The sequence below is a fragment of the Aythya ferina genome, assembly GCF_964211825.1.
Source record: "Aythya ferina genome assembly, contig: HAP1_SCAFFOLD_42, whole genome shotgun sequence".
In the NCBI taxonomy this organism is placed as follows: Eukaryota; Metazoa; Chordata; class Aves; order Anseriformes; family Anatidae; genus Aythya; species Aythya ferina.
This window is the reverse complement of record NW_028181459.1, coordinates 199,277-313,457: the sequence shown is the minus strand read 5'-3', so window position 1 is coordinate 313,457 and position 114,181 is coordinate 199,277. Positions and strand designations below refer to the sequence as shown.

At 43.6% G+C, this 114,181-nt stretch overlaps 2 protein-coding genes and 2 long non-coding RNA genes across 4 annotated transcripts; 3 read left to right on the top strand and 1 right to left on the bottom strand.

The window, feature by feature from the left end:
• Positions 1-1,205: 1,205 nt before the first annotated feature.
• LOC311428325 lies at positions 1,206-2,586 on the top strand. Its single transcript, XR_014687644.1, has 3 exons — positions 1,206-1,307; positions 1,404-1,553; positions 2,494-2,586. It is a non-coding gene; the product is annotated as an uncharacterized lncRNA (long non-coding RNA).
• Positions 2,587-6,649: 4,063 nt separating this feature from the next.
• Positions 6,650-85,503, bottom strand: LOC311428314 (GTPase-activating Rap/Ran-GAP domain-like protein 3). The gene is made up of 13 exons (XM_084539832.1): positions 85,427-85,503; positions 84,881-84,984; positions 83,976-84,437; positions 83,517-83,615; positions 79,169-79,285; positions 17,029-17,201; positions 16,573-16,731; positions 14,544-14,610; positions 12,813-12,920; positions 11,595-11,713; positions 11,038-11,170; positions 8,048-8,164; positions 6,650-7,329 (listed from the first exon to the last, which is right to left on the bottom strand). The coding sequence occupies exons 5-13, from the start codon at positions 79,218-79,220 to the stop codon at positions 7,142-7,144; spliced, it is 1,116 nt and encodes a 371-aa protein (XP_084395958.1). The 5' UTR covers positions 79,221-79,285; positions 83,517-83,615; positions 83,976-84,437; positions 84,881-84,984; positions 85,427-85,503; the 3' UTR covers positions 6,650-7,141.
• LOC311428342 (ubiquitin carboxyl-terminal hydrolase 42-like) lies at positions 32,136-58,230 on the top strand (the record flags this gene model as incomplete). The annotated part of the gene is made up of 17 exons (XM_084539859.1): positions 32,136-32,166; positions 37,895-37,986; positions 39,588-39,825; positions 40,577-40,777; positions 41,362-41,472; positions 41,632-41,734; positions 41,939-42,006; positions 42,163-42,233; positions 42,765-42,847; positions 43,766-43,877; positions 44,255-44,395; positions 44,590-44,690; positions 45,154-45,295; positions 45,976-46,257; positions 47,063-47,151; positions 47,686-47,840; positions 58,220-58,230. Exons 3-17 carry the CDS (start codon positions 39,597-39,599, stop codon positions 58,228-58,230), a joined length of 1,899 nt encoding a protein of 632 aa, XP_084395985.1. The 5' UTR covers positions 32,136-32,166; positions 37,895-37,986; positions 39,588-39,596.
• On the top strand, positions 72,391-73,750 carry LOC311428343. Its single transcript, XR_014687651.1, has 3 exons — positions 72,391-72,492; positions 72,589-72,738; positions 73,616-73,750. It is a non-coding gene; the product is annotated as an uncharacterized lncRNA (long non-coding RNA).
• Positions 85,504-114,181: the final 28,678 nt, after the last annotated feature.

Sequence of the window (114,181 nt, the reverse complement as noted above, 5' to 3'; positions counted from 1 at the left end):
TTTCCTCCAATTGGCTGCTTAGATGCCTTTTTCTCCTTAATTTATGAGATAAGCCTAAACTAGGGGCGTATATTTCAAAGACAGATGTAACTTGAATATACCTGCGGATCAGCAAAGTTGTCTTCATGTGGGCCTCCACTGGCTTTTCTTCCCCTTTTTTCCTAGGTTCTTGAGCTGTGAAAAATCTAGACAGATACATATGTCCTCATCTGAACTAGTCATTAGGCTCGTCTTCTGGTCTGAGGGAAGAAATCAGCACCTCAGGGCCCAGTTATCTCATTCTAAAGTAGATGCCTGCAATAGGTACTTCACAGGTGCAATTCATGCACCTTTTCCTCAATGTCGACAACAAAGAGAATGCCGGATGGCTTGCTCAGCTTTCACTGTTGTGATTTTCTGAAGCTAAGTGAAATGAATCTCCCACCCTCAGTGTTTCTTCTCTACCATGCACGTGCTTCTGACCTCCCTACTTCTTGTTGTCCTCTCGTGGCCGCTCTAATGAAAAAATGAAAAAGCCCTTCCATTTTTGAGAAGCAAACTGGTTAATTTCAGCATCTTCTGATGCATCGCAAATGTTCAGAGTTTTTAGGAAGTCGTTTATTTAAAGTCTTCAGAATAATTTTGGTAGACAGTGTGCAAGGTTAAGAAAACCTCTGAATGCTTGTATTTGATCTGCAGGTACCTGACTATGCCACAAGGATTAAAGAGCCGATGGATCTTTCAACAGTTCTGACTCAAATTGACTCGCGCCAGTACCTCGCTGCCGGAGACTAGCTGAAGGACATCGATCTAATCTGTAACAATGCCTTAGAGTACTACCCGGATCAAAGATCTACAGGTGAGGATGTGCTTTTTAGCCCTAGTTGAAAAAATCTGTCGAACGTATAGATGGATAAATGCTGTGTGCGGACAATAGACTTTGGATGGATTAGATGATTTTGGACGTCCACAGAGAACATCTCTTACCACATTGTAAATATGTTATCATTTTGCTACTTGGGCATGGAATTGTGATATAAGTGTTCCCAAGGAACTAGTGCTTTTGTTTTAATTAACTTCGATGTTGTTATGCTGAAAATATTCACTGAGAGAACCTTTCGGAACCAACCTATGAAGAAAGCAATTTTCTTCTGTGATCAAAAGAGTTTCATTGGTTGGTAGACAACATTCAGTTAAAGTGTGTAAAATTTCAGATAGTCACAGCGCCTATGTTTTGCAAGACACTGCATATTCAATGGTGAGGAACGAACTGGATACAGAGTTTAGACGACTTTGTGAACAAATTAAAGAATCTCGTGAGAAAAGAGGTACGTGCTTTAACGCTAAGGATTTGAAGTCTTGTCTCTGCATTTGTAACTGAAAATGCATGACGAAGATCTTTGGTATCTATTCTTTCTTGCAAGGTCGCACCTCTGCAGTGTGTGCTCCATGCGACAACTCCAAGTCACCACAGCAGAACCCTGCTACTGAAGACGAGAAACCAGATGAAGAGAGTAATGAAAATGAGGAGATGCCAGCGGCACCTGTAGATGCCAGTACACCCATTTCTAATGGCAAGTTGCATTTTATTCAGCTGCTCTTGTCGTTCATACCTTCTCTGTTCTTGAGGCGCAACAGGTGTCTCTGATGCCTGGCTCTTTATGGCAGAGGTATTTTGTTTTCAAATTGACTTCCAAATGGGAGAGAGAAATCCAGAGGTCATTCATTCAATATAGCGATGAATTAAAGTTCAAAGAAAGTTGGTTCATTTGATGTACTCTTACTGGAACTTCATTTTGTAAACAGAACGACCCCCCACTCAAGGATATCACAGCTTCCCTCCCGTACTAAAAATGATAGTGCTCACCCTTGTAGGAGCAGCAATGTGAAGAAGGTCAAGGGCAGTAAGAAGGGTTCGAAGCTTTGATATAACAAGCCTTTCACTTTTTTTGACAGAGCTCCTAATAAGCATCTTTAGCAAGGCCTGGAGATGGGAGAAAAACTCAAACTAGATTTTAATTCTAGGATGTATAATGTCAAGCTTGACTGTTCCTCTGAACAGTCAATTGAATTAATTTTTTTTTTAATTTAAATTAATTAGTTTATTTTTTTTAATTTAAATTCAACTGAATTTAAAGTTTTGAATTTAAATTCCAATTGAATTTATTGAAAAAAATTCCAATTGAATTTAATGTTTTGTTGTTGTTGTTGTTTTTCACGAAACACTAAGTTTATGTGAAAGGTTTTGCTGCAATATCTTTTTGCCAAGGATATTAAGCTTAAGTTATCCACAAGAAAATGGTGGGGAGAGGGAAGCTTTAGTTTTGAAAGCTTTTTTTTTTTTTTTTTTTCTCTCCAGGTTTTTCTTGAGCACAGCAGTGTTTCAGTGTCTGCCTGCCATTAGTTGCCCCACTACCAAGTCAGGAGGGTCAATTAAACTTGCGTGAGGCAGAATTTCTTTATCTGAATCTACGTGGTTCACATAAATATATTCTTGTTTCCTTCTTTCCCTAGGATTATTCTTCTCCCAGTATTGAATGTTTCAACGGACACCGTTTAAGATCAATGAGCAAAAGCATCCTGCGGTGTTCAGTCTCCAGCTTTGAAGAAAGTATGGCGATACTGAGCGGAAATGTCAAGAGAAGATGCTTTTCAAGGTACTGTATTTCTATATGTTCAATCTCTGTTCGATTTGTAGATTGAAAAGCAAGAGAGAAAGCATGTGCAGTGAGTTGTGGCCTGATAAACCTCCGGCTAAAATCAGCAGAGGCCTATGAGCATGCTGATGGCATACCAGTACCTTAAAACTAGAATCCCTCTTCTCAGTGAAAGTCTTCCGCTTTTCTAAAAAAACTGTTTTTTTTCCCAACCCCTTTGAGGTGTTGTTGTGGTTTAACCCGGCCGGCAGCTAAACACCACACAGCCCTTCTGCAACCCTCCCACCTCCCTCTCTGGGATGGGGGAGAGAAACGGGACAGTGAAGCCCGCGAGTTGAGATAAAGGCAGTTTATTAAGACAGGAAAATAATAATAATGATGGTGATGATGATAGTGCTGCTACTAGTAATGTGTACAAAACAAGTGATGTACAATGCAGTTGCTCACTACCCGCTGACCAGTGCCCAGCGTAACCCCTAGCAGCCCGGCTGCCCCGCCCTATCCATGGTGCAGCGTGTTGCCATAAGGCATAGAATTCTTTGGCCAGTTGGGGTCGGCCATCCTGAGTCTGTCCCCTCGCAGCTGTTGCTGTGCGCCGATTCTGATCGCCAGTAGGACAGTGAGACACCGAAAGGTCCTTGGCTTGTTGTAAGTACTGCTCTGCAGCAATTGAAACATCGGGGTGGTATCAGCACTCTTCTAAACATCCTTTCACACATTCTAAGCCAAAACATAGCAACCTACCCGCTACTAGGAGGAGAACTAACGCTGTCCTAACTGAAACCAGGACATGTATCTTTTCCACTTGGGTGCTATTGCTCATAATTTTGAGAATTCAACATGAGCAAGCTAGGAAATGTGGGTACATACAGAACCGCGTGTATATGGCACGCAACAGACTTGGGATGTGGATCCTGCGTGAGGCCTACAGGCTTCTCTTTGTATACCATGGAGCACTGGCTTGTAAACATGGTGAAATTTCCCATCCTTGATGGGTCTAATACAACAAGTCTTTTCTCCCTTCTCTGCCCTGTCCTCTTTCTTAATGTAGGCAGTTGAGAAAGCCAAAATTGGAACGAAAAAAAGAATATAGCACAGGTAAGTGGCTGTAAGTCCCCGGGATACCTATTTGCGCTGGTTACTGAAGAGGATGGCACTTGGTCACTCCATGGCTTTCATTTGGCCCCAAAGCCTTCTGTAGTCAGCTGAATTCACTCCTCAGTGACTTTTCTGTGAAGAGAGGTAGGTGCAAATAGGAGATTTTATGAATTCCTTGGGGAGGGAGCAGTGTGAATTGCAGCTTGGTAGGCACAAAGCAAACTGTTCTAATTGTGCAAAGTAAATCGATACTTGATAAGTTCAAACTCAGTTTTATAGCTGGCAAGCACAAAAGTAAACCTTAGCTGTGATCCTAGCAGCACAGAGGTGTAGCTCTTCCCTTCCCCTTGTCCTCTTGGCTCTTTTAATGACAGTGCAAGCAACAAACCTGTGCCAAAGGGTGCTGTATGATAAACAATGGGCAGGCTTTTTTCTAAAAAGCACGAGTTTGAGTTATGTGGTGTTTGGGTGTTTCTCTTGAAACGATTCTTCCCTCCTTGAGCTGTTAGATCCTAATGCAGGAAATGGAAGTGCTGCATGCATAAACAGAGTAATCAAACATACACCTCTTAGGAAGAGGCTTGCAATGTCATAGTGTTTGTTTTGAGCACTGTTAGATACAGTTTGACATGAATGGAGTGAAAACACCTTAGAGAAAGGTGTTGATTGTTCTCACTTTTCCAAGACAGAAATAACCGGAGTAGATTTCCCTCCTGCGTGGAACAAAAGTTGCACGTTTGTTTTTGTCTGGCTAGCTTTCAGTCTCTTTAAAAATTTCCCTACAGGTCCCAGTTTTAAGTAGACAGTTTAAACGTGCAGAGCGATAAAGAAGTGGAATGCAGTGGTTGTGACACCAACTTCTGACCTGAAATGTAAAGAAAACTCAATCCACTTCAGGGTGCCTTTTTTGTCTGTCTGTTTCCATTTTACAAGAGCAACGGTGAAATAAGGAGAATCCCATCTTCACTGTTTCAAAATCCTTTGTTTCTGCGTTTCAGTCACCAGAACATTGAGGAGTAGAGCTGGTGCAAAAACTGTGAGACGAGTCCACGGAGAAAACAGGGACTTGGAGCTGCGCCGCAGCTGTAGAGTCGGACACAGTCGGTACTCGACTACTAACTCGTCCATTCTATTTGACAAACTTATGACAAAGTAAGTCATCTTTTCTTGCAGACCTCTTAGAATGATCTTTCTTAGCAAGCCTTTGCACTATGGCATGATGTTGGCCTCGACTTGCTCTTTAGTTTGACAGCAAAGAGGTATGGCTGCTCCTGGCATTTCCTTCCTGTTTACAGGGAGACACCGTTACCTGGCTAGATAAACAGATTGTCTTGAAGGTGCTATTTCAGCATATAAGAATTGATTTAAAAAACAACAACAACAACAACAAAAGTGCTTCATGGCTTGCTAGTTTTGTAATCTCACATTTCTCCAGGAATACTTGATTTGCTGCATTTCACCATTACACTCGTCAGCGCCGCTGATTCTGGTTTACCACTATTTGCATTGCAAATCTCCTTGTCCAAAGCTTAAACTGATGTATGCACTGCTTGAAAACAAAACCTGAAGTTGCAGAGCGGTAGACTCAAGTCATTATGTTAGCAGCTGTGTAACCATACTGCTTTCCAAACATAAGATGTCCAGCTTATTTTGTTTCTATGAAGAGTTTAAATGGCTCCCGTTAAGCAAAGATGTCCCCACACTGATACTTACTATTAAGCAAGGATTCCACCTCCTTTGGCTGAGGTCTGCTCCCTTACTCATATTCGAACATTCATCCAAGTAGCCTGCAATTCCACACTCTCGGGGGAAAGTCCATAGAATAGAAAAGGTTCCTCCAGTCTCTTCCTCAGCCTTTTTTTGAAGCATGCAATAAAGCAAAACATTCACAGGCTGCCCTTCCATGCAAAACAAGGCAAATTAGTAAGACAGGAGCCACAAAACTGATTGTCCTTTAAAGTTAAAATGAGATTTGAAATAGATCGAGTTAGCAAGTGTTGTAAGTCTGTAGCTAAGTCTGGTTTTGCCAATGCAGCACAATTCCCTATCACGTAGCCAGAGCTGCTTCTGTAGCTCCAAGAAGCAAAACTGCTTTGACAAAATACTGTGTCATCAAAGCATTCGTTGGCTCAGTAGGCACGGCTCAGGTTCAACAAGTTTGTGAAAAAATGAGTACTAAATGAGTAAAAACACAGATGATTTAAAAAAAAATCAACAAGAAGCATCAAATCAAAAGAGATGTCCCTTATACCATTATGAGCAGAGAAGTCAACAGAACACAAGAGTAACCCTGTAAAAGGTTCTTCTTTTTTTTTTTTTTTAATTACGCTTAAAGCTATACATTCACATCCATATTAAGAAATTATTGAAATTATTTGATTTTCAAAATGCTGAAGATCATTATCTTCCCAGCAACAGGAAACATTTGAACCCTTTTCCAAAAATCAGGATGTTTACTTAAATCCCAACCCTATGTCCCAGTTAGTAAAATACAGATAATGTATTACTTGGCTGGGCAGCAGTTTAGAACTAAAAGATATACACAAATATTTCAGTTTTAGTACATGCAAATAGGCAAATCTGAATGAGGTAATGGTGGCCAAAACCTGAAATTATTTTGCTGCAACCTCCTAAAGAATAAAACACTGAGACCATGAAGAAAAGACAAAAATCAAAATATTGACTAAGGAAGGAGAAAAAATGGCTTTGCATTTATACTGACAACAATATTCCAGAGCTTGAAACACAGCCTCTTTCCTAATATGTCATACCTTATAACTACCTCTCTTAGGAGTGATTACTATCACACATTCCAAAAGGAAAAAATGCCTCAGAGAACTCTAAAGGAGAAGTTAAAAAAGTGAAAAGTAAAGGAGAAGAGAGGATCTCCGTAAATGCTGCTCCCAGGAGGTCAGCACAGCATGGACCAATTCTCCAAGAAAATAGTTTAAATGCTAGAAATTTACTTTGTTTGCTTCAACATGATGCAGACTATAGGACTCCCCAATACTTTCATTAACTAAATCAAACTGATGCCGATACGCCGCACAGATCATATCGTCACTGTCTCCAGAAGGTCCATCCACCAGTGTCATAGCCACTGGAGGGTCAGAAAAGCATATTTCCTATGAGATAAATAATAGTATTATTCTCTTTTTCAGGCTCTTAGTGTGAATATTGCATTACTCCATGAATTTACAAGGATGTAATCTAAGCAGAGAAGCATGATACAGAACAAGATGACAATTTAAGAAGTCTGAAATATTTCTTTGGCATATCAATGATGGATCTCCATTGTATTGCTTTTCACTTACATCTGTCTGGAGGTTCCAGATGATAAAATGCATGCTCTTTGCCTTTTTCCTCCACTAGCTGAGTGCTGCCCAGTCTGTAAAAGTGATTAGTGATTAGATTACACATACCCAGATGTACTGGAACTCATCTACTGGAGATTCAGGTAATGACGGCACAGAGCTGCTGGTTAAACTGTTGCATGGATTGTATTTCTTTGTGATGAGAAGTAGTTTGTTCCGAATAGCCACAACAATCCTCAGTTCACTGCCATGGTGAGTATTAATGGCATACAAATGGCAGCCTAAGAAAAGAAAAACAATTTAGGTTTTAAGTATTTGGGGTAAAGACTGGTTTTTTTATTTTTTTAATTTTTGTTCTGTATTTGTATGATGGTTAGTACAATGGGTATCTGATACCTGAGCACCACACAATTACAAACATCCCAACAGGATAATATTAAATTCTAGAAAAAGACAAAAGGCAGTAAGTCTTTTGAAAACTATTTTCCCCCTTACTCCTTTTGCAAGTAAAAGAGTAAATATATGTTTTTTTCTTTACTATTCTGCAGTTTCCAGCTTTCCAAGGAAGCTTGATGCTGAATATCGGAAAATGTTTACATCTACTAAAATAATCTGCAATATCCAAAATATTCTAAGCATTACTAATTGAAAAAGATTTGCCATTGTTCTTCTACCTCACAGTGACCTTTATTTCAGTCTTACATCCATGCGTAATTTTTCTTATACCCCTCAATCCCGAAAGCAACATATCTGTTTTTCACCAGAGCTTTTCATCAGCAGTGATTGCCAAGTAACATGGTATTGTTTTACCAAGTTCTCAAATGATAGGCTGGACCGTACCCTATGTTATTTTCACACATAAGCTTAAAGTTTGAAATAACTGTCCAGAGATAAAACTAAAGGTGAATACCTACAACAGCCTCAAGGGAGCTAATAAACCCTGGCAACTACTGGCACAATACCACAGTGGACACTTTTCATACAAGATAATAAAGCTACCTTTTGTTCTCTCCAATTTATTTTCTCTGCAGTCATATTTGCTTCTTATCATCTGCTTTGTTTCTATATCTTTTTGGACAGCACTCAATCTGAAGACAAGGAGACGAGAGTCTTTTCCTGAAGATGGAGAAAGTCAGGAAACAGCAAATTAGAAAAAGACAGTGGTGGTTTGAAATTAATACTTCCAAAGAGATGAATCACCTAACAGACAGCATTGCCATAAAAGCAAAGTTAAACAATTTTGCTTCTCTGAGTGTAAGCAGCAATGTGACAGGAAGACTGCTTGTGAACTCTATCTAGACTCTACAGTTCCAGTAAGCAACCCTTTCAGTTCACTAGCAGAGTTTCCCATCAGATGGTGCTGCGGCAATAAATAATAGGAGCCTCAAAACAGTGAAACCTACACTGCTAGAAGACGGTGAAAATACGACAGATACAAACTAAAGGCAAGGGAAGAAGGGTTAACTTTAAATTCTGGAACCATCCAGCCTAGCAGCTGATACCTGGATCCTTAACAGAGTCTGAAAACCTTTTGGATGCGGACTGGTTTTGCTTATCAGTTCTTCAAAGTTAGGCAAGTTAGGTTCAAGGCATATTCCAACTGCAAAAATAGCACAGCATCCACCACCACGGCTAAATGTTTTTTTCCACAAAGATAGACGTGAGCGGAATACACAACTCCGAAATTTAAAATAAATAAATAAATAAATGACACACTACTATTTGCAGTTGGAAATAAGCTATTGTTAAGAGTAGTTTCTTAACTAAAAGCCAAGTTTCTTAAAATGCAAGTAAAACAAGATTTTCTGACAAAAGTATACTCTCTTACTAGTCTAGCTGGTATAGTCAGTGTGGATCCAACCGTAAATACAAAAGCAAGATCACATGTGCTGCCTTCAATTCTGATAATAGATAAACATGAATCAGGGCAGCTTCTGGAACCTTTATGACCTTCTTTTCCCATAGAAAGTGTAAGAGAAAAGAAGATGCAATGTTTCCTTAAGTTCACCACAACTTGAAACACTGATCAACCAGCAAATTCTTACCGTCAACACCGATAAAAGGAAAATGAAATACATGCAATCTCTCTCTTTTCAAGAGCGTACGTACAAGAATGCGTGCTTCCATGAATGAGTTCATGGAGGAAGAATGGCAAGCAAAATTCACCCTTTTGAAAGGAAGGCTAGAAAGCATAAGCTAAATCAAATGTTCAAGAACAGCGTTACTACTCATTAAGTCAGCTCTGCCTCTTTGTCAGGTGTGTCCTATAGGATGCATCCTAGAGATTGCACTCCTCAATGCGTTCCTCTTTCAGGATACTAGTTGTTTTGCAAATGTCCCAAATAACCCCACTGCGGTGTTACATCTGTGGCTGCTCATGAAACTGACTATCAGCCAAGCTTTTCTTTGGTGTCGTTTTTTTTAAGAGAGTTTTTCTTCACCTCCTACAGACTTGATTATTCCAAGTGAAGGAGCTCTTCCTCCTTCCCCCTCACCATGTCTAGGTGTTTCACAAAATAAGTTGTAGCAAAAAAATAAACAAACATGTTTGGAGGACAAAGTGGATCCACTTCTATAACTCATCTCTCATTACTAAGACAAATTTAATCAACATTAGAAAAGAGAGCACTGCTACCAAAGCAATTTCTGCATCTGTCATTAATACCAGATGTATTGTTGGTGCCTGAAATACCCCCTTCTTTTGGTATGCTGACCTGAAAAATCTCAGTGATAGCATTATCTTCAGTTCTAGTTTCACTGTTAACATTTCCTCTCTCTCAGAAATGCAGAGGGTAGTAGGAAGCAGTAGAAACAGGATTTTCTTCTGAAATGAGCTACCTTAAAGTGATCTCAAACCCGGTTGTTAGAACTGAGTGCTGGATAATACCACATTCTATGGGAACATTTTCATAACACAAACATCAGTCTTTCTGCTTGAGTCTTAAAATACCAGTTCTACATCGATGCACTTGAAGTCCATCAGAAGGACGCATTTAAAGTACATACAAAGTTAACCTTTTAATATATTACTGTATCCTAAAAACCCATAGAGTCTTTAATACCAATTTGTACACCCAATATAAGATTGCTTTTACCCATCTAACATTTAACTAGACTAAGGCATAGTCTGAAAACACTTTCATACATTTTCAAACATTACACTTTCATACCAGTATCAGTTCTAAATACTTCCAATGAAAAGTTATACAGAAAAGTTATAAACATTATGTGGGGTGCTTTTTAACCCAAGTAACAAAGATCTTCCTTGTACTGTATCTTTCACTATAAATAGGCTAGGAGGAGGAAGAAATACGTCCACATTTTGCAGACTGACAACTTGGCTTACTGAGAAAAAGCATATTGCCTGTCTTAAAAACTGAAATTCAGATTCCTTTCTCTTTTCCTCTTCTGTCAACAGTGCAGCAGCAGATTTAAATACATCTAAATGAACAAGATCTACATACATCTTGCATTATCTAGTTGGTGTTCCTTTGTTTCTCTATTATTTATCCCTGTAGATTGATTGTTCACAGATCATGTTACACCAAATTTACTGTGCATTTATTAACTTTAAATTTATTAACTCTTTTGAGACTAGAAATACTTCTTGCCTTTAGTTTTCATTAGTTTAATTAGCTATCGATAGTTTAGCTGTTCATAAATGAAAGGAATGGCCTATGTGAAGTCTGAAAGTTTTCCCACAATTTTATACCTCTTTTTGCTTTATAGTCTTGGCCATATTGCCAAAGACTCATTAAGGTAGTGAAGCTTAATTCTTCCCCTCCTACAGACATAATTTCTTCAAAACAATGCTGCTGTGCATTCAGAAGAGATACTATGGGGCAAAAGCTCAGCCAGGTGTTTCAGATCTCTGGATAAGGTTTCCATCTTCCAGACTCTCAGCCATGAAAACAAAATCTTTTAACGGATTGATTTCATTTTACTAAAGATAATAATCAAAGCTTCAAGCAGCCTGGAAACCATGTTACCTTCTGAAGAAGAAAGAGGACATTCTGGTATTTCATAAGCCGTCGGTGCTTGAGGAGAACTTGAACTCGTTTCCTTAGAACTGCTATGAGATGATCCCCTTACTGCAGCAGTAGCTTTAAAATAAATATCTGACTGAAATCACAAAGAACTCATCATTAGTACAGCAAAACTTTCTTAAACACTTGCTGAAGAAGAGCTTAAATGTTTGTCCACTATGTTCTATTGCCACTGTTGCTGTATTGCTGCTAAGTTAACTACAGCTGGCCACGGAAAGGCTATCTCACTGTAAATGGGGAGAACTTCTGTGATGTTCAGAAGAGCATTTGCCCTGTAAATAATCAAATACTTCAACTCTGCATTACTGCAAGCAATAAAGGACAGTTAGATCAATTCTGATTCTCACTGTACTCACTACAAGCTAAGAACACACAAATTAACAGTTAATGCAAATCAGAAAATGTGTCAGTTTTGGTTTGGTTTGGGCTTCAGCAACTCTTTATGTGAATTAGGTCCCAACACCTCACAAATAGGCAAACATGCTTTTCTCGTGTCTTACCCTTGATGCTACAAGCTGAAGCTCAGGCACAACTGCTGTGTGGACTAAGTTTCCACTCACCACTAATCGGATCTCAATGGAATCAGTAGTGAAGGCAAGGATAGAAGGGAAAGCACAGACTGCAATGAAACAAAAATTATTTTGCAAGGAAGAATGATTAATGTAAATGTTTCTCAGATGCTCCCTGAAAACAATTCTTGAGGATCTGACCTACTCTGGTATCTCCCTTTCCTATGACAAGATTTGTCTACTGTACTGTTGGACATTCAGATACAAGCCTGAAGAAAACTTCACTCTCCATGCCTCGCAGAATATAAACTGAATGGAAAATAAAAAACAGAAAAAAAGAGAAAGGAAAAAACAAAGTTTATCAGAGGAAAAACTTGGCCCCAAGGCTCCACTTATTAAAGATACCATATGCAGAATCTTAGCTGAAGTGGCATCATGAATGCAACACACTTAGAGAACCACAGAATCATCTAGGTTGGAAAAAACCTTCAAGTCCAACAATCAACCTGACCTACCAAGTTCCATCATTATGTCCCTTGGTGTTGCAGGAAGCATGGCTGAAAGCACGACAGACACCAGTAGAGTCAGATCATGCTCCATTTTATTGCCCGAATAGCCTAACTTTTATAGTGAACTTAACAGGGGCGGACAGTGTTTCACACAAGATTATTGGTCAAAAGCACTCAGACAAACAACTACAAGAAAACAACCCCACCTGCAAGAAAACAACCCCTCTTGTGATTAGCAGTCACGTAGACCTTGTCCTTGAAGCCAGAGGCTGGTAACAATATTTTTCTAAATTCCTCAATTGGGCGATGTGGGAACACTGTCATGGGAACTTCTCATAGTTGCCCTGGTAGCTTGGTTTGCTCAGCTGCAGCAAGCCATGGGATTTTTGCTGTTTCAAAAAATCCTTCAACACCTTGGTGTTATGTCAACACCTCTCCAGGGATAGGGATTCCACCACTTCCCTGGGCAGTCCATTCTAACGGTTAACCACCCTCTCCATGAAGAAATTCTTATTTATAGGAATTTATTAACCCATATTTATTAAATTTTATTATATTAAAAATAGATTTATGTATGTTAAATTATTTTTAATTTTAGATTTATTCTTATATATTCCTAGCACACATGCTGCAATTCCACCAACAGCCAAGTGCAAGCCTAAACAGTAAGGAAAAAAGGGTAAAAGAGGTATGTTCTTACCAACAGCGTAAGGAACTTGATTCCAGCTAAAGTGAAAGTCGTAAGCCGATGACTGGACAAGTGGAGAACCTCCATTAAAAGGATACACCTTTCTATATTGGCAAACATCTGTAACAAAAAAAGGAAAAAAAGAAACCTCCAATATCTTACAGCACAAATGACAAACACCAACATTATAGGTAGATTTTACAGAAGTGTGGATAATACACAGATAAATATCAAACATTTATGCAGAAGTCCCTCTATATCTAAACAGACCATAAGGGAAACGTGCTTCCTTTGTGAATACATTTACAAGATAAAAATAGTAGAGCTACATTTTAATACCTTGTCAGATTTCACAAAGTAAGTATTGTTCTGTTTCAGCAACCATCAGCTCCTTACTTTGTCTATGGATGGAGGAATAGTTAAGAACATTTCTGAAAGTGATGTAAGCAGAGCTGTACCCCTCTGACTGTAAGAACTACCCTTCAAGCAGCCACATACTAGCACAGTTTGTGTTCTTTGAGGATTGTAATACACATGGCATACTACAGATACCAAGATTTCATTAATCATATAACTTGTGAATCTACTACTTCTCTATTTTTAGGTAAAATCTCTTTTTTTTTTTTTTTTCTGTAATTGCTGTCCTTAAACTTAAACTAACTTTATATCCACAAGTGTAAAAAAAAGGTCTTGTTTGAAATCCAAACTTAGAACACTGTCAAATCATGTGTTTTCATACTTGTTCCATGATGATACTTTCATAATTGTAAAACTGTCACAAGACCATAAGAGGTTTCCCTGTGACAGGGCCCTACCAATAGGGATTCAAGTTGCTGCAACCCTGTGCAACAGGCTTTAGGACCTAAGGATCAACCAACTTTGTTAGCTTTGGCTCTGTGACGAGCCTACTAGAGTAGGACTGATTCTGCACAGAAGGACAGGTTTGGGAATTCACACTGCTCTGTCTCAGACCTTTTAGTTCTGAAGCAGTACTGAGTGAACCAGAACTAGGTAGGATTTGTTAAACTACCGAAACCAATGAGGCCTCACAGAGCATACAAAGATACACTTTAGAGACTTTTTCCCTGTGGTACCAATCTAACGGCCAATGCTAGAATACGTAGATGTATTGATCCTGTTTCCATCAATGCTCTCTTTGGAAAGGCAAATAGGACATGCCATCTGAAACAGAAAGTTGTGCTTTGTCCTTCAGCATCACTTCATAAAGGACGTTTCATACTCGTAACTTTGATTTTCCTGAGGACTGAAAGCAAAACTACATGTGTACAGCACAGAAGAGCATACCCATATGAAATCCAAGGCCGTTTTATAAAAAGAGATTAAGAGAATTACAATTTTGAAATGTGCCAGCACAAAGAAGTGTGCAGAAGGAAAGAAAGCACAATGACAGAATGGGAAAGCAGAAAGAAGAAAAGGGGTGGAATACTAATTTGTACATGTCCTAGAAACACCCAGTGTGAGACTAGGCAAACAATAAGATAAATCTGAAGAAATAGGACTTTTGTGAGTAAGATGGTAATGTCTGTCCAATTACACACACCACAATAAAACGGTACTTCCATTTCTAGTCCTTCCAACATGCACTTAAATTGAAAAAAAAAAAAAAGTATTTTGAAATACTTTCCATGAAACACTGAAACTTTAAAATACAGATCTAAACTCCAATGAAGAAAGAATTACATGTTGAGATATTATCATTTCCAGTCTTCCCTAACTACTTACAGTTATAACACAATAGTAGGCCAGCTTCACCATCTTCATATACATCAATAGCTGCAACAAAATTTACCTGCAATGATAATAGGAAAGGGTAATGATCAGGCAGATAGGATACTGATGTTACTATGACCAGGTTTTGACTAAGAAGCAATCAAATCAGTTGGTGCACAATTACAGATAAAAGAAAAAAAAAAAAAAAAAACAAAACTATTTCTTTTTTGTGATTCATTTTCAGGATGCCGATAGGATGGAAATCAATTTCTTTTGTATTCAATGCTGTATTTCAGTAATGCCTATTCAATTTTGTACCTTCAGTATAAATACATACCTACAGTATAAAATGATACAAACATACCTAACTTACTTGACAATATAAATTTTGGGAAACTGAGATATTTCAGGGTAGCTTTGAATTAACATGCTATGCTAAAAATAGCAATTCTTTCCAAAAAGTGAAATCTAAAAAGCTCGACTGAAAATCACGACTAGCAGAAAGATCAAAAGTGCCAATTACTGGATCAAAACCACTAACAGGTACATTGATTGATGTGGATGTACTTCAAGAATTACTGAATAAGCTGAATTTAGAAACTGAGAACCACTGCTGGATAAACTAAAATGGTTTTTGCATAGCATAGGCTACTTATATTCTCATACTTTAATCCTGTATTTGTCTTTTACAGTTAAATTAAAAGAAAAACAAGACACCCATAAGTAGTAGTATATACATTCAGAAAAGGAGACCTCCCTGATGAAATACTTAAGACTGGATTAGACAAATGTCTCCTAGACCACACTATTTGCTACTTGGGCAGGGCTGGAGATTGACTTCATGAACTTCATGGCTTTCCTTTGTGCAATAAAGTAGGTGTTCTCTTGATTTAAGACAAATATAAGGCAAGAACTGTTAAACAGACCTGGAAGCTGATATATATCTATACAAAACACATTTTGACCCATCCTTTGTAGCAACTGAAAGACATTTCTGCTTTGTGACCTGTGGAAATAATTTGGTAACCAATTTCAACAACACAAAAATCACTGGCACAGATCTAATCAACTTCCTGCTTTGTCTGTGTTCTCAAAGGAAATAAGGGTTACTGGGGAAGAGAACAGAGGGGGGTGATTCTTGACTGTCCACATTCTTTAATTTTATTTCCTTCTTAATCCAGATTAAAATAGATTCCCATTGCTGTGGAGAATCTTAACACTGTATTGCCAATGCTAGGAGTACAAACCCTCTTCATCATCAAATCTGAATAAAAACACAGATGATTTAAAAAAAAATCAACAAGAAGCATCAAATCAAAAGAGATGTCCCTTATACCATTATGAGCAGAGAAGTCAACAGAACACAAGAGTAACCCTGTAAAAGGTTCTTCTTTTTTTTTTTTTTTAATTACGCTTAAAGCTATACATTCAGATCCATATTAAGAAATTATTGAAATTATTTGATATTCAAAATGCTGAAGATCATTATCTTCCCAGCAACAGGAAACATTTGAACCCTTTTCCAAAAATCAGGATGTTTACTTAAATCCCAACCCTATGTCCCAGTTAGTAAAATACAGATAATGTATTACTTGGCTGGGCAGCAGTTTAGAACTAAAAGATATACACAAATATTTCAGTTTTAGTACATGCAAATAGGCAAATCTGAATGAGGTAATGGTGGCCAAAACCTGAAATTATTTTGCTGCAACCTCCTAAAGAATAAAACACTGAGACCATGAAGAAAAGACAAAAATCAAAATATTGACTAAGGAAGGAGAAAAAATGGCTTTGCATTTATACTGACAACAATATTCCAGAGCTTGAAACACAGCCTCTTTCCTAATATGTCATACCTTATAACTACCTCTCTTAGGAGTGATTACTATCACACATTCCAAAAGGAAAAAATGCCTCAGAGAACTCTAAAGGAGAAGTTAAAAAAGTGAAAAGTAAAGGATCTCCGTAAATGCTGCTCCCAGGAGGTCAGCACAGCATGGACCAATTCTCCAAGAAAATAGTTTAAATGCTAGAAATTTACTTTGTTTGCTTCAACATGATGCAGACTATAGGACTCCCCAGTACTTTCATTAACTAAATCAAACTGATGCCGATACGCCGCACAGATCATATCGTCACTGTCTCCAGAAGGTCCATCCACCAGTGTCATAACCACTGGAGGGTCAGAAAGGCATATTTCCTATGAGATAAATAATAGTATTATTCTCTTTTTCAGGCTCTTAGTGTGAATATTGCATTACTCCATGAATTTACAAGGATGTAATCTAAGCAGAGAAGCATGATACAGAACAAGATGACAATTTAAGAAGTCTGAAATATTTCTTTGGCATATCAATGATGGATCTCCATTGTATTGCTTTTCACTTACATCTGTCTGGAGGTTCCAGATGATAAAATGCATGCTCTTTGCCTTTTTCCTCCACTAGCTGAGTGCTGCCCAGTCTGTAAAAGTGATTAGTGATTAGATTACACATACCCAGATGTACTGGAACTCATCTACTGGAGATTCAGGTAATGACGGCACAGAGCTGCTGGTTAAACTGTTGCATGGATTGTATTTCTTTGTGATGAGAAGTAGTTTGTTCCGAATAGCCACAACAATCCTCAGTTCACTGCCATGGTGAGTATTAATGGCATACAAATGGCAGCCTAAGAAAAGAAAAACAATTTAGGTTTTAAGTATTTGGGGTAAAGACTGGTTTTTTTATTTTTTTAATTTTTGTTCTGTATTTGTATGATGGTTAGTACAATGGGTATCTGATACCTGAGCACCACACAATTACAAACATCCCAACAGGATAATATTAAATTCTAGAAAAAGACAAAAGGCAGTAAGTCTTTTGAAAACTATTTCCCCCCTTACTCCTTTTGCAAGTAAAAGAGTAAATATATGTTTTTTTCTTTACTATTCTGCAGTTTCCAGCTTAGGCGTGAAGGAAAGGGATCCCTTCTGGGAAGATGCTGTGGGCTTGCTGAGGCTCGAAGAACAGACGGTGCTGGCTGCTACCAGCGTGCTGCAGCAGCGGCAAGACAGAGCCGTGGTGGTTTTCCTCAGCTGGGCAGCTGAGCTCCAGCACAAGCGCTCTCTCCCTGCCCCTCCTCCAACGCCAAGGGGAGAAAAGAGGCTGGCAAGGGCTCAAGGGCTGCCAGAAGGACAGGGAGATCACTCCACAAGGAGCGTCACGGGCAAAGCAGGCTCAGCACAGCCTGTTCCAGTCCAGCCCGGGGCCTGCTCCTGCGGGGGCTCTCCACAGGCCGCGGCCTCCTCCAGGCCACAGCCACCTGCTCCACCGGGGGCTCCTCCACCCGCAGGGGGGCTGCAGCGTGGAGATCTGCTCCACGGGGGACCCATGGGCTGCAGGGGGACAGCCTGCTCCACCAGGGGCCTCTCCCTGCACAGGCCGCAGGGGAACTGCTGCTGTGAGCCTGGAGCACCTCCTGCCTCCTGCTGCACGGAGCTTGGGGGCTGCACAGAGCTTTCTCACTCCTCCCTGAGCCAGACGCTGCTGGGCAGCAGCTTTTGTTCCCTTTCTTAGATGCAAGATCTTCTTAAGTTCAGTCCAGCCAAGTAGGAAAAGTAAATGTGGACAGCTGTATCTTGGCAAAGAAGATAGTAGGGAGCAAGGAGGTTCAGCAGTCAAGATGGAAGGTGATGCCATGAGGCTTACAGGCTAGTAATGTTCTAGTGAAACCCAGCCTTCCTAAAGAAACCTGCCTGACTACTTGATGTGAGTAACAGACTCTGTTCAGCTCTTTCCTAACATAGAAACGGTGCTGACTGCTTCTTCAGAGTAACAGAAGTTCGTGATACTACTGAAATAGTTGTGGTTCAGATGTAGATCTGATTTCTGCTAAGCACACTGAATTCACAACTGTTGATCCTCCAGAGGAGGCTTTGCAATTGAACACCTGGAGAATAGGTAAATTTCCCGCTGTTGTTCTCCTCTCCTCTTGTTTTGTTTTGTTTTGTTTTGTTCCTAGTAGCATAGGCTTAAGACTCTGAAGAAACAGGCTGCTTTTTTTCATTTCCAGCACTGGCTGTTCCTCCTGAGCCCCGCCTTCTATTTTTGCAGTCATAGGATATGTGAATGTAAATTCGTGGAGAGAGGTAGAAAACTCTTTCAACTGGTGTTTTTTCGGCTATGTGGGGAGAACAAATAGAGTGGCTTTGAATATTCTGGCTCTTAATCAGAGCGGCATGTGGAGGGAGACAGATGCGTTTGCTTTTTTAGTGCAATGGCTTCAGAAGCAAGAGGGGAAAAAGCACTTTCTCTGGGAGCTGAAGAAGGTGTCCTAATCACAGGAGAGGTTTCTAAATGGCATATCTTTGCGAGGGTTCCTGTAGTCCGGAGGTTTTTGTTTGTTTGTTTGACGTTGGAAGGTTTTACTCTTAATATTCACGTCCTTCAGCAGAAGTGAGAAATGTGATTTTATTTTGTGCAGTGTCGTGGACCCTCCGAAATCTCCTGGGAACGATGAATACCTCGCCCAGTACCAATGTGATGACGGTGGAGACAAGGAGAAAGCAAGATCAAAAGAACGTGACCTCATTTCAAAAGAAACTGTTTTGTACGGCAAAGAGTCTTGTGAGCCTGGTGAGAAATTGCGGCATACTTCCTCTCTCGAGTCTGACACTGAATGTAGCTCTAAAAACCTTTCCTCCTCAGCTCTTACAGAGAGATGCCAAGATACAAAGGACAAGACTAAAACCACTGAGAAAGAGCATTACCAAAGCAAGAGGGAACATGCTCCTAGTGAAGAGAAGGAGAGTCAAAAAGCAGGTCCTTCCAGCAAGAGAAGGATAAAGTTGAATACAAAGAATACAAACTTGAGCTCCTGATTGGCTTCATGCTGAACTCTGTGCTGTTCTTGTCCTAATCTTGGTCTCTCCATAGATAATATGGTTTAAATCCAAATAGAATCGTGCGATGAGGAAGATCTCACTGCAACAAATTCAACATCTAAAATCAAAGTTGACATTTTCCGTGATTTTCTTCCTGAGCAGAAGTGTGCGGTACTCCTTTTATATTAGCGTAGAGATTATTTCAAACAGTCTTGAAGTGCTTAATGACTTAAGAGTCTGCAGATTTATTATCAAATCAAAAAAACCCCGACTTGGTAGACTATTTTTTTCCCAGTTTTGAATGACCACTAGGAAGAAGGTTATTCCGGCATCAAGAAAGTCATGTGGAATGTAACAAAATTTACTGAACCAGTAAGTAAAACTTATATTTTTCTATTTGTTCCATTGTTTCAACTCTTCTGACCCTTCTGGACGGCATAGATAACAGAGGGGAGATCGTGGTAATCGGAGCTACTAACAGACTGGATTCTATAGATCCTGCTTTACGAAGACCAGGACGCTTTGGCAGACACTTCCTCTTCAACTTGCCAAATAAAGAGGTGAGAACTTAAATTCAACGTTAGTGCTACCATGGCAAAGTCCAACTTTATAGGAAAAAAAAAATAATTGACAACTTGAACAAAAGAGTGATACGTGGAGACACTGCGTTGTTCCATGGAGGGCAAATCTGGTACTGGATATATATGGTCAGGATGATACCACCAAGTAGTTAGTTCTATAATCAAACCTTTCATTCCCAAAGTTGTACCTGTTTGCTTAATTATTTAGTCCACTTGGGTGTTTTCATCATGAAGTTGTGTTTTTGGTCTCAATCCTTCGCTTATGAATGAATAGGGGACGTGTTTGCATTTGATTGTGCCCCGGATCAGTGGTAGTAGCTTGAGTCATAATTCTTTTCTTCTTTATAGTAATTGTAGCAATTGGAAGCATTGTGCCAGAAGTGCTTTCTGTGAATTTACTGACTGAAAATCAAATGTGATGAAGTAATGAAACTGTCCCAATGAAAGCTTGCTAAGTTTTAGAGAAGTTTTTTGGACAGCAAAGAAATGTTTCTGGATAAATTTTTCATTACAGTATTTTCCTCTGGGTCCTTAGGTCTCGTAGTTTGGAAACTTGTTATTGAAGCTATAAATGCCTTTTCTTTCACTGTAGGTTCCTAGAAAAAGTTCAGTATAACAAATAAGAAATATTCAATTTCCTGGTTGACAATGCAGAGTGTATATTAAATAACTGTAAAATACTTGAAAGTTGAGCAAGTAAGAAAAGTGTATTAGTAGATGAGGGGTTTTGAGGGAGGACTGTTTTGTTTTTTGTTGTTTGTTTGTTTGCCTTTTGGTTTGTTTGTTTCTTGTTGGTATTTTTAAGGAAAACTTGGGACAAGCTAAAATGCAATGATTTTGCTTCCAGGCTAGAAAAGAAATTGTCAAGATTCATACTCGTGACTGGACCCCTCAGCCACCGGACATGTTGCTTGATGAACTAGCTGAGAAATGCATTGGTAAGACTGAAACAGAAACGGATTCTTGCTTGTGACCAAGTTGTAAAGAACCTTAGCTTGTACCAGGCAGTACCCATGCTCTTGTGCCTTGTTGCACAACTAGTCAACGAGGCAGCTGGCACGCCTTCATAGCAATCTGAGTGAGATCCTTTCATCTATTTACTCTTTGTTGTCGTTCCTCTTGTTGTCTGAGAACATTAAATGGTTCTGGGGCATCTTCCTCAAGAGTATAGTTTTTGATGAGGAGTCTGCTTCAGCTGCATAAGCGCAGGATATCAGGCAGTGAGCAACATGAAACATCCTTGCAGAGCGGTAGCACTTTGAATTCCCTGTTATGCTGTTTGGTTTTGGCATTACAAATTCTTTAAATGTTGCATGTTTTAAACCTGGGCCTTGACTGATGTAACGTTTGATTTTTGTTTGTTAGGAGACTGTGGTGCAGATATCAAATCCCTCTGTACTGAAGCTGCGCTGTGCTCTCTACGCCGATGCTATCCTCAGATTTATGCAAGTAGGGAGAAGTTGCTACTAGACGTTAATTCTATTAAAATAAAAGCAAAGGACTTTTTCATGGCTATGAAGAAGGTTGTTCCAGCTTCAAACCGGATCAAGGCTTCACCCGTACAAGCACTATCACCCATTTTCAAGCCACTTTTTCAAAGATCAGTAGAGAATATTTTACAAGTTGTGCAGAAGATCTTCCTGCATGCACAGCTTGCACTAAAGGAGGACCGACAGCAAGGTATAACCACAGCATCCACATCTTTATAATTCTGCTAAAGCAAAAACTTGTGGTTTGTGCAATCAACTTATAGCTTTCAGACATAATGGTGGTAGAATTTTATTATTTGCATGTGCATGTCTTTTTTTTTGGGCAAGTCTGGAATACAACACATAGGTTTTATTGTGGATTCGAAACTGAAATGCCAAATGGAAGCTCTGAATGACTCAATACACAGTAAAGGACGATGCGTTCTCTACTGAAGCATCCTGCTTCTGACGGCAGCTAAGATAATTAGCATTTGTAGAGGTTGACGTGAGGTTTGAAGTACAAGGCACCTATTTTTCTTTAAAAAATCAAAACTCAGACCTTTGGAGGGGAAGCATTTCTAGGTCAATGTTTCTAATTCCTTTCTGAAGAATGTCAGGACCAGGATACAAGTATAACTGGTCTAAGCTGAATATTGTTTTAGCTATCATCATTTTTAACCAGTCTCCTAATTTAAATGTTTGTGGATCGTACTATACACGTGAGATCAATTAGCATTGATATTTACTAGATGAATGGAATTCTGTGGCCATCACATCCTTTATCCCCATGCTTTCATTGTGGGAACCTCCTCCAGAAAGAAATGGTCTTGTTTGTTTGTTTGTTTGTTTTTTATCTATTTAGCAACTGCAGAAATTGTTCGTAATCTCCTTTATTCTAAGGGGGAGAAAAAAATCACCAAGAGTAGCGTACCTTACACGTACACATCAGTGGGACTTAGTAGAGCTTTGTAGGGCCTTGTGCCATCTCCTTAGATCTGTGGTGGGCTGAACTCTAGGAAGTAGATTTCAGTGTGTGCTCTCAAATGAAGAAAGGGTTTTGGCACTGATTTAGAAGCTGTATTAATGGAAGAGAAAGAGACAAAGGCTATTCAGGAAAGTTAACAAACCTCTTTTGCCTTTCAGAGCATTTCAATCCTATTTTACAAGATGATATGTTTGACAGTGATGACGATGCATCCTTGGTTTCTGGAGATGAATTAAAAGATGGAATGCCTAACGGACCAGAGAAAAAATGCCTCTGTTTCAGCAGGTAAAGAAAGATAGATCCCTGTTACGTTTAAATTCTCAGGTCTGCTGAGTCTTTGTAAACAGTTCCAGCTGTTAAAAGTGCGAGGGGTGGTAGACGAAGGGGCAACATCAAGTTTGTGTGTTGAAGGGGTGCTTGGTATTCACAAGAAGAAAGGGTGGAGGGACTAAAGTTGTAATGAAGTTGCTCTGAATGACCAAATTGAAAAGCCCAGGCTTCTCTTCGTAAGCCAAAGTGATCTGTAGACTACCAGAACACGTTGACTTAATCCATGGCATTCTTTGAAAGACTCAAGACCACATAAATGTGCTGTCTGTCCTTTTAGCTAAAAATACCCCAACTTTGTGGGTTTGTGTTGCCACCTTTTGCCCTTCTGTTTTCCAGGATTGTTAAACCAGTAGTGAATTATGTAGCAGAAAGAAAACTGAGAAATGGCTTGTTAAAACACCTTGAGAAAAAATTGAATGGTGTCTTTATTTGTTAAGCCACCAAGTTGTGTTAATCTTGTGATATTTTAGTATGGAAGTCATGCAAGCCCACAGTTGGAAAGTTAGATCATGTTGTCACAGCTGGATCAGTTATTTTTCTCAGTTTCTATTGCTGTGCTGTCCAGAAGATTTTCTGTGCTTTAGAGCAAGGCTAAGTCTCTAGCATCTTTGATTTAAGCCAGCAGAGGTACAGCCTGATTGTAGTGGGGAAACAAATGCTCCTCACCAATTTATTTTTAAATAAAAATAAATTTATAATAAAGTAAATAATAAATATATAATAAATAATAAATTTATAATAAAGTAAAGCAAGATTGCAGGGATATTAATTTGCAGTCTTGGTTTAGTAAAGAATAGGAAACACAAGGGAAGAAGATGAAACAATTGGAATGAGTGAATAACTTAACTGGAAATCTTACATGTATTTAATGTACCGCTGCCATTTGGATTATTTGGGGAGGGAAAAGAAAGTCTATAGGAAAATTACTTGGAACATTTGTGTGTCTATTCAGCACCTCATTTATAAGCTTGTTTTCTTAACTCTTGTTCTAGGAGTGCTTTCTGCGAACCAACATCATGCCAGCCCCGTCTGCTAATAGTAGGAAAAGAAGGGTACGGCCAGGTTTCTTACGTGGCACCCGCGGTGTTGCACGCTTTGGAGAAGTTTCCCGTTCACACCCTGGACCTTTCTGTTCTGCTTACAAACGTTGCATCGCCAGAAGAAATTTGCGGACAGGTACCTTTTTTTCTTTTTCTTCTCATCGGATTCACTGACTGTATGTAAAGGATCAATCGAGTTGCAAGTAAGGTGAGCAAAATTCATTGGTAATGGAGGTGGCCTTGTTTTAATGTGCTGGGATGTTTGCTTCTGTCTGAAAATCCCCTTTTCTTTTAGACAGCACCATAAACAATCCGGATGTTGTACATGTCCACATTTTCCATACCCAATTTTACAGTGAGGCTGTTGCTAGCAGCTCAGGAAGCTGGGCGGTGTTGCTAATAAACATGTCTTCGTGGAAAGAAATGCTGCTCATGTCACTGGGATCCAGAAAGTAGTTCTCATTGCCTCCTAAGACTGTGTGCTCCCAGTAGATGGCTCTGTATCAGACTGCATGTCGGCTACTTTTTGTAGGCTTCTTCTAAATTATATTAGTAAGGCAACCAAGGTTTGGGGCTTCTGTTTATTTTGTTTTCGCACGGACATACACAACTTGTGCTGTTGCAGTATGTGCAATAAAAGCATTAACATTCAGAAAACACTTCATTTGCACGGTGATGTGGTTTTAACTAGAAAAAATGAACAGATTTGGTGTTTTTACTTTTAGGCAGGAAATCCATTGTCTTGTTTGGCATCACTACCTTAAAATATTTTTACCTTTAGTGGAAACGTTTGAGAGCCATACAAGTAAGGACAGACATGTTACATGACTGAATACTGATGTGTCCCTTAAGAGGGACATTTCCTTTCTTTGTTATGCGATGATTGTGGCTGTGGCCATATAGCTACGGTGTCTAGCCACTGCCTGAATATATCCTTCCCATCTTCTGACTAGAGTTCTCCGAATACTGATAATCTGAAAGGGTGCACAGAGAAATTCCTTATGTGAAAGGATGCTTGCCACTGTTCACGTAGTTTCATTTCATGGGGCAGTCAGATGGCTATGTAGCTATGTATTAACAGGTTATTGTACGTGTTTTAGTTTTCTTACGCAAGCTTTCCTTTTCACTAGCTGATCCGAAATGCTCAGAAGACAGCACCGAGCACAATTTATGTCCCAGATATCCATTTATGGTGGGACAACGCTGGACCTGCCTTGAAACTTACTTTTCTAACTCTACTACGTAACATTCCAGCATTTTTGCCAGTTTTGCTGCTTGCTCCTTCTGATGTACGTCACTCAGATCTCCCAGAAGAGGTATTTGTCAATACTTTCCTTACTATTTCTTCAGTGTCTTGTAATTTATGAATGCTTTCAGCATCAAAATGCTGTGCTTTCTTAAATGCATGCTGTTATTACTCAGGCACCCTAACAAATCACTTAAAATTTGCTTAGAGAAAAAGAATACCGTGAAAGCATCTGCTTAAGGTTTTTTCTGAGTCAAGCAAGTGACTTTCACCCCCTTCTCACACATGCAAATACTAAATTAATACAATAATTCTGGTGGCTACAAAGTGGTTCAGTCAAGAATATGCAGTGCTTGAAATGACAAGAGGATGTTTTTACTGAAGAGATTTCTTCTGACAGTCTGCCATTCCATGCTATGTTGGGTAAACTGCTAATAATGCAATTTAGTAGAGAATTGAAACACTTTGATTAAAAAAAAATAAGTAAATCAGTTTCTTTCTTCATAGAGGCCAAAGCTTTCCAAGCTGGAAAGCTGAGTTCCAATTTCTGCTAAAGTAACTTTGGAATCGAATTCTAGTTGTATTCCTAAATAAACTGTAGTAAAAGTAGGTGCAGAACTTCATTGACTTCTGAGAGTTTACATTAAGGGAAGGTGCCCAAAACAGGACCACGCTGTTGTCATTCTGATGATTTGGTCTCAGTCACTGGGGGAAGAGAACGGGTCTTACCTAGACGTGTTTATTATCAACTGCTTTGAAAGTGCTTGAGTTCCCACAGAAGTTTTTGTACAGGCTGTAAATTCCTTCTAAAATAAGTAGTGAAATTCCTCACCTACCTTTTATTACTAGAACTTGAAAATGGAGGAAGACGTAGAGGTACTAGCTACTTCAGACACCTTTTGGTAGAGAAATAAAAACTCAGCAAAAAGCCCTCACTTGTCTGCTGAAGCCTTTCTCTTCCCTCTATAGCCATAAAGGTTCTAAGTAAAGGCTGCAGCAAGGCAAGTAAATACAAAGGAGGCGCTGTTGGATGTGGTGAAAGCCGTTACTTTATCAGTGTAGCGTACAATCCCTTCAGCGAGCTTTAATTCTACAGGTGATTCTTAAAGGTGATATTTGAATTTGCTGTGCCAGCCTGTGAAAATGTAGCGTTTTAAGGCCAGGAAGATAACTTTTTTCAGTTTGTGTTCTTCAGGTTATTCTTAATTTGAAAAGGTACTCGTCTTTTTGGAATAGAAGATGAGTTTTTTGTGGCTTTAAATCTGAAATGTCTTTCCTCCTTCTGCTTTAGATGCAAAAATTATTTAATAAGGAATTTGGAGAAGTGTGCAATATTGAGTTGCCTGGTAGGGCAGAGAGAGCAGCCTTTTTTTGAGGACCTAATTCTAAAGGAAGTGGCTAAGCCTCCCGTAAAGAAAAGAGGTGAGGAGGATATGAGAAGTACATCTAAAACTTTCCTATCGAAGTTACTAGCTCTTTGGGCTTTGCTTTGGTGGTCATTTTCTGTCAGTAATTTGTCGTATGCTTGTATTTGAGTACTGTAAATTGGCTAATTTTTCCTGATGAATTGAAGTTGATTGGACATTGGAAGTTGTGCCTGTAGCACCACCAGCTGAGCCTCAGAAGCCACAAGAGGAAGAAGTAGGGATGCTGGAGGAGGAAGAGGAGGATACCTTGCGTGACCTTAGAATTTTCTTGAGGGACGTTACTCACAGACTTGCCACTGACAGACGTTTCAGGGAATTTGCAAAGCAAGTTGACCCACAGAAGGTAAAGTAGTGCTGATCCGTGTGTGTCTGTAACTTCTCAGTGTTCGTACTTCTCAGCGTTTTGGGGAAGGTTCAACTTTGTTTTTAGGGCTGCACTGTAAGGATTTTGCAAGAAGCAGAGGCAGTGCTTTTACTTCTGCTGACTCTCAAATGTGTCTTATGGGATTATTCGCTTAAAGCCCTGGTTTCATTCTAAAAAGCCAGTCCAAATACCAACACAGTTTGCTCGTGAAAAAGCTTTGATATGTAGGCATGTCACAGCACTGAAAAGCACAGAGATCTTTCCTTATAATTACAAACAGCATTTACAGGACTACTTGAATGAAGTCTAAAGCCCTTTCTTGGACTGTCAGTTCCTGTGGGCACAGGAATAGGAGCAGCAGTTTGTAAAAATAAGTTTTGACATCCTGTTCTCTGTTTCATCTGGAACTCCTCAATAGGAATCAACCATAAGTGCAGTGTGTTTTCTTTTTCCTCCAATTGGCTGCTTAGATGCCTTTTTCTCCTTAATTTATGAGATAAGCCTAAACTAGGGGCGTATATTTCAAAGACAGATGTAACTTGAATATACCTGGGGATCAGCAAAGTCGTCTTCATGTGGGCCTCCACTGGCTTTTCTTCCCCTTTTCTCCTAGGTTCTTGAGCTGTGAAAAATCTAGACAGATACATATGTCCTCATCTGAACTAGTCATTAGGCTCCTCTTCTGGTCTGAGGGAAGAAATGAGCACCTCAGGGCCCAGTTATCTCATTCTAAAGTAGATGCCTGCAATAGGTACTTCACAGGTGCAATTCATGCACCTTTTCCTCAATGTCAACAACAAAGAGAATGCCGGATGGCTTGCTCAGCTTTCACTGTTGTGATTTTCTGAAGCAAAGTGAAATGAATCTCCCACCCTCAGTGTTTCTTCTCTACCATGCACGTGCTTCTGACCTCCCTACTTCTTGTTGTCCTCTCGTGGCCGCTCTAATGAAACATGAAAGAGCCCTTCCATTTTTGAGAAGCAAACTGGTTAATTTCAGCGTCTTCTGATGCATCGCAAATGTTCAGGGTTTTTAGGAAGTCGTTTATTTAAAGTCTTCAGAATAATTTTGGTAGACAGTGTGCAAGGTTAAGAAAACCTCTGAATGCTTGTATTTGATCTGCAGGTACCTGACTATGCCACAAGGATTAAAGAGCCGATGGATCTTTCAACAGTTCTGACTCAAATTGACTCGCGCCAGTACCTCGCTGCTGGAGACTAGCTGAAGGACATCGATCTAATCTGTAACAATGCCTTAGAGTACTACCCGGATCAAAGATCTACAGGTGAGGATGTGCTTTTTGTGCTTTTAGGCCTAGTTTAAAAAATCTGTCAAACATATAGATGGATAAATGCTGTGTGCAGACAATAGACTACGGATGGATTAGATGATTTTGGACATCCACAGAGAACATCTCTTACCAAATTGTAAATATGTTATCATTTTGCTACTTGGGCATGGAATTGTGATATAAGTGTTCCCAAGGAACTAATGCTTTTGTTTTAATTAACTTCGATGTTGTTATGCTGAAAATATTCACTGAGAGAACCTTTCGGAACCAACCTATGAAGAAAGCAATTTTCTTCTGTGATCAAAAGAGTTTCATTGGTTGGTAGACAACATTCAGTTAAAGTGTGTAAAATTTCAGATAGTCACAGCGCCTATGTTTTGCAAGACACTGCATATTCAATGGTGAGGAACGAACTGGATACAGAGTTTAGACGACTTTGTGAACAAATTAAAGAATCTCGTGAGAAAAGAGGTACGTGCTTTAACGCTAAGGATTTGAAGACTTGTCTCTGCATTTGTAACTGAAAATGCACGACGAAGATCTTTGGTATCTATTCTTTCTTGCAAGGTCACACCTCTGCAGCGTGTGCTCCATGCGACAACTCCAAGTCACCACAGCAGAACCCTGCTACTGAAAACGAGAAACCAGATGAGGAGATGCCAGCGGCACCTGTAGATGCCAGTACACCCATTTCTAATGGCAAGTTGCATTTTATTCAGCTGCTCTTGTCGTTCATACCTTCTCTGTTCTTGAGGCGCAACAGGTGTCTCTGATGCCTGGCTCTTTATGGCAGAGGTATTTTGTTTTCAAATTGACTTCCAAATGGGAGAGAGAAATCCAGAGGTCATTCATTCAATATAGCGATGAATTAAAGTTCAAGGAAAGTTGGTTCATTTGATGTACTCTTACTGGAACTTCATTTTGTAAACAGAACGACCCCCCACTCAAGGATATCACAGCTTCCCTCCCGTACTAAAAATGATAGTGCTCACCCTTGTAGGAGCAGCAATGTGAAGAAGGTCAAGGGCAGTAAGAAGGGTTCGAAGCTTTGATATAACAAGCCTTTCACTTTTTTTGACAGAGCTCCTAATAAGCATCTTTAGCAAGGCCTGGAGATGGGAGAAAAACTCAAACTAGATTTTAATTCTAGGATGTATAATGTCAAGCTTGACTGTTCCTCTGAACAGTCAATTGAATTAAATTTTTTTTTAATTTAAATTAATTAGTTTATTTTTTTTAATTTAAATTCAACTGAATTTAAAGTTTTGAATTTAAATTCCAATTGAATTTATTGAAAAAAATTCCAATTGAATTTAATGTTTTGTTGTTGTTGTTGTTTTTCACGAAACACTAAGTTTATGTGAAAGGTTTTGCTGCAATATCTTTTTGCCAAGGATATTAAGCTTAAGTTATCCACAAGAAAATGGTGGGGAGAGGGAAGCTTTAGTTTTGAAAGCTTTTTTTTTTTTTTTTTTTTCTCTCCAGGTTTTTCTTGAGCACAGCAGTGTTTCAGTGTCTGCCTGCCATTAGTTGCCCCACTACCAAGTCAGGAGGGTCAATTAAACTTGCGTGAGGCAGAATTTCTTTATCTGAATCTACGTGGTTCACATAAATATATTCTTGTTTCCTTCTTTCCCTAGGATTATTCTTCTCCCAGTATTGAATGTTTCAATGGACACCGTTTAAGATCAATGAGCAAAAGCATCCTGCGGTGTTCAGTCTCCAGCTTTGAAGAAAGTATGGCGATACTGAGGGGAAATGTCAAGAGAAGACGCTTTTCAAGGTACTGTATTTCTATATGTTCAATCTCTGTTCGATTTGTAGATTGAAAAGCAAGAGAGAAAGCATGTGCAGTGAGTTGTGGCCTGATAAACCTCCGGCTAAAATCAGCAGAGGCCTATGAGCATGCTGATGGCGTACCAGTACCTTAAAACTAGAATCCCTCTTCTCAGTGAAAGTCTTCTGCTTTTCTAAAAAAAACATGTTTTTTTCCCCAACCCCTTTGAGGTGTTGTTGTGGTTTAACCCGGCCGGCAGCTAAACACCACACAGCCCTTCTGCAACCCTCCCACCTCCCTCTCTGGGATGGGGGAGAGAAACGGGACAGTGAAGCCCGCGAGTTGAGATAAAGACAGTTTATTAAGACAGGAAAATAATAATAATGATGATGATGATGATGATAGTACTGCTACTAGTAATGTGTACAAAACAAGTGATGTACAATGCAGTTGCTCACTACCCGCTGACCAGTGCCCAGCGTAACCCCTAGCAGCCCGGCTGCCCCGCCCTATCCATGGTGCAGCGTGTTGCCATAAGGCATAGAATTCTTTGGCCAGTTGGGGTCGGACATCCTGAGTCTGTCCCCTCGCAGCTGTTGCTGTGCGCCGATTCTGATCGCCAGTAGGACAGTGAGACACCGAAAGGTCCTTGGCTTGTTGTAAGTACTGCTCTGCAGCAATTGAAACATCGGGGTGGTATCAGCACTCTTCTAAACATCCTTTCACACATTCTAAGCCAAAACATAGCAACCTACCCGCTACTAGGAGGAGAACTAACTCTGTCCTAACTGAAACCAGGACATGTATCTTTTCCACTTGGGTGCTATTGCTCATAATTTTGAGAATTCAACATGAGCAAGCTAGGAAATGTGGGTACATACAGAACCGCGTGTATATGGCACGCAACAGACTTGGGATGTGGATCCTGCGTGAGGCCTACAGGCTTCTCTTTGTATACCATGGAGCACTGGCTTGTAAACATGGTGAAATTTCCCATCCTTGATGGGTCTAATACAACAAGTCTTTTCTCCCTTCTCTGCCCTGTCCTCTTTCTTAATGTAGGCAGTTGAGAAAGCCAAAATTGGAATGAAAAAAAGAATATAGCACAGGTAAGTGGCTGTAAGTCCCCGGGATACCTATTTGTGCTGGTTACTGAAGAGGATGGCACTTGGTCACTCCATGGCTTTCATTTGGCCCCAAAGCCTTCTGTAGTCAGCTGAATTCACTCCTCAGTGACTTTTCTGTGAAGAGAGGTAGGTGCAAATAGGAGATTTTATGAATTCCTTGGGGAGGGAGCAGTGTGAATTGCAGCTTGGTAGGCACAAAGCAAACTGTTCTAATTGTGCAAAGTAAATCGATACTTGATAACTTCAAACTTAGTTTTATAGCTGACAAGCACAAAAGTAAACCTTAGCTGTGATCCTAGCAGCACAGTGGTGTAGCTCTTCCCTTCCCCTTGTCCTCTTGGCTCTTTTAATGACAGTGCAAGCAACAAACCTGTGCCAAAGGGTGCTGTATGGCAAACAATGGGCAGGCTTTTTTCTAAAAAGCACGAGTTTGAGTTATGTGGTGTTTGGGTGTTTCTCTTGAAACGATTCTTCCCTCCTTGAGCTGTTAGATCCTAATGCAGGAAATGGAAGTGCTGCATGCATAAACAGAGTAATCAAACATACACCTCTTAGGAAGAGGCTTGCAATGTCATAGTGTTTGTTTTGAGCACTGTTAGATACAGTTTGACATGAATGGAGTGAAAACACCTTAGAGAAAGGTGTTGATTGTTCTCACTTTTCCAAGACAGAAATAACCGGAGTAGATTTCCCTCCTGCGTGGAACAAAAGTTGCACGTTTGTTTTTGTCTGGCTAGCTTTCAGTCTCTTTAAAAATTTCCCTACAGGTCCCAGTTTTAAGTAGACAGTTTAAACGTGCAGAGCGATAAAGAAGTGGAATGCAGTGGTTGTGACAACAACTTCTGACCTGAAATGTAAAGAAAACTCAATCCACTTCAGGGTGCCTTTTTTGTCTGTCTGTTTCCATTTTACAAGAGCAACGGTGAAATAAGGAGAATCCCATCTTCACTGTTTCAAAATCCTTTGTTTCTGCGTTTCAGTCACCAGAACATTGAGGAGTAGAGCTGGTGCAAAAACTGTGAGACGAGTCCACGGAGAAAACAGGGACTTGGAGCTGCGCCGCAGCTGTAGCGTCGGACACAGTCGGTACTCGACTACTAACTCGTCCATTCTATTTGACAAACTTATGACAAAGTAAGTCATCTTTTCTTGCAGACCTCTTAGAATGATCTTTCTTAGCAAGCCTTTGCACTATGGCATGATGTTGGCCTCGACTTGCTCTTTAGTTTGACAGCAAAGAGGTATGGCTGCTCCTGGCATTTCCTTCCTGTTTACAGGGAGACACCGTTACCTGGCTAGATAAACAGATTTTCTTGAAGGTGCTATTTCAGCATATAAGAATTGATTTAAAAAACAACAACAACAACAAAAGTGCTTCATGGCTTACTAGTTTTGTAATCTCACATTTCTCCAGGAATACTTGATTTGCTGCATTTCACCATTACACTCGTCAGCGCCGCTGATTCTGGTTTATCACTATTTGCATTGCAAATCTCCTTGTCCAAAGCTTAAACTGATGTATGCACTGCTTGAAAACAAAACCTGAAGTTGCAGAGCAGAAGACTCAAGTCATTATGTTAGCAGCTGTGTAACCATACTGCTTTCCAAGCATAAGATGTCCAGCTTATTTTGTTTCTATGAAGAGTTTAAATGGCTCCCGTTAAGCAAAGATGTCCCCACACTGATACTTACTATTAAGCAAGGATTCCACCTCCTTTGGCTGAGGTCTGCTCCCTTACTCACATTGGAGCATTCATCCAAGTAGCCTGCAATTCCACACTCTCGGGGGAAAGTCCATAGAATAGAAAAGGTTCCTCCAGTCTCTTCCTCAGCCTTTTTTTGAAGCATGCAATAAAGCAAAACATTCACAGGCTGCCCTTCCATGCAAAACAAGGCAAATTAGTAAGACAGGAGCCACAAAACTGATTGTCCTTTAAAGTTAAAATGAGATTTGAAATAGATCGAGTTAGCAAGTGTTGTAAGTCTGTAGCTAAGTCTGGTTTTGCCAATGCAGCACAATTCCCTATCACGTAGCCAGAGCTGCTTCTGTAGCTCCAAGAAGCAAAACTGCTTTGACAAAATACTGTGTCATCAAAGCATTCGTTGGCTCGGTAGGCACGGCTCAGGTTCAACAAGTTTGTGAAAAAATGAGTACTAACAGAAGCAGCAGGGTCCAAAGAAACACTTTATGTCCCCACTGCGAAATGAGGGGCTTTACCTTGAGTGTTATGCACACTGTCAATAGAAAAGCACTGTAACAGAATCTGCCACGGCAGTTTGCATGTTACTGAAAGACCATCAGAGTGGGACTGCAGCAAGATCATTGCGAAGTTACAAAAAAACCATGTGGGGGTGGGAGTTTAGTTGCGTTCGATAACACAATCTTAGATAAAGATTTTGGTCTTAACGTAAAAGTAAGGATGTCTACTGATCTCTTCAACTCCAACAACTGAAGCCCAAGTCTGAAAAATCGCCTTTAAGAATGCAAAGAAAATATTTAACTCTTCTGTATGTTCATACTTTGCTATCAAGCAAAGGAATGAATGCTGATGCCTTAACTATGTAGGGCTGTAGCTTACAGAGAGACTACACCTTCCTGTTTTTTTCCCTTTAAAAACGTTAAATGCACGTGAAATTATTTGGGGGTGTTTTCACATGCAAAGCCTAATGCAGTGCATGCAAGCCCTGTCATCTTCTTCCTCTAGTAGTGTCGCGTTAAGGGGTATAGCCGATTGACCGTCACGGGTCCCGTCGGATTCAGGGTGCTGAACTATCACGGTCACGGATTCACCAACAACGCAGTATGGCCTCGCTCTAGTCGCATTCAAGGAGAACTCTCACAGCTAGGAAGAATGCAATTAAGTGCAATTTCTTACGGCGACAGGTACACAGGTTCTTTGGATTGTCAGTGATAAATTCACTGTCTGCAAAAGCAAGCTAGCATGCATGAAATGCACAGGTACACAGCCTAGGTATTAAGACATTAAAAAGCATCAAAACTCTAGAGATTTCTGAGATTCCACAGAGACGCCTGGTATAAGCAAGCGTTCAGATCTTACCCCACGGCGTCCCAATGGAGTGGGGGTGGGGGAGTGAGAGGCTCAGCCTGTTGAGTGATGTCAGAAGGAATCCTTCCTGATAGTATCTTCCCTAACATCCCCTTTCTCTTAAAGCAATTGATATTATTTTCTATCTTTAAGGTGGAGCTTGAGTGACTCTAGTCATGCGTATCTTGGTTGTGCTTGGTAGAAATGATCTCACTTGCGTTTAAAGGTACAGGCTCTGAGAAATTCCGAGGGCGTGCTCAGTGAGGGGTGGTTGCACCTTGGAGGCGGGTAGCTTTTGGGATGGAGGTGTGCTTACGATGCCTAGTCGCTTAAGGCGATTACTCCACAAGTAGTAACTTAGTGTTGATTTAACTACAGCATATCTAAAACATAAGAAGGATGTTAGTATGGAAGAAGCCGATGAAACCAGTCCTTAAATCTTACTACTTATTGTGCGTGAGCAGACTGGCGTGAGTTTTAGCTATACTGGCAAATACCAAACCACACCTGTGTCGTCCCAAAGCTGGGAAAAAAAAAAAAAACAAAACCAAGGAAATGTTGAAGCAAATAGGGAGGCCTGTAGCTTGTGCAGTCTTTTAGCTGAGAAAATAAAGAAGGAGAGAGACAGGTAGCCTTGAGCTAGCAGAAGCAAGGAAGAGAAGGGCTAAAAGGGAAAAAACAGGAAGGAGAACACCAGCTCCAGACTGACCTATAGTAACCTTTTTCTCATTAAGGGTCATTAGCACATTAAAAAGTCACACCTGTCAAAATGCTAATCTATGCTAATGTGGGATTCGGTGTGTGTCCCCCCTCTCCTGTTCCCCCTCCCCCCCGGTATTCCTCTGTAATGCACAAGCTCAGTGGAGATAAGTTAGGTGAGCTGTAATAACCAATCCAAAGGAGCCAAAGAGAGAGTTTTCACAAGTTTCCTGTGTATAAATGACGGTGATTCGAGTCAGAGGTGTGCTTGCTTTGCGAAAGATGGCCAAGTACCTGACTCTGCAGAGTTCTATAAGTAATTATATAATTAAAAGACCTTCGTGTGCATTCCGACTCTGGGTGCTTATTGGCGCGGTGCACTCTGCACGAACCTGCAGACAACATCTGTACTCAGTGTCATGCCTACAGACAACCCTTTACTGTTGGGACCTGCATATTTTTCTGTGCATTCAACACAACCCCTTTGGCACAACTAGTTAACCACGTAGCTGCCAGTCCACCACTCAGTTGCACTTGTGAAGAGGAAAAGCTATTTCCATCTACTGTAGGAGCACATCCTCTAAATGCAAGCTTCACTCAGCTGGTCATTTACTGCAGGACAAGATTTGAAAAGTGTTGTTGAGTTCTGGGTTTCCTGCTTACAGGAAAAATTAAGTGCTAGATCGCCCGCTACTCCGCTTTGTCTGCTGCATTTAATGGAGATTAAACTGATTTCGTTTGCTCCTCCGTTTATGGACAATGAGCTGAAGGAACAGGTACAGCACATTAGCCTGGAATGCCTTCCCTCCCAACCAAAGTAAACTGGAGCTGTAACTAACACAAGCAGAAGCAAGGCTTCTGTGTTTTCAGCTGAATAAAGTTCCAACAAAATCATCCTCTGGGATTTGAAGCTTACTTCACATGACATGCCAACGACTCTTTTCCCTCCATTGTAAAGCGGATCCCTGCTGTTAGTTGCTCTAGAAGCAAAGGAATCGTCGGTTTGGTTACCAAATAGCCGCTTCTGCAAACGAGAAGTGTTGTGCTCTCTCTTCCCTTTGAATGACTCCACACTTCTCATCAGCTACTGGATTGCTGACCTAGAATCAGAGAACATCCCAAGGTGGAAAGGACTCCCAATAATCACCAAGTCCAACTGGTGGCTCCACACAGGACCACCCCAAAGTGAGACCCGATGTCTGAGAGCATTGTTCAACACTTGTTGACCTCCGTCAGGCTCGGTGCCATGAGCAGTGCCCTGGGCAGCTGTCTCAGTAGCCAGCCACCCCCTCAGCGCAGCACCTGAGGCGCACGGGGCTCGGCGGGGCGGCCCGGGAGGGGAGGACGGCGGGGCGAAGTGGCAGCTCCCTCAGAGCCGTCTCCCCGCCGCCTCGGCCGCATGTCGTGGCTTTTTCGTGTCGGGGCTTTTTCATGTCGTGCCCTCGGTCTCTCGCCGTGGGTGAGATGCTGCTCCCCAGCGCGGACCCCTTGCGCGCGGGGCCTGCCCGCGGCGGCGGCGGGAGGGAAACCCCAACCCCAAAGCCCTCCCGGCAGGGAGAGCTCGGGGTGAGGGCCGATCCGGCACCGACAGTAAACACACGCCGGAGGAAACGCTCTGGTTTTAGCCATGAGCAGCGCGGCCAGGTTCAAAAGGCGTCACGCTGGAGCTCCGAGTTCGGCGGCGTTCCGAGGCCGTTGTGGCGGTTGTGGAGACGGCCCCGGCTGAGGTGGCTGCTGCTGTCGCTGCTGTCCCCTCTGTCCCTGCTGTTGCCGCTGTTGCCGCTGTTCCCGGACCTTGGAGACCCCCGGCGGCTCCCTGTTCCAGGCCCTGTGGCCCCGGGGAGCTGCCCGCCGCCTCGTCGGCCAGCCCGGCAGCAATCCTGCCAGCACAGAATAGCCCACTGCGTTTCAGGGTAAAGTGACGATTAATTTCTATTTCCTGGCCTGGGTGCTGCTTTCTTCTTTAAGGAAGCTTCAAGGTTAAAGGTTCAACTCAGTTATGTCAGGGTTCAACTCCGTTTCGTGAAGGGGCTCTTGTACGAAAGCTTAAGCTGGGATTGACTCTCTGCTAAGCGGAGGCCAAACGTGGACCTACTGAGAAGCAGGTCCTAAGTGATAACATTTTCTAAAGAGACTGCTAAACACATCTGAAGAGTGCTGCTGCAGAACTCTGAATGGGGGGATAGCAACTGTCTTAAGTGATCTGGAATCTTGAATTTACTTTTCAATGGACAAGAGGTGTGTCTCTCAAGGCAAACAAAGAGAGGAGTAACACCCTCTCTTGTCACTCATGTCAACATAAATTTATGCTCAGAGCGTAGGTGTAGGAACAGCATCGGTATGTATATGGAACATCGGGAGAGGAAGCTCTATCGGTATTTACAGTTTTTCTACTATCTTGCCAGAGAGACGTCATCTCCAAATGAGAAATGGATGTATTTTGAAACAGTGGTGGTGGATCGGATTTCTTCTTTCTAGTGTTAATATTTGCTCTTGAATCGTACTTAATACCTGGTAACACCTCAATCAGTTGTCAAAAATAAACTTAAAAATGTGTAAGGCTTATCTCATTGGTCAGTATAAAGATCAAGGTCTTCCCTTCCCTTCCCTTCCCTTCCCTTCCCTTCCCTTCCCTTCCCTTCCCTTCCCTTCCCTTCCCTTCCCTTCCCTTCCCTTCCCTTCCCTTCCCTTCCCTTCCCTTCCCTTCCCTTCCCTTCCCTTCCCTTCCCTTCCCTTCCCTTCCCTTCCCTTCCCTTCCCTTCCCTTCCCTTCCCTTCCCTTCCCTTCCCTTTTTTTCTTTTTTCTTCTTTCCTTTCCTTTCCTTTCCTTTCCTTTCCTTTCCTTTCCTTTCCTTTCCTTTCCTTTCCTTTCCTTTCCTTTCCTTTCCTTTCCTTTCCTTTCCTTTCCTTTCCTTTCCTTTCCTTTCCTTTCCTTTCCTTTCCTTTCCTTTCCTTTCCTTTCCTTTCCTTTCCTTTCCTTTCCTTTCCTTTCCTTTCCTTTCCCCCCAGTATTGTTTTTCTGTTCTCCTTCTCACTGCAGTCTTGATTTTGTTTCTTGTCCCTTAAGTATGTTTCCAATGTGTTGCTGAAACATTTTCCCTTTCAATCCTACAAAAGGAGCTGTCACTGGTGAAGATCGGAGCTTATCCCTGAGCCCAGGAGCTGTAACCTTAGTCTTCCAATCGGACAAGGACGACTTCATTTCTCATGTAAATGCATTTGTCAGGTTTGCGTATTGTTTTTTCAGGAATGGAAAGTGTGTCTAGAATGGATTTAAAATCAATTTTAAATGTAAAACGTCAAGGCAAAAAAGTTCTAATTACAACCTCTGCACACAATTTGCCAGCTGTGGGACTAGGAGTTTTCTTATTTACTGTGTTTTGTTTAACGTGTCTGAAGTTTAATGGACAGCAATCAAGGCGTGCTAGAAATCTGAAAGCACTTTATGCTTTGTTCTCTCCGTCATTTTGGTATAACAAACTAGCTTATGTTTCAAACCCTCCATGAGGTTAGTGGTTTCCCTAAAGGTAACAAGTCCCTGTGTGCTACAGTAAGACAGTAACAAAACATGAACTATAGAAGTTCATCCTGTCATTATTCAGCTTCTGCCTATGGACACACAACTACGCTTATTTAAAGCGGTATCACCTTGAAACCTAATCAGCATTTTAAAAAGGACTTTGTAGCAGTTATTGGCTTTTGTCCTGGAGGGCTGAGGTTTGTTTTGTTTTGTTTTACATTCAGCATTTCCGTTTCTAGCTTACATTCCCCTGTTGTTTTGCATGAGGAAAGCATGCAACTTTACAAAGTAGAACGGAAAGAGCTGCTTTTTAGTCTAACTTTTCAGTTTGTCGTAGGAGTTTTAAATGTGGTAGGAGTAAAACACCAGAAGTACTGCTGCCAAAGTTATATTCAAACTCGTCTTTCTTGGAGAAGCAGAAGAAGCCCAGGGAGAAATAAATTTGCAAACATGCTCTTCATGCTCTCCTTTCCCAAGATTTCTCTGAGATATAGCCCATTCTCTGTGGGTTTTGAGGTATATGGTTCCCAGGAGTGAAAAGGAGGGCCAAACATCTCTCCTCTTGGATCTCAGCATGCCAGGGCTTTAGTGTACTGCCACTTACAGCTCCGCTTTTTCACCTGGAAAAAGCGACCGCATGATGTAGACTGAGGAGCCCTCACAAATTAACTTGCCGTCACCAAGTGACGCCCATGAAAGGTGTATTTAAAAGCTAGGCTCATTATAGAATCACAACAAACCCCTCATGACTGGTGCAGTAGACAGTGAGGTAGAGGGCGAGCCCTGGAAAGACAGAAGAAAAGTAGCAGTGAGTTCTGGGTACCTTTGTGCAGACGAAACAGAAAAACACAGGCAGTGAAGTAATAGTGTTCCGTTACTAATGCCAGCAATAGATAATTGCAACAATTATCTATTAGATCATAGGTACTAATTAACAGATAATTGCGCAACTCCGGAAATCAATAAATAACTGATTCCCCTCAGAGAATGTCTTCTACATTTTTATATTAAAAAGACTCCAGAGTTGTAATGGATTAAAATCCTACGGAAGGGAAAGAAATGGCATCAGCCACTAGTTCTGCAGAAGCGAAAAGTAATACTGATAGAGTTTAGATGGAAATTTTCACTTTGTGTGTTTAGTTTGGGGATTCTTTTTAAATCATTCATACCAGCGATTTAGTTCTTAAGGCTGTTTCTTTGAGATTAAGTGACAGGACTTCTGTTACTCTTTTCTTCTTGGAATGCTTCTTGATATTCTTACGTCAGCCAGAACTTCTGTCTCTGTTGCAGATGTGAACAATGACCGTAGCTAAGAAGCCCAAATCTTCAAAGCCTAAAAAGCCCTCTTCAAGGCGGTCTGGCAAATCCAAGAAACCAAGTCCTAAAATACTGATGTCACGCACCGCCAACTGGGGCCGGATAGTGCCTGCAGAAGATTCAAGCCAAGTCTCTGTGGCCCAAGGACGTGGAGGTGCTATTTACTGTAGATCATCTGAAAATTCTAAGGCTTTTGCCCCAAGAGATCTAAGTAAGTGTGTGTTTTATCCTGCCTCCATTTTCTTCAAAGCAAAAGTAGAAAATGCAGTTCTTACTTGTTGCACTGATAGAGAAGGGGACTACTGTGAACAAAGACTTGAAAAGCGAATCCCCTAAGGCAACTGAAGTGACTGATGTTACAGAAATTAATTTTGATATATTTACAGTCAACAGAGAAATATGGGGAGCTTTTTGTAATGCACAGATTCCTCCATGTCTTTTCTGTTTTGCAGAGAAAAGTGTTTGATTGTTGCTCTTCACAGCTTCCATTTTTCACAGGTTTTTTGAAGGATAACATTGCTCAGGAAAAAATCTGGTATCTGTAGGGGTACCGTCATTCCTAGTTCCTAGTTTTTACGTTTTTACCGTATAATTTCACGTCTAAGTTTGTGGTTTAAGTTATAATAAGGAAAAAAACAGTAGTTGAGTTAATCAGGTTAAAGATTATAGATGGAGAGGAACTTGGCATTAGGTGCTACAAACAGAATGGCAGTTAGCCTTGCCTTAGAAGAATTAAAATGGTTGACTAAAGTTGTTTGTTTTTTGTTTTTTGTTTTTTTTCCCCAAAACATTGTGTTGACCAGCCAATTTGAATTTGGTGGTATTAAAGCTGTCTGCAATAAGTTTTTCTGGTTTGGATTGTAGCTAGCTCCTCTAGGTGCTCCTGCAGAATAGTATTTTTTTAAATACCTTTCTTCGAAACAAACAAACAAGATCTCTTTTTAAATTTAACTTTCTTGCAGTCGTTAATGATGGAATTGCTCCGCCACAGAGCATTCTTTTTCCACCTGAGAAGATTTGTATGGATTGGCGAGAAACACAAAGTGTTGGAGTTGGCCTGTACAATCTTGGCAACACATGTTTTCTTAATGCTACTCTGCAGTGTTTGACCTACACACCCCCACTTGCCAATTACATGCTTTCTCTTGAGCACAGCCAGTCATGTGAGTACTTTCTAACAGTATTTTGAATCTGTTGGATAGCTCTGAAGGTGAAAGAACAGCAGTGATTCTGTGAGATAAGCTTATTTGCCTGATTTTACCTGTAGCAGCTGGCTTTGAGCACTGTATTAGCAGTGGGCTCCGAATAGCATATGGAGTGCAATTAATGCACCATGGTTTATTTATTTAGTTATTTGTTTGTTTGTTTGTTTATTAAAGGATCATTTATTGCTTCATGGGAATAATGAAGTGCATTGGACAGTAATGCATTTAGTAGTAATTTTAGAGAGTAATACATTTTGCAGCCTGTGGAGTTCACATTCCTGTCAGCCTTTACAACTGCGACTTTGCAGTAGTCTTTTAGATTTCTCTTCACAAAATGCATTTGAATACAGGCTTAGTGGATATTTTTCTTCTGTCAAGTTGTGTGAAATGAAATGTTACAAGACTGTTGGGACATTGGCATCTTGGGAGAATAGAATGTAGCAAGGAGAGTGGATATTGTATCTATAGTTTAAATTGTACTTAGATGTTTGTAGGTATGGATATTTCGCTGGACTGGGATGCTTTGTTCTTTCACTCTTCAGGTCGCGAACAAGATTTTTGCATGATGTGCACGATGGAGACTCACATTAACCAGGCCCTGCGTTGCACTGTTGATGCCATCGAGCCTACGCATGTTATCAGTAATCTCAGTCGTAAGTGGCTTCAGATGTGTTTCTTTTCGATAGCTTGTAATCTTCAAATAATTATTTGATGTGTCTAAGTGGTTTTAACACTCCAATGAAGAGAGATTTTAGAAATACAAGAATGATTTCATTTTTAAATGAGGCCAATACTATCATCTTCTTATTTAGGAATAGGACAACATTTCCGTTTTGGCAGTCAAGAAGACGCACACGAGTTCTTGCGCTATACTGTTGATGCTATGCAGGAAGCGTGCTTGAACGGAAGCACCGAGTAAGCATAAACAAGTTCACTTTCATACATTCTCTAGCACCTTCTAGTCCTTTATTTACTCTCAGAAATGATCTCTAGCACCTTTTAGTGCCTTATTTACTATCAGCAACGAAAGTCTACATCATCCTTGGTTTTCATCAAACTCTTTGAAGAGTTAACTCTGTGCCTTAAATCTTCTGAGGTCTGATTATAATTTATTTCCAGATTGGACAGATCTTCTCAAGCTACCACCATCATTCATCAAATATTTGGAGGATTTCTAAGATCAAGAGGTACTTGAAAAAATATTCCTGTCCTTAGAACTGATCTGTGTCTTTTGTCGGTAGTAAAGCAGTCTGTAGTTTGTCTAAAGTAGTATCTGTCAACAACTTGAATTTGGACAGTTAGTCTCCTTCACATAATGTTAAGCATTTATATTTTGCTTCCAGTGAAGTGCTTGAATTGCAAAGCAGTTTCGGATACGTATGAGGCATTTCTTGATATCACTTTGGATATAAAGGTAAGATGTTTTCTAAATATAATTCATGATGTTTAAGTACATGCATAACTTTCTAAATTAAACTTGTTTAACTTAAAAAACCAAACCACATATAATGTTAAAACGTAAGAGCTTGGTGGTGCTAAGGAAGTGGATTGGACTTTGTCCTTCCGTGGAACCCATGTAAATAGTCTCCACATTTGCATTGGGTTTAAGGGGAAAGAATTCTCTTTCTGCAAAAATTATAATGCTGTCCTACTTCTTTGTTGTTCTACCTCAATATACATCTAATTGTTAGACTGATGAATTTGTCCCCAGTATTGATGACAAAGCACACTGTAGATGCTGTCTAGGCAACTGGGAAAGTATTTGTTCCAAAGTCAAATGCCTTCCAGGTGAGGTCAATGCTGAGCATGCTCTTTCTGCCTCCTTCTTCACAGTGCTCCTAGTAGATCGCTTGAGTATGTTAGTAAGATTCTCTTATAAACTACTAGTATGTCTCTGGAATTTTGAATTACGGTGACTTTACGCTCTTCTTTCTCGCTGCTCTAGGCGGTTTCGTCTGTTAGCAGAGCTCTGGAACTCTTTGTGAAACCTGAAGAGCTGGATGGAGAGAATTGCTATAAATGTAGCGAGTAAGATTTTGACGAATTAGGTCTTAATCCTAGATGTCAGTTTTCTATGTTGCATGACTCTGTTGGACTACCTCTAAACTTTGGATCTACTTACAAGTTTTGTGGAAGTTTATAGAAGACTTGGATTTTTGTTTCCTTGGAGGGGGGAAGTCTTGTTCATAGGCATTCCCTATGGGTTTGCAATTCTCTGGCTTGTATTTTGCCATCAGAATTCAAAAAGAGCTACTTTTGTTCTTTCTATTTATTAGCTCTCGACAGTACTTTTCTTGATGTAAACTGCCCAGTTTCCGTTGTTCTCTGGGCTAGTGGCTAATTTTCACTGCTTACACCGTAGGTCCTACCTTGGAGCGGGCAATGTGTCAAACTGAACTATTTTGTTTCAAAGGATGGCAGATGGGTTCAGTGTCTTTCCAGACAAGCTCAGTACATGAAGACTTCCTACTGTTAAATGTCTCCCTCCTGTAGAATGACCATGTGCTTCTGTTGTATTTTTGATGTTGATAGTCGACCTATGTTGGAGATTATTTGCAATTTCTAGCCCTGGGGACCAAGGCTCTCTTGTTCCGCTTTCAGTATTTGTATTTCCCTTGAAAGCTGAAAGAATGTATCCAGGATTGGAGTTCAAATAGCCACTTTTGTAGACCAAGAAATGGTACCTTGCCATCCAACCTGGTCATACCCTTTTGTGAGAGATTCCTGTTCCCGCTATGCTCTGAGTTGTTGGGAAAATTTACCTTCTTCTCTGTATTAACAAACCTGACACGCAGTGCATGGGTTTATGAAAAGAAAAAAGACCAACCTATTATGCAAGTAAATATCATTCAAATAGCATAGGCATGCGTGAGACATTAAAAGGAGTTTGTTTTGGGGGCGAAAAAAGAAGATGCCTTCAAACACTTATCTCTGCTTGTTTTTAAGGTGTAAAAAGATGGTTCCTGCGTCCAAGAGATTTACCATACACCGTTCTTCCAAGGTTCTCACAATATCACTGAAAAGATTTGCAGATTTCACAGGTGGAAAGATCAACAAGGTATATTTACCACTGTAATGCAACTATATCATTGTGTAATGGGACATCTCCCAAAGCTGAAAGTTGTTAATATTTTCAGACAATAATTGTAGACTAACGACTATGGCTTATTCTTTCTCTTAATATCAATAAAGTTCCCGCTTGACAAGAAGCATATGCTTTCCTCTGAGAAGGCTGATTCATCAGGAAACAGTTCTCTGCAACTTCTAGTCTTAACCGTTGTTTATGGGAAGACTTATTTGTAGTGAATCAAGAAATATATTCGAGAAATATATTCTAGAAATCAATTCTAGTCTGTGTTTTTTGGAAGTGTTTTTCTCTGGCTAGTCCACGAAGTACTCTGGGATAATTTTTCTATCTTCTTGATGTCTCTTTAGGAGGTGAAATATCCGGAGTATTTGGACCTGAGAGCCTACATGTCGCAGTCAATGGGAGAACCACTGCTCTATGCCTTATACGCGGTGCTGGTACATCACGGTGTCAGCTGTCACTCAGGACACTATATATGCTATGTAAAGGTAGAAGTCAACAGCATTTCTAACAGGGTAAAGGTTGTGCTGGCAAACCAATTAAAGCATGACTAGCAGCTACTGTTTCTAGGGAAAAAGATTTCATTATATTTTTATTTGACATGTGTGTATTTTGTTCCTATCCGTGATTTCAATTGGAAAACGTGCAATTCACCTAAAGAAATCGTTGTCTTTATTTGCAGGCTGGTAATGGACTTTGGTATCAGATGAATGATGCTAAAGTAGTGCATACTGACATTAAAAGAGTTCTTGGTCAGCAAGCTTACATACTTTTTTATATCAGGTAATAACAAATCTTAAAATGTGTTCAGAAGAGATTTACTTTCCTGTTATTGATATTTTTCTGTTTTGCAAGTGTTTTTCTTGCTATCCCGGGAGAAGATTATTATTTGTCTAATTCAGTTCTGTCTAACCTGAAATTCTCTGTGTCGTTTATTATCTTTTGTTGCTTGGCCTTAAACTGCAGCACTCATGTAAATTGCTATCTATGTGTTATCTGTAGCTGGCTAATTTAGAGAAGGAGAGAAATGAAGGTCATCTGTGGTGTAAGAATGAATTATTGCTGTGCAAGTGATAGTCTTAGTAGGAAGACTGTTCTCTACTTTTCAGTTTGTAGTCTTGGCGAAGCCTTCTGTAGAGAAGGCTTCCATATCGTATGAGCTGTTCCTCTAAAATGATAGGATGGGATTTAATCCAAGAGTAGGCTGAAAGAAAAACTAAACTGCGATCACTGCTCTTTTCTGAAGGCGCTATGATTTGACACTTGGAGAACGTGCGTTTTACTTGCCAGCACCATCTTATCCCTGTTCATTCCCTCCTGGTCAGCAGGGAGCTAATAGTAAGCAGGCTGGATTTCTGGGACCACGACTTCTTCCTCATATGATTAAGGTAATTCAGGGAAGCGGGAGGGCAGATAACGGCACCAAACTGCTAGTGGGTTTGGGGTTTGGTGTGGGGTTTTTTGTTTGGTTTTCGGCATCTTAGTTTTGTTTTCCTTCCAACGCTGCAGCTTTCTTCACAGCCCTCATGCTACAGCCAGAGTCATTCAAACAGTGGTTACTGCTAAATTGTGCAGCCATGCGACTCCATTACTTTATAGCTCCAAGACAGCTTTCTAAAGCACAGAGAGCTACGCTCTTTGACTATTTAAGCAGAGTGTACTAATCCTCAAATCATTTAAAAGAGGACTTGTTTTTCCTATCCTCGTCACTTTAGCTAAGACAGGGAAAACTAAATGTCTTATTCCTGAGCACCAGAACGATTACTTCAGGCTTTTCAGGGTATGTTTAAAGGGGAAAATAAATATATTTGGGAATAGCAGCAGGTAATGTTAAGTTGCTTGGCTGGTTTTCAAAGATGATGTTAATTTGATACCAATCTGCAGTAAACCAAAAGCAGGAATTGAATACACTTATTGGACTTGCATTTATCCTTAACGGGCAGTGTGTTTTTCTTTTTAGGTGTTAAGACCATTTGTAGAAACACTCAGTAGGAGAGTTTTGTGTTTCAAAATGTTACATGCAGTGTTTGCGTTAATCCATCTTGCAATTTCTTCTTTTTAAATACAGAATTCAAGCCGTTTAAATGGAAATGGATCCATAAAAGAGGACGCAAAGACCACTGGTGTCACCCTAAAAAGGCCATCTTCAGCACCACCAATGGCCTGTGTTCAAAACCAGGCAATTACCAGGCCTTCAATGACTGATACGTCAAGAAAACAGAAGATCACCATCAGTATTCACAATAAATTGCCTGCTCGTCAGACTGTGTCACAGCCTGACTGTCTTAGCAGTGCTGTGGAGGATGAAGATCTCTACCAGGCTGTTCCTTCATCCACAATTACAAATTCGGTAATGCAAATGAAGCAAATGCAAACAAACAAAAAAGTTTCTGATGAAATTTTTGTGGAGCCAACAGTGAATGAAAATCCTAAACTCAGCTCTGATAACACAGTCCCTTATGATGCAGAATCTTCAGGAAAACCTGAGGAGGAGTCAAAGGGCTTATTTCAAAGGAATTTGAAATGCAATGCAATGTCCTCTAATGGAATTTTGGTTGGAAAGGTAGTCCGTACATTGCAGCATTCCAATTCTTCCTGTCAGAATGCTGACAAAGGAAGATCCCAGCATGAGCTGCCAAAAACAGATTCACTAAATGGTGCTATTAGGTTAGTTAATGAATCTAAAGAAAACGGACTGAAACTTGATGATTCCACTTGCCGAGTTGAACCTGTTAAACCTTCTGAGATGTTCTTTTCTAAAACAAATGGATCGCTTGAAACATAGATTTGCTCCATCGAGAATTTCTCACCTACGATGTATTCGGGAGTGTTTATTGTGTTCCTAATTCAGGTGAAATACTGAGAAAACACAGCACACATGTGATCGTAAGACTTTGTGGTATTATCCCCTTAGAATTTGCAGACCTGAGCTTACATTAGAACTTGTCAACTTAAGCTCAGCTGAGATAAAAATTCCTAAGTTTCATAAAGTAGATTTTGGGGGGTGAGTTGGGGTTATCTTTGAAGTGTAGATAATGCATACAACTCACAGCGGTCTTGCTTACCATTTAATGGAGACATTCTGACAAGACTAGTCCTCAGTACTACTACAAATAGTATTTTTTTGTCTGCTGACTTGTGCGTTTTAATTGCAGATGCCTGGAGCTATGCCTTCAGTCAATCGAGAAGTCATCACGGAGTCCTTCACAGCCAGCCAGCTGAACAGCTTGTCAGAGGAAATGAGGTAAAATGAGCACAGTCTGATTAAGACAAGACTTTATGGAAGTTCGTTACAGTTTTATCTGTCTACTAATAGTATTTAATGGAAGGATTTAAATTAGTACAATTCCATACTGTGTGTCCAGTGTCACGAACAGAACTAATGAACAGCACTGAGCATATCACTCTGATGCAGGTTGGTGCCTCAAGGAGAACTTGTGTTCCTTTATAGAATGTTTTTCCATTTTTCTCCACTGTCTGGAGAAACACTGGCTGTTCCCCGCTCGCCCCTATGCCTTTTTTCTCAGAGCAGCAGGTGGAAGGAGACAGATGCGTTTGCTTTTTTAGTGCAATGGCTTCAGAAGCAAGAGGGGAAAAAGCACTTTCTCTGGGAGCTGAAGAAGGTGTCCTAATCACAGGAGAGGTTTCTAAATGGCATATCTTTGCGAGCGTTCCTGTAGTCCGGAGGTTTTTGTTTGTTTGTTTGACGTTGGAAGGTTTTACTCTTAATATTCACGTCCTTCAGCAGAAGTGAGAAATGGGTTTTTATTTTATGCAGTGTTGTGGAACCTCCGAAATCTCCTGGGAATGATGAATACCTCGCCCAGTACCAATGTGATGACCGTGGAGACAAGGAGAAAGCAAGAAGATCAAAAGAACGTGACCTCATTTCAAAAGAAACCGTTTTGTCCGGCAAAGAGTCTTGTGAGCCTGGTGAGAAATTGCGGCAAACTTCCTCTCTCAAGTCTGACACTGAATGTAGCTCTAACAATCTTTCTTCCTTAGCTATTGCAGATAGACGCCAAGATACAAAGGACAAGACTAAAACCACTGAGAAAGAGCATTACCGAAGCAAGAGGGAACATGCTCCTAGTGAAGAGAAGGAGAGTCAAAAAGCAGGTCCTTCCAGCAAGAGGAGGTGTTCTCAGAGCGTGGAATTTGTTGAGCAAAAGAGTCACAAGCAGGAGTACTGGGAGGGAAGCAGGTACAGATCTTTCCCTCGTGAAAGAAACAGCCCTGAGAATGGCAGAAGAGCAGTCAAATATTCAAAGTACAGATCTGGCAGCGGAGGAAGATCAGAACAAGGTAGCAATAGGTACTACCGATCCAAAGGGGAAAGAAGTTGGAGCAGAGAAAGATACTATCGAGACGAAGCACGGAGATGGGAAAGATGTGGCTATTACAAGGATTACTATTCACCTCATGCGACAGGAGACAGTAGAGAGAGAAAGTTCTCTCACGGCGATTCAGCCTTTGACAGATCGACTGCAACTTACTACAGCAGGTCACATAAGCATTATCATTACAAAAGCGGATGGCCTCACGGTTCCCTCTTGAGAGAGGAAGATGTACGTCGCTTTAGCACACCCCGAGCAGACTTGCATCGTTGCTCGGTACCTCAGCAACATTCCAGAAGACATTCTCGTGAAAGACATGCGCTTCCACCTGTGTCAGCTCATTTGGAGAACTGTCGCCAGAAAAATGAAACAGAAGGAAACAGAAAAAGAAAATATACCCGTGCAGAAGGTAGTGAAAGTGAAATAGAAAGGAAAGACAGAAAGATAGAAAAGGAGCTTGTAGGTGGTGAAAAAAATGCAAAAATATCACAAGTTCTGGAAGAAAAAGAAGTCTAAGGATAAAGATGGAGAGAAGGATTCCAAGTAAGCAAGGATTCCAGCATACTCCGCATTTTTTATCCTAATTCTTTTCTGGGTGCTTCTCATGTCTTCCTTTTTTTTTTTTTTTTTTTTTTTTTTTTTTTTTTTTTTTTCTGGTAGTTTCTAAGTTCTTTAGATAGCACCAGCTGGCTGGGGATCATGTTGTTAGGTTGATCAGTGAAGACAGGAAAGCTCTTGCTGAATTGTGTCAGAGCACTAGCTTTGGACCACATAGTTCGAATCACATCCGTACACCATTCCAGATTAGGTTAAAAGATTTTTTCTGCTTGCACATATTCCAGAGCTAGCCGTTGTTAATGATCTGTGTACAAACCAGGACCTATGGTCCTTCAATCTGACGGCTTAAGTTTGCTGCATCTAAAGTAAGTTGCGTGTGCACAAAGCACCACAAAATAGCTGACATGCTGCAAATCATCACCTGTGGTAAAATAAATCAAGTTTCATATAGGCAACAAGTGCCACATCTTTTTTTCCCTTTTTAACTTGCATGTTTCTTTCAGACTTCATGATTTGTGTTTCTGTGCGCTCCGCTTTGACAATGCCAATCGCAAGCGTAAGAAAAAGAAGAAAAAGGAGAAGAAAAAGAAGAAAAAGGAGAAACACCAGGAAAGCAAAAGGCTCCTTGGAACACTTGGATCCTCGTTTCCAGAAGATAACGCGGGAGAAGAAGGAAGAATGCCATCCTCCAGATGGCTCTTCATGTCAGTAATGCAGAAGTGAGAGCAGTAAACAACCTTACAAGGAAGGGAAGACTTCCAGTGCAGGCGAAAGCAAGAAATACTGCTCCATCGCATCCAACGACTATACTAAAGGTAAGCGGCCGCAGCGTGTGTGAGGAATTCCTTTTATATTAATCTCGAGATTATTTCAAACAGTCTTGAAGTGCTTGATGACTTAACAGTCTGCAGATTTATTATCAAATCAAAAAAAAACCCCACTTGGTAGACTATTTTTTTCCCAGTTTTGAATGGCCACTAGGAAAGAAGGCCTGAAATAAAGAGGTTAAAGGCAAATGGTTTTCATTTGGTTTGATGATGAAGTGGCAAACAAGAGGAAGAGTTGCAAGCTCCCTTCTTAAATTCAGTCCAGCCAAGTAGGAAAAGTAAATGTGGACAGCTGTATCTTGGCAAAGAAGATAGTAGGGAGCAAGGAGGTTTAGCAGTCAAGATGGAAGGTGATGCCATGAGGCTTAGAGGCTAGGAATGTTCTAATGAACATGGCCAAGTCTTGCGCTGGGCAGCCTGCTTGGGTCCAAAGCCTGCAGTCCTCCCCAAGATGTCGGCGAGGGGCTGGTGAGCCGTTGGGACGGAACCCCCGTTGCCCGGGTTCCCCAAGCAACCGCCCCACTCTCCAGCCACCATGGCAGGTCCAGCAGCCGGCTCCCGCTCCTCCCGGGGCTGCGGCCCTGCTGGCGAGCCCAGCGCCCCAGAGCTCAGCCCAGCGGCCTTTTTCCCACAGAGGGTTTCCCCAGACGGCTTCCGCGGCTTGCGCAGACGCAAAACTCCCCCTTCATCGTCCCAGCCGTGCCGCCAACGGTGGCTGCCTGGCTGCTGCCCTCCCTCCCCGGAGCGACGGCGCTGCCCTTGCAGCCCCCGCAGGTACCCACCCTCCCCTCCGCGCTGCCCCAGGCCACCGTCTGGCACGTGGTGCCGGGGGTCCAGGGGCAGGTGCTGCAGCTCCCCGCCGGGGTGCAGCTGCCACCTGGGGGGCACCTCCCAGCCCAGGGGCACCACCTGCAGCTTGGGCAGCTCCCCGCCGGGGGGCAGCTCCCTGCTGTGGGGCAGCTCCCCGCCGTGGGGCACCAGCTGCAGCTGGTGCAGCTCCCCGCTGTGGGGCAAAACCTGCAGCTGGTGCAGCTCCCAACCATGGGGCACCAGCTGCAGCTGGTGCAGCTCCCCGCCGGGGGGCAGCTCCCCCACACCGCTCCTCCCTGTGCCCCCGTCCATCAGTGGGGACAGCCCATGGTGACGGGGACACTGGTACCCCACCATGCGCTGGGGCTGGGGCCCAGGGCCGTGCTCCATGGGGAGCTCCTGCACCCCGCAGGCACCTGCCTGTTGCAGGCCCCCGCCCAGCGCAACCCCCCGCCACCCCTCGTCCCGGGGCCTCCGCTGCGGGGGCAGGCGCTCCCCACGCCCCGCACCCTGAGCAGCAGCCGGGGGCAGCTGCCGGAGCCCTGCTTGCACGCCGTGGGGCTCAGCGAGGACCAGGGGCCCCCGCTGCCCGGCCCCACTGCCCCCAAGCCTGCCCAGGCTCCAAGGACCGCCAGCACCCAGACGGCGACGCCTGACGGTGAGTTTGGGGCTGGCACAGCCGGCCGCTGGGCGCCCCACACCCAGGGGCCATGGGAAAGCTGACATCGCCCGTCTTGGGGGATTTTCTTGCTTCGTCCTCAGCGGCGACAGCCCCGCAGGTGCCTGAGGAGCCCCCGCAGCTGCCCGAGCTGGGCCCTGATGCCTTTGCCGAGGCCTTTCCAGAGCTGGCAGGGGACAGCCAGCAGCTGCAGCACATGCAGGACGAGCTCCTGGCCGACCTGGACATCCCCATCCCCGGCATGGAGGAGCTGCTCAGCTGGCTCGATGCCGTGGAGCCCCAGGACGCCTTCCCCGATTTGCCCAGCAGTCCTGCCCTCAGCCGCTTCCTCTCGCAGCTGCCCGACCTCTGCGAGGACATCGAGGAGCCGAGCACGCAGGGACTGGAAGCCACAGGAGCCCTCGGTGAGGTCCCCTCAACCCCTGGGCTGCGCCCCGAGAAGCTTGAGGGTGGGCTGTCGCTGCAGTCCCCCGTCGTGCCAGCAGTGAGCCCCCCGCTCAGCCCTGCAGCCAGTCCCCTGCCCAGTGCGCTTAGGAGCCCCCTACCCAGTCGACCCCTGAGTCCCCCCAGGAGCCTCCCTGACACCCAGCTCCTCAGTGCCCTTAGTAGACCCCTGCCCCAACCCCCCCAGCGTTCCCTCAAGACCCGCCCCAACCCCAAGGTCCCCAGTGCCCTTAGTAGACCCCAGCCCAAATCCCCCCCGAGTTCCCCCAAGAAACGCCCCAACCCCAAGGGCCGCAGTGCCCTTCGTAGACCCCAGCCCAAATCCCCCCCTGGTTCCCCCAAGAAACGCCCCAACCCCAAGGGCCGCAGTGACCATAGGAGACCCCTGCCCAAACGCCCCCTGGGTCCCCTCAAGAGCCCCCCGCCTGCCCCTGCGTCCACCGGCACCAAGCGGGGGGCCAAGCGCCCTGCGCCCAGCAGCACCCCCGGGACAGCGCAGAGCTGCCAGCACAGGAGGCCGACGACAGAGAACCCCCCCGGCAAGGAGAGGAAGACGCTGCTGGGCCAGGCTGGCCAAGGCCGCAAGAGACCGTGCCAGGGGAAGACGGCTGGCAGCAGCACGGTGGCTGGCAGCAGCAGGGAAGCAGGCAGCAGCGGGCAGCAGCTGGCGATCAACAGCACCACGGCACCCAGCAAGAGAGCGCGAAGCCCGGGGGCTGCAGGGGGGCAAGGAGCAGCGGCGCCACCTCCCCGCAGAGCGCGGCTGCTGCCGGAGACTCCGAGTGGGGAGCCCCGTGCCGTGCGGCCCCAGGACAGGCTCTGTCCCCAGGCCAGCGGGGCCAGGACGCTGCAGCGCCAGCAGCCGGGGACAAAGACCCCCAGCGAGACTTTGCAGCCGCTGGGGGCCAGGGCCAAGGCGCTGGGGCCAGCGTGCCAGCTGGCCTGTGTGCAGCCGCAGCCCACCTCCAGCAGCCCCAGCAGCATGCCCAGCGCCCCGCCGACAGTGCCAGGCTCCAGCTACCCGTGACCGACCTCGGGCTTCTCCTCGACGGCCCCCGCAGCACCCAGGCAGGCACAGAGACCTCTGCAGGCACCTGCTCCAGCTTCAGCCACGCTCCTCAGCCCTTGCCCCTCTCGCTTGCCCTCTCCCCTCTCTCGTGCTGGAGCTAGGGGATGGGCTTGCCACTCTCAGGGATGGCAACAGCGCCAATGGCAAATGCGCGCGCGCCTCACCCAGGAAGGTGGCAATGGCAAGCTGGGGAGATGCTGGCAGCAGCTGGGCTGGGAAAGCTTGGCCATGGCAACTGCTGCTTGGGACACCAAAGGGCTGAGAGACAAGACTTGCTTCTTCTTTCGGGGCATTGCTCTTCTTTCCTGCCTTCTGGATTAAATTCCTCTCCTTAGGTGGTCACTCAGCAAGGCCTCTGCCTGCAGAGCACTTCTTCTTGCACTGGCATGCCAAGGGGATAAGAACTGGGAGGTCTTTGGGATAGCAAATGATCAGTGGGATGGGAAGTGATGATGGGGATAGCAATTCATTGGAATGGGAAAAATGGGTTTTATTTGTATTAAATTTAAATTTTTTAATTTTCATTTAATTTATTGGTTTTCTTATTTAATTAAATCCACTTTATTGACTGTGTTGTACAGTATGGCATTGTTTTATTATTATAAAATTATAAGTATTTAATAGTATTAAATATTTTTATATATTAATATCTTATAAACTATAAGTATCATTATTTATTATTTTGTTGGTTTTTATTCCTTTTCTACCCTATTAAACTCTCTTTATCACAACGCACTGGTTTGGACTTTATTTTTCCTTCCGAGTCATTCTGGATTCACTCCGGATGGGGGGACACTAGCGAACGCCTGTGTGCTTCAGATCCAAGGTCACCTTTGCCCTCAACTCAAGATACATCTTTGCATCTGTTGTTGTGAAACAAAATTAACAACAGGAACAATAAAGTTACCTACTTGCTAGCAGCAGCTCTACATTTGCTGGGGTCTGCTCTGTGCATTTTGAAGACCATTCCATGCTCTTCAGCCCCTTCAGGAGGAAATGTATGGTTCTAGGAAAATGCGTCTTGACCTGATGCAAAGCTGTGACGCAGCCTGCAGCTGCTGCAAGCCCTGGCATTTTACCTGCAGCCCCTCCAACAACTCTGATGTTCCCTGCATCGACTTCAACCACTGCGGCAGGACCTGAGGCCCCTCAAAGCCTTGTCACACACCCTGCAGCCCCTCCAGCCCCTGGCATGTTCCCTGCAGCCCCTCCAAGCCTGGCACAGGCCCTACAGCTGGCTCCGGCACCAATACACACAAGGGGAAGGAATGCATGCAGAAGTCATCTTGTTTCGGAAGGGCAGAAAGTCCTCCCAAGAAGGGGAAGGAGCAAGAGGAAGGCGAGGCAGCCTACCCCAAGGAAGGGCCATCCCAGGGCACAGGACGCTGTTGGAAAGGAGAGCAGAGAGAAAAGCAGCAGGAAGCAGGTGATCCCCATCCCTGGGCGAGCTGCGAGCCATGGGACAAGATTGCAGCTGTCCTCCAGGCGAGCACATTGTCAGCTGGCTGCTGCGCTGCTGGGATAGCAGCTGCGGGAGCCTGGCAGCAGAGGGCAGGGAAGCCAAGCAGCTGGGATCCTTCTCTGGGGAAGGGGGCACTGAGAAAGAGCTTGCAAACAGGGCACAAGCCCTCAGCCTCTGGAGGCGGCGCCTGTCAGGCGTGAAGGAAAGGGATCCCTTCTGGGAAGATGCTGTGGGCTTGCTGAGGCTCGAAGAGCAGACGGTGCTGGCTGCTACCAGCGTGCTGCAGCAGCGGCAAGACAGAGCCGTGGTGGTTTTCCTCAGCTGGGCAGCTGAGCTCCAGCACAAGCGCTCTCTCCCTGCCCCTCCTCCAACGCCAAGGGGAGAAAAGAGGCTGGCAAGGGCTCAAGGGCTGCCAGAAGGACAGGGAGATCACTCCACAAGGAGCGTCACGGGCAAAGCAGGCTCAGCACAGCCTGTTCCAGTCCAGCCCGGGGCCTGCTCCTGCGGGGGCTCTCCACAGGCCGCGGCCTCCTCCAGGCCACAGCCACCTGCTCCACCGGGGGCTCCTCCACCCGCAGGGGGGCTGCAGCGTGGAGATCTGCTCCACGGGGGACCCATGGGCTGCAGGGGGACAGCCTGCTCCACCAGGGGCCTCTCCCTGCACAGGCCGCAGGGGAACTGCTGCTGTGAGCCTGGAGCACCTCCTGCCTCCTGCTGCACGGAGCTTGGGGGCTGCACAGAGCTTTCTCACTCCTCCCTGAGCCAGACGCTGCTGGGCAGCAGCTTTCGTTCCCTTTCTTAGATGGGCTCTCCCCCAGGCGCAAACATCATCCTTTTGCTCTGTGTTCTGGGCAGCAGCGGGTGGGTCCCTCCTGGAAGGAGCCTCCTGGCAGCGGCCCTGGGCTCCCATGGGGCAGCTGCTGCATTCTCCTCACAGAGGACACCCCTGCAGCCCCCCGCTCCCACAGCCTGGCCACGCAAACCCAAGCCAAGACACCGAGCGAGCCTCCCTGATTGCCAGCCAGCAGCTGGCTCAGCCTGGGACCCCATGCCAGTGCCCACAAGACTCTCCTGGGCCTTGAAAAGCAAGCCTTGTGGGGACGGAGCACCCACAAAGAACGGACTCACACAACAGGACTCCTTGCCAACACTGCCTCACAGACACCTGGGCCTTGAGCGGGTAGCTCACCTTGAGCGAGCTCATTTCCTTCCCAGTAGCTGAAATGTGCCCTTTCGGGGGCATTTGGGGGCTACAGCGTGCTGCTGAGAGGGATGTTGGAGCTCCTGCAGGGCAGTGCTTCCACTAAGGCAAGGCCTTTTCTGCATCTTCTACTGCCCTGCAAGCGAGGATGCTTGGGGCACACAAGAAGCTGGCAGGGGACACAGCTGCAGGGATTGCAGGGATTCCTAAAGTCATAGCCAAATACAAGAAAGACGGGAGGACGTGATGCTTTTGATAGAAAGGAGCTGGGTTTTGGGTCAAAATCCGTCCCTTTTTCTATCCCGGAGACCCCCAAGGGCGTAGGACAGCAGCACTGCAGGGCAGCAAGAGATGCTGTGCATTTCTCTCGTCCCCCTGAGACAGCCACTGGGTGACGATGGTGCCAAGTGTCTGGAAAGAGCCCTTGCTTTCTCAGGCCCAGGTGTCCAGCTGCACACCAAGGCCGTCCCTGGCTTCCAGGCGCAGTTGCCAGGCCCAAGGCCGAGCTCCCCTGCGAACCCCCAGCCCAGCAGACCTTGCTCCTGGCATTGTGGAGCAGCCATTTCACGGCAGCCTTTTCTCCTGGCAGTCAGCTTAGCGCCGAAAGCTCTGTCACCGGGACACCCGAGAGCCGTGGCAGCTCAGCAGAGAGTCACTGTCAGCCTTGGAGCTCACAAAGGTGGGTGGCCGCAAGTGCCCTGAGCGTCCAGCTCGCAATGAGGACTGCTGTGGCACTCAAATTGTCACCTGTTTGCTGCGATGCTGGGATACCTGCTCTGGTAGCCTGGCATCAGAGGCCAGGGAAGCCAAGCAGCTGGGATCCTTCTCTGAGGCAGGGGACACTGAGAGTGGAAATGGAAATGGGGCACAAGCCCTCCGCCTCTCAAAGGAACCCCTCAGATGTTTAGGTATAGTAAACTTATGTATATCTGTGTGACTCTAGACCACAACATGTTAGTGTTCTGGTTTGTCCACTGCTTTGTTGTGGGGGCTTTGAGTTGGCCTCTACTCTTTAGGTGAATGCTGACTTCATATCTCAACTGGCATCTGGCTGAGCAGAATGATGTCCTTTAATTCCCTTCCACACAATAGGCAACTTGTTCCTTCTGTCTTCTGAACACTTCCTCCTAAGTTCAATGTGAATACAAGTGGCAGAATTTTGCCTCATGTCTTAAATGTGTGGCAGGGCTGCCCTGTCAGGTGTATTTATACTGGAGAAAAAAAAAAAAAGAATAGCCATACATACCATATAACCACTTAACTTTTTCAGTTCTTCTGTTAACAGTGTATGAACATGGGGTTTTGTTGTTTTATTGTTTGTTTTAAACTCCTGACTGCCATATAGCAAACATGACAAAAAAAAACAAAACAAAACAAAACAAAAAAAAAAAACACCCTTGGTTGAGAATCTCTAAGCATGGCTCTACTTTGTATTATCAAATGTCACTTCACCTGAACCATTTCAATCACAAGGGATATCCTTCTGTCAGGCTCGGTAGGACTTCCCAACTTTATGTCACCTGGAAATCTCAAAGCTCATATGTAATTTTTAGTCTTCGGCCACCACGTCCATATGAACATACCTAAATTTGAAGTCATCTCTGCTCTGAATAGGAGGTTGGGTTTTCAGAGGTCCCTTCCAGCCTACATTTCTCCATGAGTCTTTGCCTCCTTAGCAGCTGCAGTTTCAGAACTGTCTCTGAGAATCACTACAGGGAACCTCTCCTTTGCCGGTAATTCCCTCTTCGAACAGTGTGAACAATTGCAAACTCCCTTGATTCACTTGCAGCCCCAAAGCCCAAATCCATAGATAATGTATCAGAAGCTCACAGAAAGTGAAATAGATGTAGTTCATCCCCTGTGTAGGGGAGCACTGGTCCTACAAAGGCAAGCTATTAAATTCTCTGGAAACAAATTAGCTTTAATAAATTATCTTGTAAATTCCACATTACCCGCTACTTCCCTAGTCTTATCTCTTCTTGCTACAAAACTTTGCCCAGCGTTGATGTCAAACTAACAGGCCTGCACTTGTCTGGATCACTCTTTACATTCTCCTGGACAGAAGTATATTTGTTACTCTCCCATTCTGGGGACTATCCCTGATTTGCACAGTTGTGATGTATTTTTCCTACTTGAGTTGTTGTTCTGTGTGCCAATGCTGTTAATAGGCTAGGTAGATATCAGCTTGTCATTTTTCACTTGAATCACTGTAGATTTTTATTTCACCTCAGATGATGTTGTGCCTAGTGCCCTACCCTCATTTGCAATGGGAATCCTGTCACTGCCCTTAATATCACATTGTTGTTGCTGTTAGATGCAGGAAATAAGATTTGCAGCATTTGAGACATCATTAACTTTTGATCTATTTTTGCCTCGAGTATGCAACTGTCCTAATTTGTTCTCTTTGTTCCCCCTGGGTTCTGTGGCTTAAGTATCATTTACTATTATTGTTTAATTTCCTATGTGAAGGAGGTTTTGGGTCATTTGTACTTTATTTTTGCAGTTTTTAACCTCTGAAATGTACCTTTTCTCATTGCTTTTTTCCCATCTGAATTTTGAATTTTAACTCTGCCTTCTCTGCACTCCAGTCCCAGAGATGCTTAGTCAGACTCAATTATTCATTTCCTTAGATTTCAAAGTTTGCATTTCTAAGCCTCAAAACCTTCGTTCTAAGCCTGGTGTTGTCTGTCTTGAAATGTAAAATGAGAAAAGTCAGCTCATGATCAGACTTTATTCAAATCTTACTACATTTAAACCCGTACAGGAGCCAAGTCTAAAATGGTCTTATATTTTTTCACTTTTGTGAAGAAATCCATCACATAGTATATCTGTATGAGAATAAGTGGTAATCATCTTTCAGTCTTTTGCTGGGAAGTTGAAGTCTCCCGTAATTCCCATTATTGTTTATGTGTCTGATAACTGTAGACTGGAGCTAAGAGCAAAGAGCAGGCTAGCAAGGCTGTCTTTCTTTAGCAGTGATTTGCACAAAACCACTCTATTGCTGACCCATAACATTTCCCTAACCTCTGCTTCTTGCTAACACAAAGCACCATCTTATTCCATCCATCTGCCCTGGTTTCCAGACTTCCTGAGATTTATCAGTACTTGTATGGCATTCATGCCTTTATTTCACCCTTCCTGTGTTGACACTTGTCTTAAGAGTTTTAGATCCTGAACATGATCATCTCAAAGTTTGCCTGACAGTTTGGTCTTCCTCACATTGTCGTAGAGTATCAGGTCTCTACCACTTGAAATAGATTGTATTGGATTAGATTATTGGCACAGTCTCTTGTGCTGCTAGTCCATTATCTTCGCGGTCCATACAACTGGCCATCAGCGGACATGAAGTGGCCTTATCCTGCCCATTTACCTGTCTGGAAATCAGCCACTCTCTCTGCCTAGAACAGGGAATGGATTTTCCTCAGCTTTCTTCAAAAGCTCTGAAGTTTTCTGTGACCTTTCCACTTTTATGGTATGATAAGCTTTTGCTTCCACTGAAGGGTAGAAGTCATTATGAATAGTGCCAACAAAACAGAAACATAACAATGAAAATGATATTTGAATTCAGAATAGGTATTTAAAAAGTTCACCTTCTCCAGCACAAATGGGAAAAGTAAAATAAATAAATAAATAAATAGAGCAGTCCTAAATCATCAAAACTGGCCAAAGAATTAGAAGAAGCACTATTTTTCCAAGGCTGCAATGTTTTCCATTCATCTCACTGGGCCAGCAGAGCACTAGAGAGCTGGATGCACTGAACTCCTGGCTCATACCCTAAATGACCTGCAGGAAGATCTTCTTATCTCTGTCCCCCCGTTTCTCCTTTCAATCTCTGTTTTGTCTGTTTGTATCACTAGCTATCAAAGCGCTACTGAGATATGCACGTGCAGCACCCAGCACAACCTTGTTTCAGGCTCCAGTGGGACCTTTAGGCATTACCATCCTATAAACAAGTCACAGTGATAGTGAGTGTAATTACAGTCGTCAAACTATTCCAGCTCCACTTCATTAGCCATGCCCTGAGCTAAATAACATTTTAATCAGTTTGATATGTCACCTGTGGCTTTCTTCACTGTCACTTGCAATCCAGCAAACTCCTTCCTTCATGTTTCTAGATTAGACAGAGGGTTCTTAACTGCAGACATCCACTTCCCTGTTCAGGAAGCAGTGAGACCTTTCATCTTCACCCAGAATTAAGATGATATCCAAGCATCATGAGACACAGCGCGTATGTCTCCTAGGCCCATCCCATAAGAGCAGGACATTTACCTCACATGAGAAGAAGACTTAATGCAGAGGCAAAGCAAGATACTCGGTGTCAAAGCCATGTTTGGATGAGCATTAAAGACAGACCAATATTACCCAGTACAGGAGGAAAATCCATCATTTGAAGAAGATTATGGTCTCTGATTATTAGTTTCAAAATCAGTTTTTTCTTTGGATTTCCTCTGAACTTAAACTTAGTTTGGAATGCCTTTGGTTTTGAATAGTTCTGAAATTGTATTACTTCTCCTAAGTAAGTTGATAGTCTATTCTATTTACGTGAAATTCAAATAATATTGTGAAGGATCTGACATCACTTTTACTGTGTGCCAGGCTGAGAGCCTTCCTGTACTTAAAGGCAACCTATAGGAAAGCTGGGGAGGGGGTCTTTATCAGGGCCTGGAGTGACAGGACATGGACTAATAGCTTTACACTGAAAAGTTAGATTTCTAATATATGTTAGGAAGAAATTCTTTACTGATAGTACTTCACATCCAGCCACTCCAGCCCCTGGCATGTTCCCTGCAGCCCCTCCAAGCCTGGCACAGGCCCTACAGCTGGCTCCGGGGACGACCCCGTTGCTGTCTCAGGCACCAGTACACACAAGGGGAAGGAATGCATGCAGAAGTCATCTCGTTTCGGAAGGGCAGAAAGTCCTCCCAAGAAGGGGAAGGAGCAAGAGGAAGGCGAGGCAGCCTACCCCAAGGTAGGGCCATCCCAGGGCACAGGACGCTGTTGGAAAGGAGAGCAGAGAGAAAAGCAGCAGGAAGCAGGTGATCCCCATCCCTGGGCGAGCTGCGAGCCATGGGACAAGATTGCAGCTGTCCTCCAGGCGAGCACATTGTCAGCTGGCTGCTGCGCTGCTGGGATAGCAGCTGCGGGAGCCTGGCAGCAGAGGGCAGGGAAGCCAAGCAGCTGGGATCCTTCTCTGGGGAAGGGGGCACTGAGAAAGAGCTTGCAAACAGGGCACAAGCCCTCAGCCTCTGGAGGCGGCGCCTGTCAGGCGTGAAGGAAAGGGATCCCTTCTGGGAAGATGCTGTGGGCTTGCTGAGGCTCGAAGAGCAGACGGTGCTGGCTGCTACCAGCGTGCTGCAGCAGCGGCAAGACAGAGCCGTGGTGGTTTTCCTCAGCTGGGCAGCTGAGCTCCAGCACAAGCGCTCTCTCCCTGCCCCTCCTCCAACGCCAAGGGGAGAAAAGAGGCTGGCAAGGGCTCAAGGGCTGCCAGAAGGACAGGGAGATCACTCCACAAGGAGCGTCACGGGCAAAGCAGGCTCAGCACAGCCTGTTCCAGTCCAGCCCGGGGCCTGCTCCTGCGGGGGCTCTCCACAGGCCGCGGCCTCCTCCAGGCCACAGCCACCTGCTCCACCGGGGGCTCCTCCACCCGCAGGGGGGCTGCAGCGTGGAGATCTGCTCCACGGGGGACCCATGGGCTGCAGGGGGACAGCCTGCTCCACCAGGGGCCTCTCCCTGCACAGGCCGCAGGGGAACTGCTGCTGTGAGCCTGGAGCACCTCCTGCCTCCTGCTGCACGGAGCTTGGGGGCTGCACAGAGCTTTCTCACTCCTCCCTGAGCCAGACGCTGCTGGGCAGCAGCTTTTGTTCCCTTTCTTAGATGCAAGATCTTCTTAAGTTCAGTCCAGCCAAGTAGGAAAAGTAAATGTGGACAGCTGTATCTTGGCAAAGAAGATAGTAGGGAGCAAGGAGGTTCAGCAGTCAAGATGGAAGGTGATGCCATGAGGCTTACAGGCTAGTAATGTTCTAGTGAAACCCAGCCTTCCTAAAGAAACCTGCCTGACTACTTGATGTGAGTAACAGACTCTGTTCAGCTCTTTCCTAACATAGAAACGGTGCTGACTGCTTCTTCAGAGTAACAGAAGTTCGTGATACTACTGAAATAGTTGTGGTTCAGATGTAGATCTGATTTCTCCTAAGCACACTGAATTCACAACTGTTGATCCTCCAGAGGAGGCTTTGCAATTGAACACCTGGAGAATAGGTAAATTTCCCGCTGTTGTTCTCCTCTCCTCTTGTTTTGTTTTGTTTTGTTTTGTTTTGTTCCTAGTAGCATAGGCTTAAGACTCTGAAGAAACGGGCTGCTTTTTTTCATTTCCAGCACTGGCTGTTCCTCCTGAGCCCCGCCTTCTATTTTTGCAGTCATAGGATATGTGAATGTAAATTCGTGGAGAGAGGTAGAAAACTCTTTCAACTGGTGTTTTTTCGGCTATGTGGGGAGAACAAATAGAGTGGCTTTGAATATTCTGGCTCTTAATCAGAGCGGCATGTGGAGGGAGACAGATGCGTTTGCTTTTTTAGTGCAATGGCTTCAGAAGCAAGAGGGGAAAAAGCACTTTCTCTGGGAGCTGAAGAAGGTGTCCTAATCACAGGAGAGGTTTCTAAATGGCATATCTTTGCGAGGGTTCCTGTAGTCCGGAGGTTTTTGTTTGTTTGTTTGACGTTGGAAGGTTTTACTCTTAATATTCACGTCCTTCAGCAGAAGTGAGAAATGTGATTTTATTTTGTGCAGTGTCGTGGACCCTCCGAAATCTCCTGGGAACGATGAATACCTCGCCCAGTACCAATGTGATGACGGTGGAGACAAGGAGAAAGCAAGAAGATCAAAAGAACGTGACCTCATTTCAAAAGAAACTGTTTTGTACGGCAAAGAGTCTTGTGAGCCTGGTGAGAAATTGCGGCATACTTCCTCTCTCAAGTCTGACACTGAATGTAGCTCTAAAAACCTTTCCTCCTCAGCTCTTACAGAGAGATGCCAAGATACAAAGGACAAGACTAAAACCACTGAGAAAGAGCATTACCAAAGCAAGACTAACATGCTCCTAGTGAAGAGAAGGAGAGTCAAAAAGCAGGTCCTTCCAGCAAGAGAAGGATAAAGTTGAATACAAAGAATACAAACTTGAGCTCCTGATTGGCTTCATGCTGAACTCTGTGCTGTTCTTGTCCTAATCTTGGTCTCTCCATAGATAATATGGTTTAAATCCAAATAGAATCGTGCGATGAGGAAGATCTCACTGCAACAAATTCAACATCTAAAATCAAAGTTGACATTTTCCGTGATTTTCTTCCTGAGCAGAAGTGTGCGGTACTCCTTTTATATTAACGTAGAGATTATTTCAAACAGTCTTGAAGTGCTTAATGACTTAAGAGTCTGCAGATTTATTATCAAATCAAAAAAACCCCGACTTGGTAGACTATTTTTTTCCCAGTTTTGAATGACCACTAGGAAGAAGGTTATTCCGGCATCAAGAAAGTCATGTGGAATGTAACAAAATTTACTGAACCAGTAAGTAAAACTTATATTTTTCTATTTGTTCCATTGTTTCAACTCTTCTGACCCTTCTGGACGGCATAGATAACAGAGGGGAGATCGTGGTAATCGGAGCTACTAACAGACTGGATTCTGTAGATCCTGCTTTACAAAGACCAGGACGCTTTGGCAGAGAGTTCCTCTTCAACTTGCCAAATAAAGAGGTGAGAACTTAAATTCAATGTTAGTGCTACCATGGCAAAGTCCAACTTTATAGGAAAAAAATAATTGACAACTTGAACAAAAGAGTGATACGTGGAGACACTGCATTGTTCCATGGAGGGCAAATCTGGTACTGGATATATATGGTCAGGATGATACCACCAAGTAGTTAGTTCTATAATCAAACCTTTCATTCCCAAAGTTGTACCTGTTTGCTTAATTATTTAGTCCACTTGGGTGTTTTCATCATGAAGTTGTGTTTTTGGTCTCAATCCTTCGCTTATGAATGAATAGGGGACGTGTTTGCATTTGATTGTGCCCCTGCTCAGTGGTAGTAGTTTGAGTCATAATTCTTTTCTTCTTTATAGTAATTGTAGCAATTGGAAGCATTGTGCCAGAAGTGCTTTCTGTGAATTTACTGACTGGAAAGCAAATGTGATGAAGTAATGAGACTGTCCCAATGAAAGCTTGCTAAGTTTTAGAGAAGTTTTTTGGACAGCAAAGAAATGTTTCTGGATAAATTTTTCATTACAGTATTTTCCTCTGGGTCCTTAGGTCTCGTAGTTTGGAAACTTGTTATTGAAGCAATAAATGCCTTTTCTTTCATTGTAGGTTCCTAGAAAAAGTTCAGTATAACAAATAAGAAATATTCAATTTCCTGGTTGACAATGCAGAGTGTATATTAAATAACTGTAAAATACTTGAAAGTTGAGCAAGTAAGAAAAGTGTATTAGTAGATGAGGGGTTTTGAGGGAGGACTGTTTTGTTTTTTGTTGTTTGTTTGTTTGCCTTTTGGTTTGTTTGTTTCTTGTTGGTATTTTTAAGGAAAACTTGGGACAAGCTAAAATGCAATGATTTTGCTTCCAGGCTAGAAAAGAAATTGTCAAGATTCATACTCGTGACTGGACCCCTCAGCCACCGGACATGTTGCTTGATGAACTAGCTGAGAAATGCATTGGTAAGACTGAAACAGAAACGGATTCTTGCTTGTGACCAAGTTGTAAAGAACCTTAGCTTGTACCAGGCAGTACCCATGCTCTTGTGCCTTGTTGCACAACTAGTCAACGAGGCAGCTGGCACGCCTTCATAGCAATCTGAGTGAGATCCTTTCATCTATTTACTCTTTGTTGTCGTTCCTCTTGTTGTCTGAGAACATTAAATGGTTCTGGGGCATCTTCCTCAAGAGTATAGTTTTTGATGAGGAGTCTGCTTCAGCTGCATAAGCGCAGGATATCAGGCAGTGAGCAACATGAAACATCCCTGCAGAGTGGTATAAATGGCTCAGGATTCAAATTAGGATTAAATAAAAAAATAGGATTTATTAAAAGAATATAAAAGAATAGAGGTAAGCAAACAGTGCTGGGTGCACTGAGAGTCTCCGCTCCACCAGGGCACACACCAGTTACATCAAGCAGCTGATTTTTATGCTCCTAGACTAATACATATTCATTACTACTTCCAAAAAAAATAGATTATTATAATTAGCCTCCGGGGTCCAGTCCCTCCTACTGGAGCATGCGCATCAGTCTCCTCTGGGGGTCTCTAGGGGTCTTTCATGCTGAAGGCTCGTAGTCTTCCTCTCCAAGTCCTTCCCGTTTGTACTCCTTTGGCACTGTACCAAGTTTATATTACATTTTCTGCAGGTCTTGTCTGCCAGCCGTCCTTCAGCTTCTTTTTTCTTCCTCTTAATCTCTTGGCCCCCTGGCCAGATACCAAAGGTCTGCATAGTATCCCATAACAGTCACTAGTTGTTATCAGTTGTTATGAAATTCCCAGACATCAAACACAAATAGCTTTCTTATTGACACTTCACGAGTAATTAAAACATTCTTCCCCAGCCATTCACAGGGACAGTCACATCTATAGCAGTGTTAAGTTAATCTCGAAGAAGACAGGAAAAAAAAGGCTGTAACTGTTAGAAATAGAAGTCCGGAATAACAAAAGCAAACAGGTTCATAAATTTAAGGAGTATTTTCTGAAGACTTGATAAATTGATTAGAATGAGGGGGAGACTGGGACACACTGCATCTGTGGTTCAAGAATTAAATTGCCAGTGCAGGGCCCAGAGGCAGACAGGATTCAAACAGAATTGTTCTTTATGGACACGAAATGTTAAAACATTCCTCACAAGCGGTAGCACTTTGAATTCCCTGTTAAGCTGTTTGGTTTTGGCATTACAAATTCTTTAAATATTGCATGTTGTAAACCTGGGCCTTGACTGATGTAACGTTTGATTTTTGTTTGTTAGGAGACTGTGGTGCAGATATCAAATCCCTCTGTACTGAAGCTGCGCTGTGCTCTCTACGCCGATGCTATCCTCAGATTTATGCAAGTAGGGAGAAGTTGCTACTAGACGTTAATTCTATTAAAATAAAAGCAAAGGACTTTTTCATGGCTATGAAGAAGGTTGTTCCAGCTTCAAACAGGATCGAGGCTTCACCCGTACAAGCACTATCACCCATTTTCAAGCCACTTTTTCAAAGATCAGTAGAGAATATTTTACAAGTTGTGCAGAAGATCTTCCCGCATGCAAAGCTTGCACTAAAGAAGGACCGACAGCAAGGTATAACCACAGCATCCACTTCTTTATAATTCTGCTAAAGCAAAAACTTGTGGTTTGTGCAATCAACTTATAGCTTTCAGACATAATGGTGGTAGAATTTTATTATTTGCATGTGCATGTCTTTCTTTTGGGCATTTCTGGAATATAACGCATAGGTTTTATTGTGGATTCGAAACTGAAATGCCAAATGGAAGCTCTGAATGACTCGATACACAGTAAAGGACGATGCGTTCTCTACTGAAGCATCCTGCTTCTGACGGCAGCTAAGATAATTAGCATTTGTAGAGGTTGACGTGAGGTTTGAAGTATAAGGCACCTATTTTTCTTTAAAAAATCAAAACTCAGATCTTTGGAGGGGAAGCATTTCTAGGTCAATGTTTCTAATTCCTTTCTGAAGAATGTCAGGACCAGGATACAAGTATAACTGGTCTAAGCTAAATATTGTTTTAGCTATCATCATTTTTAACCAGTCTCCTAATTTAAATGTTTGTGGATCGTATTATACACGTGAGATCAATTAGCATTGATATTTACTAGATGAATGGAATTCTGTGGCCATCACATCCTTAATCCCCGTGCTTTCATTGTGGGAACCTCCTCCAGAAAGAAATGGTCTTGTTTGTTGTTTTCTTTTTAAGCTATTTAGCAACTGCAGAAATTGTTCGTAATCTCCTTTATTCTAAGGGGGAGAAAAAAATCACCAAGAGTAGCGTACCTTATACGTACACATCAGTGGGACTTAGTAGAGCTTTGTAGGGCCTTGTGCCATCTCCTTAGATCTGTGGTGGGCTGAACTCTAGGAAGTAGATTTCAGTGTGTGCTCTCAAATGAAGAAAGGGTTTTGGCACTGATTTAGAAGCTGTATTAATGGAAGAGAAAGAGACAAAGGCTATTCAGGAAAGTTAACAAACCTCTTTTGCCTTTCAGAGCATTTCAATCCTATTTTACAAGATGATGTTTGACAGTGATGACGATGCATCCTTGGTTTCTGGAGATGAATTAAAAGATGGAATGCCTGACGGACCAGAGAAAAAATGCCTCTGTTTCAGCAGGTAAAGAAAGATAGATCCCTGTTACGTTTAAATTCTCAGGTCTGCTGAGTCTTTGTAAACAGTTCCAGCTGTTAAAAGTGCGAGGGGTGGTAGACGAAGGGGCAACATCAAGTTTGTGTGTTGAAGGGGTGCTTGGTATTCACAAGAAGAAAGGGTGGAGGGACTAAAGTTGTAACGAAGTTGCTCTGAATGACCAAATTGAAAAGCCCAGGCTTCTCTTCGTAAGCCAAAGTGATCTGTAGACTACCAGAACACGTTGACTTAATCCATGGCATTCTTTGAAAGACTCAAGACCACATAAATGTGCTGTCTGTCCTTTTAGCTAAAAATACCCCAACTTTATGGGTTTGTGTTGCCACCTTTTGCCCTTCTGTTTTCCAGGATTGTTAAACCAGTAGTGAATTATGTAGCAGAAAGAAAACTGAGAAATGGCTTGTTAAAACACCTTGAGAAAAAATTGAATGGTGTCTTTATTTGTTAAGCCACCAAGTTGTGTTAATCTTGTGATATTTTAGTATGGAAGTCATGCAAGCCCACAGTTGGAAAGTTAGATCATGTTGTCACAGCTGGATCAGTTATTTTTCTCAGTTTCTATTGCTGTGCTGTCCAGAAGATTTTCTGTCCTCTAGAGCAAGGCTAAGTCTCTAGCATCTTTGATTTAAGCCAGCAGAGGTACAGCCTGATTGTAGTGGGGAAACAAATGCTCCTCACAAATTTATTTCCTAGTAGTAAAGCAAGATTGCAGGGATATTAATTTGCTGTCTTGGTTTAGTAAAGAATAGGAAACACAAGGGAAGAAGATGAAACAAAGGGAAGAAGGTGAAACAATTGGAATGACTGAATAACTTAACTGGAAATCTTACATGTATTTAATGTACCGCTGCCATTTGGATTATTTGGGGAGGGAAAAGAAAGTCTATAGGAAAATTACTTGGAACATCTGTGTGTCTATTCAGCACCTCATTTATAAGCTTGTTTTCTTAACTCTTGTTCTAGGAGTGCTTTCTGCGAACCAACATCATGCCAGCCCCGTCTGCTAATAGTAGGAAAAGAAGGGTACGGCCAGGTTTCTTACGTGGCACCCGCGGTGTTGCACGCTTTGGAGAAGTTTCCCGTTCACACCCTGGACCTTTCTGTTCTGCTTACAAACGTTGCACCGCCAGAAGAAATCTGCGGACAGGTACCTTTTTTTCTTTTTCTTCTCATCGGATTCACTGACTGTATGTAAAGGATCAATCGAGTTGCAAGTAAGGTGAGCAAAATTCATTGGTAATGGAGGTGGCCTTGTTTTAATGTGCTGGGATGTTTGCTTCTGTCTGAAAATCCCCTTTTCTTTTAGACAGCACCACAAACAATCTGGATGTTGTACATGTCCACATTTTCCATACCCAGTTTTACAGTGAGGCTGTTGCTAGCAGCTCAGGAAGCTGGGCGGTGTTGCTAATAAACATGTCTTCGTGGAAAGAAATGCTGCTCATGTCACTGGGATCCAGAAAGTAGTTCTCATTGCCTCCTAAGACTGTGTGCTCCCGGTAGATGGCTCTGTATCAGACTGCATGTCGGCTACTTTTTGTAGGCTTCTTCTAAATTATATTAGTAAGGCAACCAAGGTTTGGGGCTTCTGTTTATTTTGTTTTCGCACGGACATACACAACTTGTGCTGTTGCAGTATGTGCGATAAAAGCATTAACATTCAGAAAACACTTCATTTGCATGGTGATGTGGTTTTAACTAGAAAAAATGAACAGATTTGGTGTTTTTACTTTTAGGCAGGAAATCCATTTTCTTGTTTGGCATCACTACCTTAAAATATTTTTATCTTTAGTGGAAACGTTTGAGAGCCATACAAGTAAGGACAGACGTTACACGACTGAATACTGATGTGTCCCTTAAGCGGGACATTTCCTTTCTTTGTTATGCGATGATTGTGGCTGTGGCCATATAGCTACGGTGTCTAGCCACTGCCTGAATATATCCTTCCCATCTTCTGACTAGAGTTCTCCGAATACTGATAATCTGAAAGGGTGCACAGAGAAATTCCTTATGTGAATTGATGCTTGCCACTCTGTTCACGTAGTTTCATTTCACGGGGCAGTCAGATGGCTATGTAGCTATGTATTAAGAGGTTATTGTACGTGTTTTAGTTTTCTTACCCAAGCTTTCCTTTTCACTAGCTGATCCGAAATGCTCAGAAGACAGCACCAAGCACAATTTATGTCCCAGATATCCATTTATGGTGGGACAACGCTGGACCTGCCTTGAAACTTACTTTTCTAACTCTACTACGTAACATTCCAGCATTTTTGCCAGTTTTGCTGCTTGCTCCGTCTGATGTACGTCACTCAGATCTCCCAGAAGAGGTATTTGTCAATACTTTCCTTACTATTTCTTCAGTGTCTTGTAATTTATGAATGCTTTCAGCATCAAAATGCTGTGCTTTCTTAAATGCATGCTGTTATTACTCAGGCACCCTAACAAATCACTTAAAATTTGCTTAGAGAAAAAGAATACCGTGAAAGCATCTGCTTAAGGTTTTTTCTGAGTCAAGCAAGTGACTTTCACCCCCTTCTCACACATGCAAATAATAAATTAATACAATAATTCTGGTGGCTACAAAGTGGTTCAGTCAAGAATATGCAGTGCTTGAAATGACAAGAGGATGTTTTTACTGAAGAGATTTCTTCTGACAGTCTGCCATTCCATGCTATGTTGGGTAAACTGCTAATAATGCAATTTAGTAGAGAATTGAAACACTTTGATTAAAAAATACATAAATAAATCAGTTTCTTTCTTCATAGAGGCCAAAGCTTTCCAAGCTGGAAAGCTGAGTTCCAATTTCTGCTAAAGTAACTTTGGAATCAAATTCTAGTTGTATTCCTAAATAAACTGTAGTAAAAGTAGGTGCAGAACTTCATTGACTTCTGAGAGTTTACATTAAGGGAAGGTGCCCAAAACAGGACCACGCTGTTGTCATTCTGATGATTTGGTCTCAGTCATTGGGGGAAGAGAACGGGTCTTACCTAGACGTGTTTATTATCAACTGCTTTGAAAGTGCTTGAGTTCCCACAGAAGTTTTTGTACAGGCTGTAAATTCCTTCTAAAATAAGTAGTGAAATTCCTCACCTACCTTTTATTACTAGAACTTGAAAATGGAGGAAGACGTAGAGGTACTAGCTACTTCAGACACCTTTTGGTAGAGAAATAAAAACTCAGCAAAAAGCCCTCACTTGTCTGCTGAAGCCTTTCTCTTCCCTCTATAGCCATAAAGGTTCTAAGTAAAGGCTGCAGCAAGGCAAGTAAATACAAAGGAGGCGCTGTTGGATGTGGTGAAAGCCATTACTTTATCAGTGTAGCGTACAATCCCTTCAGCGAGCTTTAATTCTACAGGTGATTCTTAAAGGTGATATTTGAATTTGCTGTGCCAGCCTGTGAAAATGTAGCGTTTTAAGGCCAGGAAGATAACTTTTTTCAGTTTGTGTTCTTCAGGTTATTCTTAATTTGAAAAGGTACTCGTCTTTTTGGAATAGAAGATGAGTTTTTTGTGGCTTTAAATCTGAAATGTCTTTCCTCCTTCTGCTTTAGATGCAAAAATTATTTAATAAGGAATTTGGAGAAGTGTGCAATATTGAGTTGCCTGGTAGGGCAGAGAGAGCAGCCTTTTTTTGAGGACCTAATTCTAAAGGAAGTGGCTAAGCCTCCCGTAAAGAAAAGAGGTGAGGAGGATATGAGAAGTACATCTAAAACTTTCCTATCGAAGTTACTAGCTCTTTGGGCTTTGCTTTGGTGGTCATTTTCTGTCAGTAATTTGTCGTATGCTTGTATTTGAGTACTGTAAATTGGCTAATTTTTCCTGATGAATTGAAGTTGATTGGACATTGGAAGTTGTGCCTGTAGCACCACCAGCTGAGCCTCAGAAGCCACAAGAGGAAGAAGTAGGGATGCTGGAGGAGGAAGAGGAGGATACCTTGCGTGACCTTAGAATTTTCTTGAGGGACGTTACTCACAGACTTGCCACTGACAGACGTTTCAGGGAATTTGCAAAGCCCGTTGACCCACAGAAGGTAAAGTAGTGCTGATCCGTGTGTGTCTGTAACTTCTCAGTTTTCATACTTCTCAGCGTTTTGGGGAAGGTTCAACTTTGTTTTTAGGGCTGCACTGTAAGGATTTTGCAAGAAGCAGAGGCAGTGCTTTTACTTCTGCTGACTCTCAAATGTGTCTTATGGGATTATTCGCTTAAAGCCCTGGTTTCATTCTAAAAAGCCAGTCCAAATGCCAACACAGTTTGCTCGTGAAAAAGCTTTGATATGTAGGCGTGTCACAGCACTGAAAAGCACAGAGATCTTTCCTTACAATTACAAACAGTATTTACAGGACTACTTGAGTGAAGTCTGAAGCCCTTTCTTGGACTGTCAGTTCCTGTGGGAACAGGAATAGGAGCAGCAGTTTGTAAAAATAAGTTTTGACATCCTGTTCTCTGTTTCATCTGGAACTCCTCAATAGGAATCAACCATAAGTGCAGTGTGTTTTCTTTTTCCTCCAATTGGCTGCTTAGATGCCTTTTTCTCCTTAATTTATGAGATAAGCCTAAACTAGGGGCGTATATTTCAAAGACAGATGTAACTTGAATATACCTGCGGATCAGCAAAGTTGTCTTCATGTGGGCCTCCACTGGCTTTTCTTCCCCTTTTTTCCTAGGTTCTTGAGCTGTGAAAAATCTAGACAGATACATATGTCCTCATCTGAACTAGTCATTAGGCTCGTCTTCTGGTCTGAGGGAAGAAATGAGCACCTCAGGGCCCAGTTATCTCATTCTAAAGTAGATGCCTGCAATAGGTACTTCACAGGTGCAATTCATGCACCTTTTCCTCAATGTCGACAACAAAGAGAATGCCGGATGGCTTGCTCAGCTTTCACTGTTGTGATTTTCTGAAGCAAAGTGAAATGAATCTCCCACCCTCAGTGTTTCTTCTCTACCATGCACGTGCTTCTGACCTCCCTACTTCTTGTTGTCCTCTCGTGGCCGCTCTAATGAAAAAATGAAAAAGCCCTTCCATTTTTGAGAAGCAAACTGGTTAATTTCAGCATCTTCTGATGCATCGCAAATGTTCAGAGTTTTTAGGAAGTCGTTTATTTAAAGTCTTCAGAATAATTTTGGTAGACAGTGTGCAAGGTTAAGAAAACCTCTGAATGCTTGTATTTGATCTGCAGGTACCTGACTATGCCACAAGGATTAAAGAGCCGATGGATCTTTCAACAGTTCTGACTCAAATTGACTCGCGCCAGTACCTCGCTGCCGGAGACTAGCTGAAGGACATCGATCTAATCTGTAACAATGCCTTAGAGTACTACCCGGATCAAAGATCTACAGGTGAGGATGTGCTTTTTAGCCCTAGTTGAAAAAATCTGTCGAACGTATAGATGGATAAATGCTGTGTGCGGACAATAGACTTTGGATGGATTAGATGATTTTGGACGTCCACAGAGAACATCTCTTACCACATTGTAAATATGTTATCATTTTGCTACTTGGGCATGGAATTGTGATATAAGTGTTCCCAAGGAACTAGTGCTTTTGTTTTAATTAACTTCGATGTTGTTATGCTGAAAATATTCACTGAGAGAACCTTTCGGAACCAACCTATGAAGAAAGCAATTTTCTTCTGTGATCAAAAGAGTTTCATTGGTTGGTAGACAACATTCAGTTAAAGTGTGTAAAATTTCAGATAGTCACAGCGCCTATGTTTTGCAAGACACTGCATATTCAATGGTGAGGAACGAACTGGATACAGAGTTTAGACGACTTTGTGAACAAATTAAAGAATCTCGTGAGAAAAGAGGTACGTGCTTTAACGCTAAGGATTTGAAGACTTGTCTCTGCATTTGTAACTGAAAATGCATGACGAAGATCTTTGGTATCTATTCTTTCTTGCAAGGTCGCACCTCTGCAGTGTGTGCTCCATGCGACAACTCCAAGTCACCACAGCAGAACCCTGCTACTGAAGACGAGAAACCAGATGAAGAGAGTAATGAAAATGAGGAGATGCCAGCGGCACCTGTAGATGCCAGTACACCCATTTCTAATGGCAAGTTGCATTTTATTCAGCTGCTCTTGTCGTTCATACCTTCTCTGTTCTTGAGGCGCAACAGGTGTCTCTGATGCCTGGCTCTTTATGGCAGAGGTATTTTGTTTTCAAATTGACTTCCAAATGGGAGAGAGAAATCCAGAGGTCATTCATTCAATATAGCGATGAATTAAAGTTCAAAGAAAGTTGGTTCATTTGATGTACTCTTACTGGAACTTCATTTTGTAAACAGAACGACCCCCCACTCAAGGATATCACAGCTTCCCTCCCGTACTAAAAATGATAGTGCTCACCCTTGTAGGAGCAGCAATGTGAAGAAGGTCAAGGGCAGTAAGAAGGGTTCGAAGCTTTGATATAACAAGCCTTTCACTTTTTTTGACAGAGCTCCTAATAAGCATCTTTAGCAAGGCCTGGAGATGGGAGAAAAACTCAAACTAGATTTTAATTCTAGGATGTATAATGTCAAGCTTGACTGTTCCTCTGAACAGTCAATTGAATTAAATTTTTTTTTAATTTAAATTAATTAGTTTATTTTTTTTAATTTAAATTCAACTGAATTTAAAGTTTTGAATTTAAATTCCAATTGAATTTATTGAAAAAAATTCCAATTGAATTTAATGTTTTGTTGTTGTTGTTGTTTTTCACGAAACACTAAGTTTATGTGAAAGGTTTTGCTGCAATATCTTTTTGCCAAGGATATTAAGCTTAAGTTATCCACAAGAAAACGGTGGGGAAAGGGAAGTGGGGAAATGTCTGCCTGCCATTAGTTTCCCCACTACCAAGTCAGGAGGGTCAATTAAACTTGCGTGAGGCAGAATTTCTTTATCTGAATCTACGTGGTTCACATAAATATATTCTTGTTTCCTTCTTTCCCTAGGATTATTCTTCTCCCAGTATTGAATGTTTCAACGGACACCGTTTAAGATCAATGAGCAAAAGCATCCTGCGGTGTTCAGTCTCCAGCTTTGAAGAAAGTATGGCGATACTGAGGGGAAATGTCAAGAGAAGACGCTTTTCAAGGTACTGCATTTCTATATGTTCAATCTCTGTTCGATTTGTAGATTGAAAAGCAAGAGAGAAAGCATGTGCAGTGAGTTGTGGCCTGATAAACCTCCGGCTAAAATCAGCAGAGGCCTATGAGCATGCTGATGGCGTACCAGTACCTTAAAACTAGAATCCCTCTTCTCAGTGAAAGTCTTCCGCTTTTCTAAAAAAAACATGTTTTTTTCCCCAACCCCTTTGAGGTGTTGTTGTGGTTTAACCCGGCCGGCAGCTAAACACCACACAGCCCTTCTGCAACCCTCCCACCTCCCTCTCTGGGATGGGGGAGAGAAACGGGACAGTGAAGCCCGCGAGTTGAGATAAAGGCAGTTTATTAAGACAGGAAAATAATAATGATGATGATGATGATGATAGTACTGCTACTAGTAATGTGTACAAAACAAGTGATGTACAATGCAGTTGCTCACTACCCGCTGACCAGTGCCCAGCGTAACCCCTAGCAGCCCGGCTGCCCCGCCCTATCCATGGTGCAGCGTGTTGCCATAAGGCATAGAATTCTTTGGCCAGTTGGGGTCGGCCATCCTGAGTCTGTCCCCTCGCAGCTGTTGCTGTGCGCCGATTCTGATCGCCAGTAGGACAGTGAGACACCGAAAGGTCCTTGGCTTGTTGTAAGTACTGCTCTGCAGCAATTGAAACATCGGGGTGGTATCAGCACTCTTCTAAACATCCTTTCACACATTCTAAGCCAAAACATAGCAACCTACCCGCTACTAGGAGGAGAACTAACTCTGTCCTAACTGAAACCAGGACATGTATCTTTTCCACTTGGGTGCTATTGCTCATAATTTTGAGAATTCAACATGAGCAAGCTAGGAAATGTGGGTACATACAGAACCGCGTGTATATGGCACGCAACAGACTTGGGATGTGGATCCTGCGTGAGGCCTACAGGCTTCTCTTTGTATACCATGGAGCACTGGCTTGTAAACATGGTGAAATTTCCCATCCTTGATGGGTCTAATACAACAAGTCTTTTCTCCCTTCTCTGCCCTGTCCTCTTTCTTAATGTAGGCAGTTGAGAAAGCCAAAATTGGAACGAAAAAAAGAATATAACACAGGTAAGTGGCTGTAAGTCCCCGGGATACCTATTTGCGCTGGTTACTGAAGAGGATGGCACTTGGTCACTCCATGGCTTTCATTTGGCCCCAAAGCCTTCTGTAGTCAGCTGAATTCACTCCTCAGTGACTTTTCTGTGAAGAGAGGTAGGTGCAAATAGGAGATTTTATGAATTCCTTGGGGAGGGAGCAGTGTGAATTGCAGCTTGGTAGGCACAAAGCAAACTCTTCTAATTGTGCAAAGTAAATCGATACTTGATAACTTCAAACTTAGTTTTATAGTTGGCAACCACAAAAGTAAACCTTAGCTGTGATCCTAGCAGCACAGTGGTGTAGCTCTTCCCTTCCCCTTGTCCTCTTGGCTCTTTTAATGACAGTGCAAGCAACAAACCTGTGCCAAAGGGTGCTGTATGATAAACAATGGGCAGGCTTTTTTCTAAAAAGCACGAGTTTGAGTTATGTGGTGTTTGGGTGTTTCTCTTGAAACGATTCTTCCCTCCTTGAGCTGTTAGATCCTAATGCAGGAAATGGAAGTGCTGCATGCATAAACAGAGTAATCAAACATACACCTCTTAGGAAGAGGCTTGCAATGTCCTAGTGTTTGTTTTGAGCACTGTTAGATACAGTTTGACATGAATGGAGTGAAAACACCTTAGAGAAAGGTGTTGATTGTTCTCACTTTTCCAAGACAGAAATAACTGGAGTAGATTTCCCTCCTGCGTGGAACAAAAGTTGCACGTTTGTTTTTGTCTGGCTAGCTTTCAGTCTCTTTAAAAATTTCCCTACAGGTCCCAGTTTTAAGTAGACAGTTTAAACATGCAGAGCGATAAAGAAGTGGAATGCAGTGGTTGTGACAACAACTTCTGACCTGAAATGTAAAGAAAACTCAATCCACTTCAGGGTGCCTTTTTTGTTTGTCTGTTTCCATTTTACAAGAGCAACGGTGAAATAAGGAGAATCCCATCTTCACTGTTTCAAAATCCTTTGTTTCTGCGTTTCAGTCACCAGAACATTGAGGAGTAGAGCTGGTGCAAAAACTGTGAGACGAGTCCACGGAGAAAACAGGGACTTGGAGCTGCGCCGCAGCTGTAGAGTCGGACACAGTCGGTACTCGACTACTAACTCGTCCATTCTATTTGACAAACTTATGACAAAGTAAGTCATCTTTTCTTGCAGACCTCTTAGAATGATCTTTCTTAGCAAGCCTTTGCACTATGGCATGATGTTGGCCTCGACTTGCTCTTTAGTTTGACAGCAAAGAGGTATGGCTGCTCCTGGCATTTCCTTCCTGTTTACAGGGAGACACCGTTACCTGGCTAGATAAACAGATTGTCTTGAAGGTGCTATTTCAGCATATAAGAATTGATTTAAAAAACAACAACAACAACAACAAAAGTGCTTCATGGCTTGCTAGTTTTGTAATCTCACATTTCTCCAGGAATACTTGATTTGCTGCATTTCACCATTACACTCGTCAGCGCCGCTGATTCTGGTTTACCACTATTTGCATTGCAAATCTCCTTGTCCAAAGCTTAAACTGATGTATGCACTGCTTGAAAACAAAACCTGAAGTTGCAGAGCGGTAGACTCAAGTCATTATGTTAGCAGCTGTGTAACCATACTGCTTTCCAAACATAAGATGTCCAGCTTATTTTGTTTCTATGAAGAGTTTAAATGGCTCCCGTTAAGCAAAGATGTCCCCACACTGATACTTACTATTAAGCAAGGATTCCACCTCCTTTGGCTGAGGTCTGCTCCCTTACTCACATTGGAGCATTCATCCAAGTAGCCTGCAATTCCACACTCTCGGGGGAAAGTCCATAGAATAGAAAAGGTTCCTCCAGTCTCTTCCTCAGCCTTTTTTTGAAGCATGCAATAAAGCAAAACATTCACAGGCTGCCCTTCCATGCAAAACAAGGCAAATTAGTAAGACAGGAGCCACAAAACTGATTGTCCTTTAAAGTTAAAATGAGATTTGAAATAGATCAAGTTAGCAAGTGTTGTAAGTCTGTAGCTAAGTCTGGTTTTGCCAATGCAGCACAATTCCCTATCACGTAGCCAGAGCTGCTTCTGTAGCTCCAAGAAGCAAAACTGCTTTGACAAAATACCGTGTCATCAAAGCATTCGTTGGCTCAGTAGGCACGGCTCAGGTTCAACAAGTTTGTGAAAAAATGAGTACTAAATGAGTAAAAACACAGATGATTTAAAAAAAAATCAACAAGAAGCATCAAATCAAAAGAGATGTCCCTTATACCATTATGAGCAGAGAAGTCAACAGAACACAAGAGTAACCCTGTAAAAGGTTCTTCTTTTTTTTTTTTTTAATTACGCTTAAAGCTATACATTCACATCCATATTAAGAAATTATTGAAATTATTTGATTTTCAAAATGCTGAAGATCATTATCTTCCCAGCAACAGGAAACATTTGAACCCTTTTCCAAAAATCAGGATGTTTACTTAAATCCCAACCCTATGTCCCAGTTAGTAAAATACAGTTAATGTATTACTTGGCTGGGCAGCAGTTTAGAACTAATAGATATACACAAATATTTCAGTTTTAGTACATGCAAATAGGCAAATCTGAATGAGGTAATGGTGGCCAAAACCTGAAATTATTTTGCTGCAACCTCCTAAAGAATAAAACACTGAGACCATGAAGAAAAGACAAAAATCAAAATATTGACTAAGGAAGGAGAAAAAATGGCTTTGCATTTATACTGACAACAATATTCCAGAGCTTGAAACACAGCCTCTTTCCTAATATGTCATACCTTATAACTACCTCTCTTAGGAGTGATTACTATCACACATTCCAAAAGGAAAAAATGCCTCAGAGAACTCTAAAGGAGAAGTTAAAAAAGTGAAAAGTAAAGGAGAAGAGAGGATCTCCGTAAATGCTGCTCCCAGGAGGTCAGCACAGCATGGACCAATTCTCCAAGAAAATAGTTTAAATGCTAGAAATTTACTTTGTTTGCTTCAACATGATGCAGTCTATAGGACTCCCCAATACTTTCATTAACTAAATCAAACTGATGCCGATACGCCACACAGATCATATTGTCACTGTCTCCAGTAGGTCCATCCACCAGTGTCATAACCACTGGAGGGTCAGAAAAGCATATTTCCTATGAGATAAATAATAGTATTATTCTCTTTTTCAGGCTCTTAGTGTGAATATTGCATTACTCCATGAATTTACAAGGATGTAATCTAAGCAGAGAAGCATGATACAGAACAAGATGACAATTTAAGAAGTCTGAAATATTTATTTGGCATATCAATGATGGATCTCCATTGTATTGCTTTTCACTTACATCTGTCTGGAGGTTCCAGATGATAAAATGCATGCTCTTTGCCTTTTTCCTCCACTAGCTGAGTGCTGCCCAGTCTGTAAAAGTGATTAGTGATTAGATTACACATACCCAGATGTACTGGAACTCGTCTACTGGAGATTCAGGTAATGACGGCACAGAGCTGCTGGTTAAACTGTTGCATGGATTGTATTTCTTTGTGATGAGAAGTAGTTTGTTCCGAATAGCCACAACAATCCTCAGTTCACTGCCATGGTGGTATTAATGGCATACAAATGGCAGCCTAAGAAAAAAAAAAAGTTTAGGTTGTAAGTATTTGGGGTAAAGACTGTTTTTTTTTATTTTTTAATTTTTGTTCTGTATTTGTATGATGGTTAGTACAATTGGTATCTGATACCTGAGCACCACACAATTACAAACATCCCAACAGGATAATATTAAATTCTAGAAAAAGACAAAAGGCAGTAAGTCTTTTGAAAACTATTTTCCCCCTTACTCCTTTTGCAAGTAAAAGAGTAAATATATGTTTTTTTCTTTACTATTCTGCAGTTTCCAGCTTTCCAAGGAAGCTTGATGCTGAATATCGGAAAATGTTTACATCTACTAAAATAATCTGCAATACCCAAACTATTCTAAGCATTACTAATTAAAAAAGATTTGCCATTGTTCTTCTACCTCACAGTGACCTTTATTTCAGTCTTACATCCATGCGTAATTTTTCTTATACCCCTCAATCCTGAAAGCAACGTATCTGTTTTTCACCAGAGCTTTTCATCAGCAGTGATTGCCAAGTAACATGGTATTGTTTTACCAAGTTCTCAAATGATAGGCTGGACCGTACCCTATGTTATTTTCACACATAAGCTTAAAGTTTGAATTAACTGTCCAGAGATAAAACTAAAGGTGAATACCTACAACAGCCTCAAGGGAGCTAATAAACCCTGGCAACTACTGGCACAATACCACAGTGGACACTTTTCATACAAGATAATAAAGCTACCTTTTGTTCTCTCCAATTTATTTTCTCTGCAGTCATATTTGCTTCTTATCATCTGCTTTGTTTCTATATCTTCTTGGACAGCACTCAATCTGAAGACAAGGAGACAAGAGTCTTTTCCTGAACATGGAGAAAGTCAGGAAACAGCAAATTAGAAAAAGACAGTGGTGGTTTGAAATTAATACTTCCAAAGAGATGAATCACCTAACAGACAGCATTGCCATAAAAGCAAAGTTAAACAATTTTGCTTCTCTGAGTGTAAGCAGCAATGTGACAGGAAGACTGCTTGTGAACTCTATCTAGACTCTACAGTTCCAGTAAGCAACCCTTTCAGTTCACTAGCAGAGTTTCCCATCAGATGGTGCTGCGGCAATAAATAATAGGAGCCTCAAAACAGTGAAACCTACACTGCTAGAAGACGGTGAAAATACGACAGATACAAACTAAAGGCAAGGGAAGAAGGGTTAACTTTAAATTCTGGAACCATCCAGCCTAGCAGCTGATACCTGGATCCTTAACAGAGTCTGAAAACCTTTTGGATGCGGACTGGTTTTGCTTATCAGTTCTTCAAAGTTAGGCAAGTTAGGTTCAAGGCATATTCCAACTGCAAAAATAGCACAGCATCCACCACCACGGCTAAATGTTTTTCTCCACAAAGATAGACGTGAGCGGAATACACAACTCCGAAATTTAAAATAAATAAATAAATAAATGACACACTACTATTTGCAGTTGGAAATAAGCTATTGTTAAGAGTAGTTTCTTAACTAAAAGCCAAGTTTCTTAAAATGCAAGTAAAACAAGATTTTCTGACAAAAGTATACTCTCTTACTAGTCTAGCTGGTATAGCTGGAAACATAAGCACGCTTTCTTAATATACATGTATAGTCAGTGTGGATCCAACCGTAAATACAAAAGTAAGATCACATGTGCTGCCTTCAATTCTGATAATAGATAAACATGAATCAGGGCAGCTTCTGGAACCTTTATGACCTTCTTTTCCCATAGAAAGTGTAAGAGAAAAGAAGATGCAATGGTTCCTTAAGTCCACCACAACTTGAAACACTGATCAACCAGCAAATTCTTACCGTCAACACCGATAAAAGGAAAATGAAATACATGCAATCTCTCTCTTTTCAAGAACGTACGTACAAGAATGCGTGCTTCCATGAATGAGTTCATGGAGGAAGAATGGCAAGCAAAATTCACCCTTTTGAAAGGAAGGCTAGAAAGCATAAGCTAAATCAAATGTTCAAGAACAGCGTTACTACTCATTAATTCAGCTCTGCCTCTTTGTCAGGTGTGTCCTATAGGATGCATCCTAGAGATTGCACTCCTCAATGCGTTCCTCTTTCAGGATACTAGTTGTTTTGCAAATGTCCCAAATAACCCCACTGCGGTGTTACATCTGTGGCTGCTCATGAAACTGACTATCAGCCAAGCTTTTCTTTGGTGTCGTTTTTTTTAAGAGTTTTTCTTCACCTCCTACAGACTTGATTATTCCAAGTGAAGGAGCTCTTCCTCCTTCCCCCTCACCATGTCTAGGTGTTTCACAAAATAAGTTGTAGCAAAAAAATAAACAAACATGTTTGGAGGACAAAGTGGATCCACTTCTATAACTCATCTCTCATTACTAAGACAAATTTAATCAACATTAGAAAAGAGAGCACTGCTACCAAAGCAATTTCTGCACCTGTCATTAATACCACACGTATTGTTGGTGCCTGAAATACCCCCTTCTTTTGGTATGCTGACCTGAAAACTCTCAGTGATAGCATTATCTTCAGTTCTAGTTTCACTGTTAACATTTCCTCTCTCTCAGAAATGCAGAGGGTACTAGAAAGCAGTAGAAACAGGATTTTCTTCTGAAATGAGCTACCTTAAAGTGATCTCAAACCTGGTTGTTAGAACTGAGTGCTGGATAATACCACATTCTATGGGAACATTTTCATAACACAAACATCAGTCTTTCTACTTGAGTCTTAAAATACCAGTTCTACATCGATGCACTTGAAGTACATCAGAAGGACACATTTAAAGTACATACAAAGTTAACCTTTTAATATATTACTGTATCCTAAAAACCCATAGAGTCTTTAATACCAATTTGTACACCCAATATAAGATTGCTTTTACCCATCTAACATTTAACTAGACTAAGGCATAGTCTGAAAATAAAGGGCAATGAGAACTTCCACTCCAGATCTCAGTTTCACTATGGTATACAAATACAAAACAAGAGGCAAGGATACTAGCAAGAACGAAAGTCCTTTCTCTCCTCTAAATGATTCAGAAAGCACCCACATCAGCATTCAAAAATCTCTTCAACTTTTTACACAAAAACTCTTTATCAAAATATGCTTGAAGCATCATGAATTGATGCCAGTAATGCCTAATCCTGTTACCTCAAAATGGCTTGTAACATCTCTCTCTTCAGGTTTAACCAATCAACACAGCGTTTTGACTATTAAATGCAATTATCTATTCTAGAAGTTTCATAAACTAAGCTTCAGATACAACTACCCTTTTCAGATCTTCAAAAATGTCACCCACCCGCCAGGTGTCTTCAGAGATGACTGCAAATGCCTCTCAGGTAATCTCAGCTGGTTCTGCAAGGGTTCCAGGATGAATTTCATCAGGTCCAGCCAAAATGGGCAACTCCCAATGATATGAAAGGAACCACATTTTACCCTTAGCTTGGGTAAATGTCACTTCAGCTAATATTGAGCAAACAGACATAATGTGGTAAAAAACAATAAAACAACCAGATTTCTAATTATTTTATCCGTGTTACACATACAGATCCTGTTCTTGCACTGTGCGTATTCACTTCACAGACTTTTGGGTAAAAAGTACCTAACTGAAAAAGCGCATATTTTAGGGACATTTAATCCTTTTGAAATGAGGGTAAAAAAAAAAAAAAAAAGTTGTTTGGACAGACGGGTTTTAAGTTGTGTTTTTGTTTTGTTTTGTTTTTTTTATACCAGAATATTCAAGAGAATGTAATCTATAGCACTAGAATGTGGTTACACTTCACAGAACAAAAACCAGTAACACATTTGGTAGAACAGTGACAGCATAAGTAATTTCCTCCATGTTTTTGTACAACTGAACAAACACATTATTCAGCTAGGTAGATTTCCAGAGTGTTGAGTTCTAAGAGTAGCTGGAGACCATCTATATACTGGTGGATGACAAATCTGACATGCACCAGTAATGTCTACCTTCAGCCCAGAAAGTTAATCATATCCTGTGCTGCACAAAAAGAAGTGTGACCTGGAAGGTCAAGGGAAGTGATACTCCCCCACTCCACACTGCCCCTGTAAGATACAACCTGGAGTACTGGGTTCAGCTCAGGTGCCCCCAGCACAAGAAGGACATGGACCTGTTAAAGTGGATCCAGAGAAGGGTCACAAAAATGAGGGCTGGAACACCTACAAGAAAGGCTGAGAAAGCTGTGTTCTTTTAACCTGGATAAAAGAAGGCTCTGAGGAAATGTTATTGTGGCCTTTCAATACTTAAAGGAGGCTTATAAGAAAGAGAGAGAGAGACATTTTACAAGGGCACGTAGTGACAGCACAAGGCGTAATAGTTTCAAACAGAAAGATGGTAGATTTAGCAAAGAATTTATTCCTTATATCTAATCTATGAGAGTGGTGAGGCACTGGAACAGGTTGCCCAGAGAAGATGTGGATGTCCCATCTCCTGAAGTGTTCAAGGTCAGGCTGGATGAGGCTTTGGGCAACCTCATCTACTGAAAGATGTACCTGACCATGGCAGGGAGGTCGGACTAAAAGGTCTTGAAAAGTTGTTTCCAACCAAAACCATTTGATGATTCAATATGGCCAGTTTCAGGTTTGCTCTGAAGCATGATTCTGAGCATCTAGAGATTTTTTTCCACACCTTTTAGAAAAACAAGCAAACAAACAACAAACAGTACTTGTTGTATGCACTCTCTTATTCTAAATGAGGCATCTAATGCACTTGCCACTGATAAAAATATGATTACCTCAAGACACTTACAAACCCTAAAGCCATAGGGCATGTAAGTAAGCAGCCCAGGGGAAATCAGCAAAGGGAAAGTAGTGGAAAGATCTGAAAAGGAGAACAATAAACTCAGAGCTCAAAAACCTAATTACAATAATTAAGAATAGCTATGTGATGTGACAAAAGGTGATTATATAAATCTAGTGCTGTGGGAATTAAAATTCTACAGCATGCTTCCAAGTTAAAAAACAAAAACAACTCTTAAAGAAAAGCACCTAAGGCATTCCCTTCTACTGGTATGTCTGCCAAATAAACAGTTAAACAGACATTCAAATAAGAACCAAATAACAAGGACCTCTCCTACCTTCGTCTGTTCAGGCAATCAAAAGATCCAGAGCTTCCAACACATGCATCTGCTTTATTTGGAGAGTTTTATCAAATTCTTGAACTGATGGCTGACCATCTGAAAAAGAAAACACACATATTTCTTTAAAATTCTGCTAAAATTTGGTAGTCAATGGTTCTAACTATTTCTTTCTAATAAAATAAGTCTTGTTTTTTCTCACGAAAATGAAACATTCTGCACAAAGTTCGTATGTATGCTGCAGCATCATAACCAGTACTTCCTTATAGGAGTGCTTTATCATTGCCATGGATGAAATTATGCAACTGAAGCCTGAAAGGGACCTTTCTTTCGAAAGTCTGAAAATTTTCACTGATAACTAACTTCATTCCCTTAGTCCCAATGGCCTTATGTGGCACACAGAAGATAAGAGGTCAAACTAGTAAAAGCACTGCTATGGAAGAAAGAGGCTTTCATCACCACATAAGCCTTGTGCTTCATGTTCATTAGTATCATCAAGGGCTAAAAAATCCAGACGCTCCTTGAGTTTGGGTTTGACTTCATAAATCTTTTCAGATGGCCAAGATAACAGCATCTGAAATAACAAAACATTCAGAAATCTGCACAAAAATTGGCTCCAAATAAGAATTCTGATGCAGAGGAAAAATCTGCAGCTAGATTACATAAACGTAATAGATTCACTTGGATTGGTACTCTCCTTGCAGGTGAGGACTTACCAATTACCTAAACAGAGCTTATGAACATTTATTTTGAAGAAAATGGTCAGATACAAAAATAATTGACACAAGAACACAGCATCATTTACTAACCATCAATTAACAAGATGCCAGCGTCTGTAGAAACCAGCAAGGACTGGCCCCAGGAATCTGCACAGACAACTTCATGAGGAAAATTACTGCAGAAAGATTGGGACTCCCAAGGCTATGATGTAACATAAGGGATACATATTAATTATGCTAAGAAATACTGACCATATAGAACACGAATGAGATAAGACAGTGACATGTAAGAACACGTAAATACTTTTGGCAGGGTACATTTCTTAAAAGTATATTTTTTGAATTTGAAATAACAAAATCTAATTAATTTTCTTGCAGAGAAATACTCTCCCTCCCAATTGGATTTGGAGACTAATAAGTATGATACACTCTTGGAACACTGGAATTAAAACCCAAGCAGCTGATATTCAGTGCAACCCTGGAAATTTCTTATTAAACAATTAAAATACAGACTTAAAATATATGCACCACCATGCATATACAGTTTGATTTCATTTCATGGTTCATTTGTGATATTTAGACATGGTACTGCTAAAACTAACTTTCCCCCAAATTGTTCTTTTGTCATGTGTTCTCTGTACTTACCTCCTAAGTTCTGTCCCCTCTCCCCTCTCTTCTCTAATATTAAGTATTAAGCTGCAGTCTGAAATTCTACAAGCACCTCTGAAGCTTCTATATATAAGATGCACCTAGAAAAGTGTAATTTACATTTTTCACTCCTATGCCTTGTAAAAAAAATGTAGTTACAGGAAATAAAAACACAACTAAATTTTGCTTTAAACTTGATAAAGATGTTAAAATAATCAAAAGATGATTGGTTATAGAAAATATTATGTTTTTTTGTTTGTTTGTTTTGTTTTGTTTTTTCTTTCATGGAATATGCTCAGATATAAAAATATCCAGACTTGCATTAGCATGAGAAGTACTACTACCTTCAGGCTCATCCTTTATTCATTTCCTATGGGCTGAAGAATCACTTTAACACACTATACGTTACAACTTTGCTGCTATAGTATCTAATCAGAAAAGTAAATAAACAATATATACAACTGATATACAGTGCTATGCTCAATTGAATTTAGTGGTGTTTTTTTTTTTTGGAACTCTCCTTACACAAATGGGTTCACTCACCTCCTTTTTACAGAAGCTGGTGGTTGCCAGGGTAGGTGGTGTATCCCCTTTCAAAGTGGTTTTCAATTTCAGCACCTAATACAAACAGGTATTTTAATTAAATTAAGCTTTTGTCACTAATATATAACCTAAAGCCTAAGAAGAAAGGACAACTTAGGATGACAAAGTAGTTTACAGCTTGGAATTGCTATTACAGTTACTAAGAAAGAAGGGGAATTATCTATACCCTGAAGAAAGACTGCACTGATCACTATGGAGCTGCAGCCAAAGCCTACATAGCTTATAAAAAAAAAGGAAGCTCAAAATATGAAGTGTCCAACATAGTAATCAACAGAACGACAGCATGAAATCATAGAACGGCTTGGGCTGGAAGGGACCTCAAAGATCATCCAGTTCCAACCACCCTGCCATAGGCAGGGACACCACTCACTAGATCAGGTTGCTCAGGGCCTTGTCCAGTCTGGTCATGAACTGATTAAGGAGATATTGGGGAGGCATTGGGGAGGCAAGGACAATCCCCAGACATGGACTGTATATCTCGAAACAAGACACTGAAACTCATGATAAGGAAGCGGCAGACGGACAGAGAAACAAACGTAAGGACTATAAATCTCAAAACTGGACATTGGAATTCATTATAAAGATACAACAAACGGAAGAATTGGCAACAACCAGCTCTCGCAATAAAGAAACCTGCCAATTCAGCAAATTCCTGACCAAAGGTGAAAAGTACACTGTGAGGAAGACTCGGGGTCTTCCTCCCAAAGACCCCTGCCCACGTCCCAAAGACCCCTGCCCACAATTCTTGGAAGGCTCTACGCAGGCGCAAGGTGCCAAAAGGCTAATTAGCATGAGAAGCGAGGGAAGGCGGGGATAGGTAATGCATATGTATAGGTGCTTGTAGAATATTGATAGATTGATTGTATAAATTCAAGACTGCTTTCCGCTTTAGGTATGCACGATAGGTGGAGAGATCCCCCGTGCATCCAGCGCTGCAATAAAGAATATACCGCTTAAAGGAATTTCGGCTTCGATCTTTGAATCAATCTGGCACCCCAGATGGGACGACCTCTCTGCCGGACCGCAGGACCCGCTGGGGACAGGACTCCCTAGGGTACCCCCGGGATTTCCCGGAGGGACTCCTCGACTCACCGGATCACTGCGGAGGCAGACAAGGACCCCATCATTGTAAGTGAGTATATTCTTTATTCTGGTTTGGTTTTCTGGTAGACCGGTCATCTGGGACTGTCCAGTAAGTCGGAAGGTGACTTCTGCAGGACAGTATTTGGTATATACTTTGTGGTTAGTACCACAAGTATATCTGGGGACCTTGGGGTCCATCTGTATCTGGAACTGTCTGTAAGTCAGAAGGTGATCTTCTGCGAGGCAGTGTTTGGTATATACTTTGTGGTAAGCACCGTAAGTATATTTGGGGACCTTAAGGAAAGAGCTCGCTTTAAGGTCCATCTGGAATTGTGTTGTCTATTTCGGTTTTCTGACTCATGGAGTATGGTATTTAACTTTGGTTATTGTTACTGTGATTTTGGCTATTTTTCTGGTGGTAATAGTAGGTTCGTGGCATTGTTATAAGAGAGATATCGTTACGGTGTTACACAGTTCGGTTTTCTGACTTATCGCATGTGGAATTTGACTCTGACTATTGTTATTGTGATTTTGGCAATATTGCTGGTAATAGTAGTTTTGTGACATCGCTACTGAAAGATAATGCGTGCCCGTATTTTTGTGAGTGATACGTTTTGTGATACGCTTTTGCAAGTAACATGTGTATTCTGAAACTGTAAACTGGAAAATGGGGGGGCAAACAAGCAGTGAAATTTTAAAGAAAAGTGTGTTAGGATGTGTTTTAAGTCATTGGAAGGATATTGGAGGATCTGCCGGTGGAAGTGTGAACAGGAAAACATTGATAAAATATCGTAATCAGTGGTGGCCGCTTTATAAGCTGGAATGTGGAGAAAAGTGGCCCCTAAATGGAACTTTAAACTATAATATTTTGCTACAGTTAATGTTGTTTTTTGAGAAGCAGAACAGGATGAAATGCTGTATACTGATGTTTCAGCATCTTGGTGGGAAAAGGTACGGAATTAAGTTGGCCCCTGACTGAGCCTTTGATGATGGCATTAGAGAAGTACAGGCTGGAGAAAGATAAAGGAAGTGTTAAAAGGGTTGTTGAAAGTGTTAAAGGTGTTTGAAGTTGAATGAGCAGGGAAAGAGGATGTAGGAATGATAATAGTTCTGCCTCTGCCCGAGGCAGAGATCTTAAAATCATGGGTGTTAGCCCTTTGGGGCAAAGGGACCATGATGGGTCCCAGAGAGTTGTCACAGAAACAGAAAACCAGTTAACTCTTAAAACAACCTGAGTTCATGTGCGAGCTCAGATTGCCGATGGGACCGCTCAGGGAACTGTGGACAATTGCATTCCCCTGACCGACCCCCACTAAGACCCTAATCATCCCGAAAATTATGAACGGTTAAGTAAATACTAAAATCTGGATGAATTGGGAATTGAGAATATGCTTCCAACAAGGTCTAAAAGAAACCCCTATGGAGTTTTTAGACCAACTCTGAAATGTAATGAAAATAAATAAATAAATAAATAAAACAAAACGGTTTGGACCTGGCTTCGGAGGACAAATTGACTAGCCTTTTCCTAGGGTAATTGACCCCTGATTTCAACAGGAATAATGGGGACCTGGGGAATCTACCCTAGCGGATCCTCCACTGGTTATAATGAAGTTAGGGGAGGAATGGAAGTGAAATTTCTTATTGATATGGGGCAACGTATTCAGTTCTAAATCAAGCATTAATGCCTTCACAGAATTATTATGTTAGGGTAAAAGGTGTGTTGTGGTTTAACCCGGCCGGCGGGGAGAGAGATGGGGGGTGAGGCCCGTGAGTTGAGATAAAGACAGTTTAATAAGACAAAATAATAATAATAATAATAATACAATGATGATAATGGTACCACTGCTAGTGGTGTGTGCAAACAGGTGATGCACAATGCAATTGCTCGCCACCCGCTGACCGATGCCCAGCCTAGCCCCGAGCAGTCCGGCCCCCTCCCCCTGGCTAGCCACCCCTATGTATTGTTTAGCCTGACATCAGATGGTATTAGCCTGACATCAGATGGTATGGAATACCCCTTTGGCTAGTTTGGGTCACCTGTCCTGGGTCTGTCCCCTCCCAGCTCTTACTGCACCCCCAGCCTGCCTGTTGGCAGGACAGAGCAAGAAGCTGAGATGTCCTTAGCTTGGTATAAGCACTGCTCTGCAACAATTAAAATATCAGGGTGTTATCAGCACTCTTCTCATCCTAAGCCAAAACATAGCATTCTACCAGCTACTAGGAAGAAAATTAACTCTGTTCTAACTGAAACCAGGACAAGGTGTAACCGAAAAGGCTTATTTTTGTGAACCTTTGAAGTACAAGTTACGGAAACAATGGAGCATACACAGATTTTTATATATGCCTAACTCCTCATGGGCACTCTTAGGTAGAGATTTATTAGAGCAAGTAGGAGCAGAAATTGTTTTTGAAAAAGGGAAAATGGAATTAAGTATAGGAGAAGAACAACTAACAAATGTGTTAAGTTTGGCACTAATACAAACTGACCCTAAAAGTGAAATACCTTTAGAGATCACAGATCAAGTATGTCCAGGAGTTTGGGCTACTGAAACCCCTGAAAGAGGTAAAAATGTGACCTTAATAATTATTAAATTAAAGCCAGGAGAGAAACCCATTAAGGTTAAGTAATATCCTTAGAGGATAGAAGATAGGAAAGGAATTAAAGAGATAATTAATAAATTTTTACAGTATGGATTATTGATTGAATGCGAATCAGAATACAATGCACGCATATTGCCAATTAAAAAGGCAGATGAAAAAGCTATAGGCTAGTTCAGGATTTGAGGGCCATAAATAAAATCACTGAGGAAATATATCCAGTAGTGGCAAACCCTTATACTTTGCTGACTAAATTAAAGAATAGTCAAGTCTGGTTTACCGTACTGGATTTAAAAGATGCCTTCTTCTGCCTAGGCTTAGCCACAGAAAGCCAAAACCTATTTGCCTTTGAATGGGAAAATCCCGATTCAGGCAGAAAGACGCAGCTTACGTGGACATTACTACCTCAAGGATTCAAGAATAGCCCCACTATTTTTGGAAACCAATTAGCAAGGGAACTCGAAACATGGATGCCTCCGGACACTGAAGGTGCTTTGTTACAATATGTAGATGATCTCTTAATAGCTACTGAGACTAAAGGGAGTTGTATTCAATGGACTATAAGTCGTCTTAATTTTCTGGGTTTAAATGGATATCAAGTCTCTTGACAGAAAGTCCAGCTGGCTCAACAAAGTGTGACCTATCTGGGATTTGAAATTTCGGAAGGACAATGAGAACTAGGAACTGGACATAAGGAAGTCATTTGCCAGACTCCAGAACCTCAAATGGTAAAGGAGCTACAAACCTTTTTATGAATGACAGGTTGGTGTCGCCTTTGGATTTATAATTATGGACTATTGGTAAAGCCTCTATGTGAATTGATAAAGATTAACCAGTCAAAGTTAGTCTGGACTGGAGAAGCACAAAAAGTCTTTAAACAACTTAAACAAGAATTGATGATTTTGAAATATCAAGCAATATTGGTAGAACAGGACAACGTGGAAATTGTGATAATTCATATTGTGAATCTAGCCTCTTTTCTTAGTGATGCTCCGGCACAGCCTGTGATTCACGATTGTTTAGAAACTATAGAGACTGTGTATTCCAGCTGACCAGACCTTAAGGAGGAGCCCATGGAAGATGCGGAAGAAACTTGGTTCACGGATGGGAGCAGTTTTGTTATGCAAAGACAACGTAAAGCTGGATATGCTATAACAACTACTCAGCAGGTAATCGAGTCTAAGCCTTTACCCCCTGGAACATCAGCTCAAAAGGCGGAGATAGTTGCTCTCATGAGAGCATTGGAACTGGCAGCGGGAAAAAGGGTAAATATTTGGACAGATTCTAAATATACATTCGGCGTGGTACATGCTCATGGAGCAATTTGGAAAGAACATGGATTGCTGACCGCTCAGTGAAAACACAAAGTATGCTGAAGAAATTTTAAAATTGTTAGAGGCTGTAAAACAACCAGAAAAGGTAGCTATCATGCATTGTCAGGGACACCAAAAGGGGAACACCGATTTTGAAATTGGAAATCGATTGGCAGAGGCTAAGCAGGCAGCTGAAATAACTGAGGTGAAGGCATTGTCTTTGATACCAGACGGTAAAATCCAAACTATATCCAAATTATACAAAAGAAGACTTAAAATTAATTGAAGATTTGAAAGGTAAAATGAAACCAGATGGATGAGTATATTTAAAAGATAACCACATAGTAATACCCTCTAGTTTGACATGGCCCATAGTTCTTACAGAACACAATAAAACGCATTGGGGAGCTGGCACACTGCATAAGAGCCTGAGTCAGACATTAGTGGGATGATATGATAAAACAAGTAACTCAACAATGTAGCATTTGCTTACACAATAACCCCAATACCAAGAATAGAATAAAATTTGGAATAATCGGTAAAGGAAATTATTCGGGGCAACAGTGGCAAATTGATTTTTCAGAACTCCCTAGAAAAGGGGGGTATCATTATTTACTGGTTCTGACTGACACGTTTTCAGATGCTTTGGATTCTAGTAGCAATGTCTTCTGATAGAGTTTTCACATTTTGTGCACAAGTGGTAGAACAGATAAGTAAGATTCTAAAGATAGATTGGCAACTGCATACTCCTTATAGACCACAGGCAAGTGGACAGGTAGAAAAATGAACCATTTAATTGAACAATAAATAGCTAAAATTGGATAAGAAGCTAATTTGTCATGGACTCAATCCCTCCCTTTAGCATTACTTGGAATTAGAGTTAAACCTAGAATAAAAGGGAATTTGAGTCCCTTCAAAATCTTATATGGAAGGCCATAGCAATTTCTATTTAGTGGAGAGGACCTAACGCAGTTAGGATCAGAATATTTATATGCTTATATAACTGAACTTCAGAAACAATTAAATAAAGTACATAAATTTGTTTTAGGGACCAGGGCTAGAGGGTTGGATCAACCAATCCACCCCTTTAAGCTCGGGAATTATATATATATATAAAGACTTTTTCAGGACAACCCCTACAGGAAAAATGGAAGGAAAGTGGATGGGACCATACCAAGTATTACTGACAACACACACCGCCATTAAGATTAAGAAGCAAGCAGCTTGGATCCACAATTCAAGGGTGAAGAAGGTCCCAGCGAGGATATAGACCACCACTCCAATTGGACCAACAAAATTACGGTTTTCCAGATCCTAATGATTGCAGGGGTGCGGTTCTCGGATTCGGGGTGGGCAACTTGGGATGAGAATTTACACCTGACCTTAATACAAACAATTTCTCAAGTAACTAATAAGACGAACTGTTGGGTATGCACCCATCTGCCACAGCATGGGAATAAGGGTGTATCGTTAATCGGGATTCCGTTGCCTGCAAACTTATCTTGGACTAATTTGTGGGAAAACACATCTTGGGGTCGAAAATATGAAGAAGTTTTGGAACTAGAAGTTAGTAGCTTCGTGCCGTTGGAATCTTACTATGTATGTGTACAAAGGTGTAACCCGCCTAAGGGTATGGGAAAACAGGATTGTATAAATACAGGTACTACTTATGTGGGGAATCAGACATCTTGTAATCGAAAAATTGATATTAGTACAACTAGCAGTTGGGCAAATTCAACCAGCTGGACGGTTCCAGAAGGAAAAGGGTGGTATTGGCTATGCAATGATACAGCCTGTAAGGTCTTGCCCGAGAATTGGAAGGGAACTTGCACTCTTGGAGCGGTAGTCCCCAATATGACAGTACACGATGTAGTGCCTCGAGCCTACTTGAGAAATCATATGCGGAGAATCAGACGAAAAATTAACAATCCATTGATAGAGAGACACACCGCTTTTCATAGTTTTGTTTGATGGTTTATCCCATGGTTAGGAGTGAGTGAATTGGAAAAGGCAATAGTTAATATTTCTGCAATTATAGAGAAGTTAGAAAACAAAACTCTGGATGCTATAAAGGCTCAACAAGAAGAGATATCTAGTTTATCACAGGTAGTATTACAAAATCGGATGGCCCTAGACTTGTTACTGGCCGCTCAAGGGGGAGTCTGTACAGTAATAAACACAAGTTGTTGTGTGTATGTAGATCAGAGTGGAAGGATCTCTACCGACCTGGAAGAAATATGGAAGCAGACAAGGATCCTACATGATATCAGTAAAGATGATCTTTCGTGGAGTTTTAGTGAAATATGGAATAAGTTAACCTCCTGGTTGCCCAATTTTCAATGGTTGAAACAAGTGTTCATTGCTCTAATCGCATTAGTAGTATTAGGAATATTTGTGTGCATGTTGTTTAGATGCCTGCTTTGTTGTGTTACTGTAAATAATGAAAGTATCTGATGCAAAAGAATTTGCATGAGAAAAGAAAAGGGGGGATTCATTAAGGAGATATTGGGGAGGCATTGGGGAGGCAAGGACAATCCCCAGACATGGACTGTATATCTCGAAACAAGACACTGAAACTCATGATAAGGAAGCGGCAGACGGACAGAGAAACAAACGTAAGGACTATAAATCTCAAAACTGGACATTGGAATTCATTATAAAGATACAACAAACGGAAGAATTGGCAACAACCAGCTCTCGCAATAAAGAAACCTGCCAATTCAGCAAATTCCTGACCAAAGGTGAAAAGTACACTGTGAGGAAGACTCGGGGTCTTCCTCCCAAAGACCCCTGCCCACGTCCCAAAGACCCCTGCCCACAATTCTTGGAAGGCTCTACGCAGGCACAAGGTGCCAAAAGGCTAATTAGCATAAGAAGCGAGGGAAGGCGGGGATAGGTAATGCATATGTATAGGTGCTTGTAGAATATTGATAGATTGATTGTATAAATTCAAGACTGCTTTCCGCTTTAGGTATGCACCATAGGTGGAGAGATCCCCCGTGCATCCAGCGCTGCAATAAAGAATATACCACTTAAAGGAATTTCGGCTTCGATCTTTGAATCAGAACCAAGGATGAGGCATTCACAACTTCTCTGGGCAACCTGTTCCACTGCCTCGCCACCCTCCAAGTGAAGTATTTCCTCCTAACCTCTAATCTAAATCTCACCTCTTTTAGTTTAAAGCCATTCCCCCTTATCCTGTCTTTATCTGATTAAGAATAGTTGCTCCCCATCTTTTTTTTTACGTCCTCTTTAAGTACTGCAAGGTTGCAACGGGGTCACCCCGGAGCCTTCTCTTCGGTAGGTTGAAAAGCCCCAGCTCTCTTAGCCTTTCTTGAGAGGAGAAGTGTTCCAACCCCTTGAGCACTTCTGTAGCCCCCCTCTGGACCCACTCTTAAAAGATAAACATCCTTCTTGTTCTGGGGGGCCCAGACCTGCACACACGACTTCAAGTGGGGCCTTAGAAGGGCAGAATAGAGGGAGACAATCCCCTCCCTTAACCTGCTGGCCATTCCTCTGTTGATGCAGCCCAGGATTCAGTTGGCATTCTGGCCTGCAAGCATGCACTCCTGGCTCATTTCAAGCTTTTCATTCACCAGAACCCCCAAGCCCTTCTCTGCAGGACTGCTCTCAAAGAGTGCTTCTCCCAGTCCGTCTTCATGGCCAGGATCACCCCAAACCATGGAGGCCATGTTGGGTGCGCAGAGCATGCCGGGAGATGCAGTTCTCGGGCACGGGACTTCCTGGAGGCCATGTTGGGTGCCCAGAGCATCTCGGGAGATGCAGTTCTCCAGCATGGGCTTTCGGGCGGCCATGTTGGGTGCCTCTTTTGTTCAAAGACACTGCTGCAAAGCTCATGTAACCATCTCCTGATAAGCTGCTAAACTAGTGTATCAACATCCTGCCTTCCTGTCTCACGCTGGGCCAACATGACCAAATAAAAAAAAGAAGTTGAACCACAACGCTGAGGAAGACTACGACCTTCATCTTCACGAGCACCAGAGGGACAGAGACGGCCCCCCAGCAACAGTGCGCGCAGTCGCAGAATATACCAGGATGTGCTGCGTAATCCCGGAATTACCAAGATATAAAAAGGGACTCTGGCGGGGGTGAGGTGCGTGCCGTTGGCGGAGCCGAGACTCCCCGGCCGCCCAGCGCAGTTTTGCTTGCTGTTGCTTACTCAATAAATTCCTTTCTATTATTAATGCAATGCTCCCTGAAAATTAATTAAGGGGGCAACTTATAACATTTGTGTTGTCAGGCTTTCAGTGGTCCTTCACAGCTCCAAGAGAATGTGCTAAACTCCCCCTTGTACTGGGTTTACATAGCATGGTTTTGGGGGTCTGCAGGGGTGGCCTCTGTGAGTAGGAGGAGCAGGAGCAGTTGGTTTGGGGGCATCTGCTACCTATGGGAGACACATGTTGGAACAGTTTGCCCCTGACAGATGGACCCCATGGTACGGAGCCATATTGGAGCAGTTTTTGAAGAGCTGCTACCTGTGGGACGCCCACACAGGATCACTTTGTGAAGGATGGCATCCCGTGGGAGGGACCCCACATCGGAGAAGGGGCAGAGAGGGACTGTGAAGGAGCAGTGGAGACAAAGCGTTATAGACTGACTGCAACCCCCATTCCCCGGCTCCTCTGGGGGGGAGAGGATGTAGAAGAGGGTGGATGGGGGAAGGCATTCCCAGGTTTTTTTGAGTTACTGCTCTAGCTTGTTAGAAATAGGTAATACATTTTATTAATCTTCCTACTCTGAGCCTGTTTTGCCCTTGATGATAGTTGTTGAGGGATGTCCCTTTCCTTAGCCCAAGCCTTGAGCCCTTTCCATCGTATTTTCTCCACTTTTCCCTTTGTGGAGGGGAAATGAGAGAGCAGTTGTGGTGGAACTCAGATGTCCTGCAGGGTAAAACCACCACATTCCTTACTGCCAAGGAAGGACAGCTGCAGCTCTGCGCGCTGCCCGGTGGAGGCCTCAGGGCAGAAAAGGTGCTGTGTGCAGACCAGGCCTCAAGTGCTGGATACAGCCAGGCAGACGGAAAGGGTGAGAGGGATGTGATGGGGTGAAGCAAGGCTGAGACCCTGCCCAGCAAGGATCTTCAGTCATCTGTAAATACAGGCAAGCCAGGAGGTAGCTCAAAGAGATATGGGGGCTCCTGTAGCTCACCCAGCACGTACCGTATCGTAGAGGCGAATGTCCAGTTCCTCTTTCGGAGGAAGAAAGAACACGCTCTTGAAGGATGCAAGTAACAGAAACATCATTTCATCCTCCAGTAGCACCTCCACTGTGCTGCAAAGAGAGGGACACTGGTGTTGGCAGCAGTGCCTCCATGACAAAGGGAGGTGGACACAGACCTCCCATAGGCAGAACTCCAAGGGAGGGATGGGGAGCCCTGCTGGGATCAGTGTCCTCCATGAGGCTGGCCGGGGCAAGAGGGTAGTCCTCACACCTCCCAGCAGAGAGCTTCAGTATTCCCTTTGTCCTCTGGACAAGCCCTGAGCAGGGGAGAGCAGAGGCCCTGCCTGGATGGTGAATGCCTCCTTGCCAGGGTCAGATCTGCCAGGACCATGCCCTAGGGATATGCCAGCTGAGCCAAGGACAGGGCACATACCTCAAGGCAGAGATAGCAAGCATGGCTTGCTGCCGCACCACTGTGCACAGCTTGTCCCTGGGCTTGTCCTGGGCAGGACGAGAGGAGCCCTGGGGTCCCCAGCCCAGCACCGGCACCCAGAGTGCCCCCTGCGCCTTCCAACACTGAGGTCCCAGCAGCATCCACAATCTCACAGGGAGCAACTCAACATCCATGCATTTTGTCCCCAGTCATCCCTGCCCAATGCCCAGGGAGCCTCACCACCTTCCCCAGCCTGCCAGACGTCCCCTCACCTGGATGTTCTCTGAAAGCATATTTCTGCAGCAGAAGATGTCCAGGCCCTCAACAAGCCCTTCTGTTTGGTGGTTATGGATACAGTGACGATGTTCCTCAGGAACTTCATCTTCTGCACATCATCTTGGCAGCCACAGAGATACCAAGAGGTGTTGAGGGATTTTTTGAACAGCAAAAATCCCATGGCTTGCTGCAGCTGAGCAAACCAAGCTACCAGGGCAACTGTGAGAAGTTCCCATGACAGTGTTCCCACATCGCCCAACTGAGGAATTTAGAAAAATATTGTTGCCAGCAGCTGGCTTCAAGGACAAGGTCTACGTGACTGCTAATCACAAGGGGGTTGTTTTCTTGCAGATGGGGTTGTTTTCTTGTAGTTGTTTGTCTGAGTGCTTTTGACCAATAATCTTGTGTGAAACACTGTCCGCCCCTGTTAAGTTCACTATAAAAGTTAGGCTATTTGGGCAATAAAATGGAGCATGATCTGACCATACTGGTGTCTGTCGTGCTTTCGGCCGTGCTTCCTGTAACAAAGAGAGAACTTGAGGGGGGAGCCACAGCCAGCAGGACCACAGCACTGTGTGGTGCGGAGCTGTGCGGGATGCCTGGAGTCATATCCCAGCTTGGAAGGGATGCACAAGGATCATGGAGCCCAACTCCTGGCACCACACAGGTCAACCCAAAAATTCAGACCGTGTAACTAATTGCACAGTCCAAACACTTCCTAAACTCTGACAGGCTTGGTGCAGTGACTACTTCCCTTCCAGTGCAGAACAACCTTGCTCAAGTTTTTGTTTCTACTGCTTACTTCATCATAACCTCTAGTTCAGGGACATGTGAAACAGCGCAAAGCCATCTGCGAACTCCTTCCCCACAATTCCCCCTTTTTTATTTTCAGCCAACCAAATGCTTTTTACAGATTTTTCTATCAAGCCCCGCAGACATTGCAATAAGAAAGGTACAATAAGCAACAGAGTGAAAATCACAAGCAGAATTATGATTGCAAAGTGGCGTGCCTAATAGAATCTACATCAATCAACAAGCCACCAAGCGCTAGGGGTGTTGCTTAGCAGCGATGCTGCGTCTCACTCACACAGCACAATCACACAATCACCCAGAGGCCCCTTGCACTTCTCATACATACCACATGAATATATCACTTAAAATAATAAAATAATAATCAGACTAATCTGTATCATCTCTGGCCGTGTTCCTCGTGGAGTGACTCACTTCACAACAATACTTTGTCTCAAAGCCTGTGGGGTACGCTCCTCCCTTACGGGGACTATGCTGCATGCCAGACGTCTCTCCGCAATTTACCAGCTGCCCTGGTAACTAAAGTTTAGCAGCGAGGAAGACTTCTGGCCTTCATCAAAAGACCAACAGAGCACTCTGGACGACCACGCGAGGACTCCAGAGCACATGCAAATAGGGGCGGGAACCTATGTTAATGATTCTTTGGGATACCTAATGAATATGCAAGAGACTTACGGGGGGGGGGGAGAGAGGGGAACTGAAATGAATATGTATATATCCTATCAAATAAGCAACCTGGTAGTAACCCTTGGTGCACAAGCTAGGTGGAAAGATCCCCCTTGCACCCAGTGCTGCAATAAACATACCTACTTTATAACTCTCCTTGAGTTGTAAAGTTTCTTTTCCGTGTGTCAGAACACAGTGGGGAAGGCTACCGATGACCACCAGAGACCTCCAAAACACCACCAGTGGAAACAAATGTGCATGTGTCAGAGACATTTTCATATTTTAATTAGTTGTGGGGAATAGCATGGATATGTTAACTATTTCTTAGAAATCTGATGAATATGCACGTTTTTACTGTATATAACCCTCGTAGCTTGAAAAAGTCAGCATGGACACTGGGTGGAGTGATTCCCTGTGCATCTGGCACCACAGTTAAAGAATGCCTGGTTTTTAAAACTCCAAATTGATTCTTAGAGAGTTTCTTTGACTGACTTTTACCGTAACACCATACTTACAAAACCATATCTCAGAAACTATTAATAATTACACATTTTAGCTTTTCTCCTTGTTATAAATGGCTCAGTCTTCAAAATAGGATTATAATCAAAGTTTACAATTTATTAAAGGAATAGAGGTAAGCAAACAGCGCTGGGTGCGCCGGGAGTCTCCGCTCCACCAGGACGTACACTAGTTACATCAAGTAGCTGATTTTTATGCTCCTAGACTAATACATATTCATTACTACTTCTAAAAAAAATGGGTTATTATAATTAGCTTCCAGGATCCAGTCCCTCCTACTGGAGCATGCGCATCAGTCTCCGGTGGTCCCCCTGGGGGTCTCTAGGGGTCTTTCATGCTGAAGGCTCGTAGTCTTCCTCTCCAAGTTTTTTTCTTGTCCTTCCCCTTTGTACTTCCTTGGCAGCATGAAAAGCTTACACAGCGTCCCCTGCAAGTTTTGTCTCCTAGCTGTCCTTCAGCTTCTTTTTTTTTCTTCTCCTTAATCTCCTGGCCACCTGGCCAGATATCAGGGGCTTGCATAGTGTCCCATTCAGAAGCCATAACAGTCACTAGTTGTTAGCAGTTGTTCTGAAACCCCCAGAAATCAGAGACTTCAAAGAAAGAACATACAAACACAAATAGCTCTTTATTGACACTTCACGAGTAGTTAAAACATTCCTCACAGGCCATTCACAGGGACACTCCATCTATAGCAGTGCTAAATCAACCACAAAGAAGGCAAAAAGGCTGTAACTGTTAGGAATAAGAGTTCGGAATAACAAAAGCAAATAGGCTCATGGATTTGAGGAATATTTCTGAAGATTTGATAATTTGACTATAATGAGGGGGAGACTGGGACACTGGGAGGAAAGGAAAGAAATGTTCCATACTGACACGAATCAGATGAACATATATAACATCCTCAAGGAGCCGTGTGGGGGTGGAGGGAGAGAATAAGGGAGGAATACTTTTCCTCCTTCTTCACTCTCCCTTTCTCCTTCACTTTCCCTTCTACTTGAAGAACTAGTTACGATGGATCTTCAAAACTTTGAATATCCTTGGGATTTCAGACCAGCATGTTCTTATTCTTATGTCTCCTAAATGCACTTCGTGTTTCATTTAAAACTAAATAACTACTTAAGAATGCCATCCCGAGATCTGTCCTGAGGCAGGATAGTTCTGAGTGGCAGGGAGTGTGGGAAGGGCAGGAATCTAGAGCAGTGCTTTGCACATTTGATTATTCTTATTCTTATAATTTTCTTCTTCACTATCTTTTCTTCTTCACTATCATCATCATCATCATCATCATTATTATCCCTTCCCTTTTTGGCCTACTACACTGTTTTTATTTCAACCTGCAAGTTTTGTTTTTTCCTCTTTGTTTCTTTCTTTTCCCGATTCCCAAGTACCTTTCCTGAACGGAGGTGAGTTTGCTCCTGATAGCTGAGACACTGGTTCCCATAGGTGGGGAGGAATATATATTCTCTTTAAATTGGTGGACCTCCTGGGAAAGTTTCTCCCCAGCCAAGATGCAGGAAGAAGAGAGACTTTCTTTGCACTGCTGGAATTGTCTAGTCAATTCATCCATCATGGGTTCCTCTTGTTTTCTCCAGGTCATTGCTGCCAATGAGCTGGCATATGATGATGGTGCTCTCTGTAAAAACTTCTGCCACATGGGTCGTGTACACTTGACTTCATCTGGATCTTTGGATAGCTGTTCGTTCTCTAGGTCATCCTAAATCACATCCAGCATGGCTAATACCCTCACGTACTGGAAACCCTTCTCCATGGTGGTTCTCTTGCCTAGCTGACATGCAAGACCTTCCTTAAAGGGATACCTTTCCTTTATGCCTGACCGGAGTCACTTCCAGAGGGTGAACATTTGTGCTCCTTTCCCTTTTTTTCATTTGTGCTTTGTCAATGCCCCCTTCCCTAGTGAGGGATCCCAGCTGCCTGGCTTCCCTGATCTCTAATTGCAGGCTATAGGCCCTGCTATCTGAGCACAGGCGCAGCCAGGTGACAAGGTACTCACCTGGACAACGACAGAAATCTTTTCACATATCTCGTAGCTCACAATTGGAAAGGCATCAGGTAGTCACTGATGCTCTTACGATGTCTTGCTCTTGATATGCCTGTTCCCCTGATGGCCAGGCCACTTCGGAGTATCCTGTCTTGTCTTTCCCCCCCTGCCTAAGTAGGAGTTCCTCTGCTTTCTGAACCACCTGACATCATTGTTTCATCTTGGATACAGGGGCAACTGACACCGGCACACTTTGTTTCCTTGGACCAGCCTTGGAGACTGCCACATGGGTTGGAGTAGCTGCAGAGCCTGTCACAGGGAACACAGTGGCCACAGGGCCCGTCACAGGGAATGTAGTGGCTACAGAGCCTGTCACAGGGAACACAGTGGCCACAGGGTCCATCACAGGTGTTGAAGTGGCCATAGAGCCTGTCACAGGGAATGCAGTGGCCACAGGGCCTGTCACAGGTGTTGAAGTGGCCACAGGTACTGTAACAGGGGTTGGAGTTTCCATAGGGACTGCCACAGGGGTTGGAGTGGCACTGACTGTGGCCCACTAAGCACTGGCCAAGCCCCATCATGTTGTGGTGTTTTTTTTTGTCTCTTTGGAATTGCCAGGGTGATGCCACACCTTTTTCAAGCATTCTGCCAGCCTTTTAGGATTTTGTACTTGTTCAGGGGTGAATTTCCTGTTGCTTGGGTGGACAGATGTTTCCACAATGGGAGCCCAGCCCTCCCCTCTCCTTCCATTTTCCACCTTTTGTTGCTGAGTGTGACATCATAGGGCATGGAATATGGCCCACTGATACCATAACCTTGCCACATAAAACCACTACACAGTGTTAGAAAGACACGGCTTTTGCAGGGGAGCTCGACAGATCACTGGCTTTTCAGGGCCAGCAGCACAGTGCTGCAAGCCAAGTCCTTTGTGATGCTAACTGCCGCTTTTGATGTGTCAGGATGTCAATGGTCTCAGCTGCCAAATAACAGATCCCCTCATCATCTTCTAAAGGCTGGAGGGCTGTGATAGTAAGAAAGTGAGCAGAGATGAAACCCATTGACTGGCAGAGACCCCCCGGGCATGCCTCCAGGCCATGCCAGCCCCACCTGTCTCCTTCCCTGGCCAGGGGGAGCAAGTGGGACAAAGGAATCAGCTGGAAGCTGCTGCTCAGGAGTGTGATAAATTAGTAGGGGTTTGTTCATTGTCCTTGAGAATTTAAAGAATCTACTGAGGAGATAAGGTTTCACAACTCACGGCATTGTAACATGGGGACAAATGGGGAAGGGGGTTGGGTAAACATCCTTGTTAAAACAAAGATTCTGTAAGATACCACCCACCCACCACAAGACATCCTGTTTTGCCCCCACCTGAACACAAGCACAACGCGTGATCACCGGAGGAAGAATAACGACCCCCAACAACAGACTGTGCAGCCTCAAAACAAGTGTCGACAAGTCGACAAGTTGACAGGTCTCAACAAGTCGACAAGTCAAGTGTCGACAAGCTGGAACTTGAATGCTATAAAACAGCGACACTGGAAAGGGGAAGTTGCGTGCCGTGGTGGAGTGGAGACTCCCCAGCTGCCCAGCGCTGTTTTGCTTGTGTCTGCTTACTTGATTAATAAAATAATTTCAATAGACCAGTAAATTGTGTGGTTTAACTTATAACAAGGAGCATCCCACATGTCCCTCCCACGTCCCTCTGCCACTGCAGCATTTCCCTGGAGCATGGGAAGGCATGGCTGCACACTGTGCAGGCTCTGACCCCTGTCCACTGGGCGCAGCACCCCCAGCACCGACCACACTCACCTTGGATGAGCTCATTCAGCTTCTCCTCACTCCGGATGCCAGCATGGCAGACAGCAAGCCCTAGGCACAGTGCTATTGTCAGAGCCTGCTTCCCAGCACAGCCCCATGTCCAGCCAGCCTGCCTGTGTCCCCTCCAGCTTCCCACCAAGGACGGAGCCTAAGGGGGAGCTTGAGCAAAGCACACACCAGGCCCGCGTGCATGGGCAGGGGGCTGAGGGAGGCACAGGGCTCCTGGGGTACAATCAGGGGCTTCAGGGCCCACAGGACTGGGCCTTGCTGCCAGGGCAGGGCCCAGACAGGGAAGCAGGGCCTTGGCTTACCGATGAATTTGACAGCCTTCTTTCGCAAGTTCTCCTGAGCATCCTCCAGGTATGGCAGGCTCTGCTGCAGGTATCCTTCCACCCTGCTCCTCTTCTGCTTGAGCTGGAGAAAGCACAAGAGCACAGAGCTCACAGACCCTCCCCAGCCAGCTGGACGACTCCCTCCTGCCAGCACCTCCCTTCCCCTTTCCCCCAGGCCATCCGGAGCTCCCAGCCAGGAGCTCTGTGGGGCTGAGGTTTGGAAAGAGTTAGGAGACCCTTCTGTCCCGCTGCCAAGGCCCAGATGGGCTAGGGTCTCCTCCCGCATCCTGGGGGTGGGGAAGGCAGAGGGGCCTGCAGAAGAGCCCTTGGGGCTCTGTGCTGGAGGGAACGGAGCCACGATGCAGCTGCAGGCGGGGGACTCTGGGCTGGAGCAGCGCAGGCCACGCACAGCTGCACAGCCCACAGCCTGGGCACATCGGGAAAGCTTGTCCATTTGGGGTGGGGCCATGTGGTTCTCCTTACCAAGTACTCCCAAATCTTAATGACGTCTTCGTTCTGAGCCAGCTGCTCAAGCTCTTTCCACTTCAGGAACTTTGCACAAGCAAGTAGGACTTCTGCAGAGAACTGTGGAGAAGCAGAGGCAGGGAGATGGCACCGCACACACATACCTAAAGTGTCTGATTGCCTGCTGCCCTGCCCCCCCCCATGCCCAGAATATCCCTCTGGTGTCAGCACACCCAGTGCCCACGTCAATGGCCAGGTCTGAAATCTGTACCTTGGCCACACCCTCAGCATGGTCACTCATCCGGAAAAGCAGTGGAATAATGGCCCTGTGCACGGTCTTCTTCATTTCTCCTTTTTCCCACCACAGCACAGACTCCATCAAGTCTTTGAAGAGGAGGATGGAGAATTCTCGCACCACAGCGGTCACCTGTTAGGGAGGACAAAAGGAGGATTTCACCAACTGCCAGCCTCCCCCTGTCCATGGGGAGCAAAGGCCGTAGAGTGGCTGATGTGAAGGGTTAGCTCCTCAGGGCTCCCCTGGGAAAGGGCTGAGGAGGATATATGGCTGGCCTTCGGTAAGGCTTCTGGGGCACACTCTGTCTCCTCAGCTTCTGCCTTTCTGCCTCAGCACAGGGAAATTTTGGCTGTGCTGAGTTGTCTACCTGACAGCGAGAAGCCCTGCTGCACTGCAGAGCCCAGAAGACAGCCCACAAGAGTCCGGAAGAGCAGAGAGAGGAGAAGGCCCGGCGTGAGTGCTGCCCGCAGGCCTGGGCCGAAGGGCAGTGCCATTGCAGGGTGCCCATCTGCGGGGCTCAGTCACCAACAGCAGTCTTACATCGTTAAACAGAGGCAGGAGTCTCCAGGCCTCTGCCAGAGCGATGCGGCTGGCCTCCTTCTTCTCCAGATGATGAATCACATTTTTGAAGATAGTCAGGGCCTTCATGGTGATGCACGTGTTGTCATACTGCAGAGTCTCCATGACTTTTGGCAGCAGGACCTGCACGTCCGTCACCTGTACAGAAAGACACCGTATGTTTTTAGTCAAGAGGTGGACAGCCACCCTGGCCAGGATGCTCTGGTTCCAGAGCACCAGCCTCCTGCTCACTTCCTGGCAGCTGCCATGGGAATCTCACCAGCATCCTCCTTTGGCGGTGGGGAGAGCAGGGCATGGGGAAGGGAGGTCAGGAGAGCAAAGGCTCCTTGTCCCCTTCTGAGTCACCCCCATTGCAAACAGCCCCCAGAAACCCACTTGGACAGCTTCTGGAAAGCTCCACTGGCAGCCACCAGGCCCCACCACCATCATCACCCCACCTCCTGCCTCCCAGCCAAGGCCAAGCCATGGCGTTGCCTCCTGCCCCAGCACCAGGTTGCCAAAAGGTCTTCACTTGGCCAACTACTACTCACCACAGCACGTCTCTCCGAATACACAACAAGGGCACTGAGCGTTAGAGAGAGCATCGGCAGGCTCTGAAGCCTTAGACACCTCTGGAAGTGCATTGCCTCATATAAATTCTCTGGTGTTTGAGGCCTGTAGATCAGTCCCTGAAACGAACACAGCCATGAGAAATGGACAGAGCCTACGGGCTGCGCCCTGCAGCTCCTGGCTCCCCTGGCAGCTCAGGGCAGGACATGAGGGACACACAGCCCATCCTGGAGCAGCCATGCCTGCGGAGGAGTGTGTGGCTCCTGTGTGCCCTGCACCTGGCAACACAGAGCATCCTTTCTTTGCCTGCTCCTCCTTCCCTCTGGCCATCCGCAGCCTCTTGGTCTCACACCTCTGAGGAGCGACTGACCAGCACCATGTGGCACAAAGCAGGCACTGGAAGCAGGTGGCTACAGGTGCTACTAGTCCCTGGCCTCACAGCTTGCTCAGCCCGTGCAGAGGCCATGGCTCTGCCCCAGCCCCAGACATTGTCCTGACTCTGCCCCAGTCATTGCCAGGAGCCGGGGGAAAGACAGCACTGCCAGGAAAGGGGCAGGCTTCATGTCTGAGCACACGGACCCCGCATGGCTGGTGGAGGGGGGCTGGTGCTGGCCCTAAGGGGCTGTGTCCTTGTGTCCTGGAAGAGGTGACAGGTTGAGGAAGATGGGAAGGGCAGGGAGCTGTGATGGTTTTCCTGAGGGGAGGGATGGGGAGGGGGGCAGTACGCACAGCTGTGATGGCTATCTAGGCCAGCTAGGGTAACTCACCTGTATAAAAACGATGCTGCTATTGATTGTGTTGGTTCTGAAAAGCTTGTGGCTCCTTCGACTACGGACCACAGCGCACAGATTCCTTAAGACGATTTCTGAAGTTGTATTGTCGGAAATAATCTCTTCCCACATGTCCAGGGTAGTGCTGCAAGATGAAAACGCTGTTGGCAGGGCTGCCCTGGTCACAGCACCATGACCCAGACCAACCCTGCAGGCCCCGGGCTGTCCTGCAGCCCTGGACCTCGCCACCCCGTGCTTAGGGAGCCCTGTGGGACCAGGTTGGGCAAGCAGGAGGGGCCTGAGGTGGTGCCCCCCGTGGGGCAGGAGGGATCGTGATGGGGTCTCTGGGCTGCCTTGGTCCGGTCTGGATGCTGAGACCCTGGCTGCACAGGGCTGGTCACAGGGCTGGTCACAGGGCTGGTGAGCAACGTGCGATGGAGGGGCCCACATCTCAGGGATGTCCTGCAGCTTTCCTTGGCTCTGGCAGCCAGAGAGTCTCTGGAACCCTCTCCCAGTATGGAACAAGCCCCCAGGACTGTCGGAACTGGTACCTGTCAGGTGACAGAAGGTCATTCAACATGTTTATGACCACTTCTCTGGGAAACTTGATGGCCAGCACACGCAGTACTCTAGTGAGGATGTTCAGGTGTGATGTTATTTTGTTCTTTTTGTTTTCATGAAGGAACCTCAGAATCTTTGGCACCTGGAGGGGACACAGGAGAGAATGTAGCTACTGCTGGACTGCAGCCACTTGCCCAGGGGCCACTAAAACTGCTGCCCAAGTGCTGGGAATGCGAGGCAGAATGTGAGCAATGGATGAAAGGGCTCGAGGGCAGGGCAATCCAGCCACGGGATGCTTACTTCCATCAGCCAGACTTCAGGTTCTTTCATGGCCAACTTCAGCATGCATATGGCCAAGTTATTGTTGTTATCGATGCTGCATTCTCCAGTCATCTCAAATGTCATGCGGACAATTTCTGTTCTCTGAGAAGGCTGGATGTTTTCTCCAAATCTCTATGGGAGAAAGAAGGCAGGAAAAGAAGACATCTCACACTGAGTCAGAGAGCAAGGCCTGGGGAGGGAAGATCAGGGGAAAAGGAGGGACAAAGCAGATGGCCTGGTTGGAGGGTGTCTGTCTCCTTACCTGCATTACGGAAAATCTGTGCAGGGAAAACATAACCTTCCAGATCCTCTCCATGGCTCTCTCCTTTACAATTTGTGTCTTGGAGGTGGTGAATTCCAGCAGCACCTGCAGGAAGCAAAGCTGCTGATGTGCTCTGGGAGCTGACAACCGCTCCAGCAGAAACAGTGCTGCTGAATTCCTGGCTAGACTCGCACTGTTCATCAGGGATTGCCCAGAGCTGCAGCAAAGCCCTCAGTGGGGCACCAAGCCACCAGGTCGCTTGACACAGATCCTGTGGCCGACCTTGCAGCCAGGCTAGTAGGTATATTCCACCCCCGGCAGAGGCTCAGCTCCTTCAGCTCCTTTCCCTTCCTGTGCCCTCCCCCAGAACATGGCCCTCTGTCCCCTCTCCATGAAGGCTAGCTTCTGGGGCATGAACTGCCCAGGGGTCTGCAGTGGGGTGGAGATATTGCCAGTGGGAGGGCAGTAGAACAGAGTTTCAGGCCTGGGCTCCTGTGCAGGATGGGCAGGTCCCAAGAGAACTCTACCCTATTCACAGCTGGCAAGGAAAACACAGGGGACAAGGAAAGCAGGGCGATAGCTCCAGATGCTGCCAGTGTGGTGCACAAGGACAGGGCTCAAATTCTCTCAAATTCACCACTGCTTTGGTGCAAGGAGAGCTCTGGGGGCAGAGGAGGCCCAGGAGTGCTGCGAGGAAGCTGTGCTGTGACACAGGAAGGACCTGTGGAGGGCAAGGGACGTTGACAGCAGCCAGGGGACAGCGGGGCCCTAGAAGAGCTTGGTGGACAGACCCTGGCTCCCCTGAGTGTGCTGGGCACACTCCCGGCAGGCACTATGGTCTCTATGCACGGCACCCCTGTGCATAATAATAATAATTCCACTATTATATGTCACCTCCCTCTAGGGTGTCCCCTGTGAAGCCCACGCTGTGCAAATTGCAGACCTGAAGGACAATGTTCACCCTGTCCCACATGGTGCTGGCAGGAGGTCTGGTCAGCAATTTTCTCAGCATGATGTCCATACTGTTCAGGGTCTGGAAGAAGAACAAGAGGTTGTGAAAGGCTTTTCAGCAGTTCCTCACACTGCTAAGAAACTGCTGAACTTCTCCTTTCTGCCCAGAAAGGACAGCTGCAGCTCCATGCACTGCCCAGGGGATGCCACAGGGCAGAAATGCTGCTGTGTGCAGACCAGGCCTCGAGCACTAGCTGCTGCCAGGCAGACGGCAAGGGTGAGAGGGAAGGGATGCGATAAAGCAAGGCTGAGACCCTGCTCTGCAAGGCTCTTCAGTCATCTCTAAACACAGGGAAACTACACCGAGCCAGAGGGATGGGGGCTCCTGTAGCTTACCCAGCACATACCATATCGTAGAGGTGAATGTCCAGTTTCTCCTGCGGAGGAAGGAAGAAGACACTGCTGGAACACGCAACTATTAGAGACATTATCTTGTCCTCCGACACCATATCCACCGTGCTGGAAAGAGAGACAATGGTGCTGGGATCGGTGCCCCGATGACAAAGGGAAGTGGACAAGCACCTCCCCTGGCCATGATTCCCTGTAAGGGATGGGGAGTCCTGCTGGGAGGAGCGTCTTCCTGTGCGAGGCTGGCCAGGGTCAGAGGACAGTCCTGACACCTCCCAGCGGAGAGCTTCAGTGCTCCCTACACCTTATGGGCAAGCCCCGCGCAGGGGAGAGCAGAGGCCCTGCCCAGACGGTGGATGCCTCCTTCCCAGATCTGCCAGGCCCATGCCCTGGGGAATTGCCAGAGCAGCCAGGGACAGGGTCCTTACCTTAAGCCATAGATAGCAAACATGGCTTGCTGCCGCACCGCTGAGCACAGCTTGTCCCTGGGCTCCTTGTCCAGCAGCACCTGCGGAGCAAAACCGGGATGGGACCTGGCAGCCGTTGATACCCAGCGCCAGCAGAGCCAGCGCTCTTGGCAGGGTTGGCAGAGTCCCGGTATCCCCAGCCAAGAGTGCCCCCCTGCACCTTGCAGTGCTGAGGTCCCAGCAGCACCCAAGATCCCACTCGGGGTAGCTGGGTGTCCATGTATGTTTGCTCCCTAACACCCCTGCCCAATGCCCAGGGAGCCTCGCCACCTTCCCCAGCCCGCCACACGTCCCCTCACCTGGATGTTCTCTGCCAGCATATTTTTACGGCAGAAGATGTCCAGGCCCTCTAACAAGCCCTTCTCTTGTGCGGTTCTGCATACAGTGACGATGTTCCTCAGGAAATTTGTCTTCTGCACATCATCCTGGCAGCCACAGAGATACCAAGAGGGAGTGTGAGGAGGGAGCCACAGCCAGCAGGACCGCAGCACTGTGGGGTGCGGAGCTGTGTGGGACGCCTGGAGGGCAGCAGCTCTGCCCAGCCAGCAGCCTTCCATCAGCCTGGCAGCAGAGCCGGGGCACGGCCAGGACATGCAGGCACAGCCGCCATGGAAAGGGCTGCTCTTACCTTTTCTGGGTTTTTGACAAAGGCCTCGATGAAGTCCACAGCTTCCTCTTCCTCTTTGTACACAGGTAGCCAGCTAGCATCTAAGACAGAAGGAGAGCAAGGATTACTGTAGAGGGGCTTCAGGATGAAGCAAGGGAAGGGGGCACTGGCTTCAAGCAGGGGGCGCGGCTGGCCCCAGCCCTGCCCACCCCAGCGCAGACCCTCACTCACCAGGCTGCAGCGGCTCCACCTCGCACACCTCGACGGGCTCCAATACAGAGCTGCTCTCATCAGAGCTCTCACTCTCTTCCCAGGCCACCCTGGGGCGGCTTGGGGGTCTCTCCTCCATTGTGAGTGACGAGAGGTGAGAGTCAGGAGGGCACAGGCTCGGGACAGCCACAGGCAGTGGGGAAAGACGTGGGCTGCACTCGGGGGCTCCTCGCCAGTCCCACTCGCTCCTGTCCTATCCCCTCGCTGTCCTGACGGACACTGGCAGGGCCTTTGTGCCAGCACCGGCTATTGCCAGATGACACTGGCCTGTGTCACAAAGGGTCCTTCTGTGACCTCATGCCCCGCTAGGTGTGGCAGCACTCCTGGGGTAGATCAAGAGCAACAACACTGCAGACATGATGGCCAGGAAGGGCTCAAGATCACTGTGCAGCCACTGTCACCTGTGGCTTCCTGACTCCTGCATCCACCAGCTCCTGCCTGTTTGCATACATGTAGTTCACACAGCCATTTCCAGCCAGGTTGTCTTGGTTTCAGCTAGGATACAGCTAATTTTCTGTTGTAGACTTCAGATCAGCTTAGTAGTTGCTGACCACAATGTTGATTTTTTTAATCTCAGGTCTTCTGTGTTCGTTTTCTCAAGTGAGTTATATAGCACTTTACTTACTGTACGTGTTCCCTTTTGTGCTAGTTATTGTTTCTGGGGGCTGGTTTAAGGTTATCATTTTGCTGAAGTGTGTAACACTGGTTTATGATATGATAAAATAACTGGTCATGAGACTAATTTGGCATGCGTACTCAGCATTGACATCACCTCCATTGATACCAAGCTGAAAGGACAAATGGTCTCTTCCTTGACACAACAACAGAGTCTGATTTGAAGTGTTTTTTTTAACAGCTAGGTCAAACCTTACTATGTTTAGTTAGAGAGAAGGAAGTTTAGAAACTTTGTATTACTTAGCCAGCTTCATCTGTAAGAAGGTACAGGCTCGTATCTCAAAGTGAGGGCAAGATAACCCAGGCCTGGAGGATGTGTCAGAAGAAGATTACATGAGGAATTTGTGCTATGCATCAGTCTTTGGATGTGTAACCAACTCAGCTCAGTTTGTATGCCTCAGCTGAGGCAGTAAGATAAGAAAGAAGGAGATAGCCTGAGCATGCACAAGAACTGGGTTCAGCCAGTGAACTGAAGTAAGAGATAGATGGTAAAGGGTTTACTGTAGAACTAACAGATCTAGAGAGATAACACTACACAAATGTATGTTGTAAATCAACCATAAGTGAAGGGATGAAAGACACGCACTCCTGATGGCTCTTGAACAGAAGGCCTTTATTGCCATTTTTCTCCACTACATATAGTTTTCATGTAGCCCCATGCGCTGTCCACACGTCTGCATCTGTCATACAATTGGTTAGAGACCCTCAGAAACGCACCTGAAGCCAGCCAGAATTGGCCACTGAGCAAAGCTCATCTTTAACACTGCAGCCAAGTTATTTCATAGAATCACAGAATATCCCGAGTTGGAAGAGACGCACAAGGATCATGGAGCCCAACTCCTGGCACCACACGGGTCAACCCAAAAATTCAGACCGTGTAACTAATTGCACAGCCCAAACGCTTCTTAAACTCTGACAGGCTTGGTGCAGTGACTACTTCCCTTCCAGTGCATGTTATAAGTTGCCCCCTTAATTAATTTTCAGAGAGCATTGCATTAATAATAGAAAGGAATTTATTGAGTAAGCCAACAGCAAGCAAAACAGCGCTGGGCGGCCGGGGAGTCTCGGCTCCGCCAACGGCGCGCACCTCACCCCCGCCAGGGTCCCTTTTTATATCTTGGTAATTCCGGGATTACGCAGCACATCCTGGTATATTCTGCGACTGCGCGCACTGTTGCTGGGGGGCCGTCTCTGTCCCTCTGGTGCTCGTGAAGATGAAGGCCGTAGTCTTCCTCGGCGTTGTGGCTCAACTTCTTTCTTTATTTGGTCATGTTGGCCCAGCGTGAGACAGGAAGGCAAGATATTGATACACTAGTTTAACAACTTATCAGGAGATGGTTACATGAACTTTGCAGCAGTGTTTTTTTAACAAAAGAGGCTACTGAGATGCAGAAGGAGAGAAGGGGAGGGGGTTCTCTATTTTGTTACATTAAGCAAAAGAATTTTCATAGTGTCTAGCAAAGCATTATACAGCTCCTTACTTCAGCAGGGAGTTTTCACAACTCCCGTTCCTCAAACAGAACTCCTTGTTTTTATAACACAAAAGACAATGAACAAACATTTATTGTGTATTACAGTGCACAACAACCTTGCTCAAGTTTTTGTTTCTACTGCTTACTTCATCATAACCTCTAGTTCAGGGACATGTGAAACAGCGCAAAGCCACCTGCAAACTCCTTCCCCACAATTCCCCCTTTTTTATTTTCAGCCAACTCATGCCCCTGGCTTGGTGATGCTGGCTCAGGGCCCTCCCTTGTTCTCAGCTCCTCTTGATGCGTGGGTAAGACTCCACAACCATAGGGCTGTCAAGTAGTTATACTTTATTGCGGTGCACCATGCCCACTAGGAATAGCTTCCCTCAAAAATTCTACCTAATCCAGATACTCTTCTGGCAACTATATCTGATGAAGATTCAGTTTCTTCAGTATTGGTTCTACAGATATACAGAAGACTTCTTCTGTGTACCATTGGAAACCAACAGTCAGACCACACTTCTTGGAAGTAGTCCAGGAGACAGCCAAAGCACTAGAAGCTAAATGGGTTTTATATACCACACAGAGACCACAGGCAAGTGGACAGATAGAAAGGATGGACCAAACATTAAAAAAGGCGGTTGACCAAAAGGTGAAATGGCCAGAGGCCTTGCCAATAGCCTGCTGAGGATTAGAATAGCCCCTAGAGTGTCCTGGCACTCTAGGATGGCACAGCCGGGATGGGGGGACCGGGTGCTCAGGGAGAGGCTGGGCGTTGGTCAGCAGGTGGTGAGCAATTGCATTGTGCATCACTTGTTTCATATACATTATTATTATTATTACTATCATTATCATTATCATCATCATTATTATTCTGTCCTAATAAACTGATTCTATCTCAACCCACAGGCTTCATTTTCCTGATTTTCTTCCCCATCCCAAAGAGGGAGGGGAGAAGGTGCACGAATGGCTGTGTGGTGTTTAGCTGCCAACCAGGTTAAACCATGACACAGCTTGATGGCTGAAATGTTTTCACATATCTCATAGCTCACTCTGGTATAGAAATCATGTGGTTAATCTCTTCTTCTTCATCCTCCAGTAGGGCCTGTTGTAAGAGGTGGAGCGTGTGCATGGCCTGTCACAGGGTTGGAGCAGCTGCTGGGTCTGTTACTAGAGTTGGAGTGTCTGTAGGGACTGTCACAGGTTTTGAAGTTTCTGTAGGGGCTGTCACGAGGGCTGGTGTAACTGTGGGGCCCATGTCAGGAGTTGTTGTGGCTGCAGGGCCTGTCACAGGGGTTGGAGTGGCTTCATGGACTATCACAGGAGTTGGAGTGCCTGCAGGATATCTCACAGGGATTGGAGTGACTGCAGGGGCTGTGACAGTAAGTTGGAGCGTCTGCAGGGTGTGTAATAGGTGTTGAAGTGGCTGCAGGGTTCGTCTTTGTGGATGTAGGGCCTTTCAGAGGAGTTGGAATAGCTGCAGGGCCCCTTGCAGGTGTTGGAGGGGCTGCAGGGCTTGTCACGGGAGTTGGAGTAGCCACAGGGACTATCACAGGTGTTGGAGAGGCTGCAGGGCCAGTCACAGGCGTTGGAGTGGCTGCAGGATCTCTCACAGGTTTTGGAGTGGTGTTGATTGAGACTTGGTAAACATAGGCCAAGACCAAGCATGTTCCAGCGATTTGTGTCTCTTTGGAAATGCCAGGGTGATGACACACCTTTTTCAAGCATTTCAACAGTTTTTTTAGGATTCTGCGCTTGCTTAGGGGTGAAGTTCCAAAGCACTGGAGGTGACCACAGCTCTAGGTGTCTGCCCATATTCTCCCACACTTCCTGCTATTCCTAACTCTCTTGCCTGGGGACAGATCCCTTAATGACATTCTTAAGCACTTGTTTAAACAAAAGCTGAAACACATTCACTTCACATCACAATATGAACATGCTGGTTTGACCATCCCAAGTATATTCAAAGCTTTGCAGAGCTATTGTAACTAGCCTGGAGGAGAAGGGGGAGGTGATGGAGAAAGGGGGAGTGAAGAAGTGATGGCCATTGTTGTTCCCTTCCCACCACTGCCCACCCCAATTGACTCCCTGAGGAGGAAAGGTCAAGAGTGTAATTCTGAATAGCTTCCGATATATGGTTCCCAAGGTATGGAGGTGATGGCAATGCCCGGTACAAGTATGAGATTAGTCTCATGACCAATAATTTTATCCTATTATAAGTCAGTGTTATCCAATACAGCAAAAGAATAACCTTAAACCCACATCCAGAAATGGTAAACAACATGACAGGGAACACATACATTTAATAATGTGCTATACAACACTATTCTGAAAACAAGCAAAACAGACCCAACATCAAAAAAATCAACATTGTGATAAGCAACTCTTACATTGATGTAATGCTGATAACAATTTTCTTTTAATATGCTCTGTCATCTCAAACTGTGTGCCATATGCTAGGCACCAAAAAGACTGACATGGTTTAACCCAGAAGGCATCTCAGAAGTGAAGTGCTGTTCACCCCTTCTCCACAGATAGTGGGATGGAGTAGAGAATTAGGAGGGGAAAAAAAAGGTCAACCTCATGGGTTGAGATTTAATAGGACAGTTTGATAGGACACAAAAGGAAAATGATAATAATGATAATTATAACAACATATTATTTTTATGGATTTATTTATTATTATATACATTATTGTTTGTAGTAGTAGCGGTTCTACTGTTAACAACTTACATGGAGAAGACTGAGGTACTAAACAAGTTCTTTGCCTCGGTCTTCACTGCCAGTCTGTCTTCCCAAGTCTTTAATCCCTGAACCCGTAGATGGAGGCTGGGGGAGCAAAGTCCCACCGACTGTATGCAAAGAGCACATTCAAGATCACCTGACAAAACTAAACATGTACAAGTCTATGGGGAATGATGACATGCGTCCCAGGGTACTGAAGGACTTGGCTGTTGTGGCTGATTGCCAAGCCTCTCTCCATTATATCTGAAAAGTCCTGTGTCCTGGTTTCAG

Bases quoted from the DNA above. Each gene is read 5' to 3' on its own strand.
- LOC311428314 (XM_084539832.1), bottom strand. From the start codon at position 79,220: ATGATAAGAAGCAAATATGACTGCAGAGAAAATAAATTGGAGAGAACA. The intron at 14,611-16,572 runs GTAAATTTCTAG...TTATCATTGCAG, and splicing joins ATCATGTTGAAGCAAACAAA to GTAAATTTTGTTGCAGCTAT. The intron at 11,171-11,594 runs GTAAGACACGAG...TTGTGATTTCAG, and splicing joins TTCAGCTTGTAGCATCAAGG to TCAGATATTTATTTTAAAGC.